The sequence below is a fragment of the Pseudophryne corroboree genome, unplaced genomic scaffold, assembly GCF_028390025.1.
Source record: "Pseudophryne corroboree isolate aPseCor3 unplaced genomic scaffold, aPseCor3.hap2 scaffold_360, whole genome shotgun sequence".
NCBI lineage: Eukaryota > Metazoa > Chordata > Amphibia > Anura > Myobatrachidae > Pseudophryne > Pseudophryne corroboree.
In genome coordinates, this window is record NW_026970015.1 from 371531 (window position 1) to 513364 (window position 141834).

At 45.2% G+C, this 141834-nt stretch overlaps 30 non-coding genes across 30 annotated transcripts; 14 read left to right on the forward strand and 16 right to left on the reverse strand.

Moving 5' to 3' along the window:
* The first annotated feature begins 34795 nt into the window (after positions 1-34795).
* Positions 34796-34958, forward strand: LOC135020907 (U1 spliceosomal RNA). The gene has a single exon (XR_010218251.1). It is a non-coding gene; the product is annotated as a U1 spliceosomal RNA (small nuclear RNA).
* Positions 34959-35629: 671 nt separating this feature from the next.
* On the forward strand, positions 35630-35793 carry LOC135020925 (U1 spliceosomal RNA). Its single transcript, XR_010218268.1, has one exon. It is a non-coding gene; the product is annotated as a U1 spliceosomal RNA (small nuclear RNA).
* A 152-nt stretch (positions 35794-35945) lies between these two features.
* LOC135020886 (U1 spliceosomal RNA) lies at positions 35946-36108 on the forward strand. The gene has a single exon (XR_010218233.1). It is a non-coding gene; the product is annotated as a U1 spliceosomal RNA (small nuclear RNA).
* Positions 36109-36778: 670 nt separating this feature from the next.
* On the forward strand, positions 36779-36942 carry LOC135020936 (U1 spliceosomal RNA). The gene has a single exon (XR_010218279.1). It is a non-coding gene; the product is annotated as a U1 spliceosomal RNA (small nuclear RNA).
* A 152-nt stretch (positions 36943-37094) lies between these two features.
* Positions 37095-37257, forward strand: LOC135020943 (U1 spliceosomal RNA). Its single transcript, XR_010218285.1, has one exon. It is a non-coding gene; the product is annotated as a U1 spliceosomal RNA (small nuclear RNA).
* Positions 37258-37928: 671 nt separating this feature from the next.
* LOC135020909 (U1 spliceosomal RNA) lies at positions 37929-38092 on the forward strand. Its single transcript, XR_010218253.1, has one exon. It is a non-coding gene; the product is annotated as a U1 spliceosomal RNA (small nuclear RNA).
* A 152-nt stretch (positions 38093-38244) lies between these two features.
* On the forward strand, positions 38245-38407 carry LOC135020903 (U1 spliceosomal RNA). Its single transcript, XR_010218248.1, has one exon. It is a non-coding gene; the product is annotated as a U1 spliceosomal RNA (small nuclear RNA).
* A 10470-nt stretch (positions 38408-48877) lies between these two features.
* LOC135020893 (U1 spliceosomal RNA) lies at positions 48878-49036 on the reverse strand. The gene has a single exon (XR_010218239.1). It is a non-coding gene; the product is annotated as a U1 spliceosomal RNA (small nuclear RNA).
* Positions 49037-49188: 152 nt separating this feature from the next.
* Positions 49189-49352, reverse strand: LOC135020924 (U1 spliceosomal RNA). The gene has a single exon (XR_010218267.1). It is a non-coding gene; the product is annotated as a U1 spliceosomal RNA (small nuclear RNA).
* A 670-nt stretch (positions 49353-50022) lies between these two features.
* On the reverse strand, positions 50023-50185 carry LOC135020897 (U1 spliceosomal RNA). The gene has a single exon (XR_010218243.1). It is a non-coding gene; the product is annotated as a U1 spliceosomal RNA (small nuclear RNA).
* A 152-nt stretch (positions 50186-50337) lies between these two features.
* On the reverse strand, positions 50338-50501 carry LOC135020933 (U1 spliceosomal RNA). The gene has a single exon (XR_010218276.1). It is a non-coding gene; the product is annotated as a U1 spliceosomal RNA (small nuclear RNA).
* A 671-nt stretch (positions 50502-51172) lies between these two features.
* Positions 51173-51335, reverse strand: LOC135020895 (U1 spliceosomal RNA). Its single transcript, XR_010218241.1, has one exon. It is a non-coding gene; the product is annotated as a U1 spliceosomal RNA (small nuclear RNA).
* A 152-nt stretch (positions 51336-51487) lies between these two features.
* LOC135020920 (U1 spliceosomal RNA) lies at positions 51488-51651 on the reverse strand. The gene has a single exon (XR_010218263.1). It is a non-coding gene; the product is annotated as a U1 spliceosomal RNA (small nuclear RNA).
* A 673-nt stretch (positions 51652-52324) lies between these two features.
* Positions 52325-52487, reverse strand: LOC135020885 (U1 spliceosomal RNA). The gene has a single exon (XR_010218232.1). It is a non-coding gene; the product is annotated as a U1 spliceosomal RNA (small nuclear RNA).
* Positions 52488-52639: 152 nt separating this feature from the next.
* On the reverse strand, positions 52640-52803 carry LOC135020927 (U1 spliceosomal RNA). Its single transcript, XR_010218270.1, has one exon. It is a non-coding gene; the product is annotated as a U1 spliceosomal RNA (small nuclear RNA).
* A 17475-nt stretch (positions 52804-70278) lies between these two features.
* Positions 70279-70441, forward strand: LOC135020908 (U1 spliceosomal RNA). The gene has a single exon (XR_010218252.1). It is a non-coding gene; the product is annotated as a U1 spliceosomal RNA (small nuclear RNA).
* Positions 70442-71112: 671 nt separating this feature from the next.
* Positions 71113-71276, forward strand: LOC135020926 (U1 spliceosomal RNA). Its single transcript, XR_010218269.1, has one exon. It is a non-coding gene; the product is annotated as a U1 spliceosomal RNA (small nuclear RNA).
* Positions 71277-71428: 152 nt separating this feature from the next.
* LOC135020942 (U1 spliceosomal RNA) lies at positions 71429-71591 on the forward strand. Its single transcript, XR_010218284.1, has one exon. It is a non-coding gene; the product is annotated as a U1 spliceosomal RNA (small nuclear RNA).
* A 670-nt stretch (positions 71592-72261) lies between these two features.
* LOC135020937 (U1 spliceosomal RNA) lies at positions 72262-72425 on the forward strand. The gene has a single exon (XR_010218280.1). It is a non-coding gene; the product is annotated as a U1 spliceosomal RNA (small nuclear RNA).
* Positions 72426-72577: 152 nt separating this feature from the next.
* On the forward strand, positions 72578-72740 carry LOC135020944 (U1 spliceosomal RNA). Its single transcript, XR_010218286.1, has one exon. It is a non-coding gene; the product is annotated as a U1 spliceosomal RNA (small nuclear RNA).
* Positions 72741-73411: 671 nt separating this feature from the next.
* LOC135020910 (U1 spliceosomal RNA) lies at positions 73412-73575 on the forward strand. Its single transcript, XR_010218254.1, has one exon. It is a non-coding gene; the product is annotated as a U1 spliceosomal RNA (small nuclear RNA).
* A 152-nt stretch (positions 73576-73727) lies between these two features.
* On the forward strand, positions 73728-73890 carry LOC135020904 (U1 spliceosomal RNA). The gene has a single exon (XR_010218249.1). It is a non-coding gene; the product is annotated as a U1 spliceosomal RNA (small nuclear RNA).
* A 9304-nt stretch (positions 73891-83194) lies between these two features.
* Positions 83195-83353, reverse strand: LOC135020894 (U1 spliceosomal RNA). The gene has a single exon (XR_010218240.1). It is a non-coding gene; the product is annotated as a U1 spliceosomal RNA (small nuclear RNA).
* A 152-nt stretch (positions 83354-83505) lies between these two features.
* Positions 83506-83669, reverse strand: LOC135020935 (U1 spliceosomal RNA). Its single transcript, XR_010218278.1, has one exon. It is a non-coding gene; the product is annotated as a U1 spliceosomal RNA (small nuclear RNA).
* Positions 83670-84339: 670 nt separating this feature from the next.
* On the reverse strand, positions 84340-84502 carry LOC135020898 (U1 spliceosomal RNA). Its single transcript, XR_010218244.1, has one exon. It is a non-coding gene; the product is annotated as a U1 spliceosomal RNA (small nuclear RNA).
* Positions 84503-84654: 152 nt separating this feature from the next.
* On the reverse strand, positions 84655-84818 carry LOC135020934 (U1 spliceosomal RNA). Its single transcript, XR_010218277.1, has one exon. It is a non-coding gene; the product is annotated as a U1 spliceosomal RNA (small nuclear RNA).
* A 671-nt stretch (positions 84819-85489) lies between these two features.
* Positions 85490-85652, reverse strand: LOC135020896 (U1 spliceosomal RNA). Its single transcript, XR_010218242.1, has one exon. It is a non-coding gene; the product is annotated as a U1 spliceosomal RNA (small nuclear RNA).
* A 152-nt stretch (positions 85653-85804) lies between these two features.
* LOC135020929 (U1 spliceosomal RNA) lies at positions 85805-85968 on the reverse strand. Its single transcript, XR_010218272.1, has one exon. It is a non-coding gene; the product is annotated as a U1 spliceosomal RNA (small nuclear RNA).
* Positions 85969-86641: 673 nt separating this feature from the next.
* Positions 86642-86804, reverse strand: LOC135020887 (U1 spliceosomal RNA). The gene has a single exon (XR_010218234.1). It is a non-coding gene; the product is annotated as a U1 spliceosomal RNA (small nuclear RNA).
* Positions 86805-86956: 152 nt separating this feature from the next.
* LOC135020928 (U1 spliceosomal RNA) lies at positions 86957-87120 on the reverse strand. Its single transcript, XR_010218271.1, has one exon. It is a non-coding gene; the product is annotated as a U1 spliceosomal RNA (small nuclear RNA).
* Between the last annotated feature and the right edge of the window lie 54714 nt (positions 87121-141834).

Consider the following 141834-nt stretch of genomic DNA (forward strand, 5'->3'; position numbering starts at 1 on the left):
GGGTGACAGGGATAGTGGGTGACTGAGGCAGGGGTGATAGGGTGACAGTGGGTGACTGAGGCAGAGGTGACAGGGATAGTGGGTGACTGAGGTAGGGGTGATATGGAGATAGTGGTTAACTGAGGCAGGGGTGACAGAGATAGTGGGTGACTAAAGCAGGGGTGACTGGTATAGTGGGTGACTGAGGCAGGGGTCGCAGGTATAGTGGTTAACTGAGGCAGCGGTGACTGGGAGATAGTGGGTAACTGGGGCAGGGGTGACAGGGAAAGTGTGTGACTCAGGCAGGGGTGATAGGGAGATAGTGGGCAGCAGATCACTGCCTCGCTGACAGCAGCACATCCCTGCTTCACTGACAGCAGCACATCCCTGCCTCATTGACAGCAGCACATACCTGCCTCACTTATAGCAGCACATCCCTGCCTCACTGGCAGCAGCAGATCCCTGCCTCACTGGCAGCAGCAGATCACTGCTTCACTGACAGCAGCACATCCCTGCCTCACTGGCAGCAGCAGATCCCTGCCTTACTGACAGCTGTATTCAGACCTGATCTCTGCTGTGCATATTCACACAACAGGAGATCAGGTCTGAAGTGTGTGTGTGTGTGTGCTGGTGCCGCAGTGCACCTGCACATGCCTGAGATGCGATCAGCATCTCTGCCCAGTGAGCGCCTCTGCCAACACATACTTATCTTGCATATGAGATCTCTTGATCATGAAGATAGTTCTCACAGGGTGAGGTTCATCCATTACATTTTAAAGTAGGAAGGTACAAATTACATATTCAAATTACATATATGTGCTGGATTCAAATGTTTTCCCCCCTTCCTTTCTCAATTGTGCCCATCAGCAGCTATTCTAATGTTGCTGCCAATGGGTGTGACACATTCATTTCTTCTGTGGGGTACACTGGACTCCACAAGGATTCACATTGTGGTGTAGAATAGGATCTTGATCTGAGGCACCAACAGGCTCAAAGCTTTTGACTGTTCCCAAGATGCTCAGCGCCCCCTGCTCTATAACCTCGCTTCCATGAACAGGGAGCTCAGTTTGTAGTTGGTGCCTTCAGTAGCAGGACACTTAACAGGGGGCTGCCTCAGGCAGCCTATACTTAGCTATTAATTTTGACAAGAAAAGAAGAACTTTTTTTATAAGAATGTACAAGGGCTGCAGCAGGCTAGGTCTAATAGACATCTTTACTGCAGCTCCGTCACTCCCAGCGGCGCAGTATACTCCCGTGCCCTGGTTGCTGGGTCACTGCAGCGGAGGCTCCGGTTTCTTCCTAAGGTCAGTCACACACACACCGCCCTCCGGGATCACGAGGCCGCTGATGAAAGGGAGGTAAGGGGCTTCTGTGCCCACACTATACCGTGATCCAGCATGGCTGTAGGGGGCGGGCCGTGTGCGCACTGGCGTGGACACTGATTACTGGGCAGCCGCTCCACTAGCCACCAGGGACAGTTAAGGAGCACAGCTCTGGGGGGTTTTCTCCTATATTAACCCCATTTTGTACTACCTGCAGTGCATTGTGATAGGTAATAGAGCCTGATTTAGGTTGGATTGCAATCACAATAAGCAATCCAACTGCAAAAATTGCTAAGAGCATACGCATGCGCCTGCATTTTCTGTGACTGTCAATCGGTGCGGGGGGGGGGTCAGCAACACTCCATTTCAAAGTCGGAGATGGAGCGGTGCGGGGGCAGGGCTTCAACGGAGAAACAGGAGGCGTGGTCAGAGCGGCTGCATGACATCACATGCAGCCGTTGCGATCACAAAAATGGTGGCGGCTTCCTGCGCACACGTACAGTCTGCACCAACAGGAGGCTAACCCATTTTTTATGATCACGCTGAACTGCACTGAGACTGCAATTTCAGCGTGGTCAAGAAGGGAGGCGGCATGCTGGGTGGCCATGCCCTGTGATGGGTGGCCCCAGCATGCGAACCAAAGGATTGCAAATTCTGTTACTTAGCAGAATTTGCAATCCTTACTGAATTAGGCCATTGATTACAAAATTGTAAACAATATTTGAAGTTTTTCTTCAGGGACTAACACAAAAGATGCTTGGGGCTACTAACACATGGGTAAGCCACGTAAAGCTTCCCATGGGTCAGTGGCATCACAACGGGGTTGCGGCACACACCCGAGTGTCACCCGCCAAGTGGGGTGACACCAAAGTGCCGGCTCTTCTTCAGTGACAGAATATGGGTGTTTCACTGTGACATTACGTGCAACACCCAGTTTCTGTCACTGTGCAGGAGCCAGCACCACTCACACACTAGTCCCCGGGTACAGCCCCCAACCCCCGGGATACCCGCAGCAACAAAATGGTGATTCAGGCCACGCCCCTACCTATGAGACCATGCCTCCTTTTTACCATTGCGCTGCTTATCTGCGCGCACTGCATTACAATCTCCCTCGCCGCCTCTCTGGGTGTCACCAGTGATAGTGACACCTCTGCCATGCTTGTAGCAGCTGGTCCTAAGATCTACGCCTCCAGCCCTGAGTGTTTTCCCTTGTGACTTGTTGATCATCATAGCGAAGCAGATGCTTACAGAAAACTGCAGGGGTTTAGATTGAAAAGAAAAACATTGACGAACCCATCATTTCAGCGACAGGGTCTGCCACACGACTGACTGAAATGACTGGTTGGTTTGGGCCCCCACCAAAAAAGAATCAATCTCTCCTTGCACAAACTGGCTCTACAGAGGCAAGATGTCCACCTCATCATCCTCCGATTCCTCACCCCTTTCACTGTGTACATCCCCCTCCTCACAGATTATTAATTCGTCCCCACTGGAATCCACCATCTCAGATCCCTGTGTACTTTCTGGAGGCAATTGCTGGTGAATGTCTCCACGGAGGAATTGATTATAATTAATTTTGATGATCATCATCTTCTCCACATTTTCTGGAAGTAACCTCGTACGCCGATTGCTGACAAGGTGAGCGGCCGCACTAAACACTCTTTCGGAGTACACACTGGAGGGAGGGCAACTTAGGTAGAATAAAGCCAGTTTGTGCAAGGGCCTCCAAATTGCCTCTTTTTCTCCACCATTCTTTCAAAGGTGACAGAATCATATGCAGTGACAGTAGACGACATGTCAGTAATCGTTGCAAGGTCCTTCAGTCTGGACCAGATGTCAGCACTCACTCCAGACTGCCCTGCATCACCGCCAGCGGGTGGGCTCGGAATTCTTAGCCTTTTCCTCGCACCCCCAGTTGCGGGAGAATGTGAAGGAGGAGCTGTTGACGGGTCACGTTCCGCTTGACTTGACAATTTTCTCACCAGCAGGTCTTTGAACCTCTGCAGACTTGTGTCTGCCGAAAAGAGAGATACAATGTAGGTTTTAAATCTAGGATCGAGCACGGCGGCCAAAATGTAGTGCTCTGATTTCAACAGATTGAATCCTGGTTAAGCAAATTAAGGGCTCCATCCACAAGTCCCACATGCCTAGTTGAATCGCTCTGTTTTAGCTCCTCCTTCAATGTCTCCAGCTTCTTCTGCAAAAGCCTGATGAGGGGAATGACCTGACTCAGGCTGGCAGTGTCTGAACTGACTTCACGTGTGGAAAGTTCAAAGGGTTGCAGAACCTTGCACAACGTTGAAATCATTCTCCACTGCGCTTGAGTCAGGTGCATTCCCCCTCCTTTGCCTATATCGTGGGCAGATGTATAGGCTTGAATGGCCTTTTGCTGCTCCTCCATCCTCTGAAGCATATAGAGGGTTGAATTCCACCTCGTTACCACCTCTTGCTTCAGATGATGGTAGGGCAGGTTCAGGAATGTTTGGTGGTGCTCCAGTCTTCGGCATGCGGTGGCTGAAGGCAGAAAGTGGCCCGCAATTCTTCGGGCCACCGACAACATCTCTTGCACGCCCCTGTCGTTTTTTAAATAATTCTGCACCACCAAGTTCAATGTATGTGCAAAACATGGGACGTGCTGGAATTTGCCCAGATGTAATGCACGCACAATATTGGTGGCGTTGTCCGATGTCACAAATCCCCAGGAGAGTTCAATTGGGGTAAGCCATTCTGCGATGATGTTCCTCAGTTTCCGTAAGAGGTTGTCAGCTGTGTGCCTCTTATGGAAAGCGGTGATACAAAGCGTAGCCTGCCTAGGAACGAGTTGGCAATTGCGAGATGCTGCTACTGGTGCCGCCGCTGCTGTTCTTGCTGTGGGAGGCAATACATCTACCCAGTGGGCTGTCACAGTCATATAGTCCTGAGTCTGCCCTGCTCCACTTAACCACAGACAAGTGGACATTGGGTACAACTGCATTTTTTAGGACACTGGTGACTCTTTTTCTGAGGTCTGTGTACATTTTCGGTATCGCCTGCCTAGAGAAATGGAACCTAGAGGGTATTTGGTACCGGGGACAAAGTACCTCAATCAAGTCTCTAGTTGCCTCTAAATTAACGATGGATACCGGAACCACGTTTCTCACCACCCAGACCTGAGTTATCCGCTTTGCAGCAGGATGACTGCTGTGATATTTCATCTTCCTCGCAAAGGACTGTTGGACAGTCAATTGCTTACTGGAAGAAGTACAAGTGGTCTTCCGACTTCCCCTCTGGGATGACGATCGACTCCCAGCAGCAACAACAGCAGCGCCAGCAGCAGTAGGCGTTACACTCAAGGATGCATCGGAGGAATCCCAGGCAGGAGAGGACTCGTCAGACTTGCCAGTGACATGGCCTGCAGGACTATTGGCTCTCCTGTCTAAGGAGGAAATTGACACTGAGGGAGTTGGTGGTGTGGTTTGCAGGAGCTTGGTTACAAGAGGAAGGGATTTAGTGGTTAGTGGACTGCTTCCGCTGTCATCCAAAGTTTTTGAACTTGTCACTGACTTATGATGAATGCGCTGCAGGTGACGTATAAGGGAGGATGTTCCGAGGTGGTTAACGTCCTTATCCCTACTTATTACAGCTTGACAAAGGCAACACACGGCTTGACACCTGTTGTCCGCATTTGTGTACAGGATGCATACCTTCATGTCCCCATTTATCCACCTCATCAGGCGTAACTCAGATTTGCGGTACAGGACTGTCATTGCCAATTTCAGACGTTGCTGTTTGGTCTCTCCATGGCCCTGAGAATTTTCACCAAGGTAATGGCGGAAATGATGGTGCTCCTGTGCAAGCAAGGTGTCACAATTATCCCGTACTTGGGCGATCTCATAAAAGCGAGATCAAGAGAGCAGTTGCTGAACAGCGTATCACTTTCACTGAAAGTGTTACAGCAACACGGCTGGATTTTCAATATCCCAAAGTCGCAGTTGATTCCTACTACTCGTCTGTCTTTCTTGGGCATGATTCTGGACACAGACCAGAAGAGGGTTTATCTCCTGATAGAAAAGGCCCAGGAACTCATGACTCTTGTCAGGAACCTATTGAAACCAAAACAGGTGTCAGTGCATCACTGCACTCGAGTCCTGGGAAAGATGGTGGCATCATACGAGGCCATTCCATTCGGCAGGTTCCATGCGAGGACTTTCCAATGGGACCTACTGGACAAGTGGTCCGGGTCACATTTACAGATGCATTGGTTGATCACCCTGTCCCCCAGGGTCAGGGTATCACTCTTGTGGTGGCTGCAGAGTGCTCACCTTCTCGAGGGACGCAGATTCAGCATTCAGGGCTGGATCCTGGTGACCACAGACGCAAGCCTCCAAGTTTGGGGAGCAGTCACACAGGGAAGAAATTTCCAAGGTCTTTGGTCAAGTCAAGAGACTTGTCTTCACATCAACATCCTGGAACTAAGGGCCATATACAATGCCCTACGTCAAGCGGAGACCTTACTTTGCGACCAACCGGTTCTGATCCAGTCAGACAACGTCACCGCAGTGGCTCATGTAAACCGCCAAGGCGGCACAAGAAGCAGAGTGGCGATGGCACAAGCCACCAGAATTCTTCGCTGGGTGGAGAATCACGCAAGCGCACTGTCAGCAGTGTTCATTCCGGGAGTGGACAACTGGGAAGCAGACATCCTCAGCAGACACGACCTACATCCGGGAGAGTGGGGACTTCATCAGGAAGTCTTTGCACAGATTACAAGTCGGTGGGAACTGCCACAGATAGACATGATGCCGTCCCGGCTCAACAAAAAGCTACAGAGGTATTGCGCAAGGTCAAGAGACCCTCAGGCAGTAGCTGTAGACGCCCTAGTGACACCGTGGGTGTTCCGGTCGGTCTATGTATTTCCTCCTCTTCCTCTCATACCCAAGGTGTTGAGGATAATAAGACAAAGAGGAGTGAGAACAATCCTCATTGTTCCAGATTGGCCACGGAGGACCTGGTATCCGGATCTGCAGGAAATGCTCACAGAAGATCTGTGGCCTCTCCCTCTAAGACAGGACCTGTTGCATCAGGGGCCCTGTCTGTTCCAAGACTTACCGCGGCTGCGTTTGACGGCATGGCGGTTGAATGCCGGATCCTAGCATTCCGGTTGAGGTCATCCCTACGCTGATAAAGGCTAGGAAGGATGTAACGTTAAAACATTACACCGTATATGGCGAAATTATGTTTCTTGGTGTGAGGCCAGGAATGCTCCTACGGAAGAATTCCATCTGGGCCGTTTCCTTCACTTCCTACAAACTGGAGTGAATTTGGGCCTAAAATTAGGCTCTATTAAGGTCCAGATTTCGGCCTTATCCATTTTCTTTCAAAAAGAATTGGCTTCTCTTCCAGAAGTTCAGACTTTTGTAAAAGGAGTGCTGCATATTCAGCCTCCTTTTGTGCCTCCAGTGGCACCTTGGGACCTTAACGTGGTGTTAAGTTTTCTAAAATTACACTGGTTTGAACCACTTAAAACAGTGGAGTTAAAATATCTCACATGGAAGGTGGTCATGTTATTAGCCTTGGCTTCGGCTAGGCGAGTGTCGGAATTAGCGGCTTTGTCACATAAAAGCCCATATTTGGTATTCCATGTGGATAGAGCGGAATTGCAGACCCGTCCTCAATTCCTACCAAAAGTGGTCTCATCTTTTCATATGAACCAACCTATTGTGGTGCCTGTGGCTACGCGTGACTTGGAGGATTCCGAGTTACTTGATGTGGTTAGGGCTTTGAAAATTTACGTGGCCAGGACGGCTAGAGTCAGGAAAACTGAAGCGCTGTTTGTCCTGTATGCAACCAACAAGATTGGTGCCCCTGCTTCAAAGCAGGCTATTGCTCGCCGGATTTGTAACACGATTCAGCAAGCGCATTCTATGGCTGGATTGCAGTTACTGAAATCGGTCAAGGCCCATTCCACGAGGAAAGTGGGCTCTTCTTGGGCGGCTGCCCGAGGGGTCTCGGCACTACAGCTGTGTCAAGCTGCTACTTGGTCGGGTTCACACACCTTTGCAAAATACTATAAGTTTGATACCCTGGCTGAGGAGGAACTCATGTTTGCTCAATCGGTGCTGCAGAGTCATCCGCACTCTCCCGCCCGTTTTGGAGCATTGGTATAATCCCCATGGTCCTTACGGAGTCCCCAGCATCCTCTAGGACGTTAGAGAAAATAAGATTTTAAACCTACTGGTAAATCTTTTTCTCGTAGTCCGTAGAGGATGCTGGGCGCCCGTCCCAAGTGCGGACTACTTCTGCAATACTTGTATATAGTTATTGCTTCAATAAGGGTTATGTTATAGTTGCATCGGTCCTGCACTGATGCTATGTTGTTTTTTCATACTGATAACTGGGTAGTTTATCACAAGTTATACGGTGTGATTGGTGTGGCTGGTATGAATCTTGCCCTGGATTAACAAAATCCTTTCCTCATACTGTCCGTCTCCTCTGGGCACAGTTTCTCTAACTGTGGCATAGAGGGAGGAGCCAGTGCACACCCAGAACTAAAGTCTTTCTTAAAGTGCCCATGTCTCCTGTGGAGCCCGTCTATCCCCATGGTCCTTACGGAGTCCCCAGCATCCTCTACGGACTACGAGAAAAAGATTTACCGGTAGGTTTAAAATCTTATTTTCTACTTTATTCTTTTCTATCCTAGTTTATTACGACCAACTCTCATCCAAGGAGTTTGATATTCTACTACCTGCATGCAATTTAAATTGCTTAAATTGTTTATATGGTTGATTTGTCCTTCACAATCCATAATCTGCAACTTGGATGTACTTGTGTCATTGAAAATCTTATAATAAAAATGTATATACAGATACTCAACCTGTATATTGAAAAAAAAAAGTTATAAGACATATGCATTCAATATTTGAAGAAACAAAATAAAATAAAGCTATCTATTGGGTTTCACTAACAAGCACATTGGAAGACTTGACTACTGTTAAAAGACATGCATTACATGGTATAGAGCCACAAACCACAATGTAGTAAAATAAAAACAAACTTACATGTGTATCAAACCTATGTGAGGCTTACATTGATAGTGCAAGATCAACACTCTATCAACTGTGCAAACTAGACTGCACATAAATGCCATAAATGTCACGCAGCCGTCACGGCCCGCCCCCATACGGTCCGGTCATGTCTGCGTTGTCCTGACTGTGCCCCCAAAATGGCGGCACAACGCCGCTGGCCCGACTCCTCCTGCCCAGTGACCGCCTCTGCCTGTCAATCAGGCAGAGGCGCTCACTGGGCAGAGATGCTGATCGCATCTCTGGCATGTGCCGGTGCACTGCGGCACCAGCACACACGCACTTCAGACCTGATCTCCTGTTGTGTGAATATGCACAGCAGGGATCAGGTCTGAATTAGGCCCTATATACAGCTGTCAGTAAGGCAGGGATGTGCTGCTGCCAGTGAGGCAGGGATGTGCTGCTGGTAGTGAAGCAGTGATGTGCTGCTGTCAGCGAAGCAGTGCTGTGCTGCTGTCAGCGAGACAGGGATGTGCTGCTGTCAGCGAGGCAGGGATGTGCTGCTGTCAGCGAAGCAGGGATGTGCTGCTGTCAGCGAAGCAGGGATGTGCTGCTGTCAGTGAAGCAGGGATGTGCTGCTGTCAGCGAGGCAGGGATGTGCTGCTGTCAGCGAGGCAGGGATGTGCTGCTGTCAGCGAGGCAGGGATGTGCTGCTATAAGTGAGGTAGGGATGTGCTGCTGTCATTGAAGCAGGAATGTGCTGCTGCAGTGAGGCAGAGATATGCAGCCCACTATCTCCCTATCACCCCTGCCTGAGTCACACACTTTCCCTGTCACCCCTTCCTCAGTTTCCTGGTGGTCTCCCATCCAAGTACTAAAACCAGGACCAACACTGCTCAGCTTCCATGATCAGGAGAGATTGGGCAAATCCAGTGTGCTGTGGCTGTAGATGAGCTCGTGGTTTCTGTTAGAGCTCTTCTACTTCTAACTTCTGGTACATAAAAGAATATGTGTAAAAATTAAATGTACAGTACCAAGAAAAGGGTGTTGGTAGTTTAAAAACACCTAAAGAATCTGATAATACATGGATGGGAGACTGCTTGGTAGTAACAAAGTCCAATACTGCTTTGCTTCAAAGATCAAATGAGATTGGGCATATCCAGTGTGGTGTGGCTTTAGATAAGCTTTGTGGTTTCTGTTAGAGCTCTTCTACTTCTAACTACTGGTACATTAATGAATATGTATAAGGTTGTAGTTTATCCAATATCCCTTTACTACATTACCTCCCCCCCCCCATCCCCTCCCCTCCCCTCCTTATAGCTTCCTTTGTTCTCTCCTCCTCGTGTGTGCGTTATTTGTTTTCTCATATGTCCTAGAGGATGCTGGGATCACATTAAGAACCATGGGGTATAGACGGGATCCGCAGGAGACATGGGCACTTTAAGACTTTCAAAGGGTGTGAACTGTCTCCTCCCTCTATGCCCCTCCTCCAGACTCCAGTTTTAGAATTGTGCCCAGTGAGACTGGATGCACTACAGGGGAGCTCTACTGAGTTTCTCTGAAAAGACTTATGTTAGTTTTTCTTATTTTCAGGGAGGCTGCTGGCAACAGTCTCCCTGCTTCGTGGAACTTAGGGGAGAGAAGTATGACCAACTTCTAGTGAGTTCAATGGCTCTGCTTCTGGCTGACAGGACACCATTAGCTCCTGAGGGTGCTGATCGCTGGGTACGCCTAGATGCCCACTCCCGTAGCCTGCCATCACCCCCTTACAGAGCCAGAAGTCAGAAGACAGGCGAGTAGCAGAAGAACAGAAGACTTCTTCTCCAGTGACGGCATTCTGAGGTACCACGCAGCGAGCGGAATGCTGTGCGCCATGCTTCCACACAAACACAGGCACTGCAGGGTGCAGGGCATGTGGGTGGGTGGGGGGGGGGGCACCCTGGGCAGCATAAATTCCTCACAAAAGGCTGGCAAAAGTGGACATTAGTGCCTGGGCACTGTCCTTACCCCGCCAGCGTAATTAATTATTTGTTTCTGAGCGGGACAGAAGCGTGCCATTACAGCGGCGGGGCTTCTTCCTCACCTCACCAGCACATCTATAGAGCGTTACAAGTCTATCACTATAGAGTTTATTATTTCCCAGACTGTGTACTTTTGGCGCTGGGTTGTGAGCTGAAAAATCCTCTCTGTCCCTCTGACAGATTTACTGTAGGTCTATCCCCGATAAGCCGATGTGTCTGTGGGTACTTGGTACATGTGTGTCAACATGTCGGTGGCTGAATGTTTTTCCCAAGAGGAAACTATATTAGGAATGCAGACATATGATGGTGGCCCTGTTGGCACCACCAATAACTGACTGGGTGAAAGTTTCAATAATATCAGAGTGAGGTTGGATAAATCTGTGTCCCAGACACAGACGTAGAGAATAGATGTGATGTTCATGGCTATGCTTCTTTTCCCTCAGGCCCGCAAAAATGTTACTACACACTGATACTGACTCGGATACTGATTCCTATGTCGACCATAATATTTCCTGATTAGATCCAATATTGGCAAGGAGCATTCAGTACATGATTGTGGATATTAAGGACATATTAACATCACTGAGGACCCTGCTGTTCCTGACAAAGGGGTCTATATGTATGTATATATAGATATATAATGAAAGCTGATGTAACGTTCCTCCATCTCTGTTTGAGAAAGTCTGGGCCAGCTCGACAAGATGGTTTCAAATCCCCAAAAGGTTTCCGATTGTTTATTCATTTCCTGCTGCGGACAGAATAAAGTGGGAGTCACCCCCTGTTCTGCACGGGGCCCTGTCACAAATCCAGCGGATCATATGCAGGAAGCTACATTATTTCTAGTTATGTAACCACGGGTACATTACTTAGACCTGCCATTACATGCGCATGGGTGAGTAGTAGTATTCAAGAATTGGTCGAATACCTTGTCTTCCGATATAGATATCTTGGAGAGATGGGATACTCCTTACGTTGGATCATATCAAGGACACTGCAGCATACTTACGACTGCAAGGGATATAGGACTCTTGAGTTCACGGGCCAATTTCATGGCAGTCTCGGATAGGAGGGCATTGTGGATTCACCAAGGGAATGCTGATGCTGACTCCAAGAAGAAAGGGAGTCTCTTCCCTATGAAGGTGAAGCCTTGTTTGGCAACGGCCTAGTTAATTTGATCTCGGCAGCTCCCGCAGGTAAGTCAACCTTCTTGCCTTATGTTCCCTCTCAACGGATGAAGACGCATCATTGTCTAACGCAGTCATTTTGTCCCAATAGATATGCAAGAAGTTAAGATTCCCCTTTCTTTGCAGGTAGAGGAAGGAGAAGAGGGAAGAGGTCTGTAGCCTCTTCAAGATCGCAGGAGCAGAGATCGTCCTCTGCTTCTGCCAAATCCACTGCATGACGCTGGGGCTCTCTTGCAGGAGCCCGCACCAGTGGGGGCACGTCTAAAACACTTCAGTCAGTTCTGGATTAATTTGGACCTGGACTCGTGGGTTTTACAAATAGTGTCCCAAGGGTACAAACTAGGGTTTCAAGACGTTCCCCCTCACCGATTGTTCAAATCGGCCTTAGTCAGCAGGGAGAAGGTTTTTATTCAAGCCTCTTCGTGCTCCCGAAGCCGGACGGCTCAGTCAGACCAATCTTAAATCTGAAATCCCTCAATTTCTACCTGAAGAAATTCAATTTCAAGATGGAATCTCTCAGGGTAGGGATCTCCAGTCAGGAGGAAGGAGATTTCATGGTTTTGGTAGACATAAGGATGCCTAATTACATGTTCCCGTTTAGCCACTGCATCAAGCTACCTGAGGTTTGCAATTCAGGATTGTCATTACCAATTTCAGACGTTGCCGTTTGGTCTGTCCACGGCTCCGAGGATTTTCACCAGGGTGATGGTGGAAATGATGGTTCTCCTTCGCAAGCAAGGAGTCACAATTATGCCGTACTTGGATGATCTCCTGATAAAGGCGAGATCCAGGGACCAGTTGGTGCAAAACATCTACTCTCCCTGACAGTTCTTCAACAACATGGTTGGCTCCTAAACTTGCCAAAATCGCAGTTGGTCCCAATGACGCGGTTGTTGTTTCTGGGAGTCATACTGGACACAGAATAGGCTTTCTTCCAGTGGAAAGGCTATGGAGTTCCAGAGTCTGGTCAAACAAATTCTGAAACCAGCAAGAGTGTTAATCCATCAATGCATTCTGTTGCTGGGGAAGATGGTTGCGGCCTACGAGGCCATTCAGTTTGGCAGGTTCCATGCCAGAGTGTTCCAGTGGGACCTGTTGGACAAGTGGTCCGGATCCCACCTACACATGCACCGGAGGATAATCCTGTCTTCCAAGACCAGAATCTTACTCCATTGGTGGCTGCACAGTTCTCACCTCCTAGAGGGGCGATGGTTCGGGATCCAGGACTGGATCCTAGGGACCATGGATGCAACCCTCCGAGGCTGGGGAGCAGTCACACAGGGGGAAAACATCCAAGGAAGATGGTCAAGTCAGGAAAGTTTTCTCCACATAAATGTTCTGGAGTTAAGGGCCATTTAATAACTGCAGGCACAGTACGCACTGGGACGGGTGCCCAGCATCCTCTACGGACTAAGAGAAAAGGATTTACCGGTAGGTATTAAAATCCTATTTTCTCTAACGTCCTAGAGGATGCTGGGGACTCCGTAAGGACCATGGGGATAGATAGGCTCCGCAGGAGACATGGGTACTTTAAGAAAGACTTTAGTTCTGGGTGTGCACTGGCTCCTCCCTCTATGCCCCTCCTCCAGACCTCAGTTTGATACTGTGCCCAGTGGAGACTGGGTGCTTTTCAGGAGCTCTCCTGAGCTTTCTGACAGAAAGTATTTTGTTAGGTTTTTAATTTTCAGGGAGCACTGCTGGCAACAGACTCCCTCATCGAGGGACTGAGGGGAGAGAAGCAGCCCTACTCTCTGAGTTGCAAGGTCCTGCTTCTTAGGCTACTGGACACCATTAGCTCCAGAGGGATTGGTACGCAGGATCTCACCCTCGCCGTCCGTCCCAGAGCCGCGCCTCCATCCCCCTTGCAGAGCCGGAAGATAGAAGCCGGGTGAGTATGAGAAGAAAAGAAGACTTCAGAGGCGGCAGAAGACTTCATAATCTTCACTGAAGTAACGCACAGCACTGCAGCTGTGCGCCATTGATCCCATACACCTCACACACTCCGGTCACTGTAAGGGTGCAGGGCGCAGGGGGGTGGGGGGGCACCCTGGGCAGCAATATAAACCTCTTTTTGGCAAAAATATAACACATATACAGCGGGGCACTGTATATATGTATGAGCCCCCGCCAATTTTACAGTTTAAGCGGGACAGAAGCCTGCCGCCGAGGGTGCGGGGCTTCTCCCTCAGCACTCACCAGCGCCATTTTTTCTTCACAGCACCGCTGAGAGGAAGCTCCCCGGACTCTCCCCTGCTTATACCACAGTAGACAAGAGAGTTGAAAAGAGGGGGGGGGGGCACATAATTTGGCGCAAATTACATGCTGCAGTACTACTGGGCAAACATTAAGTTACTGTGTATTCCTGGGTTATATAGCGCTGGGGTGTGTGCTGGCATACTCTCTCTCTGTCTCTCCAAAGGGCCTTGTGGGGAAACTGTCTTCAGAAAAAGCATTCCCTGTGTGTGTGGTGTGTCGGTACACGTGTGTCGACATGTCTGAGGAAGAAGGCTATATTAGAGAGGAGCAGGAGCAAATGAATGTGGTGTCTCCGCCGACAGCTGATTGGATGGATATGTGGAATGTTTTAAATGCTAGTGTAAACTCATTGCACAAAAGATTAGACAAGGCTGAAGCTTTGGGACAGTCAGGGTCTCAACCCATGCCTGATCCTATGTTGCAGGGACTGTCAGGGTCTCATAAGCGCCCACTATCCCAGATTGTTGACACAGATACAGACACGGATTCTGACTCCAGTGTCGATTACGATGATGCAAAGTTACAGCCAAAATTGGCAAAATCCATTCGATATATGATTATGGCAATAAAAGATGTTTTGCACATCAGAGAGGAACCCCCTGTCCCTGACAAGAGGGTACATATGTACAAGGTGAAAAAGCCTGAGGTAACCTTTGAGGGGGTCACATGAGCTGAACGAGTTATGTGAAAAAGCTTGGGAATCTCCAGATAAAAGACTGCAGATTTCCAAAAGGATTCTTATGGCGTATCCTTTCCCATCAACGGATAGGTTACGATGGGAATCCTCCCCTAGGGTGGACAAAGCATTAACACGCTTATCCAAGAAGGTAGCCCTCCCGTCCCAGTATACGGCTACCCTCAAAGAGTCTGCTGACCGCAAACAGGAGATTACCCTGAAGTCCATTTATACACATTCAGGTACCTTACTCAGACCGGCAATTGCGTCGGCCTGGGTGTGTAGTGCTGTAGCGGCATGGACGGATACCTTATCTGAGGGGATGGATACCCTAGATAAGGATACTATTTTATTGACCCTGGGGCATATAAGAGATGCTGTCCTATATATGTGTGTATGCAAACTACAGGTGGTGCTGCAGGGCTCACACCCTTTTACTTGTCTTGTAGAGCAACTCTGGAGCTGTTTCTGGGTCCAGCTGCTGCAAGAAATCAGCTTGAATGCTTCAGGGGCTGGGGCATGGCCAACATGAGCCCACACTGATGGGGGGTGGGGGTGTATAAAGCGATTTAGGGGTCATCCAAGCGCAACCCCACAAAGGCCGCCATGCCCTGCGTGACCCTTTTCTCTTTTCATATGCAGACGAGGGTTGCAGCCAACTATGCCCACTGCTTGGATGACATCACTATATGCAAATCCATCTGCTGCAGGCCTTCCCCCAGGAATGCTTGCAGTAGTTGTTGCATTTGGTTTGTTGTTTGGGGGTGCTTCAGTATTAGGCAGCCTTCTGCCCTCCCACATTCGTCTGAAAATGTGTTCTCCCTGCAGTTGTTGTTCCCAGATGAGAGTTCCCTTGTGCTTCCTCAGTTGAATCTCCTTAACTTGACAGGGGTGTGCCCGAGCAGCCGCCCTCCACAGCCCTATCCCAACACATACTTATCTTGCATATGAGATCTCTTGATCATGAAGATAGTTCTCACAGGGTGAGGTTCATCCATTACATTTTAAAGTAGGAAGGTACAAATTACATATTCAAATTACATATATGTGCTGGATTCAAATGTTTTCCCCCCTTCCTTTCTCAATTGTGCCCATCAGCAGCTATTCTAATGTTGCTGCCAATGGGTGTGACGCATTCATTTCTTCTGTGGGGTACACTGGACTCCACAAGGATTCACATTGTATATGTACACCAGAGTAGGATCTTGATCTGAGGCACCAACAGGCTCAAAGCTTTTGACTGTTCCCAAGATGCTCAGCGCCCCCTCCTCTATAACCTCGCTTCCATGAACAGGGAGCTCAGTTTGTAGTTGGTGCCTTCAGTAGCAGGCCACTTAACAGGGGGCTGCCTCAGGCAGCCTATTCTTAGCTATTAATTTTGGCAAGAAAAGAAGAACTTTTTTTATAAGAATCTACAAGGGCTGCAGCAGGCTAGGTCTAATAGACCTCTTTACTGCAGCTCCATCACTCCCAGTGGCGCAGTATACTCCCGTGCCCCGGTTGCTGGGTCACTGCAGCGGAGGCTCCGGTTTCTTCCTAAGGTCAGTCACACACACACCGCCCTCCGGGATCACGAGGCCGCTGATGGGGGCGGGCCGTGTGCGCACTGGCGTGGACACTGATTACTGGGCAGCCGCTCCACTAGCCACCAGGGACAGTTAAGGAGCACAGCTCTGGGGTTTTTTCTCCTATATTAACCCCATTTTGTACTACCCGCAGTGCATTGTGATAGGTAATGGGGCCTAATTCAGGTTGGATCGCAATCCAACTGCAAAAACTGCTAAGAGCATACGCATCCGCCTGCATTTTCTGCGGCACCCCGCAGATAATGCGATCACCTCTGCCTGTGAATCGGTGAAGGGGGGGGGGGGGGGGGGGGGGGTCAACAACACTCCATTTCCAAGTCGGAGATGGAGCGGTGCGGGGGCACGGTTTCAAAATGGGGTCGGCAACGGAGAAACAGGAGGCGTGGCCAGAGCAGCTGCATGACATCACATGGGCCGGACTCTGCCAGTGGAGCCCCAGCGTCATGAGGTAGATTTTGTAGAGGCCGGGGAGGACTTCTGTTCCTGGGAACTAGCTGTGTTGTGCAGCTTTATTCCTCTGCCCCTACCTCTGGCAAGAAAGGACGCACCTCGCACTTTCTTGTTTCTTTGTGACCGAAAGGACTGCATTTGATAATGCGGAGCTTTCTTATGCTGTGAGGGAACATAAGGTAAAAAATTTGATTTTCCAACTGTAGCTGTGCGTGTTAATGCTTTGTCCATCCTATGGGAGGATTTCCATCGTAACCTATCCGTTGATGGAAAAGGATACGCCATAAGAATCCTTTTGGAAATCTGCAGTCTTTTATCTGGAGATTCCCAAGCTTTTTCACATAACTCGTACAGCTCGTGTGACCCCCTCAAAGGTTACCTCAGGCTTCTTTCCCTTGTACATATGTACCCTCTTGTCAGGGACAGGGGGTTCCTCTGTGATGTGCAAAACATCTTTTATTGCCATAATCATATATCGAATGGATTTTGCCAATTTTGGCTGTAACTTTGCATCATCGTAATCGACACTGGAGTCAGAATCCGTGTCGGTATCTGTGTCAACAATCTGGGATAGTGGGCGCTTATGAGACCCTGACAGTCCCTGCAACATAGGATCAGGCATGGGTTGAGTCCCTGACTGTCCCAAAGCTTCAGCCTTGTCTAATCTTTTGTACAATGAGTTTACACTAGCATTTAAAACATTCCACATATCCATCCAATCAGGTGTCAGCGGAGACACCACATTCATTTGCTCCCGCTCCTCTCTAATATAGCCTTCTTCCTCAGACATGTCGACACACGTGTACCGACACACCACACACACAGGGAATACTTTTTCTGAAGACATTTTCCCCACAAGGCCCTTTGGAGAGACAGAGAGAGAGTATGCCAGCACACTCCCCAGCGCTATATAACCCAGGAATAACACAGTAACTTAATGTTTGTCCAGTAGCGCTGCTGTATGTAATTTGCGCCGAATTATGTGCCCCCCCTCTCTTTTCAACCCTCTTCTCTACCGTGGTATAAGCAGGGGAGAGTCCGGGGAGCTTCCTCTCAGCGGTGCTGTGGAGAAAAAATGGCGCTGGTGAGTGCTGAGGGAGAAGCCCCGCCCCCTCGGCGGCGGGCTTCTGTCCCGCTTAAACTGTAAAATTGGTGGGGGCTCATACATATATACAGTGCCCAGCTGTATATATGTTATATTTTTGCCAAAAAGAGGTTTATATTGCTGCCCAGGGCGCCCCCCCTGCGCCCTGCACCCTTACAGTGACCGGAGTATGTGAGGTGTATGGGAGCAATGGCGCACAGCTGTAGTGCTGTGAGCTACCTCAGTGAAGATCATGAACTCTGTGGAGCCCGTCTATCCCCATGGTCCTTACGGAGTCCCCAGCATCCTCTAGGACGTTAGAGAAACTAGGATTTTAATACCTACCGGTAAATCCTTTTCTCTTAGTCTGTTGAGGATGCTGGGCACCCGTCCCAGTGTGTACTGTGTCTGCAGTTATTAAATGGCCCTTAACTCCAGAACATTTATGTGGAGACAACTTTCCTGACTTGACCATCTTCCTTGGACGTTTTCCCCCTGTGTGACTGCTCCCCAGCCTCGGAGGGTTGCATCTGTGGTCCCTAGGATCCAGTCCTGGATCCCGAACCATCGCCCCTCTAGGAGGTGAGAACTGTGCAGCCACCAATGGAGTGAGATTCTGGTCTTGGAAGACAGGATTATCCTCCGGTGCATGTGTAGGTGGGATCCGGACCAATTGTCCAACAGGTCCCACTGGAACACTCTGGCATGGAACCTGCCAAACTGAATGGTCTCGTAGGCCACAACCATCTTCCCCAGCAACTGAATGCATTGATGGATTAACACTCTTGCTGGTTTCAGAATTTGTTTGACCAGACTCTGGATCTCCATAGCCTTTCCAGTGGAAGAAAACCTCTTCTGTGTCCAGTATGTGTTATGATTCCAGCACTCTGGTCAGAGAAGATCTTATGGCAAGGACCGGAGCACTGGAACGGAATGCTGGGGAAGGGAGCAGGACAGGAAAATAGCCCTTGGCGCCCTAACTCTGTTGTCTCACCCGTGTTGTCAGAAATCCCCTGCGAGACTATGGTTTCTTGAGCCCTTGGCAGCCGCGTTTGAAGGGCGGATTATGTCTGCCCAACTTCGATGCCCCCCGGTCTTAATGAGAGACAAAGGGAAACCCGAGACAGGGTGATAACAAGAGGCCCTCTAACTAAACAACCAGGCCAGGGGCTAAGCAAACTCAAAACTATAATATGTGCTGAGAAACCGCCAGGAAAAAGGACAACCAAAATATCCACTTGTCCAATTCTCCTACCCGGCACCGCCGAGTACCAGAGAGGACTTGTGGAAGCGGAACCCTCCGCAAATGCTCCAAACACAAAATATAAAAGGTAAAGCGGCTGAGCCGCAACACACGGCAGAGCCGCAACTCACGAACACCACTGGATATAAAACGGTGATCAGTCAGGACTCCAGGGAACCAAACGACCTCTTGGGATGAGATGACAACTCCCGAATACCGGACTTCTGCGGACTGGAATGACCGGATACAGCAGGACTGGAAACAGACTCTCAGCAAACAAAGGCAGCATGCAGGAAGCTATTACCGGCATCTGTGAGAAGCCCTGGGAGTGTATTTAACAAGGAGTCCTCCAATCAGCTGCTAAAGGCTGATTAGAATAAATGCCGTGCAGCTGCCTTGCTGCACGGCCAGAGAGCAGGTGAATATCTTAATTTCCTAAAGCCTAGCAACGGGGAACGCGGTCCACCAGTGGCGTCCCCGTTGCTAGGGTCCGTGCGGCTCAGCGCGCCCGGCGTCTAGCATTGCTAGGGAGCCGGCGGCTGTACGTGCATGGCATCTCTAGTTGATAGGCGGGCCGCGCAGACCATCAAGCGGACCCCGGCGCCTAACAGTACCCCCCCCTTGAGGAGGGGTCAAGGAACCCCTAAAGCCAGGTTTCTGAGGAAATTCCCGAAAAAATGCCCTCTTGAGCCTCGGGGCATGAAGATCCTTATCCAGGACCCAAGACCTTTCCTCCGGACCATAGCCTTTCCAGTGAACCAGAAAATACAGCCGATCCCGGGACAATTTGGAATCGAGAACCTTCTCTACCAAGAACTCCTGTTGTCCCTGTACATCCACTGGAGATCTACCCTGAGAGATCTTCCGAGGAAATCTACTGGAAGAAACGTATTGTTTCAACAGGGAACAATGAAACGTATTTCCAATCCTGAGAGATCTTGGTAAACGTAACCGAAAGGCAACTGGGTTGACTCTTTTAATAATAAGAAATGGCCCAATAAATTTGGGTCCCAGTCTAGCTGAGGATTGTCGAAGCCTGATGTTGCGAGTCGACAACCACACCCTATCTCCCACCTTAAAAGTGCAAGGACGTCGGAGCCTGTCAGAAAATTTCTTCTCTCGAAAGGCCGCTTTTCTGAGAGCAAGGTGCACCTTTTTCCAAATGGCTCTGAGATGGGAGGTTAAGGTAAGCGAGGAGACTGAGGAATGATGAAAAAAAGAATTAGATCTGGGGTGAAAACCAAAAACTGAAAAGAATGGAGACTCTTTAGTGGAGGAATGACAAGAATTATTGTAAGCAAATTCAGCCAACGGAAGAAACTCGGACCAATCATTCTGGAGTTTGGCTGAATACAAGCGCAAATATTGTTTCAATGATTGGTTAACTCATTCGGTTTGCCCGTTGGATTGTGGGTGGTAACCGGATGTTAACGACAATTTCATCTTCAATGAGGCACAAAAACATTTCCAGAATTGTGCGATGAATTGTGGACCCCGATCAGAAACAATATCAGTAGGCAACCCATGAAGCCTGAATACATGGCGGAGAAACAAAACTGCCAACCCTTGGGCAGAAGGCAATCGGGGAAGAGCAATAAAATGAGCCATTTTACTAAAACGGTCCACTACCACCCATATGACTCGGAATCCGGCTGAAAGGGGAAGGTCAACCACAAAATCCATGGAAATATGAGACCACGGCCGGAGAGGAACATTTACGGGCATAAGTTGCCCGATGGGCAAGGAACGGGGAACCTTATGCTGTGCACAAACCTGACTTGAATAAACAAATTCCTTGACGTCTTTAGAAAGACCAGGCCACCATACTGAGCGAGAGACTAACTCCAATGTCTTAGAGACTCCTGGATGCCCTGAAACTTTGTTATCATGGAATTCCGTTAAAACAGTAACTCTCAAAAACTCAGGGACGTAAAGACGACCAGCAGGAGTAATTCTAGGAGCTTGGTGTTGAAGCTGTTTTAACTGGGTAAATAAATCTTGTGTGAGGCCCGCCCAGATGACCGAAGATGGAAGTATGGGGGTAACAGGATTGTTATTGTGAACCGGAAGAAAGCTATGTGACAGGGCATCAGCCTTAGTATTCTTGGAACCAGGCCTGAAAGTGATTATAAATTTGAAACGCGTAAAAAATAATGCCCAACGTGCCTGCCGGGCATTAAGCCGCTTAGCCGATTCAATCTATTGCAGGTTCTTATGGTCAGTCAATACCGAAATAGTATGTTTTGCTCCCTCCAGCCAATGCCTCCACTCCTCGAAAGCCCATTTTACCGCCAGTAACTCCCGATTACCAACGTCATAGTTGGATTCAGCGGAGGAGAATTTCCTGGACATAAAGGCACAAGGATGTAACTCCAGAGACTCCGGATCCTTTTGAGAAAGGATAGCCCCCACTCCAACCTCCGAGGCATCAACCTCCACCACAAAGGGCAATTCCGGATTAGGATGTCAGAGGACTGGAGCCGAGACAAAGGCTTGTTTCAAGGCCCGGAAGGACAACTCAGCTTCACGCGACCAGTTGGTAGGATCCGCTCCTTTCTTTGTCAGAGCTACAATGGGAGCAACCAGGTCAGAAAAAGAATGAATGAACCTCCTATAATAATTCGCAAACCCTAAAAAACGCTTAATTGCTTTTAAATTGGTGGGTTGCGCCCAACTAAGGATGGCCTGGAGTTTCTTTGGTTCCATGGAAAATTATGTACCCTAAAAAAGATACTTCCGTGACATGAAACTCACACTTCTCCAGCTTGGCATATAAATGATTCTCACATAACTTTTGAAGAACCAGACGCACCTGGGTAACATGTTGTTCCATTGATTTAGAAAAAATCAGGATGTCGTCTAAGTAAACGACCACGAATTTCCCTAGGAAGTCACGGAGCACATCGTTAATGAGGTCTTGAAAAACTGCCGGAGCATTGGACAGGCCGAACGGCATCACCAGGTATTCGTAGTGACCCGACTGAGTACTGAAGGCCGTTTTCCACTCATCTCCAGATTTAATTCGGATGAGGTTGTACGCTCCTCTAAGGTCAATTTTAGAAAAAATCACAGCAGAACGTAACTGATCAAAGAGTACAGAAATCAACGGCAAAGGATAGGTGTTTTTAACTGAGATCTTATTCAGGGTTCTAAAATCAATGCAAGGTCTAAGCGAGCCATCCTTTTTCTCCACAAAGAAGAAGCCTGCACTTAAAGGAGATTTTGATGGTCTAATAAATCCTTTCTCAAGGCTCTCCTTTACATAATCATTCATAGCCGCAGTTTCTGGCCCGGATAATGCATATAATCTTCCCTTTGGCAATGCGGCACCAGGAATTAACTCAATAGCACAATCATAAGGCCGATGGGGAGGCAGAATGTCCGCATTGCCTTTGGAGAAAACATCAGCAAACTCCTGGTATTCCACCGGAATGAGTTCTGGAATGATAGCTGCTACTCTGACTGGAAACGTGATACATTCCTTATCACAAAAAGTACCCCAATGTGAAATCTTCCCCGACCGCCAATCAATGGTGGGATTATGAAAGGCCAGCCAAGGGTGACCCAGAACAACTGGAACTGCTGGGCAATGTGTAAGAAAGAACTCGATTTTCTCGGAATGTAGAGCTCCTACTGTAAGTAGTACAGGGGGTGTACGGAGAGAAATAATCCCATTAGACAGCGGACTCCCATCTAAGCCATGCATGGTGACACACCTACCCTACAAGGTGAAAAAGCCTGAGGTAACCTTTGAGGGGGTCACATGAGCTGAACGAGTTATGTGAAAAAGCTTGGGAATCTCCAGATAAAAGACTGCAGATTTCCAAAAGGATTCTTATGGCGTATCCTTTCCCATCAATGGATAGGTTACGATGGGAATCCTACCCTAGGGTGGACAAAGCATTAACACGCTTATCCAAGAAGGTAGCCCTCCCGTCCCAGTATACGGCTACCCTCAAAGAGTCTGCTGACCGCAAACAGGAGATTACCCTGAAGTCCATTTATACACATTCAGGTACCTTACTCAGACCGGCAATTGCGTCGGCCTGGGTGTGTAGTGCTGTAGCGGCATGGACGGATACCTTATCTGAGGGGATGGATACCCTAGATAAGGATACTATTTTATTGACCCTGGGGCATATAAGAGATGCTGTCCTATATATGTGTGTATGCAAACTACAGGTGGTGCTGCAGGGCTCACACCCTTTTACTTGTCTTGTAGAGCAACTCTGGAGCTGTTTCTGGGTCCAGCTGCTGCAAGAAATCAGCTTGAATGCTTCAGGGGCTGGGGCATGGCCAACATGAGCCCACACTGATGGGGGGTGGGGGTGTATAAAGCGATTTAGGGGTCATCCAAGCGCAACCCCACAAAGGCCGCCATGCCCTGCGTGACCCTTTTCTCTTTTCATATGCAGACGAGGGTTGCAGCCAACTATGCCCACTGCTTGGATGACATCACTATATGCAAATCCATCTGCTGCAGGCCTTCCCCCAGGAATGCTTGCAGTAGTTGTTGCATTTGGTTTGTTGTTTGGGGGTGCTTCAGTATTAGGCAGCCTTCTGCCCTCCCACATTCGTCTGAAAATGTGTTCTCCCTGCAGTTGTTGTTCCCAGATGAGAGTTCCCTTGTGCTTCCTCAGTTGAATCTCCTTAACTTGACAGGGGTGTGCCCGAGCAGCCGCCCTCCACAGCCCTATCCCAACACATACTTATCTTGCATATGAGATCTCTTGATCATGAAGATAGTTCTCACAGGGTGAGGTTCATCCATTACATTTTAAAGTAGGAAGGTACAAATTACATATTCAAATTACATATATGTGCTGGATTCAAATGTTTCCCCCCCTTCCTTTCTCAATTGTGCCCATCAGCAGCTATTCTAATGTTGCTGCCAATGGGTGTGACGCATTCATTTCTTCTGTGGGGTACACTGGACTCCACAAGGATTCACATTGTATATGTACACCAGAGTAGGATCTTGATCTGAGGCACCAACAGGCTCAAAGCTTTTGACTGTTCCCAAGATGCTCAGCGCCCCCTCCTCTATAACCTCGCTTCCATGAACAGGGAGCTCAGTTTGTAGTTGGTGCCTTCAGTAGCAGGCCACTTAACAGGGGGCTGCCTCAGGCAGCCTATTCTTAGCTATTAATTTTGGCAAGAAAAGAAGAACTTTTTTTATAAGAATCTACAAGGGCTGCAGCAGGCTAGGTCTAATAGACCTCTTTACTGCAGCTCCATCACTCCCAGTGGCGCAGTATACTCCCGTGCCCCGGTTGCTGGGTCACTGCAGCGGAGGCTCCGGTTTCTTCCTAAGGTCAGTCACACACACACCGCCCTCCGGGATCACGAGGCCGCTGATGGGGGCGGGCCGTGTGCGCACTGGCGTGGACACTGATTACTGGGCAGCCGCTCCACTAGCCACCAGGGACAGTTAAGGAGCACAGCTCTGGGGTTTTTTCTCCTATATTAACCCCATTTTGTACTACCCGCAGTGCATTGTGATAGGTAATGGGGCCTAATTCAGGTTGGATCGCAATCCAACTGCAAAAACTGCTAAGAGCATACGCATCCGCCTGCATTTTCTGCGGCACCCCGCAGATAATGCGATCACCTCTGCCTGTGAATCGGTGAAGGGGGGGGGGGAGGGGGGTCAACAACACTCCATTTCCAAGTCGGAGATGGAGCGGTGCGGGGGCACGGTTTCAAAATGGGGTCGGCAACGGAGAAACAGGAGGCGTGGCCAGAGCAGCTGCATGACATCACATGGGCCGGACTCTGCCAGTGGAGCCCCAGCGTCATGAGGTAGATTTTGTAGAGGCCGGGGAGGACTTCTGTTCCTGGGAACTAGCTGTGTTGTGCAGCTTTATTCCTCTGCCCCTACCTCTGGCAAGAAAGGACGCACCTCGCACTTTCTTGTTTCTTTGTGACCGAAAGGACTGCATTTGATAATGCGGAGCTTTCTTATGCTGTGAGGGAACATAAGGTAAAAAATTTGATTTTCCAACTGTAGCTGTGCGTGTTAATGCTTTGTCCATCCTACGGGAGGATTTCCATCGTAACCTATCCGTTGATGGAAAAGGATACGCCATAAGAATCCTTTTGGAAATCTGCAGTCTTTTATCTGGAGATTCCCAAGCTTTTTCACATAACTCGTTCAGCTCGTGTGACCCCCTCAAAGGTTACCTCAGGCTTCTTTCCCTTGTACATATGTACCCTCTTGTCAGGGACAGGGGGTTCCTCTGTGATGTGCAAAACATCTTTTATTGCCATAATCATATATCGAATGGATTTTGCCAATTTTGGCTGTAACTTTGCATCATCGTAATCGACACTGGAGTCAGAATCCGTGTCGGTATCTGTGTCAACAATCTGGGATAGTGGGCGCTTATGAGACCCTGACAGTCCCTGCAACATAGGATCAGGCATGGGTTGAGTCCCTGACTGTCCCAAAGCTTCAGCCTTGTCTAATCTTTTGTACAATGAGTTTACACTAGCATTTAAAACATTCCACATATCCATCCAATCAGGTGTCAGCGGAGACACCACATTCATTTGCTCCCGCTCCTCTCTAATATAGCCTTCTTCCTCAGACATGTCGACACACGAGTACCGACACACCACACACACAGGGAATACTTTTTCTGAAGACATTTTCCCCACAAGGCCCTTTGGAGAGACAGAGAGAGAGTATGCCAGCACACTCCCCAGCGCTATATAACCCAGGAATAACACAGTAACTTAATGTTTGTCCAGTAGCGCTGCTGTATGTAATTTGCGCCGAATTATGTGCCCCCCCTCTCTTTTCAACCCTCTTCTCTACCGTGGTATAAGCAGGGGAGAGTCCGGGGAGCTTCCTCTCAGCGGTGCTGTGGAGAAAAAATGGCGCTGGTGAGTGCTGAGGGAGAAGCCCCGCCCCCTCGGCGGCGGGCTTCTGTCCCGCTTAAACTGTAAAATTGGTGGGGGCTCATACATATATACAGTGCCCAGCTGTATATATGTTATATTTTTGCCAAAAAGAGGTTTATATTGCTGCCCAGGGCCCCCCCCCTGCGCCCTGCACCCTTACAGTGACCGGAGTATGTGAGGTGTATGGGAGCAATGGCGCACAGCTGCAGTGCTGTGCGCTACCTCAGTGAAGATCATGAACTCTGTGGAGCCCGTCTATCCCCATGGTCCTTACGGAGTCCCCAGCATCCTCTAGGACGTTAGAGAAACTAGGATTTTAATACCTACCGGTAAATCCTTTTCTCTTAGTCTGTTGAGGATGCTGGGCACCCGTCCCAGTGTGTACTGTGTCTGCAGTTATTAAATGGCCCTTAACTCCAGAACATTTATGTGGAGACAACTTTCCTGACTTGACCATCTTCCTTGGACGTTTTCCCCCTGTGTGACTGCTCCCCAGCCTCGGAGGGTTGCATCTGTGGTCCCTAGGATCCAGTCCTGGATCCCGAACCATCGCCCCTCTAGGAGGTGAGAACTGTGCAGCCACCAATGGAGTGAGATTCTGGTCTTGGAAGACAGGATTATCCTCCGGTGCATGTGTAGGTGGGATCCGGACCAATTGTCCAACAGGTCCCACTGGAACACTCTGGCATGGAACCTGCCAAACTGAATGGTCTCGTAGGCCACAACCATCTTCCCCAGCAACTGAATGCATTGATGGATTAACACTCTTGCTGGTTTCAGAATTTGTTTGACCAGACTCTGGATCTCCATAGCCTTTCCAGTGGAAGAAAACCTCTTCTGTGTCCAGTATGTGTTATGATTCCAGCACTCTGGTCAGAGAAGATCTTATGGCAAGGACCGGAGCACTGGAACGGAATGCTGGGGAAGGGAGCAGGACAGGAAAATAGCCCTTGGCGCCCTAACTCTGTTGTCTCACCCGTGTTGTCAGAAATCCCCTGCGAGACTATGGTTTCTTGAGCCCTTGGCAACCGCGTTTGAAGGGCGGATTATGTCTGCCCAACTTCGATGCCCCCCGGTCTTAATGAGAGACAAAGGGAAACCCGAGACAGGGTGATAACAAGAGGCCCTCTAACTAAACAACCAGGCCAGGGGCTAAGCAAACTCAAAACTATAATATGTGCTGAGAAACCGCCAGGAAAAAGGACAACCAAAATATCCACTTGTCCAATTCTCCTACCCGGCACCGCCGAGTACCAGAGAGGACTTGTGGAAGCGGAACCCTCCGCAAATGCTCCAAACACAAAATATAAAAGGTAAAGCGGCTGAGCCGCAACACACGGCAGAGCCGCAACTCACGAACACCACTGGATATAAAACGGTGATCAGTCAGGACTCCAGGGAACCAAACGACCTCTTGGGATGAGATGACAACTCCCGAATACCGGACTTCTGCGGACTGGAATGACCGGATACAGCAGGACTGGAAACAGACTCTCAGCAAACAAAGGCAGCATGCAGGAAGCTATTACCGGCATCTGTGAGAAGCCCTGGGAGTGTATTTAACAAGGAGTCCTCCAATCAGCTGCTAAAGGCTGATTAGAATAAATGCCGTGCAGCTGCCTTGCTGCACGGCCAGAGAGCAGGTGAATATCTTAATTTCCTAAAGCCTAGCAACGGGGAACGCGGTCCACCAGTGGCGTCCCCGTTGCTAGGGTCCGTGCGGCTCAGCGCGCCCGGCGTCTAGCATTGCTAGGGAGCCGGCGGCTGTACGTGCATGGCATCTCTAGTTGCAAGGCGCCGGGCCGCGCAGACCATCAAGCGGACCCCGGCGCCTAACAGTACCCCCCCCTTGAGGAGGGGTCAAGGAACCCCTAAAGCCAGGTTTCTGAGGAAATTCCCGGAAAAATGCCCTCTTGAGCCTCGGGGCATGAAGATCCTTATCCAGGACCCAAGACCTTTCCTCCGGACCATAGCCTTTCCAGTGAACCAGAAAATACAGCCGATCCCGGGACAATTTGGAATCGAGAACCTTCTCTACCAAGAACTCCTGTTGTCCCTGTACATCCACTGGAGATCTACCCTGAGAGATCTTCCGAGGAAATCTACTGGAAGAAACGTATTGTTTCAACAGGGAACAATGAAACGTATTTCCAATCCTGAGAGATCTTGGTAAACGTAACCGAAAGGCAACTGGGTTGACTCTTTTAATAATAAGAAATGGCCCAATAAATTTGGGTCCCAGTCTAGCTGAGGATTGTCGAAGCCTGATGTTGCGAGTCGACAACCACACCCTATCTCCCACCTTAAAAGTGCAAGGACGTCGGAGCCTGTCAGAAAATTTCTTCTCTCGAAAGGCCGCTTTTCTGAGAGCAAGGTGCACCTTTTTCCAAATGGCTCTGAGATGGGAGGTTAAGGTAAGCGAGGAGACTGAGGAATGATGAAAAAAAGAATTAGCTCTGGGGTGAAAACCAAAAACTGAAAAGAATGGAGACTCTTTAGTGGAGGAATGACAAGAATTATTGTAAGCAAATTCAGCCAACGGAAGAAACTCGGACCAATCATTCTGGAGTTTGGCTGAATACAAGCGCAAATATTGTTTCAATGATTGGTTAACTCGTTCGGTTTGCCCGTTGGATTGTGGGTGGTAACCGGATGTTAACGACAATTTCATCTTCAATGAGGCACAAAAACATTTCCAGAATTGTGCGATGAATTGTGGACCCCGATCAGAAACAATATCAGTAGGCAACCCATGAAGCCTGAATACATGGCGGAGAAACAAAACTGCCAACCCTTGGGCAGAAGGCAATCGGGGAAGAGCAATAAAATGAGCCATTTTACTAAAACGGTCCACTACCACCCATATGACTCGGAATCCGGCTGAAAGGGGAAGGTCAACCACAAAATCCATGGAAATATGAGACCACGGCCGGAGAGGAACATTTACGGGCATAAGTTGCCCGATGGGCAAGGAACGGGGAACCTTATGCTGTGCACAAACCTGACTTGAATAAACAAATTCCTTGACGTCTTTAGAAAGACCAGGCCACCATACTGAGCGAGAGACTAACTCCAATGTCTTAGAGACTCCTGGATGCCCTGAAACTTTGTTATCATGGAATTCCGTTAAAACAGTAACTCTCAAAAACTCAGGGACGTAAAGACGACCAGCAGGAGTAATTCTAGGAGCTTGGTGTTGAAGCTGTTTTAACTGGGTAAATAAATCTTGTGTGAGGCCCGCCCAGATGACCGAAGATGGAAGTATGGGGGTAACAGGATTGTTATTGTGAACCGGAAGAAAGCTATGTGACAGGGCATCAGCCTTAGTATTCTTGGAACCAGGCCTGAAAGTGATTATAAATTTGAAACGCGTAAAAAATAATGCCCAACGTGCCTGCCGGGCATTAAGCCGCTTAGCCGATTCAATCTATTGCAGGTTCTTATGGTCAGTCAATACCGAAATAGTATGTTTTGCTCCCTCCAGCCAATGCCTCCACTCCTCGAAAGCCCATTTTACCGCCAGTAACTCCCGATTACCAACGTCATAGTTGGATTCAGCGGAGGAGAATTTCCTGGACATAAAGGCACAAGGATGTAACTCCAGAGACTCCGGATCCTTTTGAGAAAGGATAGCCCCCACTCCAACCTCCGAGGCATCAACCTCCACCACAAAGGGCAATTCCGGATTAGGATGTCAGAGGACTGGAGCCGAGACAAAGGCTTGTTTCAAGGCCCGGAAGGACAACTCAGCTTCACGCGACCAGTTGGTAGGATCCGCTCCTTTCTTTGTCAGAGCTACAATGGGAGCAACCAGGTCAGAAAAAGAATGAATGAACCTCCTATAATAATTCGCAAACCCTAAAAAACGCTTAATTGCTTTTAAATTGGTGGGTTGCGCCCAACTAAGGATGGCCTGGAGTTTCTTTGGTTCCATGGAAAATTATGTACCCTAAAAAAGATACTTCCGTGACATGAAACTCACACTTCTCCAGCTTGGCATATAAATGATTCTCACATAACTTTTGAAGAACCAGACGCACCTGGGTAACATGTTGTTCCATTGATTTAGAAAAAATCAGGATGTCGTCTAAGTAAACGACCACGAATTTCCCTAGGAAGTCACGGAGCACATCGTTAATGAGGTCTTGAAAAACTGCCGGAGCATTGGACAGGCCGAACGGCATCACCAGGTATTCGTAGTGACCCGACTGAGTACTGAAGGCCGTTTTCCACTCATCTCCAGATTTAATTCGGATGAGGTTGTACGCTCCTCTAAGGTCAATTTTAGAAAAAATCACAGCAGAACGTAACTGATCAAAGAGTACAGAAATCAACGGCAAAGGATAGGTGTTTTTAACTGAGATCTTATTCAGGGCTCTAAAATCAATGCAAGGTCTAAGCGAGCCATCCTTTTTCTCCACAAAGAAGAAGCCTGCACTTAAAGGAGATTTTGATGGTCTAATAAATCCTTTCTCAAGGCTCTCCTTTACATAATCATTCATAGCCGCAGTTTCTGGCCCGGATAATGCATATAATCTTCCCTTTGGCAATGCGGCACCAGGAATTAACTCAATAGCACAATCATAAGGCCGATGGGGAGGCAGAATGTCCGCATTGCCTTTGGAGAAAACATCAGCAAACTCCTGGTATTCCACCGGAATGAGTTCTGGAATGATAGCTGCTACTCTGACTGGAAACATGATACATTCCTTATCACAAAAAGTACCCCAATGTGAAATCTTCCCCGACCGCCAATCAATGGTGGGATTATGAAAGGCCAGCCAAGGGTGACCCAGAACAACTGGAACTGCTGGGCAATGTGTAAGAAAGAACTCGATTTTCTCGGAATGTAGAGCTCCTACTGTAAGTAGTACAGGGGGTGTACGGAGAGAAATAATCCCATTAGACAGCGGACTCCCATCTAAGCCATGCATGGTGACACACCTACCCAAAGGTAACTGAGGAATGCCTAAGGCCTTAGCCCAAGTTAAATCCATAAAGTTTCCTGCAGCTCCACTGTCAACAAAAGCCGACACCAAAGAACTGAGGCTGCCAAAGGAAACTTTAACTGGGACTAAAAGGGAGTTATTCGAGGAGATAAGCTGCAGACCTAGGTGAACCCCCTCACAATTCACCTGGTCAAAGCGTTTCCCGACTTGTTCGGACAATTACGAGCAAAATGTCCCTTACCCCCACAGTACAGACAAAGACCAGAATTTTGCCTTCTGGCTCTTTCTTCAGGAGACAGCCGGGAGAGACCCATCTGCATGGTCTCCTCTACGTCTTCAGGAATGGAATATACACACGGACTTGTCCTTACAGGTGCTCCTTTTTCAGCCCTCCGCTCTCTGAGACGACGATCAATCTTAATAGAAAGCTCCATGAGTTTATCGAGAGTCTCAGGAGCAGGGTACTGAAGGAGACTGTCTTTTATAGACTCTGATAAGCCGAGGCGAAACTGACTGCGCAGGGCTGGGTCATTCCAGCCACAGTCGTTCGACCAACGGCGAAACTCCGTACAATAAACCTCTGCAGGATTTCTACCCTGTCTGAGAGGGCGCAACTGACTTTCAGCGGACGCCTCTCTATCAGGGTCATCATACAAGAGCCCTAAAGACTCAAAAAAAGCGTCAATTGACAACAATGCCGGATCCTCTGCTCTTAAACCAAATGCCCAGGTCTGAGGATCCCCCTGGAGCAAAGAAATAATAAACCCGACCCGCTGAGATTCAGTACCCGAGGAAGTCGGTCTTAAACGAAAATAAAGTTTACAGGATTCTTTAAAATTAAAAAACTCTTTTCTATCACCAGAAAAACGGTCAGGCAAATGCATCTTTGGTTCAGGGACTACCCTTGGGGAAGCTCGCAAAAGATCTTCCTGCGACTTCACCCGAAGAGAAAGATCCTGAACCATCTGAGTAAGTTCTTGAATCTGGCTGACTAAGAGCTGACCAGGATTTGGCCCTAAACCTGTTGGATTCATGAGGCCGATAAACTCTCACAAAACTGAATGAGAAAAAATTAAACCCCGTTTAATTTTAAGTTTTGGTATGGCCGGTAATAATGTTATGATTCCAGCACTCTGGTCAGAGAAGATCTTATGGCAAGGACTGGAGCACTGGAACGGAATGCTGGGGAAGGGAGCAGGACAGGAAAATAGCCCCTGGCGCCCTAACTCTGTTGTCTCACCCGTGTTGTCAGAAATCCCCTGCAAGACTATGGTTTCTTGAGCCCTTGGCAGCCGCGTTTGAAGGGCGGATTATGTCTGCCCAACTTCGATGCCCCCCCGGTCTTAATGAGAGACAAAGGGAAACCTGAGACAGGGTGATAACAAGAGGCCCTCTAACTAAACAACCAGGCCAGGGGCTAAGCAAACTCAAAACTATAATAAGTAGACAAGTCAAAATTTCAAACCCCCTGTTATGGTGTAGGGTACCTGGCCTTCTCTGATGTAATCAGAGTTAGATTTGATTCAGTGATTTTATAAAAACAGCTAGGAAGCACAATTTAGCAGTGGGTTGCAGAGAAAAAAAATATGCTGGCAGAAAAATCCAATTGAGTGATTAAACAGCTCTTCATTTTCTGGCTTTATTTTTATGCTAACAAATTTGTTCTCTGAAAAGTGTCCACAAAGCCAAGTCTCTGATTAACACCTTTGTAAGGATGGTTTTTCACCTATTACTAAATTAAACTTGCTTCATTGGAAAGGCAGCAAGATGCATCCTCATTTCAATGGTAAGTCAACCTTCTTGCCCTATGTTCCCTGTCAACGGATGAAGACGCATCATTTTCTACCGCAGTCATTTTGGCCCAATAGATATGCAAGAAGTTTAGATTCCCCTTTCTTTGCAGGTAGAGGAAGGAAAAGGAAGAGGTCTGTAGCCTCTTCAAGATCGCAGGACCAGAGATTGTCCTCTGCTTCTGCCAAATCCACTGCATGACACTGGGGCTTTCTTGCAGGAGCCCACACCAGTGGGGGCACGTCTAAAACTCTTCAGTCAGTTCTGGATTCATTCGGACCTGGACTCGTGGGTTTTACAAATAGTGTCCCAAGGGTACAAACTGGGGTTTCAAGACGTTCCCCCTCACCGATTGTTCAAATTGGCCTTAGTCAGCAGGGAGAAGGTTTTTATTCAAGCCTCTTCGTGGTCCCGAAGCCGGACGGCTCAGTCAGACCAATCTTAAATCTGAAATCCATCAATTTCTTCCTAAAGAAATTCAATTTCAAGATGGAATTTCTCAGGGCAGTGATCTCCAGTCCGGAGGACGGAGATTTCATGGTTTTGGTAGACATAAAGGATGCCTACTTACATGTTCCCATTTAGCCACTGCCTCAAGCTACCTAAGGTTTGCAATTCAGGATTGTCATTACCAATTTCAGACATTGCCGTTTGGTCTGTCCACGGCTCCGAGGATTTTCACCAGGGTGATGGCGGAAATTATGGTTCTCCTTCGCAAGCAAGGAGTCACAATTATCCCGTACTTGGATGATCTCCTGATAAAGGCGAGATCCAGGGACCAGTTGGTGCAAAACATTGCACTCTCCCTGACAGTTCTTCAACAACATGGTTGGCTCCTAAACTTGCCAAAATCGCAGTTGGTCCCAATGACGCGGTTGTTGTTTTTGGGAGTCATACTGTTAGGCGCCGGGGTCCGCTTGATGGTCTGCGCGGCCCGGCGCCTAGCAACTAGAGACGCCGTGCACGTACAGCCGCCGGCTCCCTAGCAACGCTAGACGCCGGGCGCGCTGAGCCGCACGGACCCTAGCAACGGGGACGCCACTGGCGGACCGCGTTCCCCGTTGCTAGGCTTTAGGAAATTAAGATATTCACCTGCTCTCTGGCCGTGCAGCAAGGCAGCTGCACGGCATTTATTCTAATCAGCCTTTAGCAGCTGATTGGAGGACTCCTTGTTAAATACACTCCCAGGGCTTCTCACAGACGCCGGTAATAGCTTCCTGCATGCTGCCTTTGTTTGCTGAGAGTCTGTTTCCAGTCCTGCTGTATCCGGTCATTCCAGTCCGCAGAAGTCCGGTATTCGAGAGTTGTCATCTCATCCCAAGAGTTCGTTTGGTTCCCTGGAGTCCTGACTGATCACCGTTTTATATCCAGTGGTGTTCGTGAGTTGCGGCTCTGCCGTGTGTTGCGGCTCAGCCGCTTTACCTTTTATATTTTGTGTTTGGAGCATTTGCGGAGGGTTCCGCTTCCACAAGTCCTCTCTGGTACTTGGCGGTGCCGGGTAGGAGAATTGGACAAGTGGATATTTTGGTTGTCCTTTTTCCTGGCGGTTTCTCCGCACATATTATAGTTTTGAGTTTGCTTAGCCCCTGGCCTGGTTGTTTAGTTAGAGGGCCTCTTGTTATCACCCTGTCTCAGGTTTCCCTTTGTCTCTCATTAAGACCGGGGGGCATCGAAGTTGGGCAGACATAATCCGCCCTTCAAACGCGGCTGCCAAGGGCTCAAGAAACCATAGTCTCGCAGGGGATTTCTGACAAGATCTTCTCTGACCAGAGTGCTGGAATCATAACATTATTACCGGCCATACCAAAACTTAAAATTAAGCGGGGTTTAATTTTTTCTCATTCAGTTTTGTGAGAGTTTATCGGCCTCATGAATCCAACAGGTTTAGGGCCAAATCCTGGTCAGCTCTTAGTCAGCCAGATTCAAGAACTTACTCAGTTGGTTCAGGATCTTTCTCTTCGGGTGAAGTCGCAGGAAGATCTTTTGCGAGCTTCCCCAAGGGTAGTCCCTGAACCAAAAATGCATTTGCCTGACCGTTTTTCTGGTGATAGAAAAGAGTTTTTTAATTTTAAAGAATCCTGTAAACTTTATTTTCGTTTAAGACCGACTTCCTCGGGTACTGAATCTCAGCGGGTCGGGTTTATTATTTCTTTGCTCCAGGGGGATCCTCAGACCTGGGCATTTGGTTTAAGAGCAGAGGATCCGGCATTGTTGTCAATTGACGCTTTTTTTGAGTCTTTAGGGCTCTTGTATGATGACCCTGATAGAGAGGCGTCCGCTGAAAGTCAGTTGCGCGCTCTCAGACAGGGTAGAAATCCTGCAGAGGTTTGTTGTACGGAGTTTCGCCGTTGGTACCTGCCAGGTGAGATACTATGATCATGTTGGTGCTTCTCCCAGGGCAAGGCTCACCCATTGCACTCTGGGTGTGCTGCCCCTGTGATTTCCCCAAATGTGGGAAACTTGACTGCATAATTTGTGTTTCCCCTGGTCGGCTCTCGTATAATTCAGATCTCTTTGTCTCAGGTCTCTCTCCAGCCTAGTTTGCTGTCTGTTTCCACTTCTCTTTTCTTGAGCCGCTCCCTTCTATGCCCTTGCGCACTATCCTGACTTCTCCCGTCTGCTTACTTTGTGCCTTCCAACACACAATGCAAACTACAGGTAGTGCTGCAGGGCCCACACCCTTTTACTTGCCTCACAGAGCAGCTCTGGAGCTGTTACAGTGCCCAGCTGCTGCAAGAAATCAGCTTGAATGCTTCAGGGGCTGGGGCATTGCCAACATGAGCCCCACACCGAAGGACGGTGGGGGTGTTTAATGCGAACTAAGGGTCACCCAAGCGCCGCAAAAGGCCGCCATGCCCTGCATGCCCCTTTTCTCTTTTCATATGCAGACGAGGGTTGAAGCCAACTTTGACCCACTGCTTGGATGGCATTACCATATGCAAATCAATCTGCTGCAGGCCTTCCCCCAGGAATGCTTGCACTAGTTGTTGCATTTGGTTTGTTGTTTGGGGGTGCTTCAGTATTAGGCAGCCTTCTGCCCTCCCATGTTCATCTGAAAATATGTGTTCTCCCTGCAGTTGTTGTCCCCAGATGAGAGTTCCCTTGTGCTGCCTCAGTTGAATCTCCTTTACTTGACAGAGATGTGCCTGAGCAGCGGCCCTCCCCAGCCCTATCCCAAATCATACTTATTTTGCATAGGAGATACCATGGTCATGAAGATTGTTCTCCCAGGTTGAGGTTCATTCATTGCATTCTGGGTATGCTGACCCCTGTGATTTCCCCAAATGTGGGAAACTCGACTGCATTATTTGTGGTAGTGGGGGACTGTGTTTGTGCTTTCCTCTGCTCAGCTCTGGTAAAAATCAGATTTCTATGTCTCAGATCTTCCTCTAGCCTTGTTCTTCTTTCGAGAGTTCCCTTGTGCTGCCTCAGTTGGATCTCCTTCACTTGACAGGGGGGTGCCCGAGCAGCGACCCTCCCCAGCTCTAGCCCAACTCCTACTTACCTGCCAGGTGAGAACCTATGATCAGGAAGGTGCTTCTCCCAGGGCAAGGCTCACCCATTGCACTCTGGGTGTGCTGCTCCTGCGATTTCCCCAAATGTGGGAAACTTGACTGCATAATTTGTGTTTCCTCTGGTCGGCTCTCGTATAATTCAGATCTCTTTGTCTCAGGTCTTTCTCCAGCCTAGTTTGCTGTCTGTTTCCACTTCTCTTTTCTTGAGCCGCTCCCTTCTATGCCCTTGCACACTATACTGACCTCTCCCGTCTGCTTACTTGTGCCTTCCAACGCACAATGCATACTACAGGTAGTGCTGCAGGGCCCACACCCTTTTACATGCTTTTCAGAACAGCTCTGGAGCTGTTACAGTGCCCAGCTGCTGCAAGAAATCATCTTGAATGCTTCAGGGGCTGGGGCATAGCCAACATGAGACCCACACCGAAGGAGGGTGGAGATGTTTAATGTGAATTAGGGGTCATCCAAGTGCCACAAAAGGACGCCATGCCCTGCACATCCCTTTTTTCTTTTCATATGCAGACGAGGGTTGAAGCCAACTTTGACCCACTGCTTGGATGACATCACCATATGCAAATCCATCTGCTGTAGGCCTTCCCCCAGGAATGCTTGTACTAGTTGTTGCATTTGGTTTGTTGTTTGGGGGTGCTTCAGTATTAGGCAGCCTTCTGCCCTCCCATGTTCATCTGAAAATATGTGTTCTCCCAGCAGTTGTTGTCCCCAGATGAGAGTTCCCTTGTGCTGCCTCAGTTGAATCTCCTTTACTTGACAGAGATGTGCCTGAGCAGCGGCCCTCCCCAGCTCTATCCCAAATCATACTTATTTTGCATAGGAGATACCATGGTCATGAAGATTGTTCTCCCAGGGTGAGGTTCATTCATTGCATTCTGGGTATGCTGACTCCTATGATTTCCCCAAATGTGGGAAACTTGACTGCATTATTTGTGGTAGTGGGGGACTGTGTTTGTGCTTTCCTCTGGTCAGCTCTGGTAAAAGTCAGATTTATTTGTCTCAGATCTTCCTCTAGCCTTGTTCTTCTTTCGAGAGTTCCCTTGTGCTGCCTCAGTTGGATCTCCTTCAATTGACAGGGGGGTGCCCGAGCATCGACCCTCCCCAGCTCAAGCCCAACTCCTACTTACCTGCCAGGTGAGATATTATGATCATGAAGGTGCTTCTCCCAGGGCAAGGCTCACCCATTGCACTCTGGGTGTGCTGCTCCTGCGATTTCCCCAAATGTGGGAAACTTGACTGCATAATTTGTGTTTCCCCTGGTCAGCTCTCGTATAATTCAGATCTCTTTGTCTCAGGTCTCTCTCCAGCCTAGTTTGCTGTCTGTTTCAACTTCTCTTTTCTTGAGCCGCTCCCTTCTATGCCCTTGCGCACTATCTTGACTTCTCCCATCTGCTTACTTTGTGCCTTCCAACGCACAATGCGAACTACAGGTAGTGCTGCAGGGCCCACACCCTTTTACTTGCCTTACAGAGCAGCTCTGGAGCTATTACAGTGCCCAGCTGCTGCAAGTAATCAGCTTGAATGCTTCAGGGGCTGGGGCATAGCCAACATGAGCCCCACACCGAAGTAGGGTGGAGGTGTTTAATGCGAACTAGGGGTCATCCAAGCGCCGCAAAAGGCCGCCATGCCCTGCACGCCCCTTTTCTCTTTTCATATGCAGACGAGGGTTGAAGCCAACTTTGACCCACTGCTTGGATGACATCACCATATGCAAATCCATCTGCTGCAGGCCTTCCCCCAGGAATGCTTGTACTAGTTGTTGCATTTGGTTTGTTGTTTGGGGGTGCTTCAGTATTAGGCAGCCTTCTGCCCTCCCATGTTCATCTGAAAATATGTGTTCTCCCTGCAGTTGTTGTCCCCAGATGAGAGTTCCCTTGTGCTGCCTCAGTTGAATCTCCTTTACTTGACAGAGATGTGCCTGAGCAGCGGCCCTCCCCAGCCCTATCCCAAATCATACTTATTTTGCATAGGAGATACCATGGTCATGAAGATTGTTCTCCCAGGGTGAGGTTCATTCATTGCATTCTGGGTATGCTGACCCCTGTGATTTCCCCAAATGTGGGAAACTCGACTGCATAATTTGTGGTAGTGGGGGACTGTGTTTGTGCTTTCCTCTGGTCAGCTCTGGTAAAAGCCAGATTTCTGTGTCTCAGATCTTCCTCTAGCCTTGTTCTTCTTTCGAGAGTTCTCTTGTGCTGCCTCAGTTGGATCTCCTTCACTTGACAGGGGGGTGCCCGAGCAGCGACCCTCCTCAGCTCTTGCCCAACTCCTACTTACCTGCCAGGTGAGATACTATGATCATGAAGGTGCTTCTCCCAGGGCAAGGCTCACCCATTGCACTCTGTGTGTGCTGCTCCAGCTATTTCCCCAAATGTGGGAAACTCGACTGCATAATTTGTGTTTCCCCTGGTCGGCTCTCGTATAATTCAGATCTCTTTGTCTCAGGTCTCTCTCCAGCCTAGTTTGCTGTCTGTTTCCACTTCTCTTTTCTTGAGCCGCTCCCTTCTATGCCCTTGCGCACTATCCTGACTTCTCCCGTCTGCTTACTTTGTGCCTTCCAACGCACAATGCGAACTACAGGTAGTGCTGCAGGGCCCACACCCTTTTAGTTCCCATACAGAGCAGCTCTGGAGCTGTTACAGTGCCCAGCTGCTGCAAGAAATCAGCTTGAATGTTCTTCGTTGATTGATGGAAGAAACATCTTACAAAAACTCTCCAGATTATTGACTTTTTAAAGTTTTTCTAGGAAACGTTCTAGATGAATGCTTATTAGCGTTTGTCAGAATGTACGTTTGCAAAGTGTCTCTGTGGCGCAATCAGTTAGCGTGTTCGGTTATTATCCAAAAGGTTGGTGGTTCAATCCCACCCAGGGACGTAATTTACCTTGTTATCAGATTTTGGTGATCTTTAAGTAGACAAGTCAAAATTTCAAACCCCCTCTTGTGGTGTAGGGTACCTGGCCTTCTCTGATGTAATCAGAGTTAGATTTGATTAAGTGATTTTATAAAAAAAACAGCTAGGAAGCACAATTTAGCAGTGGGTTGCAGAGAAAAAGAAATATGCTGGCAAAAAAATCCAATTGAGTGATTAAACAGCTCTTCATTTTCTTGCTTTATTTTTGTGCTAACAAATTTTTTCTCTGAAAAGTGTCCACAAAGCCAAGTATCTGATTAACACCTTTGTAGGGATGGTTTTTCACCTATTACTAAATTAAACTTGCTTCATTGGAAAGGCAGCAAGATGCATCGTCATTTCAATATCTACTGAAATAATACAGGTTGACACCAGGAAACATTAACGCCACTGCATCCTTGCTGCTTTCTCATGTGGAAGTCTGTTTAATGTGAAAACAAGGTGATATCTAATTAGCACACAGGTAAGGAATTAAGAAAATCTTTATTTAAGGGTGAAGATGTTTCTCACAAAATCGTTGCCCCAATGCATCATTGAAATTCAAGCTGGAAAGATGATTTTAATATATCACTTGTACATTTTGTATTGCTCTTCTGGTGACAATGTAGTTTGTTTTTGTCAATTACCATTTTAATAATAGGGTAAAGAAAATTAAGTGGATTTTTGAAAGAAAACAATACTGTCAATATACTATTAAACAAATTAAAATGGTAAAAGTTATTGTACTTTAAGTAAAAATAAAAGAGCCAAAATATCAATCCCAATATTGGATTACTTTAATTAAAAAAAAATGCATATAGCAGAGGATAGTTTCAATCTGCCTACCTCTGGGTTATCGGCCCAGCATGCTTCCATTGCAGTACTCTGCTGCACATGTAAGTGCAAGAGATCCTGAAGCACTCACTCATCGTGGGAAAGTACCAATGTGTTTCTTCGTTGGTTGATGGAAGAAACATCTTACAAAAACTCTCCAGATTATTGACTTTTTAAAGTTTTTCTAGGAAACGTTCTAGATGAATGCTTATTAGCCTTTGTCAGTATGTACTTTTTGCAAAGTGTCTCTGTGGCGCAATCGGTTAGTGTGTTCGGCTATTAACCAAAAGGTTGGTGGTTCAATCCCATCCAGGGATGTAATTGACCTTGTGATCAGATTTTGGTGATATTTAAGTAGACAAGTCAAAATTTCAAACCCCCTGTTATGGTGTGGGTACCTGGCCTTCCCTGATGTAATCAGAGTTAGATTTGATTCAGTGATTTTATAAAAACAGCTAGGAAGCACAATTTAGCAGTAGGTTGCAGAGAAAAAAAATATGCTGGCAGAAAAATCCAATTGAGTGAATAAACAGCTCTTCATTTTCTGGCTTTATTTTTATGCTAACAAATTTGTTCTCTGAAAAGTGTCCACAAAGCCAAGTCTCTGATTAACACCTTTGTAAGGATGGTTTTTCACCTATTACTAAATTAAACTTGCTTCATTGGAAAGGCAGCAAGATGCATCCTCATTTCAATGTCTACTGAAATAATACAGGTTGACACCAGGAAACATTAACGCCACTGCATCCTTGCTGCTTTCTCATGTGGAAGTCTGTTTAATGTGAAAACAAGGTGATATCTAATTAGCACACAGGTAAGGAATTAAGAAAATCTTTTTTTAAGGGTGAAGATGTTTCTCACAAAATCGTTGCCCCAATGCATCATTGAAATTCAACCTGGAAAGATGATTTTAATATATCACTTGTACATTTTGTATTGCTCTTCTGGTGACAATGTAGTTTGTTTTTGTCAATTACCATTTTAATAATAGGGTAAAGAAAATTAAGTGGATTTTTGAAAGAAAACAATACTGTCAATATACTATTAAAACAAATTAAAATGGTAAAAGTTATTGTACTTTAAGTAAAAATAAAAGAGCAAAAATATCCATCCCAGTTTTGGATTACTTTAATTAACAAAAAAAATGCATATAACAAAGGATAGTTTCAATCTGCCTACCTCTGGGTTATGGGCCCAGCATGCTTCCATTGGAGTACTCTGCTGCACATGTAAGTGCAAGAGATCCTGAAGCACTCACTCATCATGGGAAAGTACCAATGTGTTTCTTTGTTGGTTGATGGAAGAAACATCTTACAAAAACTCTCCAGATTATTGACGTTTTAAAGTTTTTCTAGGAAACGTTCTAGATGAATGCTTATTAGCCTTTGTCAGTATGTACTTTTTGCAAAGTGTCTCTGTGGCGCAATTGGTTAGTGTGTACGGCTATTAACCAAAAGGTTGGTGGTTAAATTCTACCCAGGGACGTAATTGACCTTGTGATCAGATTTTGGTGATATTTAAGTAGACAAGTCAAAATTTCAAACCCCATCTATTGTGTAGGGTACCTGGCCTTCTCTGATGTAATCAGAGTTAGATTTGATTCAGTGATTTTATAAAAACAGCTAGGAAGCACAATTTAGCAGTGGGTTGCAGAGAAAAAGAAATATGCTGGCAAAAAAATCCAATTGAGTGATTAAACAGCTCTTCATTTCTGGCTTTATTTTTATGCTAACAAATTTGTTCTCTGAAAAGTGTCCACAAAGCCAAGTCTCTGATTAACACCTTTGTAGGGATGGTTTTTCACCTATTACTAAATTAAACTTGCTTCATTGGAAAGGCAGCAAGATGCATCCTCATTTCAATGTCTACTGAAATAATACAGGTTGACACCAGGAAACATTAACGCCACTGCATCCTTGCTGCTTTCTCATGTGGAAGTCTGTTTAATGTGAAAACAAGGTGATATCTAATTAGCACACAGGTAAGGAATTAAGAAAATCTTTATTTAAGGGTGAAGATGTTTCTCACAAAATCGTTGCCCCAATGCATCATTGAAATTCAAGCTGGAAAGATGATTTTAATATATCACTTGTACATTTTGTATTGCTCTTCTGGTGACAATGTAGTTTGTTTTTGTCAATTACCATTTTAATAATAGGGTAAAGAAAATTAAGAGGATTTTTGAAAGAAAACAATACTGTCAATATACTATTAAAACAAATTAAAATGGTAAAAGTTATTGTACTTTAAGTAAAAATAAAAGAGCAAAAATATCAATCCCAGTTTTGGATTACTTTAATTAACAAAAAAAAATGCATATAGCAAAGGATAATTTCAATCTGCCTACCTCTGGGTTATGGGCCCAGCATGCTTCCATTGCAGTACTCTGCTGCACATGTAAGTGCAAGAGATCCTGAAGCACTCACTCATCATGGGAAAGTACCAATGTGTTTCTTCGTTGGTTGATGGAAGAAACATCTTACAAAAACTCTCCAGATTATTGACTTTTTAAAGTTTTTCTAGGAAACGTTCTAGATGAATGCTTATTAGCCTTTGTCAGTATGTACTTTTGCAAAGTGTCTCTGTGGCGCAATTGGTTAGTGTGTAAGGCTATTAACAAAAGGTTGGTGGTTCAATCCCACCCAGGAATGTAATTGACCTTGTGATCAGATTTTGGTGATATTTAAGTAGACAAGTCAAAATTTCAAACCCCCTCTTATTGTGTAGGGTACCTGGCCTTCTCTGATGTAATCAGAGTTAGATTTGATTCAGTGATTTTATAAAAAACAGCTAGGAAGCACAATTTAGCAGTGGGTTGCAGATAAAAAAAATATGCTGGCAAAAAAATACAATTGAGTGATTAAACAGCTCTTCATTTTCTGGCTTTATTTTTATGCTAACAAATTTGTTCTCTGAAAAGTGTCCACAAAGCCAAGTCTCTGATTAACACCTTTGTAGGGATGGTTTTTCACCTATTACTAAATTAAACTTGCTTCATTGGAAAGGCAGCAAGATGCATCCTCATTTCAATGTCTACTGAAATAATACAGGTTGACACCAGGAAACATTAACGCCACTGCATCCTTGCTGCTTTCTCATGTGGAAGTCTGTTTAATGTGAAAACAAGGTGATATCTAATTAGCACACAGGTAAGGAATTAAGAAAATCTTTATTTAAGGGTGAAGATGTTTCTCACAAAATCGTTGCCCCAATGCATCATTGAAATTCAAGCTGGAAAGATGATTTTAATATATCACTTGTACATTTTGTATTGCTCTTCTGGTGACAATGTAGTTTGTTTTTGTCAATTACCATTTTTTTTAATAATAGGGTAAAGAAAATTAAGTGGATTTTTGAAAGAAAACAATACTGTCAATATACTATCAAAACAAATTAAAATGGTAAAAGTTATTGTACTTTAAGTAAAAATAAAAGAGCCAAAATATCAATCCCAGTTTTGGATTACTTTAATTAACAAAAAAAATGCATATAGCAAAGGATAGTTTCAATCTGCCTACCTCTGGGTTATGGGCCCAGCATGCTTCCATTGCAGTACTCTGCTGCACATGTAAGTGCAAGAGATCCTGAAGCACTCACTCATCATGGGAAAGTACCAATGTGTTTCTTCATTGGTTGATGTAAGAAACATCTTACAAAAACTCTCCAGATTATTGACTTTTTAAAGTTTTTCTAGGAAACGTTTTAGATGAATGCTTATTAGCCTTTGTCAGTATGTACTTTTGCAAAGTGTCTCTGTGGCGCAATTGGTTAGTGTGTAAGGCTATTAACCAAAAGGTTGGTGGTTCAATCCCACCCAGGGACGTAATTGACCTTGTGATCAGATTTTGGTGATATTTAAGTAGACAAGTCAAAATTTCAAACCCCATCTTATTGTGTAGGGTACCTGGCCTTCTCTGATGTAATCAGAGTTAGATTTGATTCATTGATTTTATAAAAACAGCTAGGAAGCACAATTTAGCAGTGGTTTGCAGAGAAAAAAAAATATGCTGGCAGAAAAATCCAATTGAGTGATTAAACAGGTCTTCATTTTCTGGCTTTATTTTTATGCTAACAAATTTGTTCTCTGAAAAGTATCCACAAAGCCAAGTCTCTGATTAACACCTTTGTAAGGATGGTTTTTCACCTATTACTAAATTAAACTTGCTTCATTGGAAAGGCAGCAAGATGCATCCTCATTTCAATGTCTACTGAAATAATACAAGTTGACACCAGGAAACATTAACGCCACTGCATCCTTGCTGCTTTCTCATGTGGAAGTCTGTTTAATGTGAAAACAAGGTGATATCTAATTATCACACAGGTAAGGAATTAAGAAAATCTTTATTTAAGGGTGAAGATGTTTCTCACAAAATCGTTGCCCTAATGCATCATTGAAATTCAAGCTGGAAAGATGATTTTAATATATCACTTGTACATTTTGTATTGCTCTTCTGGTGACAATGTAGTTTGTTTTTGTCAATTACCATTTTAATAATAGGGTAAAGAAAATTAAGTGGATTTTTGAAAGAAAACAATACTGTCAATATACTGTCAAAACAAATTAAAATGGTAAAAGTTATTGTACTTTAAGTAAAAATAAAAGAGCCAAAATATCAATCCCAGTTTTGGATTACTTTAATTAACAAAAAAAAATTCATATAGCAAAGGATAGTTTCAATCTGCCTACCTCTGGGTTATGGGCCCAGCATGCTTCCATTGCAGTACTCTGCTGCACATGTAAGTGCAAAAGATCCTGAAGCACTCACTCATCATGGGAAAGTACCAATGTGTTTCTTCATTGGTTGATGGAAGAAACATCTTACAAAAACTCTCCAGATTATTGACTTTTTAAAGTTTTTCTAGGAAACGTTCTAGATGAATGCTTATTAGATTTTGTCAGTATGTACTTTGGCAAAGTGTCTCTGTGGCGCAATTGGTTAGTGTGTAAGGCTATTAACCAAAAGGTTGGTGGTTCAATCCCACCCAGGGACGTAATTGACCTTGTGTTCAGATTTTGGTGATCTTTAAGTAGACAAGTCAAAATTTCAAACCCCCTCTTATTGTGTAGGGTACCTGGCCTTCTCTGATGTTATCAGAGTTAGATTTGATTCAGTGATTTTATAAAAAAAACAGCTAGGAAGCACAATTTAGCAGTGGGTTGCAGAGAAAAAAAAATATGCTGGCAAAAAAATCCAATTGAGTGATTAAACAGCTCTTCATTTTCTGGTTTATTTTTATGCTAACAAATTTGTTCTCTGAAAAGTGTCCACAAAGCCAAGTCTCTGATTAACACCTTTGTAGGGATGGTTTTTCACCTATTACTAAATTAAACTTGCTTCATTGGAAAGGCAGCAAGAGGCATCCTCATTTCAATGTCTACTGAAATAATACAGGTTGACACCAGGAAACATTAACGCCACTGCATCCTTGCTGCTTTCTCATGTGGAAGTCTGTTTAATGTGAAAACAAGGTGATATCTAATTAGCACACAGGTAAGGAATTAAGAAAATCTTTATTTAAGGGTGAAGATGTTTCTCACAAAATCGTTGCCCCAATGCATCATTGAAATTCAAGCTGGAAAGATGATTTTAATATATCACTTGTACATTTTGTATTGCTCTTCTGGTGACAATGTAGTTTGTTTTTGTCAATTACCATTTTAATAATAGGGTAAAGAAAATTAAGTGGATTTTTGAAAGAAAACAATACTGTCAATATACTATCAAAACAAATTAAAATGGTAAAAGTTATTGTACTTTAAGTAAAAATAAAAGAGCCAAAATATCAATCCCAGTTTTGGATTACTTTAATTAACAAAAAAAATGCATATAGCAAAGGATAGTTTCAATCTGCCTACCTCTGGGTTATGGGCCCAGCATGCTTCCATTGCAGTACTCTGCTGCACATGTAAGTGCAAAAGATCCTGAAGCACTCACTCATCATGGGAAAGTACCAATGTGTTTCTTCATTGGTTGATGGAAGAAACATCTTACAAAAACTCTCCAGATTATTGACTTTTTAAAGTTTTTCTAGGAAACGTTCTAGATGAATGCTTATTAGATTTTGTCAGTATGTACTTTTGCAAAGTGTCTCTGTGGTGCAATTGGTTAGTGTGTAAGGCTATTAACCAAAAGGTTGGTGGTTCAATCCCACCCAGGGACGTAATTGACCTTGTGTTCAGATTTTGGTAATCTTTAAGTAGACAAGTCAAAATTTCAAACCCCCTCTTATTGTGTAGGGTACCTGGCCTTCTCTGATGTTATCAGAGTTAGATTTGATTCAGTGATTTTATAAAAAACAGCTAGGAAGCACAATTTAGCAGTGGGTTGCAGAGAAAAAAAATATGCTGGCAAAAAAATCCAATTGAGTGATTAAACAGCTCTTCATTTTCTGGTTTATTTTTATGCTAACAAATTTGTTCTCTGAAAAGTGTCCACAAAGCCAAGTCTCTGATTAACACCTTTGTAGGGATGGTTTTTCACCTATTACTAAATTAAACTTGCTTCATTGGAAAGGCAGCAAGATGCATCCTCATTTCAATGTCTACTGAAATAATACAGGTTGACACCAGGAAACATTAACGCCACTGCATCCTTGCTGCTTTCTCATGTGGAAGTCTGTTTAATGTGAAAACAAGGTGATATCTAATTAGCACACAGGTAAGGAATTAAGTAAATCTTTATTTAAGGGTGAAGATGTTTCTCACAAAATCGTTGCCCCAATGCATCATTGAAATTCAAGCTGGAAAGATGATTTTAATATATCACTTGTACATTTTGTATTGCTCTTCTGGTGACAATGTAGTTTGTTTTTGTCAATTACCATTTTAATAATAGGGTAAAGAAAATTAAGTGGATTTTTGAAAGAAAACAATACTGTCAATATACTATTAAAACAAATTAAAATGGTAAAAGTTATTGTACTTTAAGTAAAAATAAAAGAGCCAAAATATCAATCCCAGTTTTGGATTACTTTAATTAACAAAAAAAAAGCATATAGCAGAGGATATTTTCAATCTGCCTACCTCTGGGTTATGGGCCCAGCATGCTTCCATTGCTGTACTCTGCTGCACATGTAAGTGCAAGAGATCCTGAAGCACTCACTCATCATGGGAAAGTACCAATGTGTTTCTTCGTTGGTTGATGGAAGAAACATCTTACAAAAACTCTCCAGATTATTGACTTTTTAAAGTTTTTCTAGGAAACGTTTTAGATGAATGCTTATTAGCCCTTGTCAGTATATACTTTTGCAATGTGTCTCTGTGGCGCAATCAGTTAGTGTGTACGGCTATTAACCAAAAGGTTGGTGGTTCAATCCCACCCAGGTACGTAATTGACCTTGTTATCAGATTTTGGTGATCTTTAAGTAGACAAGTCAAAATTTCAAACCCCCTGTTATGGTGTAGGGTACCTGGCCTTCTCTGATGTAATCAGAGTTAGATTTGATTCAGTGATTTTATAAAAACAGCTAGGAAGCACAATTTAGCAGTGGGTTGCAGAGAAAAAGAAATATGCTGGCAGAAAAATCCAATTGAGTGATTAAACAGCTCTTCATTTTCTGGCTTTATTTTTATGCTAACAAATTTGTTCTCTGAAAAGTGTCCACAAAGCAAAGTCTCTGATTAACACCTTTGTAGGGATGGTTTTTCACCTATTACTAAATTAAACTTGCTTCATTGGAAAGGCAGCAAGATGCATCCTCATTTCAATGTCTACTGAAATAATACAGGTTGACACCAGGAAACATTAACGCCACTGCATCCTTGCTGCTTTCTCATGTGGAAGTCTGTTTAATGTGAAAACAAGGTGATATCTAATTAGCACACAGGTAAGGAATTAAGAAAATCTTTATTTAAGGGTGAAGATGTTTCTCACAAAATCGTTGCCCCAATGCATCATTGAAATTCAAGCTGGAAAGATGATTTTAATATATCACTTGTACATTTTGTATTGCTCTTCTGGTGACAATGTAGTTTGTTTTTGTCAATTACCATTTTAATAATAGGGTAAAGAAAATTAAGTGGATTTTTGAAAGAAAACAATACTGTCAATATACTATTAAAACAAATTAAAATGGTAAAAGTTATTGTACTTTAAGTAAAAATAAAAGAGCCAAAATATCAATCCCAGTTTTGGATTACTTTAATTAACAAAAAAAAATGCATATAGCAGAGGATAGTTTCAATCTGCCTACCTCTGGGTTATGGGCCCAGCATGCTTCCATTGCTGTACTCTGCTGCACATGTAAGTGCAAGAGATCCTGAAGCACTCACTCATCATGGGAAAGTACCAATGTGTTTCTTCGTTGGTTGATAGAAGAAACATCTTACAAAAACTCTCCAGATTATTGACTTTTTTAAGTTTTTCTAGGAAACGTTTTAGATGAATGCTTATTAGCATTTGTCAGTTAGTACTTTTGCAAAGTGTCTCTGTGGCGCAATCAGTTAGTGTGTACGGCTGTTAACCAAAAGGTTGGTGGTTCAATCCCACCCAGGGACGTAATTGACCTTGTGATCAGATTTTGGTGATATTTAAGTAGACAAGTCAAAATTTCAAACCCCATCTTATTGTGTAGGGTACCTGGCCTTCTCTGATGTAATCAGAGTTAGATTTGATTCATTGATTTTATAAAAACAGCTAGGAAGCACAATTTAGCAGTGGTTTGCAGAGAAAAAAAATATGCTGGCAGAAAAATCCAATTGAGTGATTAAACAGCTCTTCATTTTCTGGCTTTATTTTTATGCTAACAAATTTGTTCTCTGAAAAGTGTCCACAAAGCCAAGTCTCTGATTAACACCTTTGTAAGGATGGTTTTTCACCTATTACTAAATTAAACTTGCTTCATTGGAAAGGCAGCAAGATGCATCCTCATTTCAATGTCTACTGAAATAATACAAGTTGACACCAGGAAACATTAACGCCACTGCATCCTTGCTGTTTTCTCATGTGGAAGTCTGTTTAATGCGAAAACAAGGTGATATCTAATTATCACACAGGTAAGGAATTAAGAAAATCTTTATTTAAGGGTGAAGATGTTTCTCACAAAATCGTTGCCCTAATGCATCATTGAAATTCAAGCTGGAAAGATGATTTTAATATATCACTTGTACATTTTGTATTGCTCTTCTGGTGACAATGTAGTTTGTTTTTGTCAATTACCATTTTAATAATAGGGTAAAGAAAATTAAGTGGATTTTTGAAAGAAAACAAATTATGCAGTCAAGTTTCCCACATTTGGGGAAATCGCAGGAGCAGCACACCCAGAGTGCAATGGGTGAGCCTTGCCCTGGGAGAAGCACCTTCATGATCATAGTATCTCACCTGGCAGGTAAGTAGGAGTTGGGCTTGAGCTGGGGAGGGTCGATGCTCGGGCACCCCCCTGTCAAGTGAAGGAGATCCAACTGAGGCAGCACAAGGGAACTCTCGAAAGAAGAACAAGGCTAGAGGAAGATCTGAGACAAATAAATCTGACTTTTACCAGAGCTGACCAGAGGAAAGCACAAACACAGTCCCCCACTACCACAAATAATGCAGTCGAGTTTCCCACATTTGGGGAAATCATAGGAGTCAGCATACCCAGAATGCAATGAATGAACCTCACCCTGGGAGAACAATCTTCATGACCATGGTATCTCCTATGCAAAATAAGTATGATTTGGGATAGAGCTGGGGAGGGCCGCTGCTCAGGCACATCTCTGTCAAGTAAAGGAGATTCAACTGAGGCAGCACAAGGGAACTCTCATCTGGGGACAACAACTGCTGGGAGAACACATATTTTCAGATGAACATGGGAGGGCAGAAGGCTGCCTAATACTGAAGCACCCCCAAACAACAAACCAAATGCAACAACTAGTACAAGCATTCCTGGGGGAAGGCCTACAGCAGATGGATTTGCATATGGTGATGTCATCCAAGCAGTGGGTCAAAGTTGGCTTCAACCCTCGTCTGCATATGAAAAGAAAAAAGGGATGTGCAGGGCATGGCGTCCTTTTGTGGCGCTTGGATGACCCCTAATTCACATTAAACATCTCCACCCTCCTTCGGTGTGGGTCTCATGTTGGCTATGCCCCAGCCCCTGAAGCATTCAAGATGATTTCTTGCAGCAGCTGGGCACTGTAACAGCTCCAGAGCTGTTCTGTAAGGCATGTAAAAGGGTGTGGGCCCTGCAGCACTACCTGTAGTATGCATTGTGCGTTGGAAGGCACAAGTAAGCAGACGGGAGATGTCAGGATAGTGCGCAAGGGCATAGAAGGGAGCGGCTCAAGAAAAGAGAAGTGGAAACAGACAGCAAACTAGGCTGGAGAGAGACCTGAGACAAAGAGATCTGAATTATACGAGAGCCGACCAGGGGAAACACAAATTATGCAGTCAAGTTTCCCACATTTGGGGAAATCACAGGGGCAGCACACCCAGAGTGCAATGGGTGAGCCTTGCCCTGGGAGAAGCACCTACATGATCATAGTATCTCACCTGGCAGGTAAGTAGGAGTTGGGCTAGAGCTGCGAAGGGTCGCTGCTCGGGTACCCCCCTGTCAAGTGAAGGAGATCCAACTGAGGCAGCACAAGGGAACTCTCGAAAGAGGAACAAGGCTAGAGGAAGATCTGAGACAAAGAAATCTGATTTTTACCAGAGTTGACCAGAAGAAAGCACAAACACAGTCCCCCACTACCACAAATAATGCAGTTGAGTTTCCCACATTTGGTGAAATCACAGGGGTCAGCATACCCAGAATGCAATGAATGAACCTCACCCTGGGAGAACAATCTTCATGACCATGGTATCTCCTATGCAAAATAAGTATGATTTGGGATAGGGCTGGGGAGGGCCGCTGCTCAGGCACATCTCTGTCAAGTAAAGGAGATTCAACTGAGGCAGCACAAGGGAACTCTCATCTGGGGACAACAACTGCAGGGAGAACACATATTTTCAGATGAACATGGGAGGGCAGAAGGCTGCCTAATACTGAAGCACCCCCAAACAACAAACCAAATGCAACAACTAGTGCAAGCATTCCTGGGGGAAGGCCTGCAGCAGATGGATTTGCATATGGTGATGTCATCCAAGCAGTGGGTCAAAGTTGGCTTCAACCCTCGTCTGCATATGAAAAGAAAAAAGGGATGTGCAGGGCATGGCGTCCTTTTGTGGCGCTTGGATGACCCCTAATTCGCATTAAACATCTCCACCATCCTTCGGTGTGGGGCTCATGTTGGCTATGCCCCAGCCCCTGAAGCATTCAAGATGATTTCTTGCAGCAGCTGGGCACTGTAACAGCTCCAGAGCTGCTCTGTAAAGCATGTAAAAGGGTGTGGGCCCTGCAGCACTACCTGTAGTATGCATTGTGCGTTGGAAGGCACAAAGTAAGCAGACGGGAGAGGTCAGGATAGTGCGCAAGGGCATAGAAGGGAGCGGCTCAAGAAAAGAGAAGTGGAAACAGACAGCAAACTAGGCTGGAGAAAGACCTGAGACAAAGAGATCTGAATTATATGAGAGCCGACCAGAGGAAACACAAATTATGCAGTCAAGTGTCCCACATTTGGGGAAATCGCAGGAGCAGCACACCCAAAGTGCAATGGGTGAGCCTTGCCCTGGGAGAAGCACCTTCCTGATCATAGTATCTCACCTGGCAGGTAAATAGGAGTTGGGCTAGAGCTGGGGAGGGTCGCTGCTCGTGCACCCCCCTGTCAAGTGAAGGAGATCCAACTGAGGCAGCACAAGGGAACTCTCGAAAGAAGAACAAGGCTAGAGGAAGATCTGAGACAAAGAAATCTGACTTTTACCAGAGTTGACCAGAAGAAAGCACAAACACAGTCCCCCACTACCACAAATAATGCAGTCGAGTTTCCCACATTTGGGGAAATCACAGGGGTCAGCATACCCAGAATGCAATGAATGAACCTCACCCTGGGAGAACAATCTTCATGACCATGGTATCTCCTATGCAAAATAAGTATGATTTGGGATAGGGCTGGGGAGGGCCGCTGCTCAGGCACATCTCTGTCAAGTAAAGGAGATTCAACTGAGGCAGCACAAGGGAACTCTCATCTGGGGACAACAACTGCAGGGAGAACACATATTTTCAGATGAACATGGGAGGGCAGAAGGCTGCCTAATACTGAAGCACCCCCAAACAACAAACCAAATGCAACAACTAGTGCAAGCATTCCTGGGGGAAGGCCTGCAGCAGATTGATTTGCATATGGTAATGCCATCCAAGCAGTGGGTCAAAGTTGGCTTCAACCCTCGTCTGCATATCAAAAAAGAGAAAAGGGGCGTGCAGGGCATGGCGGCCTTTTGCGGCGCTTGGATGACCCCTAGTTCGCATTAAACACCTCCACCCTCCTTCGGTGTGGGGCTCATGTTGGCTATGCCCCAGCCCCTGAAGCATTCAAGCTGATTTCTTACAGCAGCTGGGCACTGTAACAGCTCCAGAGCTGCTCTGTAAGGCAAGTAAAAGGGTGTGGGCCCTGCAGCACTACCTGTAGTTTGCATTGTGCATTGGAAGGCACAAAGTAAGCAGACGGGAGAAGTCAGGATAGTGCGCAAGGGCATAGAAGGGAGCGGCTCAAGAAAAGAGAAGTGGAAACAGACAGCAAACTAGGCTGGAGAGAGACCTGAGACAAAGAGATCTGAATTATACGAGAGCCGACCAGGGGAAACACAAATTATGCAGTCAAGTGTCCCACATTTGGGGAAATTGCAGGAGCAGCACACCCAGAGTGCAATGGGTGAGCCTTGCCCTGGGAGAAGCACCTTCATGATCATAGTATCTCACCTGGCAGGTAAGTAGGAGTTGGGCTAGAGCTGGGGAGGGTCGCTGCTCGGGCACCCCCCTGTCAAGTGAAGGAGATCCAACTGAGGCAGCACAAGGGAACTCTTGAAAGAGGAACAAGGCTAGAGGAAGATCTGAGACAAATAAATCTGACTTTTACCAGAGCTGACCAGAGGAAAGCACAAACATAGTCCCCCTCTACCACAAATAATGCAGTCGAGTTTCCCACATTTGGGGAAATCACAGGGGTCAGCATACCCAGAATGCAATGAATGAACCTCACCCTGGGAGAACAATCTTCATGACCATGGTATCTCCTATGCAAAATAAGTATGATTTGGGATAGGGCTGGGGAGGGCCGCTGCTCAGGCACATCTCTGTCAAGTAAAGGAGATTCAACTGAGGCAGCACAAGGGAACTCTCATCTGGGGACAACAACTGCAGGGAGAACACATATTTTCAGATGAACATGGGAGGGCAGAAGGCTGCCTAATACTGAAGCACCCCCAAACAACAAACCAAATGCAACAACTAGTACAAGCATTCCTGGGGGAAGGCCTGCAGCAGATGGATTTGCATATGGTGATGTCATCCAAGCAGTGGGTCAAAGTTGGCTTCAACCCTCATCTGCATATGAAAAGAGAAAAGGGGCGTGCAGGGCATGGCGGCCTTTTGCGGCGCTTGGATGACCCCTAGTTCGCATTAAACACCTGCACCCTCATTCGGTGTGGGGCTCATGTTGGCTATGCCCCAGCCCCTGAAGCATTCAAGCTGATTTCTTGCAGCAGCTGGGCACTGTAACAGCTCCAGAGCTGCTCTGTAAGGCAAATAAAAGGGTGTGGGCCCTGCAGCACTACCTGTAGTTCGCATTGTGCGTTGGAAGGCACAAAGTAAGCAGACGGGAGAAGTCAGGATAGTGCGCAAGGGCATAGAAGGGAGCGGCTCAAGAAAAGAGAAGTGGAAACAGACAGCAAACTAGGCTGGAGAGAGACCTGAGACAAAGAGATCTGAATTATATGAGAGCCGACCAGGGGAAACACAAATTATGCAGTCAAGTATTGGAAAATTCAGGGCTATGTCGTGTAGATGATGGCCTAACAGGAGGCTTTAAAATTTTCTTTCTAGTGTCCTTCGTTTGGGAGAAAAATGCAAAGGTACAAGACAGCTTTTCCTTGCCAATATCTCTCTTTTGCAAAGAGCTGCGCATTGGAAAATTCAGGGCTATGTCGTGTAGATGATGGCCTAACAGGAGGCTTTAAAATTTTCTTTCTAGTGTCCTTCGTTTGGGAGAAAAATGCAAAGGTACAAGACAGCTTTTCCTTGCCAATATCTCTCTTTTGCAAAGAGCTACGCATTGGAAAATTCAGGGCTATGTCGTGTAGATGATGGCCTAACAGGAGGCTTTAAAATTTTCTTTCTAGTGACCTTCGTTTGGGAGAAAAATGCAAAGGTACAAGACAGCTTTTCCTTGCCAATATCTCTCTTTTGCAAAGAGCTGCGCATTGGAAAATTCAGGGCTATGTCGTGTAGATGATGGCCTAACAGGAGGCTTTAAAATGTTCTTTCTAGTGTCCTTCGTTTGGGAGAAAAATGCAATGGTACAAGACAGCTTTTCCTTGCCAATATCTCTCTTTTGCAAAGAGCTGCGCATTGGAAAATTCAGGGCTATGTCGTGTAGATGATGGCCTAACAGGAGGCTTTAAAATTTTCTTTCTAGTGTCCTTCGTTTGGGAGAAAAATGCAAAGGTACAAGACAGCTTTTCCTTGCCAATATCTCTCTTTTGCAAAGAGCTACGCATTGGAAAATTCAGGGCTATGTCGTGTAGATGATGGCCTAACAGGAGGCTTTAAAATTTTCTTTCTAGTGACCTTCGTTTGGGAGAAAAATGCAAAGGTACAAGACAGCTTTTCCTTGCCAATATCTCTCTTTTGCAAAGAGCTGCGCATTGGAAAATTCAGGGCTATGTCGTGTAGATGATGGCCTAACAGGAGGCTTTAAAATTTTCTTTCTAGTGTCCTTCGTTTCGGAGAAAAATGCAAAGGTACAAGACAGCTTTTCCTTGCCAATATCTCTCTTTTGCAAAGAGCTACGCATTGGAAAATTTAGGGCTATGTCGTGTAGATGATGGCCTAACAGGAGGCTTTAAAATTTTCTTTCTAGTGTCCTTCGTTTGGGAGAAAAATGCAATGGTACAAGACAGCTTTTCCTTGCCAATATCTCTCTTTTGCAAAGAGCTGCGCATTGGAAAATTCAGGGCTATGTCGTGTAGATGATGGCCTAACAGGAGGCTTTAAAATTCTCTTTCTAGTGTCCTTCGTTTGGGAGAAAAATGCAAAGGTACAAGACAGCTTTTCCTTGCCAATATCTCTCTTTTGCAAAGAGCTACGCATTGGAAAATTCAGGGCTATGTCGTGTAGATGATGGCCTAACAGGAGGCTTTAAAATTTTCTTTCTAGTGTCCTTCGTTTGGGAGAAAAATGCAAAGGTACAAGACAGCTTTTCCTTGCCAATACTGAAGACATTTTCCCCACAAGGCCCTTTGGAGAGACAGAGAGAGAGTATGCCAGCACATACCCCAGCGCTATATAACCCAGGAATAGCACAGTAACTTAATGTTTGAACAATCGGTGAGGGGGAACATCTTGAAACCCCAGTTTGTACCCTTGGGACACTATTTGTAAAACACACGAGTCCATGTCCGAATGAATCCAGAACTGACTGAAGAGTTTTAGACGTGCCCCCACTGGTGCGGGCTCCTGCAAGAGAGCCCCAGCGTCATGCAGTGGATTTGGCAGAAGCAGAGGATGATCTCTGCTCCTGCGATCTTGAAGAGGATGCAGACCTCTTCTCTCTTCTCCTTCCTCTACCTGCAAAGAAAGGGGAATCTTAACTTCTTGCATATCTATTGGGCCGAAATGACTGCATCAGAGAATGATGCGTCTTCATCCGTTGGGAGGGAACATAGGGCAAGAAGGTTGACTTACCTGCGGGAGCTGCCGAGATCAAATTAACTAGGCAGTCACCAAACAAGGCTTCACCTTCATAGGGAAGAGACTCCCTTTCTTCTTGGAGTCAGCATCAGCATTCTCTTGGTGAATCCACAATGCCCTCCTATTCGACACTGCCATGAAATTGGCCCGTGAACTCAAGAGTCCTATATCCCTTGCAGTCTCACGTAAGTATGCTGCAGTGTCCTTGATATGATACAACGTAAGGAGTATCCCATCTCTCCAGGGTATCTATATCGGATGACAAGGTATTCGACCAATTCTTGAATACTACTACTCACCCATGCACATGTAATGGCAGGTCTAAGTAATGTACCCGTGGTTACATAACTAGAAATAATGTAGCTTCCTGCATACGATCCGCTGGATTTGTGACAGGGCCCCGTGCAGAACAGGGGGTGACTCCCACTTTATTCTGTCCGCGGCGGGAAATGAATAAACAACCAGAATCCTTTTGGGGATTTGAAACCATCTTGTCGAGCTGGCCCAGACTTTCTCAAACAGAGATGGAGGAACGTTACATCAGCTTTCATTATATATCTATATATACATACATATAGACCCCTTTGTCAGGAACAGCAGGGTCTTCAGTGATTTTAATATGTCCTTAATATCCACAATCATGTACTGAATGCTCCTTGCCAATATTGGATCTAATCAGGAAACATTATGGTCGACATAAGTATCAGTATCCGTGTCAGTATCAGTGTGTAGTAACTGGGCAAAATAACATTTTTGCGACCCAGCGGGGCCTGAGGGAAAAGAAACATAGCCATGAATATCACATCTATTCTCTACGTCTGTGTCTGGGACACAGATTTATCCAACCTTACTCTGATATTACTGAAACATTTACCCAGTCAGTTATTGGTGGTGCCAACAGGGCCACCATCATATGTCTGCATTCCTAATATAGTTTCCTCTTGGGAAAAACATTCAGCCACCGACATGTTGACACACATATACCAAGTACCCACAGACACACCGGCTTATGGGGGACAGACCGTCAGTAAATCTGTCAGAGGGACACAGAGGATTTTTCAGCTCACAATCCAGCGCCAAAAGTACACAGTCTGGGAAATAATAAACTCTATAGTGATAGACTTGTAATGCTCTAAAGATGTTCTGGTGAGGTGAGGAAGAAGCCCCGCCGCTGTAATGGCGCGTATCTGTCCCGCTCAGAAATAATTAATTACGCTATTGGGGTAAGGACAGTGCCCAGGCACTAATGTCCACTTTTTCCAGCCTTTTGTGAGGAATTTATGCTGCCCAGGGTGCCCCCCCCCCCGTGCCCTGCACCCTGCAGTGCCTGTGTTTGTGTGTGAGCATGGCGCGCAGCGTTCCGCTCGCTGCTCGGTACCTCAGAATGCCGTCACTGAAGAAGAAGTCTTCTGTTCTTCTGCTACTCACCTGTCTTCTGGCTCTGTAAGGGGGTGACGGCAGGCTGCGGGAGTGTGCATCTAGGCGTACCCAGCGATCAGCACCCTCAGGAGCTAATGGTGTCCTGTCAGCCTGAAGCAGAGCCATTGAACTCACTAGAAGTTGGTCATACTTCTCTCCCCTAAGTCCAACGAAGCAGGGAGACTGTTGCCAGCAGCCTCCCTGAAAATAAAAAAAACTAACTAGTCTTTTCAGAGAAACTCAGTAGAGCTCCTCTGTAGTGCATCCAGTATCACTGCGCACAATACTAAAACTGGAGTCTGGAGGAGGGGCATAGAGGGAGGAGACAGTTCACACCCTTTGAAAGTCTTAAAGTGCCCATGTCTCCTGCGGATCCCGTCTATACCCCATGGTTCTTAATGTGACCCCAGCATCCTCTAGGACGTATGAGAAAACAAATAACGCACACACGAGGAGGAGAGAACTAAGGAAGTTATAAGGAGAAGAGGGGAGGGAGGGGGGGTTGAAAGGTAAGGTAGTAAAGGCATATTGGATAAACTACAACCTTATACATCAGGCATGTCCAAACTGCGGCCCTCCAGCTGTTGTGAAACTACATATCCCAGCATGCCCAGACACAGTTTTGCTGTCAGGGAATGCTAAAGCTGCGTCAGGGCATGCTGGGATGAGTAGTTTCTCAACAGCTGGAGGGCCGCAGTTTGGACATGCCTGTTATACATATTCGTTAATGTACCAGTAGTTAGAAGTAGAAGAGCTCTAACAGAAACCACAAAGCTTATCTAAAGCCACACCACACTGGATATGCCCAATCTCATTTGATTTTTGAAGCAAAGCAGTATTGGACTTTGTTAATACATGGATGGGAGACTGCTTGGTAGTATCAGATTCTTTAGGTGTTTTTAAACTACCAACACCATTTTCTTGGTACATTTAATTTTTACATGTATTCTTTTATGTACCAGAAGTTAGAAGTAGAAGAGCTGTAACAGAAACCACCAGCTCATCTACAGCCACAGCACACTGGATTTGCCCAATCTCTCCTGATCATGGAAGCTGAGCAGTGTTGGTCCTGGTTTTAGTACTTGGATGGGAGACCACAAGGAAATACCAGGAGCTGTGTGTATTTTTACAATACTAACACCGTTCTCTTGATACATTCCATTTTGAAACATTGGGGCAGATCTATTAAGCCTGGTGAACTGATAAAGTGCAAGGTGATAAAGTACCAGCCAGTCAGCTCCTAACTGTCATTTTTCAAACCCAGCCTGTGACATGGCAATTAGGAGCTGATTGGCTGGTACTTTATCACCATGCAAATTATCATTTCACCAGGTTTAATAAATCGGCTGCTTACTCATTTATGTACGAGTAGTTAGAAGTAGAAGAACTCTAACAGAAACCACTAAGCTCATCTACAGCCACACCACACTGTATATGCCCAATATCACCTGATTTTAGGCCTGGTTTGTTTCTTTCTAGTGACCTTCGTTTGGGAGAAAAATGCAAAGGTACAAGACAGCTTTTCCTTGCCAATATCTCTCTTTTGCAAAGAGCTGCGCATTGGAAAATTCAGGGCTATGTCGTGTAGATGATGGCCTAACAGGAGGCTTTAAAATTTTCTTTCTAGTGTCCTTCGTTTGGGAGAAAAATGCAAAGGTACAAGACAGCTTTTCCTTGCCAATATCTCTCTTTTGCAAAGAGCTGCGCATTGGAAAATTCAGGGCTATGTCGTGTAGATGATGGCCTAACAGGAGGCTTTAAAATTATCTTTCTAGTGTCCTTCGTTTGGGAGAAAAATGCAAAGGTACAAGACAGCTTTTCCTTGCCAATATCTCTCTTTTGCAAAGAGCTGCGCATTGGAAAATTCAGGGCTATGTCGTGTAGATGATGGCCTAACAGGAGGCTTTAAAATTTTAATTCTAGTGTCCTTCGTTTGGGAGAAAAATGCAAAGGTACAAGACAGCTTTTCCTTGCCAATATCTCTCTTTTGCAAAGAGCTGCGCATTGGAAAATTCAGGGCTATGTCGTGTAGATGATGTTCTAACAGGAGGCTTTAAAATTTGAATTCTAGTGTCCTTCGTTTGGGAGAAAAATGCAAAGGTACAAGACAGCTTTTCCTTGCCAATATCTCTTTTGCAAAGAGCTGCGCATTGGAAAATTCAGGGCTATGTCGTGTAGATGATGGCCTAACAGGAGGCTTTAAAATTTTCTTTCTAGTGTCCTTCGTTTGGGAGAAAAATGCAAAGGTACAAGACAGCTTTTCCTTGCCAATATCTCTCTTTTGCAAAGAGCTGCGCATTGGAAAATTCAGGGCTATGTCGTGTAGATGATGGCCTAACAGGAGGCTTTAAAATTATCTTTCTAGTGTCCTTCGTTTGGGAGAAAAATGCAAAGGTACAAGACAGCTTTTCCTTGCCAATATCTCTCTTTTGCAAAGAGCTGCGCATTGGAAAATTCAGGGCTATGTCGTGTAGATGATGGCCTAACAGGAGGCTTTAAAATTTTAATTCTAGTGTCCTTCGTTTGGGAGAAAAATGCAAAGGTACAAGACAGCTTTTCCTTGCCAATATCTCTCTTTTGCAAAGAGCTGCGCATTGGAAAATTCAGGGCTATGTCGTGTAGATGATGGCCTAACAGGAGGCTTTAAAATTTTAATTCTAGTGTCCTTCGTTTGGGAGAAAAATGCAAAGGTACAAGACAGCTTTTCCTTGCCAATATCTCTCTTTTGCAAAGAGCTGCGCATTGGAAAATTCAGGGCTATGTCGTGTAGATGATGGCCTAACAGGAGGCTTTAAAATTTTAATTCTAGTGTCCTTCGTTTGGGAGAAAAATGCAAAGGTACAAGACAGCTTTTCCTTGCCAATATCTCTCTATTGCAAAGAGCTACGCATTGGAAAATTCAGGGCTATGCCTTGTAGATAAAGCACTAACAGGAGGCTTTAAAATTTTAATTCTAGTGTCCTTCGTTTGGGAGAAAAATGCAAAGGTACAAGACAGCTTTTCCTTGCCAATATCTCTCTTTTGCAAAGAGCTGCGCATTGGAAAATTCAGGGCTATGTCGTGTAGATGATGGCCTAACAGGAGGCTTTAAAATTTTCTTTCTAGTGTCCTTCGTTTGGAAGAAAAATGCAAAGGTACAAGACAGCTTTTCCTTGCCAATATCTCTCTTTTGCAAAGAGCTGCGCATTGGAAAATTCAGGGCTATGTCGTGTAGATGATGGCCTAACAGGAGGCTTTAAAATTTTAATTCTAGTGTCCTTCGTTTGGGAGAAAAATGCAAAGGTACAAGACAGCTTTTCCTTGCCAATATCTCTCTTTTGCAAAGAGCTGCGCATTGGAAAATTCAGGGCTATGTCGTGTAGATGATGGCCTAACAGGAGGCTTTAAAATTTTCTTTCTAGTGACCTTCGTTTGGGAGAAAAATGCAAAGGTACAAGACAGCTTTTCCTTGCCAATATCTCTCTTTTGCAAAGAGCTGCGCATTGGAAAATTCAGGGCTATGTCGTGTAGATGATGGCCTAACAGGAGGCTTTAAAATTTTCTTTCTAGTGTCCTTCGTTTGGGAGAAAAATGCAAAGGTACAAGACAGCTTTTCCTTGCCAATATCTCTCTTTTGCAAAGAGCTGCGCATTGGAAAATTCAGGGCTATGTCGTGTAGATGATGGCCTAACAGGAGGCTTTAAAATTATCTTTCTAGTGTCCTTCGTTTGGGAGAAAAATGCAAAGGTACAAGACAGCTTTTCCTTGCCAATATCTCTCTTTTGCAAAGAGCTGCGCATTGGAAAATTCAGGGCTATGTCGTGTAGATGATGGCCTAACAGGAGGCTTTAAAATTTTAATTCTAGTGTCCTTCGTTTGGGAGAAAAATGCAAAGGTACAAGACAGCTTTTCCTTGCCAATATCTCTCTTTTGCAAAGAGCTGCGCATTGGAAAATTCAGGGCTATGTCGTGTAGATGATGGCCTCCTGTTAGGCCATCATCTACACGACATAGCCCTGAATTTTCCAATGCGCAGCTCTTTGCAAAAGAGAGATATTGGCAAGGAAAAGCTGTCTTGTACCTTTGCATTTTTCTCCCAAACGAAGGACACTAGAAAGATAATTTTAAAGCCTCCTGTTAGGCCATCATCTACACGACATAGCTCTGAATTTTCCAATGCGCAGCTCTTTGCAAAAGAGAGATATTGGCAAGGAAAAGCTGTCTTGTACCTTTGCATTTTTCTCCCAAACGAAGGACACTAGAATTAAAATTTTAAAGCCTCCTGTTAGGCAATCATCTACACGACATAGCCCGGAATTTTCCAATGCGCAGCTCTTTGCAAAAGAGAGATATTGGCAAGGAAAACCTGTCTTGTACCTTTGCATTTTTCTCCCAAACGAAGGACACTAGAAAGAAAATTTTAAAGCCTCCTGTTAGGCCATCATATACACGACATAGCCCTGAATTTTCCAATGCGCAGCTCTTTGCAAAAGAGAGATATTGGCAAGGAAAAGCTGTCTTGTACCATTGCATTTTTCACCCAAACGAAGGACACTAGAAAGAAAATTTTAAAGCCTCCTGTTAGACCATCATCTACACGGCATAGCTATGAATTTTCCAATGCGCAGCTCTTTGCAAAAGAGAGATATTGGCAAGGAAAAGCTGTCTTGTACCATTGCATTTTTCTCCCAAACGAAGGACACTTGTTTTCCCCCTGTGTGACTGCTCCCCAGCCTCGGAGGGTTGCATCTGTGGTCCCTAGGATCCAGTCCTGGATCCCGAACCATCGCCCCTCTAGGAGGTGAGAACTGTGCAGCCACCAATGGAGTGAGATTCTGGTCTTGGAAGACAGGATTATCCTCCGGTGCATGTGTAGGTGGGATCCGGACCAATTGTCCAACAGGTCCCACTGGAACACTCTGGCATGGAACCTGCCAAACTGAATGGTCTCGTAGGCCACAACCATCTTCCCCAGCAACTGAATGCATTGATGGATTAACACTCTTGCTGGTTTCAGAATTTGTTTGACCAGACTCTGGATCTCCATAGCCTTTCCAGTGGAAGAAAACCTCTTCTGTGTCCAGTATGTGTTATGATTCCAGCACTCTGGTCAGAGAAGATCTTATGGCAAGGACCGGAGCACTGGAACGGAATGCTGGGGAAGGGAGCAGGACAGGAAAATAGCCCTTGGCGCCCTAACTCTGTTGTCTCACCCGTGTTGTCAGAAATCCCCTGCAAGACTATGGTTTCTTGAGCCCTTGGCAACCGCGTTTGAAGGGCGGATTATGTCTGCCCAACTTCGATGCCCCCCGGTCTTAATGAGAGACAAAGGGAAACCCGAGACAGGGTGATAACAAGAGGCCCTCTAACTAAACAACCAGGCCAGGGGCTAAGCAAACTCAAAACTATAATATGTGCTGAGAAACCGCCAGGAAAAAGGACAACCAAAATATCCACTTGTCCAATTCTCCTACCCGGCACCGCCGAGTACCAGAGAGGACTTGTGGAAGCGGAACCCTCCGCAAATGCTCCAAACACAAAATATAAAAGGTAAAGCGGCTGAGCCGCAACACACGGCAGAGCCGCAACTCACGAACACCACTGGATATAAAACGGTGATCAGTCAGGACTCCAGGGAACCAAACGACCTCTTGGGATGAGATGACAACTCCCGAATACCGGACTTCTGCGGACTGGAATGACCGGATACAGCAGGACTGGAAACAGACTCTCAGCAAACAAAGGCAGCATGCAGGAAGCTATTACCGGCATCTGTGAGAAGCCCTGGGAGTGTATTTAACAAGGAGTCCTCCAATCAGCTGCTAAAGGCTGATTAGAATAAATGCCGTGCAGCTGCCTTGCTGCACGGCCAGAGAGCAGGTGAATATCTTAATTTCCTAAAGCCTAGCAACGGGGAACGCGGTCCACCAGTGGCGTCCCCGTTGCTAGGGTCCGTGCGGCTCAGCGCGCCCGGCGTCTAGCATTGCTAGGGAGCCGGCGGCTGTACGTGCATGGCATCTCTAGTTGCTAGGCGCCGGGCCGCGCAGACCATCAAGCGGACCCCGGCGCCTAACAGTACCCCCCCCTTGAGGAGGGGTCAAGGAACCCCTAAAGCCAGGTTTCTGAGGAAATTCCCGGAAAAATGCCCTCTTGAGCCTCGGGGCATGAAGATCCTTATCCAGGACCCAAGACCTTTCCTCCGGACCATAGCCTTTCCAGTGAACCAGAAAATACAGCCGATCCCGGGACAATTTGGAATCGAGAACCTTCTCTACCAAGAACTCCTGTTGTCCCTGTACATCCACTGGAGATCTACCCTGAGAGATCTTCCGAGGAAATCTACTGGAAGAAACGTATTGTTTCAACAGGGAACAATGAAACGTATTTCCAATCCTGAGAGATCTTGGTAAACGTAACCGAAAGGCAACTGGGTTGACTCTTTTAATAATAAGAAATGGCCCAATAAATTTGGGTCCCAGTCTAGCTGAGGATTGTCGAAGCCTGATGTTGCGAGTCGACAACCACACCCTATCTCCCACCTTAAAAGTGCAAGGACGTCGGAGCCTGTCAGAAAATTTCTTCTCTCGAAAGGCCGCTTTTCTGAGAGCAAGGTGCACCTTTTTCCAAATGGCTCTGAGATGGGAGGTTAAGGTAAGCGAGGAGACTGAGGAATGATGAAAAAAAGAATTAGCTCTGGGGTGAAAACCAAAAACTGAAAAGAATGGAGACTCTTTAGTGGAGGAATGACAAGAATTATTGTAAGCAAATTCAGCCAACGGAAGAAACTCGGACCAATCATTCTGGAGTTTGGCTGAATACAAGCGCAAATATTGTTTCAATGATTGGTTAACTCGTTCGGTTTGCCCGTTGGATTGTGGGTGGTAACCGGATGTTAACGACAATTTCATCTTCAATGAGGCACAAAAACATTTCCAGAATTGTGCGATGAATTGTGGACCCCGATCAGAAACAATATCAGTAGGCAACCCATGAAGCCTGAATACATGGCGGAGAAACAAAACTGCCAACCCTTGGGCAGAAGGCAATCGGGGAAGAGCAATAAAATGAGCCATTTTACTAAAACGGTCCACTACCACCCATATGACTCGGAATCCGGCTGAAAGGGGAAGGTCAACCACAAAATCCATGGAAATATGAGACCACGGCCGGAGAGGAACATTTACGGGCATAAGTTGCCCGATGGGCAAGGAACGGGGAACCTTATGCTGTGCACAAACCTGACTTGAATAAACAAATTCCTTGACGTCTTTAGAAAGACCAGGCCACCATACTGAGCGAGAGACTAACTCCAATGTCTTAGAGACTCCTGGATGCCCTGAAACTTTGTTATCATGGAATTCCGTTAAAACAGTAACTCTCAAAAACTCAGGGACGTAAAGACGACCAGCAGGAGTAATTCTAGGAGCTTGGTGTTGAAGCTGTTTTAACTGGGTAAATAAATCTTGTGTGAGGCCCGCCCAGATGACCGAAGATGGAAGTATGGGGGTAACAGGATTGTTATTGTGAACCGGAAGAAAGCTATGTGACAGGGCATCAGCCTTAGTATTCTTGGAACCAGGCCTGAAAGTGATTATAAATTTGAAACGCGTAAAAAATAATGCCCAACGTGCCTGCCGGGCATTAAGCCGCTTAGCCGATTCAATCTATTGCAGGTTCTTATGGTCAGTCAATACCGAAATAGTATGTTTTGCTCCCTCCAGCCAATGCCTCCACTCCTCGAAAGCCCATTTTACCACCAGTAACTCCCGATTACCAACGTCATAGTTGGATTCAGCGGAGGAGAATTTCCTGGACATAAAGGCACAAGGATGTAACTCCAGAGACTCCGGATCCTTTTGAGAAAGGATAGCCCCCACTCCAACCTCCGAGGCATCAACCTCCACCACAAAGGGCAATTCCGGATTAGGATGTCAGAGGACTGGAGCCGAGACAAAGGCTTGTTTCAAGGCCCGGAAGGACAACTCAGCTTCACGCGACCAGTTGGTAGGATCCGCTCCTTTCTTTGTCAGAGCTACAATGGGAGCAACCAGGTCAGAAAAAGAATGAATAAACCTCCTATAATAATTCGCAAACCCTAAAAAACGCTTAATTGCTTTTAAATTGGTGGGTTGCGCCCAACTAAGGATGGCCTGGAGTTTCTTTGGTTCCATGGAAAATTATGTACCCTAAAAAAGATACTTCCGTGACATGAAACTCACACTTCTCCAGCTTGGCATATAAATGATTCTCACATAACTTTTGAAGAACCAGACGCACCTGGGTAACATGTTGTTCCATTGATTTAGAAAAAATCAGGATGTCGTCTAAGTAAACGACCACGAATTTCCCTAGGAAGTCACGGAGCACATCGTTAATGAGGTCTTGAAAAACTGCCGGAGCATTGGACAGGCCGAACGGCATCACCAGGTATTCGTAGTGACCCGACTGAGAACTGAAGGCCGTTTTCCACTCATCTCCAGATTTAATTCGGATGAGGTTGTACGCTCCTCTAAGGTCAATTTTAGAAAAAATCACAGCAGAACGTAACTGATCAAAGAGTACAGAAATCAACGGCAAAGGATAGGTGTTTTTAACTGAGATCTTATTCAGGGCTCTAAAATCAATGCAAGGTCTAAGCGAGCCATCCTTTTTCTCCACAAAGAAGAAGCCTGCACTTAAAGGAGATTTTGATGGTCTAATAAATCCTTTCTCAAGGCTCTCCTTTACATAATCATTCATAGCCGCAGTTTCTGGCCCGGATAATGCATATAATCTTCCCTTTGGCAATGCGGCACCAGGAATTAACTCAATAGCACAATCATAAGGCCGATGGGGAGGCAGAATGTCCGCATTGCCTTTGGAGAAAACATCAGCAAACTCCTGGTATTCCACCGGAATGAGTTCTGGAATGATAGCTGCTACTCTGACTGGAAACGTGATACATTCCTTATCACAAAAAGTACCCCAATGTGAAATCTCCCCCGACCGCCAATCAATGGTGGGATTATGAAAGGCCAGCCAAGGGTGACCCAGAACAACTGGAACTGCTGGGCAATGTGTAAGAAAGAACTCGATTTTCTCGGAATGTAGAGCTCCTACTGTAAGTAGTACAGGGGGTGTACGGAGAGAAATAATCCCATTAGACAGCGGACTCCCATCTAAGCCATGCATGGTGACACACCTACCCAAAGGTAACTGAGGAATGCCTAAGGCCTTAGCCCAAGTTAAATCCATAAAGTTTCCTGCAGCTCCACTGTCAACAAAAGCCGACACCAAAGAACTGAGGCTGCCAAAGGAAACTTTAACTGGGACTAAAAGGGAGTTATTCGAGGAGATAAGCTGCAGACCTAGGTGAACCCCCTCACAATTCACCTGGTCAAAGCGTTTCCCGACTTGTTCGGACAATTACGAGCAAAATGTCCCTTACCCCCACAGTACAGACAAAGACCAGAATTTTGCCTTCTGGCTCTTTCTTCAGGAGACAGCCGGGAGAGACCCATCTGCATGGTCTCCTCTACGTCTTCAGGAATGGAATATACACACGGACTTGTCCTTACAGGTGCTCCTTTTTCAGCCCTCCGCTCTCTGAGACGACGATCAATCTTAATAGAAAGCTCCATGAGTTTATCGAGAGTCTCAGGAGCAGGGTACTGAAGGAGACTGTCTTTTATAGACTCTGATAAGCCGAGGCGAAACTGACTGCGCAGGGCTGGGTCATTCCAGCCACAGTCGTTCGACCAACGGCGAAACTCCGTACAATAAACCTCTGCAGGATTTCTACCCTGTCTGAGAGGGCGCAACTGACTTTCAGCGGACGCCTCTCTATCAGGGTCATCATACAAGAGCCCTAAAGACTCAAAAAAAGCGTCAATTGACAACAATGCCGGATCCTCTGCTCTTAAACCAAATGCCCAGGTCTGAGGATCCCCCTGGAGCAAAGAAATAATAAACCCGACCCGCTGAGATTCAGTACCCGAGGAAGTCGGTCTTAAACGAAAATAAAGTTTACAGGATTCTTTAAAATTAAAAAACTCTTTTCTATCACCAGAAAAACGGTCAGGCAAATGCATCTTTGGTTCAGGGACTACCCTTGGGGAAGCTCGCAAAAGATCTTCCTGCGACTTCACCCGAAGAGAAAGATCCTGAACCATCTGAGTAAGTTCTTGAATCTGGCTGACTAAGAGCTGACCAGGATTTGGCCCTAAACCTGTTGGATTCATGAGGCCGATAAACTCTCACAAAACTGAATGAGAAAAAATTAAACCCCGTTTAATTTTAAGTTTTGGTATGGCCGGTAATAATGTTATGATTCCAGCACTCTGGTCAGAGAAGATCTTATGGCAAGGACTGGAGCACTGGAACGGAATGCTGGGGAAGGGAGCAGGACAGGAAAATAGCCCCTGGCGCCCTAACTCTGTTGTCTCACCCGTGTTGTCAGAAATCCCCTGCAAGACTATGGTTTCTTGAGCCCTTGGCAGCCGCGTTTGAAGGGCGGATTATGTCTGCCCAACTTCGATGCCCCCCCGGTCTTAATGAGAGACAAAGGGAAACCTGAGACAGGGTGATAACAAGAGGCCCTCTAACTAAACAACCAGGCCAGGGGCTAAGCAAACTCAAAACTATAATAAGTAGACAAGTCAAAATTTCAAACCCCCTGTTATGGTGTAGGGTACCTGGCCTTCTCTGATGTAATCAGAGTTAGATTTGATTCAGTGATTTTATAAAAACAGCTAGGAAGCACAATTTAGCAGTGGGTTGCAGAGAAAAAAAATATGCTGGCAGAAAAATCCAATTGAGTGATTAAACAGCTCTTCATTTTCTGGCTTTATTTTTATGCTAACAAATTTGTTCTCTGAAAAGTGTCCACAAAGCCAAGTCTCTGATTAACACCTTTGTAAGGATGGTTTTTCACCTATTACTAAATTAAACTTGCTTCATTGGAAAGGCAGCAAGATGCATCCTCATTTCAATGGTAAGTCAACCTTCTTGCCCTATGTTCCCTGTCAACGGATGAAGACGCATCATTATCTACCGCAGTCATTTTGGCCCAATAGATATGCAAGAAGTTTAGATTCCCCTTTCTTTGCAGGTAGAGGAAGGAAAAGGAAGAGGTCTGTAGCCTCTTCAAGATCGCAGGACCAGAGATTGTCCTCTGCTTCTGCCAAATCCACTGCATGACACTGGGGCTTTCTTGCAGGAGCCCACACCAGTGGGGGCACGTCTAAAACTCTTCAGTCAGTTCTGGATTCATTCGGACCTGGACTCGTGGGTTTTACAAATAGTGTCCCAAGGGTACAAACTGGGGTTTCAAGACGTTCCCCCTCACCGATTGTTCAAATTGGCCTTAGTCAGCAGGGAGAAGGTTTTTATTCAAGCCTCTTCGTGGTCCCGAAGCCGGACGGCTCAGTCAGACCAATCTTAAATCTGAAATCCCTCAATTTCTTCCTAAAGAAATTCAATTTCAAGATGGAATTTCTCAGGGCAGTGATCTCCAGTCCGGAGGACGGAGATTTCATGGTTTTGGTAGACATAAAGGATGCCTACTTACATGTTCCCATTTAGCCACTGCCTCAAGCTACCTAAGGTTTGCAATTCAGGATTGTCATTACCAATTTCAGACATTGCCGTTTGGTCTGTCCACGGCTCCGAGGATTTTCACCAGGGTGATGGCGGAAATTATGGTTCTCCTTCGCAAGCAAGGAGTCACAATTATCCCGTACTTGGATGATCTCCTGATAAAGGCGAGATCCAGGGACCAGTTGGTGCAAAACATTGCACTCTCCCTGACAGTTCTTCAACAACATGGTTGGCTCCTAAACTTGCCAAAATCGCAGTTGGTCCCAATGACGCGGTTGTTGTTTTTGGGAGTCATACTGTTAGGCGCCGGGGTCCGCTTGATGGTCTGCGCGGCCCGGCGCCTAGCAACTAGAGACGCCGTGCACGTACAGCCGCCGGCTCCCTAGCAACGCTAGACACCGGGCGCGCTGAGCCGCACGGACCCTAGCAACGGGGACGCCACTGGCGGACCGCGTTCCCCGTTGCTAGGCTTTAGGAAATTAAGATATTCACCTGCTCTCTGGCCGTGCAGCAAGGCAGCTGCACGGCATTTATTCTAATCAGCCTTTAGCAGCTGATTGGAGGACTCCTTGTTAAATACACTCCCAGGGCTTCTCACAGACGCCGGTAATAGCTTCCTGCATGCTGCCTTTGTTTGCTGAGAGTCTGTTTCCAGTCCTGCTGTATCCGGTCATTCCAGTCCGCAGAAGTCCGGTATTCGGGAGTTGTCATCTCATCCCAAGAGTTCGTTTGGTTCCCTGGAGTCCTGACTGATCACCGTTTTATATCCAGTGGTGTTCGTGAGTTGCGGCTCTGCCGTGTGTTGCGGCTCAGCCGCTTTACCTTTTATATTTTGTGTTTGGAGCATTTGCGGAGGGTTCCGCTTCCACAAGTCCTCTCTGGTACTTGGCGGTGCCGGGTAGGAGAATTGGACAAGTGGATATTTTGGTTGTCCTTTTTCCTGGCGGTTTCTCCGCACATATTATAGTTTTGAGTTTGCTTAGCCCCTGGCCTGGTTGTTTAGTTAGAGGGCCTCTTGTTATCACCCTGTCTCAGGTTTCCCTTTGTCTCTCATTAAGACCGGGGGGCATCGAAGTTGGGCAGACATAATCCGCCCTTCAAACGCGGCTGCCAAGGGCTCAAGAAACCATAGTCTCGCAGGGGATTTCTGACAACATGGGTGAGACAACAGAGTTAGGGCGCCAGGGGCTATTTTCCTGTCCTGCTCCCTTCCCCAGCATTCCGTTCCAGTGCTCCAGTCCTTGCCATAAGATCTTCTCTGACCAGAGTGCTGGAATCATAACATTATTACCGGCCATACCAAAACTTAAAATTAAACGGGGTTTAATTTTTTCTCATTCAGTTTTGTGAGAGTTTATCGGCCTCATGAATCCAACAGGTTTAGGGCCAAATCCTGGTCAGCTCTTAGTCAGCCAGATTCAAGAACTTACTCAGATGGTTCAGGATCTTTCTCTTCGGGTGAAGTCGCAGGAAGATCTTTTGCGAGCTTCCCCAAGGGTAGTCCCTGAACCAAAGATGCATTTGCCTGACCGTTTTTCTGGTGATAGAAAAGAGTTTTTTAATTTTAAAGAATCCTGTAAACTTTATTTTCGTTTAAGACCGACTTCCTCGGGTACTGAATCTCAGCGGGTCGGGTTTATTATTTCTTTGCTCCAGGGGGATCCTCAGACCTGGGCATTTGGTTTAAGAGCAGAGGATCCGGCATTGTTGTCAATTGACGCTTTTTTTGAGTCTTTAGGGCTCTTGTATGATGACCCTGATAGAGAGGCGTCCGCTGAAAGTCAGTTGCGCGCTCTCAGACAGGGTAGAAATCCTGCAGAGGTTTGTTGTACGGAGTTTCGCCGTTGGTACCTGCCAGGTGAGATACTATGATCATGTTGGTGCTTCTCCCAGGGCAAGGCTCACCCATTGCACTCTGGGTGTGCTGCCCCTGTGATTTCCCCAAATGTGGGAAACTTGACTGCATAATTTGTGTTTCCCCTGGTCGGCTCTCGTATAATTCAGATCTCTTTGTCTCAGGTCTCTCTCCAGCCTAGTTTGCTGTCTGTTTCCACTTCTCTTTTCTTGAGCCGCTCCCTTCTATGCCCTTGCGCACTATCCTGACTTCTCCCGTCTGCTTACTTTGTGCCTTCCAACACACAATGCAAACTACAGGTAGTGCTGCAGGGCCCACACCCTTTTACTTGCCTCACAGAGCAGCTCTGGAGCTGTTACAGTGCCCAGCTGCTGCAAGAAATCAGCTTGAATGCTTCAGGGGCTGGGGCATTGCCAACATGAGCCCCACACCGAAGGAGGGTGGGGGTGTTTAATGCGAACTAAGGGTCACCCAAGCGCCGCAAAAGGCCGCCATGCCCTGCATGCCCCTTTTCTCTTTTCATATGCAGACGAGGGTTGAAGCCAACTTTGACCCACTGCTTGGATGGCATTACCATATGCAAATCAATCTGCTGCAGGCCTTCCCCCAGGAATGCTTGCACTAGTTGTTGCATTTGGTTTGTTGTTTGGGGGTGCTTCAGTATTAGGCAGCCTTCTGCCCTCCCATGTTCATCTGAAAATATGTGTTCTCCCTGCAGTTGTTGTCCCCAGATGAGAGTTCCCTTGTGCTGCCTCAGTTGAATCTCCTTTACTTGACAGAGATGTGCCTGAGCAGCGGCCCTCCCCAGCCCTATCCCAAATCATACTTATTTTGCATAGGAGATACCATGGTCATGAAGATTGTTCTCCCAGGTTGAGGTTCATTCATTGCATTCTGGGTATGCTGACCCCTGTGATTTCCCCAAATGTGGGAAACTCGACTGCATTATTTGTGGTAGTGGGGGACTGTGTTTGTGCTTTCCTCTGCTCAGCTCTGGTAAAAATCAGATTTCTATGTCTCAGATCTTCCTCTAGCCTTGTTCTTCTTTCGAGAGTTCCCTTGTGCTGCCTCAGTTGGATCTCCTTCACTTGACAGGGGGGTGCCCGAGCAGCGACCCTCCCCAGCTCTAGCCCAACTCCTACTTACCTGCCAGGTGAGATACTATGATCAGGAAGGTGCTTCTCCCAGGGCAAGGCTCACCCATTGCACTCTGGGTGTGCTGCTCCTGCGATTTCCCCAAATGTGGGAAACTTGACTGCATAATTTGTGTTTCCTCTGGTCGGCTCTCGTATAATTCAGATCTCTTTGTCTCAGGTCTTTCTCCAGCCTAGTTTGCTGTCTGTTTCCACTTCTCTTTTCTTGAGCCGCTCCCTTCTATGCCCTTGCACACTATACTGACCTCTCCCGTCTGCTTACTTGTGCCTTCCAACGCACAATGCATACTACAGGTAGTGCTGCAGGGCCCACACCCTTTTACATGCTTTTCAGAACAGCTCTGGAGCTGTTACAGTGCCCAGCTGCTGCAAGAAATCATCTTGAATGCTTCAGGGGCTGGGGCATAGCCAACATGAGACCCACACCGAAGGAGGGTGGAGATGTTTAATGTGAATTAGGGGTCATCCAAGCGCCACAAAAGGACGCCATGCCCTGCACATCCCTTTTTTCTTTTCATATGCAGACGAGGGTTGAAGCCAACTTTGACCCACTGCTTGGATGACATCACCATATGCAAATCCATCTGCTGTAGGCCTTCCCCCAGGAATGCTTGTACTAGTTGTTGCATTTGGTTTGTTGTTTGGGGGTGCTTCAGTATTAGGCAGCCTTCTGCCCTCCCATGTTCATCTGAAAATATGTGTTCTCCCAGCAGTTGTTGTCCCCAGATGAGAGTTCCCTTGTGCTGCCTCAGTTGAATCTCCTTTACTTGACAGAGATGTGCCTGAGCAGCGGCCCTCCCCAGCTCTATCCCAAATCATACTTATTTTGCATAGGAGATACCATGGTCATGAAGATTGTTCTCCCAGGGTGAGGTTCATTCATTGCATTCTGGGTATGCTGACTCCTATGATTTCCCCAAATGTGGGAAACTTGACTGCATTATTTGTGGTAGTGGGGGACTGTGTTTGTGCTTTCCTCTGGTCAGCTCTGGTAAAAGTCAGATTTATTTGTCTCAGATCTTCCTCTAGCCTTGTTCTTCTTTCGAGAGTTCCCTTGTGCTGCCTCAGTTGGATCTCCTTCAATTGACAGGGGGGTGCCCGAGCATCGACCCTCCCCAGCTCAAGCCCAACTCCTACTTACCTGCCAGGTGAGATATTATGATCATGAAGGTGCTTCTCCCAGGGCAAGGCTCACCCATTGCACTCTGGGTGTGCTGCTCCTGCGATTTCCCCAAATGTGGGAAACTTGACTGCATAATTTGTGTTTCCCCTGGTCAGCTCTCGTATAATTCAGATCTCTTTGTCTCAGGTCTCTCTCCAGCCTAGTTTGCTGTCTGTTTCAACTTCTCTTTTCTTGAGCCGCTCCCTTCTATGCCCTTGCGCACTATCTTGACTTCTCCCATCTGCTTACTTTGTGCCTTCCAACGCACAATGCGAACTACAGGTAGTGCTGCAGGGCCCACACCCTTTTACTTGCCTTACAGAGCAGCTCTGGAGCTATTACAGTGCCCAGCTGCTGCAAGTAATCAGCTTGAATGCTTCAGGGGCTGGGGCATAGCCAACATGAGCCCCACACCGAAGTAGGGTGGAGGTGTTTAATGCGAACTAGGGGTCATCCAAGCGCCGCAAAAGGCCGCCATGCCCTGCACGCCCCTTTTCTCTTTTCATATGCAGACGAGGGTTGAAGCCAACTTTGACCCACTGCTTGGATGACATCACCATATGCAACTCCATCTGCTGCAGGCCTTCCCCCAGGAATGCTTGTACTAGTTGTTGCATTTGGTTTGTTGTTTGGGGGTGCTTCAGTATTAGGCAGCCTTCTGCCCTCCCATGTTCATCTGAAAATATGTGTTCTCCCTGCAGTTGTTGTCCCCAGATGAGAGTTCCCTTGTGCTGCCTCAGTTGAATCTCCTTTACTTGACAGAGATGTGCCTGAGCAGCGGCCCTCCCCAGCCCTATCCCAAATCATACTTATTTTGCATAGGAGATACCATGGTCATGAAGATTGTTCTCCCAGGGTGAGGTTCATTCATTGCATTCTGGGTATGCTGACCCCTGTGATTTCCCCAAATGTGGGAAACTCGACTGCATAATTTGTGGTAGTGGGGGACTGTGTTTGTGCTTTCCTCTGGTCAGCTCTGGTAAAAGCCAGATTTCTGTGTCTCAGATCTTCCTCTAGCCTTGTTCTTCTTTCGAGAGTTCTCTTGTGCTGCCTCAGTTGGATCTCCTTCACTTGACAGGGGGGTGCCCGAGCAGCGACCCTCCTCAGCTCTTGCCCAACTCCTACTTACCTGCCAGGTGAGATACTATGATCATGAAGGTGCTTCTCCCAGGGCAAGGCTCACCCATTGCACTCTGTGTGTGCTGCTCCAGCTATTTCCCCAAATGTGGGAAACTCGACTGCATAATTTGTGTTTCCCCTGGTCGGCTCTCGTATAATTCAGATCTCTTTGTCTCAGGTCTCTCTCCAGCCTAGTTTGCTGTCTGTTTCCACTTCTCTTTTCTTGAGCCGCTCCCTTCTATGCCCTTGCGCACTATCCTGACTTCTCCCGTCTGCTTACTTTGTGCCTTCCAACGCACAATGCGAACTACAGGTAGTGCTGCAGGGCCCACACCCTTTTAGTTCCCTTACAGAGCAGCTCTGGAGCTGTTACAGTGCCCAGCTGCTGCAAGAAATCAGCTTGAATGTTCTTCGTTGATTGATGGAAGAAACATTTTACAAAAACTCTCCAGATTATTGACTTTTTAAAGTTTTTCTAGGAAACGTTCTAGATGAATGCTTATTAGCGTTTGTCAGAATGTACGTTTGCAAAGTGTCTCTGTGGCGCAATCAGTTAGCGTGTTCGGTTATTATCCAAAAGGTTGGTGGTTCAATCCCACCCAGGGACGTAATTTACCTTGTTATCAGATTTTGGTGATCTTTAAGTAGACAAGTCAAAATTTCAAACCCCCTCTTGTGGTGTAGGGTACCTGGCCTTCTCTGATGTAATCAGAGTTAGATTTGATTAAGTGATTTTATAAAAAAAACAGCTAGGAAGCACAATTTAGCAGTGGGTTGCAGAGAAAAAGAAATATGCTGGCAAAAAAATCCAATTGAGTGATTAAACAGCTCTTCATTTTCTTGCTTTATTTTTGTGCTAACAAATTTTTTCTCTGAAAAGTGTCCACAAAGCCAAGTCTCTGATTAACACCTTTGTAGGGATGGTTTTTCACCTATTACTAAATTAAACTTGCTTCATTGGAAAGGCAGCAAGATGCATCGTCATTTCAATATCTACTGAAATAATACAGGTTGACACCAGGAAACATTAACGCCACTGCATCCTTGCTGCTTTCTCATGTGGAAGTCTGTTTAATGTGAAAACAAGGTGATATCTAATTAGCACACAGGTAAGGAATTAAGAAAATCTTTATTTAAGGGTGAAGATGTTTCTCACAAAATCGTTGCCCCAATGCATCATTGAAATTCAAGCTGGAAAGATGATTTTAATATATCACTTGTACATTTTGTATTGCTCTTCTGGTGACAATGTAGTTTGTTTTTGTCAATTACCATTTTAATAATAGGGTAAAGAAAATTAAGTGGATTTTTGAAAGAAAACAATACTGTCAATATACTATTAAACAAATTAAAATGGTAAAAGTTATTGTACTTTAAGTAAAAATAAAAGAGCCAAAATATCAATCCCAATATTGGATTACTTTAATTAAAAAAAAATGCATATAGCAGAGGATAGTTTCAATCTGCCTACCTCTGGGTTATCGGCCCAGCATGCTTCCATTGGAGTACTCTGCTGCACATGTAAGTGCAAGAGATCCTGAAGCACTCACTCATCATGGGAAAGTACCAATGTGTTTCTTTGTTGGTTGATGGAAGAAACATCTTACAAAAACTCTCCAGATTATTGACGTTTTAAAGTTTTTCTAGGAAACGTTCTAGATGAATGCTTATTAGCCTTTGTCAGTATGTACTTTTTGCAAAGTGTCTCTGTGGCGCAATTGGTTAGTGTGTACGGCTATTAACCAAAAGGTTGGTGGTTAAATTCTACCCAGGGACGTAATTGACCTTGTGATCAGATTTTGGTGATATTTAAGTAGACAAGTCAAAATTTCAAACCCCCTCTTATTGTGTAGGGTACCTAGCCTTCTCTGATGTAATCAGAGTTAGATTTGATTCAGTGATTTTATAAAAACAGCTAGGAAGCACAATTTAGCAGTGGGTTGCAGAGAAAAAGAAATATGCTGGCAAAAAAATCCAATTGAGTGATTAAACAGCTCTTCATTTCTGGCTTTATTTTTATGCTAACAAATTTGTTCTCTGAAAAGTGTCCACAAAGCCAAGTCTCTGATTAACACCTTTGTAGGGATGGTTTTTCACCTATTACTAAATTAAACTTGCTTCATTGGAAAGGCAGCAAGATGCATCCTCATTTCAATGTCTACTGAAATAATACAGGTTGACACCAGGAAACATTAACGCCACTGCATCCTTGCTGCTTTCTCATGTGGAAGTCTGTTTAATGTGAAAACAAGGTGATATCTAATTAGCACACAGGTAAGGAATTAAGAAAATCTTTATTTAAGGGTGAAGATGTTTCTCACAAAATCGTTGCCCCAATGCATCATTGAAATTCAAGCTGGAAAGATGATTTTAATATATCACTTGTACATTTTGTATTGCTCTTCTGGTGACAATGTAGTTTGTTTTTGTCAATTACCATTTTAATAATAGGGTAAAGAAAATGAAGTGGATTTTTGAAAGAAAACAATACTGTCAATATACTATTAAAACAAATTAAAATGGTAAAAGTTATTGTACTTTAAGTAAAAATAAAAGAGCAAAAATATCAATCCCAGTTTTGGATTACTTTAATTAACAAAAAAAAATGCATATAGCAAAGGATAATTTCAATCTGCCTACCTCTGGGTTATGGGCCCAGCATGCTTCCATTGCAGTACTCTGCTGCACATGTAAGTGCAAGAGATCCTGAAGCACTCACTCATCATGGGAAAGTACCAATGTGTTTCTTCGTTGGTTGATGGAAGAAACATCTTACAAAAACTCTCCAGATTATTGACTTTTTAAAGTTTTTCTAGGAAACGTTCTAGATGAATGCTTATTAGCCTTTGTCAGTATGTACTTTTGCAAAGTGTCTCTGTGGCGCAATTGGTTAGTGTGTAAGGCTATTAACAAAAGGTTGGTGGATCAATCCCACCCAGGAATGTAATTGACCTTGTGATCAGATTTTGGTGATATTTAAGTAGACAAGTCAAAATTTCAAACCCCCTCTTATTGTGTAGGGTACCTGGCCTTCTCTGATGTAATCAGAGTTAGATTTGATTCAGTGATTTTATTAAAAACAGCTAGGAAGCACAATTTAGCAGTGGGTTGCAGATAAAAAAAATATGCTGGCAAAAAAATACAATTGAGTGATTAAACAGCTCTTCATTTTCTGGCTTTATTTTTATGCTAACAAATTTGTTCTCTGAAAAGTGTCCACAAAGCCAAGTCTCTGATTAACACCTTTGTAGGGATGGTTTTTCACCTATTACTAAATTAAACTTGCTTCATTGGAAAGGCAGCAAGATGCATCCTCATTTCAATGTCTACTGAAATAATACAGGTTGACACCAGGAAACATTAACGCCACTGCATCCTTGCTGCTTTCTCATGTGGAAGTCTGTTTAATGTGAAAACAAGGTGATATCTAATTAGCACACAGGTAAGGAATTAAGAAAATCTTTATTTAAGGGTGAAGATGTTTCTCACAAAATCGTTGCCCCAATGCATCATTGAAATTCAAGCTGGAAAGATGATTTTAATATATCACTTGTACATTTTGTATTGCTCTTCTGGTGACAATGTAGTTTGTTTTTGTCAATTACCATTTTTTTTAATAATAGGGTAAAGAAAATTAAGTGGATTTTTGAAAGAAAACAATACTGTCAATATACTATCAAAACAAATTAAAATGGTAAAAGTTATTGTACTTTAAGTAAAAATAAAAGAGCCAAAATATCAATCCCAGTTTTGGATTACTTTAATTAACAAAAAAAATGCATATAGCAAAGGATAGTTTCAATCTGCCTACCTCTGGGTTATGGGCCCAGCATGCTTCCATTGCAGTACTCTGCTGCACATGTAAGTGCAAGAGATCCTGAAGCACTCACTCATCATGGGAAAGTACCAATGTGTTTCTTCATTGGTTGATGTAAGAAACATCTTACAAAAACTCTCCAGATTATTGACTTTTTAAAGTTTTTCTAGGAAACGTTCTAGATGAATGCTTATTAGCCTTTGTCAGTATGTACTTTTGCAAAGTGTCTCTGTGGCGCAATTGGTTAGTGTATAAGGCTATTAACCAAAAGGTTGGTGGTTCAATCCCACCCAGGGACGTAATTGACCTTGTGATCAGATTTTGGTGATATTTAAGTAGACAAGTCAAAATTTCAAACCCCATCTTATTGTGTAGGGTACCTGGCCTTCTCTGATGTAATCAGAGTTAGATTTGATTCATTGATTTTATAAAAACAGCTAGGAAGCACAATTTAGCAGTGGTTTGCAGAGAAAAAAAAATATGCTGGCAGAAAAATCCAATTGAGTGATTAAACAGGTCTTCATTTTCTGGCTTTATTTTTATGCTAACAAATTTGTTCTCTGAAAAGTGTCCACAAAGCCAAGTCTCTGATTAACACCTTTGTAAGGATGGTTTTTCACCTATTACTAAATTAAACTTGCTTCATTGGAAAGGCAGCAAGATGCATCCTCATTTCAATGTCTACTGAAATAATACAAGTTGACACCAGGAAACATTAACGCCACTGCATCCTTGCTGCTTTCTCATGTGGAAGTCTGTTTAATGTGAAAACAAGGTGATATCTAATTATCACACAGGTAAGGAATTAAGAAAATCTTTATTTAAGGGTGAAGATGTTTCTCACAAAATCGTTGCCCTAATGCATCATTGAAATTCAAGCTGGAAAGATGATTTTAATATATCACTTGTACATTTTGTATTGCTCTTCTGGTGACAATGTAGTTTGTTTTTGTCAATTACCATTTTAATAATAGGGTAAAGAAAATTAAGTGGATTTTTGAAAGAAAACAATACTGTCAATATACTGTCAAAACAAATTAAAATGGTAAAAGTTATTGTACTTTAAGTAAAAATAAAAGAGCCAAAATATCAATCCCAGTTTTGGATTACTTTAATTAACAAAAAAAATGCATATAGCAAAGGATAGTTTCAATCTGCCTACCTCTGGGTTATGGGCCCAGCATGCTTCCATTGCAGTACTCTGCTGCACATGTAAGTGCAAAAGATCCTGAAGCACTCACTCATCATGGGAAAGTACCAATGTGTTTCTTCATTGGTTGATGGAAGAAACATCTTACAAAAACTCTCCAGATTATTGACTTTTTAAAGTTTTTCTAGGAAACGTTCTAGATGAATGCTTATTAGATTTTGTCAGTATGTACTTTGGCAAAGTGTCTCTGTGGCGCAATTGGTTAGTGTGTAAGGCTATTAACCAAAAGGTTGGTGGTTCAATCCCACCCAGGGACGTAATTGACCTTGTGTTCAGATTTTGGTGATCTTTAAGTAGACAAGTCAAAATTTCAAACCCCCTCTTATTGTGTAGGGTACCTGGCCTTCTCTGATGTTATCAGAGTTAGATTTGATTCAGTGATTTTATAAAAAAAACAGCTAGGAAGCACAATTTAGCAGTGGGTTGCAGAGAAAAAAAAATATGCTGGCAAAAAAATCCAATTGAGTGATTAAACAGCTCTTCATTTTCTGGTTTATTTTTATGCTAACAAATTTGTTCTCTGAAAAGTGTCCACAAAGCCAAGTCTCTGATTAACACCTTTGTAGGGATGGTTTTTCACCTATTACTAAATTAAACTTGCTTCATTGGAAAGGCAGCAAGATGCATCCTCATTTCAATGTCTACTGAAATAATACAGGTTGACACCAGGAAACATTAACGCCACTGCATCCTTGCTGCTTTCTCATGTGGAAGTCTGTTTAATGTGAAAACAAGGTGATATCTAATTAGCACACAGGTAAGGAATTAAGAAAATCTTTATTTAAGGGTGAAGATGTTTCTCACAAAATCGTTGCCCCAATGCATCATTGAAATTCAAGCTGGAAAGATGATTTTAATATATCACTTGTACATTTTGTATTGCTCTTCTGGTGACAATGTAGTTTGTTTTTGTCAATTACCATTTTAATAATAGGGTAAAGAAAATTAAGTGGATTTTTGAAAGAAAACAATACTGTCAATATACTATCAAAACAAATTAAAATGGTAAAAGTTATTGTACTTTAAGTAAAAATAAAAGAGCCAAAATATCAATCCCAGTTTTGGATTACTTTAATTAACAAAAAAAATGCATATAGCAAAGGATAGTTTCAATCTGCCTACCTCTGGGTTATGGGCCCAGCATGCTTCCATTGCAGTACTCTGCTGCACATGTAAGTGCAAAAGATCCTGAAGCACTCACTCATCATGGGAAAGTACCAATGTGTTTCTTCATTGGTTGATGGAAGAAACATCTTACAAAAACTCTCCAGATTATTGACTTTTTAAAGTTTTTCTAGGAAACGTTCTAGATGAATGCTTATTAGATTTTGTCAGTATGTACTTTTGCAAAGTGTCTCTGTGGTGCAATTGGTTAGTGTGTAAGGCTATTAACCAAAAGGTTGGTGGTTCAATCCCACCCAGGGACGTAATTGACCTTGTGTTCAGATTTTGGTAATCTTTAAGTTGACAAGTCAAAATTTCAAACCCCCTCTTATTGTGTAGGGTACCTGGCCTTCTCTGATGTTATCAGAGTTAGATTTGATTCAGTGATTTTATAAAAAACAGCTAGGAAGCACAATTTAGCAGTGGGTTGCAGAGAAAAAAAATATGCTGGCAAAAAAATCCAATTGAGTGATTAAACAGCTCTTCATTTTCTGGTTTATTTTTATGCTAACAAATTTGTTCTCTGAAAAGTGTCCACAAAGCCAAGTCTCTGATTAACACCTTTGTAGGGATGGTTTTTCACCTATTACTAAATTAAACTTGCTTCATTGGAAAGGCAGCAAGATGCATCCTCATTTCAATGTCTACTGAAATACTACAGGTTGACACCAGGAAACATTAACGCCACTGCATCCTTGCTGCTTTCTCATGTGGAAGTCTGTTTAATGTGAAAACAAGGTGATATCTAATTAGCACACAGGTAAGGAATTAAGTAAATCTTTATTTAAGGGTGAAGATGTTTCTCACAAAATCGTTGCCCCAATGCATCATTGAAATTCAAGCTGGAAAGATGATTTTAATATATCACTTGTACATTTTGTATTGCTCTTCTGGTGACAATGTAGTTTGTTTTTGTCAATTACCATTTTAATAATAGGGTAAAGAAAATTAAGTGGATTTTTGAAAGAAAACAATACTGTCAATATACTATTAAAACAAATTAAAATGGTAAAAGTTATTGTACTTTAAGTAAAAATAAAAGAGCCAAAATATCAATCCCAGTTTTTTGATTACTTTAATTAACAAAAAAAAAGCATAGAGCAGAGGATATTTTCAATCTGCCTACCTCTGGGTTATGGGCCCAGCATGCTTCCATTGCTGTACTCTGCTGCACATGTAAGTGCAAGAGATCCTGAAGCACTCACTCATCATGGGAAAGTACCAATGTGTTTCTTCGTTGGTTGATGGAAGAAACGTCTTACAAAAACTCTCCAGATTATTGACTTTTTAAAGTTTTTCTAGGAAACGTTTTAGATGAATGCTTATTAGCCCTTGTCAGTATATACTTTTGCAATGTGTCTCTGTGGCGCAATCAGTTAGTGTGTACGGCTATTAACCAAAAGGTTGGTGGTTCAATCCCACCCAGGTACGTAATTGACCTTGTTATCAGATTTTGGTGATCTTTAAGTAGACAAGTCAAAATTTCAAACCCCCTGTTATGGTGTAGGGTACCTGGCCTTCTCTGATGTAATCAGAGTTAGATTTGATTCAGTGATTTTATAAAAACAGCTAGGAAGCACAATTTAGCAGTGGGTTGCAGAGAAAAAGAAATATGATGGCAGAAAAATCCAATTGAGTGATTAAACAGCTCTTCATTTTCTGGCTTTATTTTTATGCTAACAAATTTGTTCTCTGAAAAGTGTCCACAAAGCCAAGTCTCTGATTAACACCTTTGTAGGGATGGTTTTTCACCTATTACTAAATTAAACTTGCTTCATTGGAAAGGCAGCAAGATGCATCCTCATTTCAATGTCTACTGAAATAATACAGGTTGACACCAGGAAACATTAACGCCACTGCATCCTTGCTGCTTTCTCATGTGGAAGTCTGTTTAATGTGAAAACAAGGTGATATCTAATTAGCACACAGGTAAGGAATTAAGAAAATCTTTATTTAAGGGTGAAGATGTTTCTCACAAAATCGTTGCCCCAATGCATCATTGAAATTCAAGCTGGAAAGATGATTTTAATATATCACTTGTACATTTTGTATTGCTCTTCTGGTGACAATGTAGTTTGTTTTTGTCAATTACCATTTTAATAATAGGGTAAAGAAAATTAAGTGGATTTTTGAAAGAAAACAATACTGTCAATATACTATTAAAACAAATTAAAATGGTAAAAGTTATTGTACTTTAAGTAAAAATAAAAGAGCCAAAATATCAATCCCAGTTTTGGATAACTTTAATTAACAAAAAAAAATGCATATAGCAGAGGATAGTTTCAATCTGCCTACCTCTGGGTTATGGGCCCAGCATGCTTCCATTGCTGTACTCTGCTGCACATGTAAGTGCAAGAGATCCTGAAGCACTCACTCATCATGGGAAAGTACCAATGTGTTTCTTCGTTGGTTGATAGAAGAAACATCTTACAAAAACTCTCCAGATTATTGACTTTTTTAAGTTTTTCTAGGAAACGTTTTAGATGAATGCTTATTAGCATTTGTCAGTTTGTACTTTTGCAAAGTGTCTCTGTGGCACAATCAGTTAGTGTGTACGGCTGTTAACCAAAAGGTTGGTGGTTCAATCCCACCCAGGGACGTAATTGACCTTGTGATCAGATTTTGGTGATATTTAAGTAGACAAGTCAAAATTTCAAACCCCATCTTATTGTGTAGGGTACCTGGCCTTCTCTGATGTAATCAGAGTTAGATTTGATTCATTGATTTTATAAAAACAGCTAGGAAGCACAATTTAGCAGTGGTTTGCAGAGAAAAAAAATATGCTGGCAGAAAAATCCAATTGAGTGATTAAACAGCTCTTCATTTTCTGGCTTTATTTTTATGCTAACAAATTTGTTCTCTGAAAAGTGTCCACAAAGCCAAGTCTCTGATTAACACCTTTGTAAGGATGGTTTTTCACCTATTACTAAATTAAACTTGCTTCATTGGAAAGGCAGCAAGATGCATCCTCATTTCAATGTCTACTGAAATAATACAAGTTGACACCAGGAAACATTAACGCCACTGCATCCTTGCTGTTTTCTCATGTGGAAGTCTGTTTAATGCGAAAACAAGGTGATATCTAATTATCACACAGGTAAGGAATTAAGAAAATCTTTATTTAAGGGTGAAGATGTTTCTCACAAAATCGTTGCCCTAATGCATCATTGAAATTCAAGCTGGAAAGATGATTTTAATATATCACTTGTACATTTTGTATTGCTCTTCTGGTGACAATGTAGTTTGTTTTTGTCAATTACCATTTTAATAATAGGGTAAAGAAAATTAAGTGGATTTTTGAAAGAAAACAAATTATGCAGTCAAGTTTCCCACATTTGGGGAAATCGCAGGAGCAGCACACCCAGAGTGCAATGGGTGAGCCTTGCCCTGGGAGAAGCACCTTCATGATCATAGTATCTCACCTGGCAGGTAAGTAGGAGTTGGGCTTGAGCTGGGGAGGGTCGATGCTCGGGCACCCCCCTGTCAAGTGAAGGAGATCCAACTGAGGCAGCACAAGGGAACTCTCGAAAGAAGAACAAGGCTAGAGGAAGATCTGAGACAAATAAATCTGACTTTTACCAGAGCTGACCAGAGGAAAGCACAAACACAGTCCCCCACTACCACAAATAATGCAGTCGAGTTTCCCACATTTGGGGAAATCATAGGAGTCAGCATACCCAGAATGCAATGAATGAACCTCACCCTGGGAGAACAATCTTCATGTCCATGGTATCTCCTATGCAAAATAAGTATGATTTGGGATAGAGCTGGGGAGGGCCGCTGCTCAGGCACATCTCTGTCAAGTAAAGGAGATTCAACTGAGGCAGCACAAGGGAACTCTCATCTGGGGACAACAACTGCTGGGAGAACACATATTTTCAGATGAACATGGGAGGGCAGAAGGCTGCCTAATACTGAAGCACCCCCAAACAACAAACCAAATGCAACAACTAGTACAAGCATTCCTGGGGGAAGGCCTACAGCAGATGGATTTGCATATGGTGATGTCATCCAAGCAGTGGGTCAAAGTTGGCTTCAACCCTCGTCTGCATATGAAAAGAAAAAAGGGATGTGCAGGGCATGGCGTCCTTTTGTGGCGCTTGGATGACCCCTAATTCACATTAAACATCTCCACCCTCCTTCGGTGTGGGTCTCATGTTGGCTATGCCCCAGCCCCTGAAGCATTCAAGATGATTTCTTGCAGCAGCTGGGCACTGTAACAGCTCCAGAGCTGTTCTGTAAGGCATGTAAAAGGGTGTGGGCCCTGCAGCACTACCTGTAGTATGCATTGTGCGTTGGAAGGCACAAGTAAGCAGACGGGAGATGTCAGGATAGTGCGCAAGGGCATAGAAGGGAGCGGCTCAAGAAAAGAGAAGTGGAAACAGACAGCAAACTAGGCTGGAGAGAGACCTGAGACAAAGAGATCTGAATTATACGAGAGCCGACCAGGGGAAACACAAATTATGCAGTCAAGTTTCCCACATTTGGGGAAATCACAGGGGCAGCACACCCAGAGTGCAATGGGTGAGCCTTGCCCTGGGAGAAGCACCTACATGATCATAGTATCTCACCTGGCAGGTAAGTAGGAGTTGGGCTAGAGCTGCGAAGGGTCGCTGCTCGGGTACCCCCCTGTCAAGTGAAGGAGATCCAACTGAGGCAGCACAAGGGAACTCTCGAAAGAGGAACAAGGCTAGAGGAAGATCTGAGACAAAGAAATCTGATTTTTACCAGAGTTGACCAGAAGAAAGCACAAACACAGTCCCCCACTACCACAAATAATGCAGTTGAGTTTCCCACATTTGGTGAAATCACAGGGGTCAGCATACCCAGAATGCAATGAATGAACCTCACCCTGGGAGAACAATCTTCATGACCATGGTATCTCCTATGCAAAATAAGTATGATTTGGGATAGGGCTGGGGAGGGCCGCTGCTCAGGCACATCTCTGTCAAGTAAAGGAGATTCAACTGAGGCAGCACAAGGGAACTCTCATCTGGGGACAACAACTGCAGGGAGAACACATATTTTCAGATGAACATGGGAGGGCAGAAGGCTGCCTAATACTGAAGCACCCCCAAACAACAAACCAAATGCAACAACTAGTGCAAGCATTCCTGGGGGAAGGCCTGCAGCAGATGGATTTGCATATGGTGATGTCATCCAAGCAGTTGGTCAAAGTTGGCTTCAACCCTCGTCTGCATATGAAAAGAAAAAAGGGATGTGCAGGGCATGGCGTCCTTTTGTGGCGCTTGGATGACCCCTAATTCGCATTAAACATCTCCACCATCCTTCGGTGTGGGGCTCATGTTGGCTATGCCCCAGCCCCTGAAGCATTCAAGATGATTTCTTGCAGCAGCTGGGCACTGTAACAGCTCCAGAGCTGCTCTGTAAAGCATGTAAAAGGGTGTGGGCCCTGCAGCACTACCTGTAGTATGCATTGTGCGTTGGAAGGCACAAAGTAAGCAGACGGGAGAGGTCAGGATAGTGCGCAAGGGCATAGAAGGGAGCGGCTCAAGAAAAGAGAAGTGGAAACAGACAGCAAACTAGGCTGGAGAAAGACCTGAGACAAAGAGATCTGAATTATATGAGAGCCGACCAGAGGAAACACAAATTATGCAGTCAAGTGTCCCACATTTGGGGAAATCGCAGGAGCAGCACACCCAAAGTGCAATGGGTGAGCCTTGCCCTGGGAGAAGCACCTTCCTGATCATAGTATCTCACCTGGCAGGTAAATAGGAGTTGGGCTAGAGCTGGGGAGGGTCGCTGCTCGTGCACCCCCCTGTCAAGTGAAGGAGATCCAACTGAGGCAGCACAAGGGAACTCTCGAAAGAAGAACAAGGCTAGAGGAAGATCTGAGACAAAGAAATCTGACTTTTACCAGAGTTGACCAGAAGAAAGCACAAACACAGTCCCCCACTACCACAAATAATGCAGTCGAGTTTCCCACATTTGGGGAAATCACAGGGGTCAGCATACCCAGAATGCATTGAATGAACCTCACCCTGGGAGAACAATCTTCATGACCATGGTATCTCCTATGCAAAATAAGTATGATTTGGGATAGGGCTGGGGAGGGCCGCTGCTCAGGCACATCTCTGTCAAGTAAAGGAGATTCAACTGAGGCAGCACAAGGGAACTCTCATCTGGGGACAACAACTGCAGGGAGAACACATATTTTCAGATGAACATGGGAGGGCAGAAGGCTGCCTAATACTGAAGCACCCCCAAACAACAAACCAAATGCAACAACTAGTGCAAGCATTCCTGGGGGAAGGCCTGCAGCAGATTGATTTGCATATGGTAATGCCATCCAAGCAGTGGGTCAAAGTTGGCTTCAACCCTCGTCTGCATATCAAAAAAGAGAAAAGGGGCGTGCAGGGCATGGCGGCCTTTTGCGGCGCTTGGATGACCCCTAGTTCGCATTAAACACCTCCACCCTCCTTCGGTGTGGGGCTCATGTTGGCTATGCCCCAGCCCCTGAAGCATTCAAGCTGATTTCTTACAGCAGCTGGGCACTGTAACAGCTCCAGAGCTGCTCTGTAAGGCAAGTAAAAGGGTGTGGGCCCTGCAGCACTACCTGTAGTTTGCATTGTGCATTGGAAGGCACAAAGTAAGCAGACGGGAGAAGTCAGGATAGTGCGCAAGGGCATAGAAGGGAGCGGCTCAAGAAAAGAGAAGTGGAAACAGACAGCAAACTAGGCTGGAGAGAGACCTGAGACAAAGAGATCTGAATTATACGAGAGCCGACCAGGGGAAACACAAATTATGCAGTCAAGTGCCCCACATTTGGGGAAATTGCAGGAGCAGCACACCCAGAGTGCAATGGGTGAGCCTTGCCCTGGGAGAAGCACCTTCATGATCATAGTATCTCACCTGGCAGGTAAGTAGGAGTTGGGCTAGAGCTGGGGAGGGTCGCTGCTCGGGCACCCCCCTGTCAAGTGAAGGAGATCCAACTGAGGCAGCACAAGGGAACTCTTGAAAGAGGAACAAGGCTAGAGGAAGATCTGAGACAAATAAATCTGACTTTTACCAGAGCTGACCAGAGGAAAGCACAAACATAGTCCCCCTCTACCACAAATAATGCAGTCGAGTTTCCCACATTTGGGGAAATCACAGGGGTCAGCATACCCAGAATGCAATGAATGAACCTCACCCTGGGAGAACAATCTTCATGACCATGGTATCTCCTATGCAAAATAAGTATGATTTGGGATAGGGCTGGGGAGGGCCGCTGCTCAGGCACATCTCTGTCAAGTAAAGGAGATTCAACTGAGGCAGCACAAGGGAACTCTCATCTGGGGACAACAACTGCAGGGAGAACACATATTTTCAGATGAACATGGGAGGGCAGAAGGCTGCCTAATACTGAAGCACCCCCAAACAACAAACCAAATGCAACAACTAGTACAAGCATTCCTGGGGGAAGGCCTGCAGCAGATGGATTTGCATATGGTGATGTCATCCAAGCAGTGGGTCAAAGTTGGCTTCAACCCTCATCTGCATATGAAAAGAGAAAAGGGGCGTGCAGGGCATGGCGGCCTTTTGCGGCGCTTGGATGACCCCTAGCTCGCATTAAACACCTGCACCCTCATTCGGTGTGGGGCTCATGTTGGCTATGCCCCAGCCCCTGAAGCATTCAAGCTGATTTCTTGCAGCAGCTGGGCACTGTAACAGCTCCAGAGCTGCTCTGTAAGGCAAATAAAAGGGTGTGGGCCCTGCAGCACTACCTGTAGTTCGCATTGTGCGTTGGAAGGCACAAAGTAAGCAGACGGGAGAAGTCAGGATAGTGCGCAAGGGCATAGAAGGGAGCGGCTCAAGAAAAGAGAAGTGGAAACAGACAGCAAACTAGGCTGGAGAGAGACCTGAGACAAAGAGATCTGAATTATATGAGAGCCGACCAGGGGAAACACAAATTATGCAGTCAAGTATTGGAAAATTCAGGGCTATGTCGTGTAGATGATGGCCTAACAGGAGGCTTTAAAATTTTCTTTCTAGTGTCCTTCGTTTGGGAGAAAAATGCAAAGGTACAAGACAGCTTTTCCTTGCCAATATCTCTCTTTTGCAAAGAGCTGCGCATTGGAAAATTCAGGGCTATGTCGTGTAGATGATGGCCTAACAGGAGGCTTTAAAATTTTCTTTCTAGTGTCCTTCGTTTGGGAGAAAAATGCAAAGGTACAAGACAGCTTTTCCTTGCCAATATCTCTCTTTTGCAAAGAGCTACGCATTGGAAAATTCAGGGCTATGTCGTGTAGATGATGGCCTAACAGGAGGCTTTAAAATTTTCTTTCTAGTGACCTTCGTTTGGGAGAAAAATGCAAAGGTACAAGACAGCTTTTCCTTGCCAATATCTCTCTTTTGCAAAGAGCTGCGCATTGGAAAATTCAGGGCTATGTCGTGTAGATGATGGCCTAACAGGAGGCTTTAAAATGTTCTTTCTAGTGTCCTTCGTTTGGGAGAAAAATGCAATGGTACAAGACAGCTTTTCCTTGCCAATATCTCTCTTTTGCAAAGAGCTGCGCATTGGAAAATTCAGGGCTATGTCGTGTAGATGATGGCCTAACAGGAGGCTTTAAAATTTTCTTTCTAGTGTCCTTCGTTTGGGAGAAAAATGCAAAGGTACAAGACAGCTTTTCCTTGCCAATATCTCTCTTTTGCAAAGAGCTACGCATTGGAAAATTCAGGGCTATGTCGTGTAGATGATGGCCTAACAGGAGGCTTTAAAATTTTCTTTCTAGTGACCTTCGTTTGGGAGAAAAATGCAAAGGTACAAGACAGCTTTTCCTTGCCAATATCTCTCTTTTGCAAAGAGCTGCGCATTGGAAAATTCAGGGCTATGTCGTGTAGATGATGGCCTAACAGGAGGCTTTAAAATTTTCTTTCTAGTGTCCTTCGTTTGGGAGAAAAATGCAAAGGTACAAGACAGCTTTTCCTTGCCAATATCTCTCTTTTGCAAAGAGCTACGCATTGGAAAATTTAGGGCTATGTCGTGTAGATGATGGCCTAACAGGAGGCTTTAAAATTTTCTTTCTAGTGTCCTTCGTTTGGGAGAAAAATGCAATGGTACAAGACAGCTTTTCCTTGCCAATATCTCTCTTTTGCAAAGAGCTGCGCATTGGAAAATTCAGGGCTATGTCGTGTAGATGATGGCCTAACAGGAGGCTTTAAAATTTTCTTTCTAGTGTCCTTCGTTTGGGAGAAAAATGCAAAGGTACAAGACAGCTTTTCCTTGCCAATATCTCTCTTTTGCAAAGAGCTGCGCATTGGAAAATTCAGGGCTATGTCGTGTAGATGATGGCCTAACAGGAGGCTTTAAAATTTTCTTTCTAGTGTCCTTCGTTTGGGAGAAAAATGCAATGGTACAAGACAGCTTTTCCTTGCCAATATCTCTCTTTTGCAAAGAGCTGCGCATTGGAAAATTCAGGGCTATGTCGTGTAGATGATGGCCTAACAGGAGGCTTTAAAATTCTCTTTCTAGTGTCCTTCGTTTGGGAGAAAAATGCAAAGGTACAAGACAGCTTTTCCTTGCCAATATCTCTCTTTTGCAAAGAGCTACGCATTGGAAAATTCAGGGCTATGTCGTGTAGATGATGGCCTAACAGGAGGCTTTAAAATTTTCTTTCTAGTGTCCTTCGTTTGGGAGAAAAATGCAAAGGTACAAGACAGCTTTTCCTTGCCAATACTGAAGACAATTTCCCCACAAGGCCCTTTGGAGAGACAGAGAGAGAGTATGCCAGCACATACCCCAGCGCTATATAACCCAGGAATAGCACAGTAACTTAATGTTTGAACAATCGGTGAGGGGGAACATCTTGAAACCCCAGTTTGTACCCTTGGGACACTATTTGTAAAACACACGAGTCCATGTCCGAATGAATCCAGAACTGACTGAAGAGTTTTAGACGTGCCCCCACTGGTGCGGGCTCCTGCAAGAGAGCCCCAGCGTCATGCAGTGGATTTGGCAGAAGCAGAGGATGATCTCTGCTCCTGCGATCTTGAAGAGGATGCAGACCTCTTCTCTCTTCTCCTTCCTCTACCTGCAAAGAAAGGGGAATCTTAACTTCTTGCATATCTATTGGGCCGAAATGACTGCATCAGAGAATGATGCGTCTTCATCCGTTGGGAGGGAACATAGGGCAAGAAGGTTGACTTACCTGCGGGAGCTGCCGAGATCAAATTAACTAGGCAGTCACCAAACAAGGCTTCACCTTCATAGGGAAGAGACTCCCTTTCTTCTTGGAGTCAGCATCAGCATTCTCTTGGTGAATCCACAATGCCCTCCTATTCGACACTGCCATGAAATTGGCCCGTGAACTCAAGAGTCCTATATCCCTTGCAGTCTCACGTAAGTATGCTGCAGTGTCCTTGATATGATACAACGTAAGGAGTATCCCATCTCTCCAGGGTATCTATATCGGATGACAAGGTATTCGACCAATTCTTGAATACTACTACTCACCCATGCACATGTAATGGCAGGTCTAAGTAATGTACCCGTGGTTACATAACTAGAAATAATGTAGCTTCCTGCATACGATCCGCTGGATTTGTGACAGGGCCCCGTGCAGAACAGGGGGTGACTCCCACTTTATTCTGTCCGCGGCGGGAAATGAATAAACAACCAGAATCCTTTTGGGGATTTGAAACCATCTTGTCGAGCTGGCCCAGACTTTCTCAAACAGAGATGGAGGAACGTTACATCAGCTTTCATTATATATCTATATATACATACATATAGACCCCTTTGTCAGGAACAGCAGGGTCTTCAGTGATTTTAATATGTCCTTAATATCCACAATCATGTACTGAATGCTCCTTGCCAATATTGGATCTAATCAGGAAACATTATGGTCGACATAAGTATCAGTATCCGTGTCAGTATCAGTGTGTAGTAACTGGGCAAAATAACATTTTTGCGACCCAGCGGGGCCTGAGGGAAAAGAAACATAGCCATGAATATCACATCTATTCTCTACGTCTGTGTCTGGGACACAGATTTATCCAACCTTACTCTGATATTACTGAAACATTTACCCAGTCAGTTATTGGTGGTGCCAACAGGGCCACCATCATATGTCTGCATTCCTAATATAGTTTCCTCTTGGGAAAAACATTCAGCCACCGACATGTTGACACACATATACCAAGTACCCACAGACACACCGGCTTATGGGGGACAGACCGTCAGTAAATCTGTCAGAGGGACACAGAGGATTTTTCAGCTCACAATCCAGCGCCAAAAGTACACAGTCTGGGAAATAATAAACTCTATAGTGATAGACTTGTAATGCTCTAAAGATGTTCTGGTGAGGTGAGGAAGAAGCCCCGCCGCTGTAATGGCGCGTATCTGTCCCGCTCAGAAATAATTAATTACGCTATTGGGGTAAGGACAGTGCCCAGGCACTAATGTCCACTTTTTCCAGCCTTTTGTGAGGAGTTTATGCTGCCCAGGGTGCCCCCCCCCCCGTGCCCTGCACCCTGCAGTGCCTGTGTTTGTGTGTGAGCATGGCGCGCAGCGTTCCGCTCGCTGCTCGGTACCTCAGAATGCCGTCACTGAAGAAGAAGTCTTCTGTTCTTCTGCTACTCACCTGTCTTCTGGCTCTGTAAGGGGGTGACGGCAGGCTGCGGGAGTGTGCATCTAGGCGTACCCAGCGATCAGCACCCTCAGGAGCTAATGGTGTCCTGTCAGCCTGAAGCAGAGCCATTGAACTCACTAGAAGTTGGTCATACTTCTCTCCCCTAAGTCCAACGAAGCAGGGAGACTGTTGCCAGCAGCCTCCCTGAAAATAAAAAAAACTAACTAGTCTTTTCAGAGAAACTCAGTAGAGCTCCTCTGTAGTGCATCCAGTATCACTGCGCACAATACTAAAACTGGAGTCTGGAGGAGGGGCATAGAGGGAGGAGACAGTTCACACCCTTTGAAAGTCTTAAAGTGCCCATGTCTCCTGCGGATCCCGTCTATACCCCATGGTTCTTAATGTGACCCCAGCATCCTCTAGGACGTATGAGAAAACAAATAACGCACACACGAGGAGGAGAGAACTAAGGAAGTTATAAGGAGAAGAGGGGAGGGAGGGGGGGTTGAAAGGTAAGGTAGTAAAGGCATATTGGATAAACTACAACCTTATACATCAGGCATGTCCAAACTGCGGCCCTCCAGCTGTTGTGAAACTACATATCCCAGCATGCCCAGACACAGTTTTGCTGTCAGGGAATGCTAAAGCTGCGTCAGGGCATGCTGGGATGAGTAGTTTCTCAACAGCTGGAGGGCCGCAGTTTGGACATGCCTGTTATACATATTCGTTAATGTACCAGTAGTTAGAAGTAGAAGAGCTCTAACAGAAACCACAAAGCTTATCTAAAGCCACACCACACTGGATATGCCCAATCTCATTTGATTTTTGAAGCAAAGCAGTATTGGACTTTGTTAATACATGGATGGGAGACTGCTTGGTAGTATCAGATTCTTTAGGTGTTTTTAAACTACCAACACCATTTTCTTGGTACATTTAATTTTTACATGTATTCTTTTATGTACCAGAAGTTAGAAGTAGAAGAGCTGTAACAGAAACCACCAGCTCATCTACAGCCACAGCACACTGGATTTGCCCAATCTCTCCTGATCATGGAAGCTGAGCAGTGTTGGTCCTGGTTTTAGTACTTGGATGGGAGACCACAAGGAAATACCAGGAGCTGTGTGTATTTTTACAATACTAACACCGTTCTCTTGATACATTCCATTTTGAAACATTGGGGCAGATCTATTAAGCCTGGTGAACTGATAAAGTGCAATGTGATAAAGTACCAGCCAGTCAGCTCCTAACTGTCATTTTTCAAACCCAGCCTGTGACATGGCAATTAGGAGCTGATTGGCTGGTACTTTATCACCATGCAAATTATCATTTCACCAGGTTTAATAAATCGGCTGCTTACTCATTTATGTACGAGTAGTTAGAAGTAGAAGAACTCTAACAGAAACCACTAAGCTCATCTACAGCCACACCACACTGTATATGCCCAATATCACCTGATTTTAGGCCTGGTTTGTTCTTGGATGTGAGACCACCTGGGAATACCAGGTGCTGTAGGTAGTTTTATACTACCAACACCGTTCTCTTGATGCATTATATTTTGAAACTTATTCATTGATGTACCAGTAGTTAGAAGTAGAAGTTAGAAACAGCAAACATCATCTACAGCCGCATCACACTGGATATGTCCAATCTCATCTGATGTTGGAAGCTAAGCAGTGTTGTGCCTGGTTAGTTTTTGGATTTCAGGTCCTGCCTTCTGGTTTGGCCACGGCACCTCGGAAATTCACCAAGGTCATGGCCGTGATAACGACCCTTCACCATCGGTGGACCAGGGAGGAATCTCTCCTCCCGATAAACATTCTGGAATTGCGGGCAGTGTTCAATTCATTGACACTGGCCCTGCCTCTAGTACAGAACAGGCCTGTTCAAGTACAATCGGACAACGACACCACGGTAGCAGTGGTGGGATTCAGCCGGTTCGCACCGGTTCCATAGAACCGATACCTAATATTAGGTACAGTTCTGAGAACCGTTTGCTAATGAGCACTGCCAGGGATATATTTGCACCGGAAGCCCTCTATCCTAGCCTGAGCTGCCGCCCGCACACCAGCCCGCCAGCACAGACCGGTGACCGCAACAGGGCCGAGCGTCATTGTTTGTGTACCACTGCAGAGTTCCTCTGCGCCCGGCCCTGTCCTGCTGACTCCTCCTCTCCCTGGAGTCCTGACATGCGCAGTAAGCATGTCCAGACGCTGAGAGAGGGTGGACCGGGCGCGGAGGAACTCTGCAGTGCTACACAGACACAAGGCCCTGTTGCGGTCTGTGCGGGGGGGCGGGTGTGCGGACGGCAGCTCAGGTTAAGCAGGGGTGACAGAGGGCTCCACCACTGGTTCCGGAATGCCCGTTCCTATGAGGCACCATTTTCAGGAGCGGAGCGGTCACTCACCTATCACCACCTACCACCAGCGTGCAGCTGCATCGAGGAATCAAGTGCAGGACCTGTCCTGTGGTAAGGGCGACTGGCTGGGGGGGTATGTATGTAGTCCCTCTTTTCATCTACTTTTGTGTACCTCTTTTATTGTTCTTATTGGAGTATTAAATACGTGAATTATTAAACTACCTTTAGGTATGTCTTTTGGTATACTTAAAATGGTCATTAGGACATAGAACCGGTTGTTAATTTATTTGAATCCCACCACTGCACTGTAGTGTACACAAATCATCAAGGCGGCACTCGAAATTGCATGGCAAAGCTGGAAGTATCAAAAATCCTCAGTTGGGTAGAACGTCATCTGCCAGCAATATCGGCAGTGTTCATTCCCGGAGTCCTCAACTGGGAAGCGGATTTCCTCAGTCGTCAGTACGTTCACGCTGGAGAGTGGAGAGGCCGCAGCAGAAATGTCTGCACTGGTGTCAGTAGGTGACTGAGGCAGGGATGACTGGGAGATAGTGGGTGACTGAAGCATGTATGACTGGGAGATAGTGGGTGACTGAGGCCGGGGTGACTGGGAGATAGTCAGTGACTAAGGCAGGGGTGATAGGGATATAGTGGATGACTGTGGCAGGGGTGACAGGGACAGTAGGAGACTGAGGCAGGGGTGACAGGGATAGTGGGTGACTGAGGCAGGGGTGATAGGGTGACAGTGGGTGACTGAGGCAGAGGTGACAGGGATAGCGGGTGACTGAGGTAGGGGTGATATGGAGATAGTGGTTGACTGAGGCAGGGGTGACAGAGATAGTGGGTGACTAAAGCAGGGGTGACTGGTATAGTGGGTGACTGAGGCAGGGGTCGCAGGTATAGTGGTTAACTGAGGCAGCGGTGACTGGGAGATAGTGGGTAACTGGGGCAGGGGTGACAGGGAAAGTGTGTGACTCAGGCAGGGGTGATAGGGAGATAGTCGGCAGCAGATCACTGCCTTGCTGACAGCAGCACATCCCTGCTTCACTGACAGCAGCACATCCCTGCCTCATTGACAGCAGCACATACCTGCCTCACTTATAGCAGCACATCCCTGCCTCACTGGCAGCAGCAGATCCCTGCCTCACTGGCAGCAGCAGATCACTGCTTCACTGACAGCAGCACATCCCTGCCTCACTGGCAGCAGCAGATCCCTGCCTTACTGACAGCTGTATTCAGACCTGATCTCTGCTGTGCATATTCACACAACAGGAGATCAGGTCTGAAGTGTGTGTGTGTGTGTGTGTGTGTGTGTGCTGGTGCCGCAGTGCACCGGCACATGCCAGAGATGCGATCAGCATCTCTGCCCAGTGAGCGCCTCTGCCAACACATACTTATCTTGCATATGAGATCTCTTGATCATGAAGATAGTTCTCACAGGGTGAGGTTCATCCATTACATTTTAAAGTAGGAAGGTACAAATTACATATTCAAATTACATATATGTGCTGGATTCAAATGTTTTCCCCCCTTCCTTTCTCAATTGTGCCCATCAGCAGCTATTCTAATGTTGCTGCCAATGGGTGTGACACATTCATTTCTTCTGTGGGGTACACTGGACTCCACAAGGATTCACATTGTGGTGTAGAGTAGGATCTTGATCTGAGGCACCAACAGGCTCAAAGCTTTTGACTGTTCCCAAGATGCTCAGCGCCCCCTGCTCTATAACCTCGCTTCCATGAACAGGGAGCTAAGTTTGTAGTTGGTGCCTTCAGTAGCAGGACACTTAACAGGGGGCTGCCTCAGGCAGCCTATACTTAGCTATTAATTTTGACAAGAAAAGAAGAACTTTTTTTATAAGAATGTACAAGGGCTGCAGCAGGCTAGGTCTAATAGACATCTTTACTGCAGCTCCATCACTCCCAGCGGCGCAGTATTCTCCCGTGCCCTGGTTGCTGGGTCACTGCAGCGGAGGCTCCGGTTTCTTCCTAAGGTCAGTCACACACACACCGCCCTCCGGGATCACGAGGCCGCTGATGAAAGGGAGGTAAGGGGCTTCTGTGCCCACACTATACCGTGATCCAGCATGGCTGTAGGGGGCGGGCCGTGTGCGCACTGGCGTGGACACTGATTACTGGGCAGCCGCTCCACTAGCCACCAGGGACAGTTAAGGAGCACAGCTCTGGGGGGTTTTCTCCTATATTAACCCCATTTTATACTACCTGCAGTGCATTGTGATAGGTAATAGAGCCTGATTCAGGTTGGATTGCAATCACAATAAGCAATCCAACTGCAAAAATTGCTAAGAGCATACGCATGCGCCTGCATTTTCTGTTACTGTCAATCGGTGCGGGGGGGGGGGGTCAGCAACACTCCATTTCAAAGTCGGAGATGGAGCGGTGCGGGGGCAGGGCTTCAACGGAGAAACAGGAGGCGTGGTCAGAGCGGCTGCATGACATCACATGCAGCCGTTGCGATCACAAAAATGGTGGCGGCTTCCTGCGCACACGTACAGTCTGCACCAACAGGAGGCTAACCCATTTTTTATGATCACGCTGAACTGCACTGAGACTGCAATTTCAGCGTGGTCAAGAAGGGAGGCGGCATGCTGGGTGGCCATGCCCTGTGATGGGTGGCCCCAGCATGCGAACCAAAGGATTGCAAATTCTGTTACTTAGCAGAATTTGCAATCCTTACTGAATTAGGCCATTGATTACAAAATTGTAAACAATATTTGAAGTTTTTCTTCAGGGACTAACACAAAAGATGCTTGGGGCTACTAACACATGGGTAAGCCACGTAAAGCTTCCCATGGGTCAGTGGCATCACAACGGGGTTGCGGCACACACCCGAGTGTCACCCGCCAAGTGGGGTGACACCAAAGTGCCGGCTCTTCTTCAGTGACAGAATATGGGTGTTTCACTGTGACATTACGTGCAACACCCAGTTTCTGTCACTGTGCAGGAGCCAGCACCACTCACACACTAGTCCCCGGGTACAGCCCCCAACCCCCGGGATACCCGCAGCAACAAAATGGTGATTCAGGCCACGCCCCTACCTATGAGACCATGCCTCCTTTTTACCATTGCGCTGCTTATCTGCGCGCACTGCATTACAATCTCCCTCGCCGCCTCTCTGGGTGTCACCAGTGATAGTGACACCTCTGCCATGCTTGTAGCAGCTGGTCCTAAGATCTACGCCTCCAGCCCTGAGTGTTTTCCCTTGTGACTTGTTGATCATCATAGCGAAGCAGATGCTTACAGAAAACTGCAGGGGTTTAGATTGAAAAGAAAAACATTGACGAACCCATCATTTCAGCGACAGGGTCTGCCACACGACTGACTGAAATGACTGGTTGGTTTGGGCCCCCACCAAAAAAGAATCAATCAATCTCTCCTTGCACAAACTGGCTCTACAGAGGCAAGATGTCCACCTCATCATCCTCCGATTCCTCACCCCTTTCACTGTGTACATCCCCCTCCTCACAGATTATTAATTCGTCCCCACTGGAATCCACCATCTCAGATCCCTGTGTACTTTCTGGAGGCAATTGCTGGTGAATGTCTCCACGGAGGAATTGATTATAATTAATTTTGATGATCATCATCTTCTCCACATTTTCTGGAAGTAACCTTGTACGCCGATTGCTGACAAGGTGAGCGGCCGCACTAAACACTCTTTCGGAGTACACACTGGAGGGAGGGCAACTTAGGTAGAATAAAGCCAGTTTGTGCAAGGGCCTCCAAATTGCCTCTTTTTCTCCACCATTCTTTCAAAGGTGACAGAATCATATGCAGTGACAGTAGACGACATGTCAGTAATCGTTGCCAGGTCCTTCAGTCTGGACCAGATGTCAGCACTCACTCCAGACTGCCCTGCATCACCGCCAGTGGGTGGGCTCGGAATTCTTAGCCTTTTCCTCGCACCCCCAGTTGCGGGAGAATGTGAAGGAGGAGCTGTTGACGGGTCACGTTCCGCTTGACTTGACAATTTTCTCACCAGCAGGTCTTTGAACCTCTGCAGACTTGTGTCTGCCGGAAAGAGAGATACAATGTAGGTTTTAAATCTAGGATCGAGCACGGCGGCCAAAATGTAGTGCTCTGATTTCAACAGATTGAATCCTGGTTAAGCAAATTAAGGGCTCCATCCACAAGTCCCACATGCCTAGTTGAATCGCTCTGTTTTAGCTCCTCCTTCAATGTCTCCAGCTTCTTCTGCAAAAGCCTGATGAGGGGAATGACCTGACTCAGGCTGGCAGTGTCTGAACTGACTTCACGTGTGGAAAGTTCAAAGGGTTGCAGAACCTTGCACAACGTTGAAATCATTCTCCACTGCGCTTGAGTCAGGTGCATTCCCCCTCCTTTGCCTATATCGTGGGCAGATGTATAGGCTTGAATGGCCTTTTGCTGCTCCTCCATCCTCTGAAGCATATAGAGGGTTGAATTCCACCTCGTTACCACCTCTTGCTTCAGATGATGGCAGGGCAGGTTCAGGAATGTTTGGTGGTGCTCCAGTCTTCGGCATGCGGTGGCTGAAGGCAGAAAGTGGCCCGCAATTCTTCGGGCCACCGACAGCATCTCTTGCACGCCCCTGTCGTTTTTTAAATAATTCTGCACCACCAAGTTCAATGTATGTGCAAAACATGGGACGTGCTGGAATTTGCCCAGATGTAATGCACGCACAATATTGGTGGCGTTGTCCGATGTCACAAATCCCCAGGAGAGTTCAATTGGGGTAAGCCATTCTGCGATGATGTTCCTCAGTTTCCGTAAGAGGTTGTCAGCTGTGTGCCTCTTATGGAAAGCGGTGATACAAAGCGTAGCCTGCCTAGGAACGAGTTGGCAATTGCGAGATGCTGCTACTGGTGCCGCCGCTGCTGTTCTTGCTGCGGGAGGCAATACATCTACCCAGTGGGCTGTCACAGTCATATAGTCCTGAGTCTGCCCTGCTCCACTTAACCACAGACAAGTGGACATTGGGTACAACTGCATTTTTTAGGACACTGGTGACTCTTTTTCTGAGGTCTGTGTACATTTTCGGTATCGCCTGCCTAGAGAAATGGAACCTAGAGGGTATTTGGTACCGTGGACACAGTACCTCAATCAAGTCTCTAGTTGCCTCTAAATTAACGATGGATACCGGAACCACGTTTTTCACCACCCAGACCTGAGTTATCCGCTTTGCAGCAGGATGACTGCTGTGATATTTCATCTTCCTCGCAAAGGACTGTTGGACAGTCAATTGCTTACTGGAAGAAGTACAAGTGGTCTTCCGACTTCCCCTCTGGGATGACGATCGACTCCCAGCAGCAACAACAGCAGCGCCAGCAGCAGTAGGCGTTACACTCAAGGATGCATCGGAGGAATCCCAGGCAGGAGAGGACTCGTTAGACTTGCCAGTGACATGGCCTGCAGGACTATTGGCTCTCCTGTCTAAGGAGGAAATTGACACTGAGGGAGTTGGTGGTGTGGTTTGCAGGAGCTTGGTTACAAGAGGAAGGGATTTAGTGGTTAGTGGACTGCTTCCGCTGTCATCCAAAGTTTTTGAACTTGTCACTGACTTATGATGAATGCGCTGCAGGTGACGTATAAGGGAGGATGTTCCGAGGTGGTTAACGTCCTTATCCCTACTTATTACAGCTTGACAAAGGCAACACACGGCTTGACACCTGTTGTCCGCATTTGTGTACAGGATGCATACCTTCATGTCCCCATTTATCCACCTCATCAGGCGTAACTCAGATTTGCGGTACAGGACTGTCATTGCCAATTTCAGACGTTGCTGTTTGGTCTCTCCATGGCCCTGAGAATTTTCACCAAGGTAATGGCGGAAATGATGGTGCTCCTGTGCAAGCAAGGTGTCACAATTATCCCGTACTTGGGCGATCTCATAAAAGCGAGATCAAGAGAGCAGTTGCTGAACAGCGTATCACTTTCACTGAAAGTGTTACAGCAACACGGCTGGATTCTCAATATCCCGAAGTCGCAGTTGATTCCTACTACTCGTCTGTCTTTCTTGGGCATGATTCTGGACACAGACCAGAAGAAGGTTTATCTCCTGATAGAAAAGGCCCAGGAACTCATGACTCTTGTCAGGAACCTATTGAAACCAAAACAGGTGTCAGTGCATCACTGCACTCGAGTCCTGGGAAAGATGGTGGCATCATACGAGGCCATTCCATTCGGCAGGTTCCATGCGAGGACTTTCCAATGGGACCTACTGGACAAGTGGTCCGGGTCACATTTACAGATGCATTGGTTGATCACCCTGTCCCCCAGGGTCAGGGTATCACTCTTGTGGTGGCTGCAGAGTGCTCACCTTCTCGAGGGATGCAGATTCAGCATTCAGGGCTGGATCCTGGTGACCACAGACGCAAGCCTCCAAGGTTGGGGAGCAGTCACACAGGGAAGAAATTTCCAAGGTCTTTGGTCAAGTCAAGAGACTTGTCTTCACATCAACATCCTGGAACTAAGGGCCATATACAATGCCCTACGTCAAGCGGAGACCTTACTTTGCGACCAACCGGTTCTGATCCAGTCAGACAACGTCACCGCAGTGGCTCATGTAAACCGCCAAGGCGGCACAAGAAGCAGAGTGGCGATGGCACAAGCCACCAGAATTCTTCGCTGGGTGGAGAATCACGCAAGCGCACTGTCAGCAGTGTTCATTCCGGGAGTGGACAACTGGGAAGCAGACATCCTCAGCAGACACGACCTACATCCGGGAGAGTGGGGACTTCATCAGGAAGTCTTTGCACAGATTACAAGTCGGTGGGAACTGCCACAGATAGACATGATGCCGTCCCGGCTCAACAAAAAGCTACAGAGGTATTGCGCAAGGTCAAGAGACCCTCAGGCAGTAGCTGTAGACGCCCTAGTGACACCGTGGGTGTTCCGGTCGGTATTTCCTCCTCTTCCTCTCATACCCAAGGTGTTGAGGATAATAAGACAAAGAGGAGTGAGAACAATCCTCATTGTTCCAGATTGGCCACGGAGGACCTGGTATCCGGATCTGCAGGAAATGCTCACAGAAGATCTGTGGCCTCTCCCTCTAAGACAGGACCTGTTGCATCAGGGGCCCTGTCTGTTCCAAGACTTACCGCGGCTGCGTTTGACGGCATGGCGGTTGAATGCCGGATCCTAGCATTCCGGTTGAGGTCATCCCTACGCTGATAAAGGCTAGGAAGGATGTAACGTTAAAACATTACACCGTATATGGCGAAATTATGTTTCTTGGTGTGAGGCCAGGAATGCTCCTACGGAAGAATTCCATCTGGGCCGTTTCCTTCACTTCCTACAAACTGGAGTGAATTTGGGCCTAAAATTAGGCTCTATTAAGGTCCAGATTTCGGCCTTATCCATTTTCTTTCAAAAAGAATTGGCTTCTCTTCCAGAAGTTCAGACTTTTGTAAAAGGAGTGCTGCATATTCAGCCTCCTTTTGTGCCTCCGGTGGCACCTTGGGACCTTAACGTGGTGTTAAGTTTTCTAAAATTACACTGGTTTGAACCACTTAAAACAGTGGAGTTAAAATATCTCACATGGAAGGTGGTCATGTTATTAGCCTTGGCTTCGGCTAGGCGAGTGTCGGAATTAGCGGCTTTGTCACATAAAAGCCCATATTTGGTATTCCATGTGGATAGAGCGGAATTGCAGACCCGTCCTCAATTCCTACCAAAAGTGGTCTCATCTTTTCATATGAACCAACCTATTGTGGTGCCTGTGGCTACGCGTGACTTGGAGGATTCCGAGTTACTTGATGTGGTTAGGGCTTTGAAAATTTACGTGGCCAGGACGGCTAGAGTCAGGAAAACTGAAGCGCTGTTTGTCCTGTATGCAACCAACAAGATTGGTGCCCCTGCTTCAAAGCAGGCTATTGCTCGCCGGATTTGTAACACGATTTAGCAAGCGCATTCTATGGCTGGATTGCAGTTACTGAAATCGGTCAAGGCCCATTCCACGAGGAAAGTGGGCTCTTCTTGGGCGGCTGCCCGAGGGGTCTCGGCGCTACAGCTGTGTCAAGCTGCTACTTGGTCGGGTTCACACACCTTTGCAAAATACTATAAGTTTGATACCCTGGCTGAGGAGGAACTCATGTTTGCTCAATCGGTGCTGCAGAGTCATCCGCACTCTCCCGCCCGTTTTGGAGCATTGGTATAATCCCCATGGTCCTTACGGAGTCCCCAGCATCCTCTAGGACGTTAGAGAAAATAAGATTTTAAACCTACTGGTAAATATTTTTCTCGTAGTCCGTAGAGGATGCTGGGCGCCCGTCCCAAGTGCGGACTACTTCTGCAATACTTGTATATAGTTATTGCTTCAATAAGGGTTATGTTATAGTTGCATCGGTCCTGCACTGATGCTATGTTGTTTTTTCATACTGATAACTGGGTAGTTTATCACAAGTTATACGGTGTGATTGGTGTGGCTGGTATGAATCTTGCCCTGGATTAACAAAATCCTTTCCTCATACTGTCCGTCTCCTCTGGGCACAGTTTCTCTAACTGTGGCATAGAGGGAGGAGCCAGTGCACACCCAGAACTAAAGTCTTTCTTAAAGTGCCCATGTCTCCTGTGGAGCCCGTCTATCCCCATGGTCCTTACGGAGTCCCCAGCATCCTCTACGGACTACGAGAAAAAGATTTACCGGTAGGTTTAAAATCTTATTTTCTACTTTATTCTTTTCTATCCTAGTTTATTACGACCAACTCTCATCCAAGGAGTTTGATATTCTACTACCTGCATGCAATTTAAATTGCTTAAATTGTTTATATGGTTGATTTGTCCTTCACAATCCATAATCTGCAACTTGGATGTACTTGTGTCATTGAAAATCTTATAATAAAAATGTATATACAGATACTCAACCTGTATATTGAAAAAAAAAAAAGTTATAAGACATATGCATTCAATATTTGAAGAAACAAAATAAAATAAAGCTATCTATTGGGTTTCACTAACAAGCACATTGGAAGACTTGACTACTGTTAAAAGACATGCATTACATGGTATAGAGCCACAAACCACAATGTAGTAAAATAAAAACAAACTTACATGTGTATCAAACCTATGTGAGGCTTACATTGATAGTGCAAGATCAACACTCTATCAACTGTGCAAACTAGACTGCACATAAATGCCATAAAATTTATCTGAGATTTTAGTAAATAAGGCCCGTTGCTGTCCGGGTCACGCAGCCGTCACGGCCCGCCCCCATACGGTCCGGTCATGTCTGCGTTGTCCTGACTGTGCCCCCAAAATGGCGGCACAACGCCGCTGGCCCGACTCCTCCTGCCCAGTGACCGCCTCTGCCTGTCAATCAGGCAGAGGCGCTCACTGGGCAGAGATGCTGATCGCATCTCTGGCATGTGCCGGTGCACTGCGGCACCAGCACACACGCACTTCAGACCTGATCTCCTGTTGTGTGAATATGCACAGCAGGGATCAGGTCTGAATTAGGCCCTATATACAGCTGTCAGTAAGGCAAGGATGTGCTGCTGCCAGTGAGGCAGGGATGTGCTGCTGGTAGTGAAGCAGTGATGTGCTGCTGTCAGCGAAGCAGTGCTGTGCTGCTGTCAGCGAGACAGGGATGTGCTGCTGTCAGCGAGGCAGGGATGTGCTGCTGTCAGCGAAGCAGGGATGTGCTGCTGTCAGCGAAGCAGGGATGTGCTGCTGTCAGTGAAGCAGGGATGTGCTGCTGTCAGCGAGGCAGGGATGTGCTGCTGTCAGCGAGGCAGGGATGTGCTGCTGTCAGCGAGGCAGGGATGTGCTGCTATAAGTGAGGTAGGGATGTGCTGCTGTCATTGAAGCAGGTATGTGCTGCTGCAGTGAGGCAGAGATATGCAGCCCACTATCTCCCTATCACCCCTGCCTGAGTCACACACTTTCCCTGTCACCCCTGCCTCAGTTACCCACTATCTCCCAGTCACCGCTGCCTCAGTCAACCACTATATCTGCGATCCCTGCCTCAGTAACCCACTATACCAGTCACCCCTGCTTTAGTCACCCACTGTCACCCTATCACCCCTGCTTCAGTCACCCACTATCCCTGTCAACCCTGCCTCAGTCACCCACTATCTCCCAGTCACCCCTGCCTCAGTCAGCCACTATCCCTGTCACCCCTGCCTCAGTCTCTTACTGTCCCTGTCACCCCTGCCACAGTCATCCACTATCTCCCTATCACCCCTGCCTTAGTCATTTATTATACCTGTCACCCACTTTCTTCCCATACTTACCCAACCCCTTCCTATCACCCCTCCCTCAGTAACCCACTATCTCCCTGTCACCCACTATCTCCCAGTCACCCCGGCCTCAGTCACCCACTATCTCCCACTCATACATGCTTCAGTCACCCACTATCTCCCAGTCATCCCTGCCTCAGTCACCTACTGACACCAGTGTAGACATTTCTGCTGCGGCCTCTCCACTCTCCAGCGTGAACGTCCTGACGACTGAGGAAATCCGCTTCCTAGTTGAGGACTCCGGGAATGAACACTGCCGATATTGCTGTCAGATGACTTTCTACCCAACGGAGGATTTTTGATACTTCCAGCTTTGCCATGCAGTTTCGAGTGCCGCCTTGATGATTTGTGTACACTACCGTGGTGGCGTTGTCAGATTGTACTTGAACAGGCCTGTTTTGTACTAGAGGCAGGGCCAGTGTCAATTAATTGAACACTGCCTGTAATTCCAGAATGTATATCAGGAGGAGAGATTCCTCCCTGGTCCACCGACCCTGGAGAAAGTGTTGCTCCAACACCATGGCCCAGCCCAAAAGACTGGCATCCATTGTCAGGAGGACACAGTTGGAGATCCAGAAGGGATGGCCCCTGCTCAACTGTTGGTCCTGTAGCCACCAGCTCAGTGTCAGACAAACCTCCGGAGTCAAGGAGATCATTTGAGACATCATCCGATGAGGCAGGCCGTCCCACTTGGAGAGGATTAACCTCTGCAGAGGGCGGTAATGAAATTGAGCGTACTCTACCATATCGAAAGCCGACACCATGAGGTCTAGTACTTGCATCGCTGTGTGTATCAACACTCTTGGGCGAGAGAGGACGATACTGTCCTGAATTTTCAGGACTTTCTCTGGAGACAGAAACAATTGTTGGCTGTGTGTGTCCAGCAGTGCCCCTAGGTGCACAATGTTCCGAGCAGGGACCAGCGAGGACTTTTTTCAGTTGATGAGCCACCCGTGGACTTTTAGGAATTGGACCGCCAGTTCCAGATAACTGTGGAGAACCTCTTGGGAGTTCACCAGGATCAGCAAGTCGTCCAGATTTGGCAGGATCCTGATTCTCTGATGGTGAAGGGTCGTCATCACGGCCATGACCTTGGTGAATATCCGAGGTGCCGTGGCCAAACCAGAAGGCAGGACTTGAAATCCAAAAACAAACCAGGCACAACACTGCTTAGCTTCCATCATCAGATGAGATTGGACCAGTGGCGTAACTACTGCCCCCGCAGTCCTCGCGGTGGCTTGGGGGCGAGGGGCTGCGGGGGCGCCACTGATTTACAGCAGACTGACATGCGGACGAGCGTCCGCATGTCAGTCTGCAGTCTCCTTCCCTCCGCCGCTTTTTGGAGGGACACGGAGGGCACACAGCGCGCCTCCCTGTGTCCCTCCTGTTGCATCATCTCCGGCGGCCGCGGGTCTAATAGGGGGAAGTGCCGTCCGTGAGCTCTAATTGGCTCACGAACCGGCACTTCCCCCTATTAGACCCGCGGCCGCCGGAGATGATGCAGCAGGAGGGACACAGGAGAGACGAGCTGTGCCCTCCATGTCCCTCCAAAAAGCGACGGCGGGGGGTGTGTGTAAATATCTGGCACTGGGGGCATATATGGCACGGGGGGGGGGGGGAAGGAATATCTGGCCACTGGGGGAGATATCTGGCACTGGGGCATATATGGCACTGGGGGGGAATATCTGGCACTGGGGGCATATATGGCACTGGGGGGGGGTATCTGGCACTGGGGGCATATATGGCACGGGGGGCATATATGGCACTGGGGGGAATATCTGGCACTGGGGGCATATATGGCACTGGGGGGGAATATCTGGCACTGGGGGCATATGTGTACCTGGCACATGGGGGGGACGACTATATTTGGCACTGGGGCATGTAAGTACCTGGCACCGTGGGGGAATATCTGGCACTGGGGACATATGTGGCACTGGGAGCACAGCCCTAGCAACAAGGACTACCTCCTAGCAACGAGCATGACACCCAGTGCATGAAACATCTGGCAACGAGCATGACACCCAGTGCATGAAACACCTGGCAACGAGCATGACACCCAGTGCATGAAACCCCTGGCAACGAGCATGACACCCTGAGCATGAAAACCGCTGGCACCGTGCATGGAACCAAGAGCATGAAACCCCTGGCAACGAGCATGACACCCAGTGCATGAAACCCCTGACAACGAGCAGGTAATTGAAAAGTAATTAGAAGCCTTACTGTAGGACTTAATGTGTAATGGGCATTACGGTGTGTGGCATAATGTATCACGGACATTGCGGTGTGTGTCATAATGTGTCGCAGGCATTACGGTGTATGGTATACTATATCGCAGGCATTGTGATATGTGGTATAATGTCTCAGGGTCATTGCAGTGTGTGGCATAATGTATCACGGACATTGCGGTGTGTGTCATAATGTGTCAGGCATTACGGTGTGTGGTATACTATATCACGGGCATTGTGGTATGTGGTATAATGTCTCAGGGTCATTGCAGTGTGGCATAATACATAACGGGCATTGCGATGTGTGGCATAGGGTATAACGGGCAGGGCATTGCGGTATGTGTCACAGGCATTACGGTGTATGGTATACTATATCACGGGCATTGTGGTATAATGTCTCAAGGTCATTGCAGTGTGTGGCATAATGTGTCACAGGCATTGTATGTGCTATAATGTATCGGGCATTGCAGTGTGTGGCATAATGTATCACGGACATTGCGGTGTGTGTCATAATGTGTCACAGACATTGTATGTGCTATAATGTATCAGGGGCATTGCAGTGTGTAGCATAATGTATAACGGGCATTGCGATTCCTGTCATAATGTGTCACAGGCATTACGGTGTGTGGCATAATGTGTCACAGACATTACGGTGTGTGGCATAATGTGTCGGGGGCATTACAGTGTGTGCATATTGTGTCGTGCATTATTGTGTGCGGCATAATGTCTAAGGGCCATTGCAGTATGTGGCATAATGTATACTGGGCATTACTATAAGGAGGAAAAATGACAAATAATGTAAGGGGCATGAATCAGGATTATTTTTCTTTCCTGTGGTGGCCAACGTATGGGCGTGCAGGTTGCAAAACTGGGGTATAAGGTAGTCTTTTCCTGCAATGCCACGCCCCTTTATGCGAAACCACGCCCACTCCAACAAAACCACGCCCCTTTTTTGACGCGCGCACCTTAGGCGCGCGCATATTTATCCCTTTCTTGCTCCCAATTATGGAGCATGAAGGGGGGGGGGGGGGGGGCGCCGAAGAATTTTTTGGCTTGGGGGAGAAAAATTTCTAGTTACGCCACTGGATTGGACATATCCAGTGTGATGCGGCTGTAGATGATTTTTGCTGTTTCTAACTTCTACATCAATGAATAAGTTTCAAAATAGAATGCATCAAGAGAACGGTGTTGGTAGTATAAAACTACCTACAGCACCTGGTATTCCCAGGTGGTCTCACATCCAAGAACAAACCAGGCCTAAGATCAGGTGATATTGGGCATATACAGTGTGGTGTGGCTGTAGATGAGCTTAGTGGTTTCTGTTAGAGTTCTTCTACTTCTAACTACTCGTACATAAATGAATAAGCGGACGATTTATTAAACCTGGTGAAATGATAATTTGCATGGTGATAAAGTACCAGCCAATCAGCTCCTAATTGCCATGTCACAGGCTGGGTTTGAAAAATGACAGTTAGGAGCTGACTGGCTGGTACTTTATCACCTTGCACTTTATCAGTTCACCAGGCTTAATAGATCTGCCCCAATGTTTCAAAATGGAATGCATCAAGAGAACGGTGTTGGTATTGTAAAAATACACACAGCTCCTGGTATTTCCTGGTGGTCTCCCATCCAAGTACTAAAACCAGGACCAACACTGCTCAGCTTCCATGATCAGGAGAGATTGGGCAAATCCAGTGTGCTGTAGCTGTAGATGAGCTCGTGGTTTCTGTTAGAGCTCTTCTACTTCTAACTTCTGGTACATAAAAGAATATGTGTAAAAATTAAATGTACAGTACCAAGAAAAGGGTGTTGGTAGTTTAAAAACACCTAAAGAATCTGATAATACATGGATGGGAGACTGCTTGGTAGTAACAAAGTCCAATACTGCTTTGCTTCAAAGATCAAATGAGATTGGGCATATCCAGTGTGGTGTGGCTTTAGATAAGCTTTGTGGTTTCTGTTAGAGCTCTTCTACTTCTAACTACTGGTACATTAATGAATATGTATAAGGTTGTAGTTTATCCAATATCCCTTTACTACATTACCTCCCCCCCCCTCCCCTCCCCTCCCCTCCTTATAGCTTCCTTTGTTCTCTCCTCCTCGTGTGTGCGTTATTTGTTTTCTCATACGTCCTAGAGGATGCTGGGATCACATTAAGAACCATGGGGTATAGACGGGATCCGCAGGAGACATGGGCACTTTAAGACTTTCAAAGGGTGTGAACTGTCTCCTCCCTCTATGCCCCTCCTCCAGACTCCAGTTTTAGAATTGTGCCCAGTGAGACTGGATGCACTACAGGGGAGCTCTACTGAGTTTCTCTGAAAAGACTTATGTTAGTTTTTCTTATTTTCAGGGAGGCTGCTGGCAACAGTCTCCCTGCTTCGTGGAACTTAGGGGAGAGAAGTATGACCAACTTCTAGTGAGTTCAATGTCTCTGCTTCTGGCTGACAGGACACCATTAGCTCCTGAGGGTGCTGATCGCTGGGTACGCCTAGATGCCCACTCCCGTAGCCTGCCATCACCCCCTTACAGAGCCAGAAGTCAGAAGACAGGCGAGTAGCAGAAGAACAGAAGACTTCTTCTCCAGTGACGGCATTCTGAGGTACCACGCAGCGAGCGGAATGCTGTGCGCCATGCTTCCACACAAACACAGGCACTGCAGGGTGCAGGGCATGTGGGTGGGTGGGGGGGGGCACCCTGGGCAGCATAAATTCCTCACAAAAGGCTGGCAAAAGTGGACATTAGTGCCTGGGCACTGTCCTTACCCCGCCAGCGTAATTAATTATTTGTTTCTGAGCGGGACAGAAGCGTGCCATTACAGCGGCGGGGCTTCTTCCTCACCTCACCAGCACATCTATAGAGCATTACAAGTCTATCACTATAGAGTTTATTATTTCCCAGACTGTGTACTTTTGGCGCTGGGTTGTGAGCTGAAAAATCCTCTCTGTCCCTCTGACAGATTTACTGTAGGTCTATCCCCGATAAGCCGATGTGTCTGTGGGTACTTGGTACATATGTGTCAACATGTCGGTGGCTGAATGTTTTTCCCAAGAGGAAACTATATTAGGAATGCAGACATATGATGGTGGCCCTGTTGGCACCACCAATAACTGACTGGGTGAAAGTTTCAATAATATCAGAGTGAGGTTGGATAAATCTGTGTCCCAGACACAGACGTAGAGAATAGATGTGATGTTCATGGCTATGCTTCTTTTCCCTCAGGCCCGCAAAAATGTTACTACACACTGATACTGACTCGGATACTGATTCCTATGTCGACCATAATATTTCCTGATTAGATCCAATATTGGCAAGGAGCATTCAGTACATGATTGTGGATATTAAGGACATATTAACATCACTGAGGACCCTGCTGTTCCTGACAAAGGGGTCTATATGTATGTATATATAGATATATAATGAAAGCTGATGTAACGTTCCTCCATCTCTGTTTGAGAAAGTCTGGGCCAGCTCGACAAGATGGTTTCAAATCCCCAAAAGGTTTCCGATTGTTTATTCATTTCCTGCTGCGGACAGAATAAAGTGGGAGTCACCCCCTGTTCTGCACGGGGCCCTGTCACAAATCCAGCGGATCATATGCAGGAAGCTACATTATTTCTAGTTATGTAACCACGGGTACATTACTTAGACCTGCCATTACATGCGCATGGGTGAGTAGTAGTATTCAAGAATTGGTCGAATACCTTGTCTTCCGATATAGATATCTTGGAGAGATGGGATACTCCTTACGTTGGATCATATCAAGGACACTGCAGCATACTTACGACTGCAAGGGATATAGGACTCTTGAGTTCACGGGCCAATTTCATGGCAGTCTCGGATAGGAGGGCATTGTGGATTCACCAAGGGAATGCTGATGCTGACTCCAAGAAGAAAGGGAGTCTCTTCCCTATGAAGGTGAAGCCTTGTTTGGCAACGGCCTAGTTAATTTGATCTCGGCAGCTCCCGCAGGTAAGTCAACCTTCTTGCCCTATGTTCCCTCTCAACGGATGAAGACGCATCATTGTCTAACGCAGTCATTTTGTCCCAATAGATATGCAAGAAGTTAAGATTCCCCTTTCTTTGCAGGTAGAGGAAGGAGACGAGGGAAGAGGTCTGTAGCCTCTTCAAGATCGCAGGAGCAGAGATCGTCCTCTGCTTCTGCCAAATCCACTGCATGACGCTGGGGCTCTCTTGCAGGAGCCCACACCAGTGGGGGCACGTCTAAAACACTTCAGTCAGTTCTGGATTAATTTGGACCTGGACTCGTGGGTTTTACAAATAGTGTCACAAGGGTACAAACTGGGGTTTCAAGACGTTCCCCCTCACCGATTGTTCAAATCGGCCTTAGTCAGCAGGGAGAAGGTTTTTATTCAAGCCTCTTCGTGCTCCCGAAGCCGGACGGCTCAGTCAGACCAATCTTAAATCTGAAATCCCTCAATTTCTACCTGAAGAAATTCAATTTCAAGATGGAATCTCTCAGGGTAGGGATCTCCAGTCCGGAGGAAGGAGATTTCATGGTTTTGGTAGACATAAGGATGCCTAATTACATGTTCCCGTTTAGCCACTGCATCAAGCTACCTGAGGTTTGCAATTCAGGATTGTCATTACCAATTTCAGACGTTGCCGTTTGGTCTGTCCACGGCTCCGAGGATTTTCACCAGGGTTATGGTGGAAATGATGGTTCTCCTTCGCAAGCAAGGAGTCACAATTATGCCGTACTTGGATGATCTCCTGATAAAGGCGAGATCCAGGGACCAGTTGGTGCAAAACATCTACTCTCCCTGACAGTTCTTCAACAACATGGTTGGCTCCTAAACTTGCCAAAATCGCAGTTGGTCCCAATGACGCGGTTGTTGTTTCTGGGAGTCATACTGGACACAGAAGAGGCTTTCTTCCAGTGGAAAGGCTATGGAGTTCCAGAGTCTGGTCAAACAAATTCTGAAACCAGCAAGAGTGTTAATCCATCAATGCATTCTGTTGCTGGGGAAGATGGTTGCGGCCTACGAGGCCATTCAGTTTGGCAGGTTCCATGCCAGAGTGTTCCAGTGGGACCTGTTGGACAAGTGGTCCGGATCCCACCTACACATGCACCGGAGGATAATCCAGTCTTCCAAGACCAGAATCTTACTCCATTGGTGGCTGCACAGTTCTCACCTCCTAGAGGGGCGATGGTTCGGGATCCAGGACTGGATCCTAGGGACCATGGATGCAACCCTCCGAGGCTGGGGAGCAGTCACACAGGGGGAAAACATCCAAGGAAGATGGTCAAGTCAGGAAAGTTTTCTCCACATAAATGTTCTGGAGTTAAGGGCCATTTAATAACTGCAGACACAGTACGCACTGGGACGGGTGCCCAGCATCCTCTACGGACTAAGAGAAAAGGATTTACCGGTAGGTATTAAAATCCTATTTTCTCTAACGTCCTAGAGGATGCTGGGGACTCCGTAAGGACCATGGGGATAGATAGGCTCCGCAGGAGACATGGGTACTTTAAGAAAGACTTTAGTTCTGGGTGTGCACTGGCTCCTCCCTCTATGCCCCTCCTCCAGACCTCAGTTTGATACTGTGCCCAGTGGAGACTGGGTGCTTTTCAGGAGCTCTCCTGAGCTTTCTGACAGAAAGTATTTTGTTAGGTTTTTAATTTTCAGGGAGCACTGCTGGCAACAGACTCCCTCATCGAGGGACTGAGGGGAGAGAAGCAGCCCTACTCTCTGAGTTGCAAGGTCCTGCTTCTTAGGCTACTGGACACCATTAGCTCCAGAGGGATTGGTACGCAGGATCTCACCCTCGCCGTCCGTCCCAGAGCCGCGCCTCCGTCCCCCTTGCAGAGCCGGAAGATAGAAGCCGGGTGAGTATGAGAAGAAAAGAAGACTTCAGAGGCGGCAGAAGACTTCATGATCTTCACTGAAGTAACGCACAGCACTGCAGCTGTGCGCCATTGCTCCCATACACCTCACACACTCCGGTCACTGTAAGGGTGCAGGGCGCAGGGGGGGGGGGGCACCCTGGGCAGCAATATAAACCTCTTTTTGGCAAAAATATAACACATATACAGCGGGGCACTGTATATATGTATGAGCCCCCGCCAATTTTACAGTTTAAGCGGGACAGAAGCCTGCCGCCGAGGGTGCGGGGCTTCTCCCTCAGCACTCACCAGCGCCTGGGCAAACATTAAGTTACTGTGTATTCCTGGGTTATATAGCGCTGGGGTGTGTGCTGGCATACTCTCTCTCTGTCTCTCCAAAGGGCCTTGTGGGGAAACTGTCTTCAGAAAAAGCATTCCCTGTGTGTGTGGTGTGTCGGTACACATGTGTCGACATGTCTGAGGAAGAAGGCTATATTAGAGAGGAGCAGGAGCAAATGAATGTGGTGTCTCCGCCGACAGCTGATTGGATGGATATGTGGAATGTTTTAAATGCTAGTGTAAACTCATTGCACAAAAGATTAGACAAGGCTGAAGCTTTGGGACAGTCAGGGTCTCAACCCATGCCTGATCCTATGTTGCAGGGACTGTCAGGGTCTCATAAGCGCCCACTATCCCAGATTGTTGACACAGATACAGACACGGATTCTGACTGCAGTGTCGATTACGATGATGCAAAGTTACAGCCAAAATTGGCAAAATCCATTCGATATATGATTATGGCAATAAACTGCAGGGAGAACACATTTTCAGACGAATGTGGGAGGGCAGAAGGCTGCCTAATACTGAAGCACCCCCAAACAACAAACCAAATGCAACAACTACTGCAAGCATTCCTGGGGGAAGGCCTGCAGCAGATGGATTTGCATATAGTGATGTCATCCAAGCAGTGGGCATAGTTGGCTGCAACCCTCGTCTGCATATGAAAAGAGAAAAGGGTCACGCAGGGCATGGCGGCCTTTGTGGGGTTGCGCTTGGATGACCCCTAAATCACTTTATACACCCCCACCCCCCATCAGTGTGGGCTCATGTTGGCCATGCCCCAGCCCCTGAAGCATTCAAGCTGATTTCTTGCAGCAGCTGGACCCAGAAACAGCTCCAGAGTTGCTCTACAAGACAAGTAAAAGGGTGTGAGCCCTGCAGCACCACCTGTAGTTTGCATACACACATATATAGGACAGCATCTCTTATATGCCCCAGGGTCAATAAAATAGTATCCTTATCTAGGGTATCCATCCCCTCAGATAAGGTATCCGTCCATGCCGCTACAGCACTACACACCCAGGCCGACGCAATTGCCGGTCTGAGTAAGGTACCTGAATGTGTATAAATGGACTTCAGGGTAATCTCCTGTTTGCGGTCAGCAGACTCTTTGAGGGTAGCCGTATACTGGGACGGGAGGGCTACCTTCTTGGATAAGCGTGTTAATGCTTTGTCCACCCTAGGGGAGGATTCCCATCGTAACCAATCCAATCCATTGATGGGAAAGGATACGCCATAAGAATCCATTTGGAAATCTGCAGTCTTTTATCTGGAGATTCCCAAGCTTTTTCACATAACTCGTTCAGCTCGTGTGACCCCCTCAAAGGTTACCTCAGGCTTCTTTCCCTTGTACATATGTAACCTCTTGTCAGGGACAGGGGGTTCCTCTGTGATGTGCAAAACATCTTTTATTGCCATAATCATATATCGAATGGATTTTGCCAATTTTGGCTGTAACTTTGCATCATCGTAATCGACACTGGAGTCAGAATACGTGTCGGTATCTGTGTCAACAATCTGGGATAGTGGGCGCTTATGAGACCCTGACAGTCCCTGCAACATAGGATCAGGCATGGGTTGAGTCCCTGACTGTCCCAAAGCTTCAGCCTTGTCTAATCTTTTGTACAATGAGTTTACACTAGCATTTAAAACATTCCACATATCCATCCAATCAGGTGTCAGCGGAGACACCACATTCATTTGCTCCCGCTCCTCTCTAATATAGCCTTCTTCCTCAGACATGTCGACACACGTGTACCGACACACCACACACACAGGGAATACTTTTTCTGAAGACAGTTTCCCTACAAGGCCCTTTGGAGAGACAGAGAGAGAGTATGCCAGCACACTCCCCAGCGCTATATAACCCAGGAATAACACAGTAACTTAATGTTTGTCCAGTAGCGCTGCTGTATGTAATTTGCGCCGAATTATGTGCCCCCCCTCTCTTTTCAACCCTCTTCTCTACCGTGGTATAAGCAGGGGAGAGTCCGGGGAGCTTCCTCTCAGCGGTGCTGTGGAGAAAAAATGGCGCTGGTGAGTGCTGAGGGAGAAGCCCCGCCCCCTCGGCGGCGGGCTTCTGTCCCGCTTAAACTGTAAAATTGGTGGGGGCTCATACATATATACAGTGCCCAGCTGTATATATGTTATATTTTTGCCAAAAAGAGGTTTATATTGCTGCCCAGGGCGCCCCCCCTGCGCCCTGCACCCTTACAGTGACCGGAGTATGTGAGGTGTATGGGAGCAATGGCGCACAGCTGCAGTGCTGTGCGCTACCTCAGTGAAGATCATGAACTCTGTGGAGCCCGTCTATCCCCATGGTCCTTACGGAGTCCCCAGCATCCTCTAGGACGTTAGAGAAACTAGGATTTTAATACCTACCGGTAAATCCTTTTCTCTTAGTCTGTTGAGGATGCTGGGCACCCGTCCCAGTGTGTACTGTGTCTGCAGTTATTAAATGGCCCTTAACTCCAGAACATTTATGTGGAGACAACTTTCCTGACTTGACCATCTTCCTTGGACGTTTTCCCCCTGTGTGACTGCTCCCCAGCCTCGGAGGGTTGCATCTGTGGTCCCTAGGATCCAGTCCTGGATCCCGAACCATCGCCCCTCTAGGAGGTGAGAACTGTGCAGCCACCAATGGAGTGAGATTCTGGTCTTGGAAGACAGGATTATCCTCCGGTGCATGTGTAGGTGGGATCCGGACCAATTGTCCAACAGGTCCCACTGGAACACTCTGGCATGGAACCTGCCAAACTGAATGGTCTCGTAGGCCACAACCATCTTCCCCAGCAACTGAATGCATTGATGGATTAACACTCTTGCTGGTTTCAGAATTTGTTTGACCAGACTCTGGATCTCCATAGCCTTTCCACTGGAAGAAAACCTCTTCTGTGTCCAGTATGTGTTATGATTCCAGCACTCTGGTCAGAGAAGATCTTATGGCAAGGACCGGAGCACTGGAACGGAATGCTGGGGAAGGGAGCAGGACAGGAAAATAGCCCCTGGCGCCCTAACTCTGTTGTCAGAAATCTCCTGCGAGACTATGGTTTCTTGAGCCCTTGGCAGCCGCGTTTGAAGGGCGGATTATGTCTGCCCAACTTTGATGCCCCCCGGTCTTAATGAGAGACAAAGGGAAACCCGAGACAGGGTGATAACAAGAGGCCCTCTAACTAAACAACCAGGCCAGGTGCTAAGCAAACTCAAAACTATAATATGTGCGGAGAAACCGCCAGGAAAAAGGACAACCAAAATATCCACTTGTCCAATTCTCCTACCCGGCACCGCCGAGTACCAGAGAGGACTTGTGGAAGCGGAACCCTCCGCAAATGCTCCAAACACAAAATATAAAAGGTAAAGCGGCTGAGCCGCAACACACGGCAGAGCCGCAACTCACGAACACCACTGGATATAAAACGGTGATCAGTCAGGACTCCAGGGAACCAAACGACCTCTTGGGATGAGATGACAACTCCCGAATACCGGACTTCTGCGGACTGGAATGACCGGATACAGCAGGACTGGAAACAGACTCTCAGCAAACAAAGGCAGCATGCAGGAAGCTATTACCGGCATCTGTGAGAAGCCCTGGGAGTGTATTTAACAAGGAGTCCTCCAATCAGCTGCTAAAGGCTGATTAGAATAAATGCCGTGCAGCTGCCTTGCTGCACGGCCAGAGAGCAGGTGAATATCTTAATTTCCTAAAGCCTAGCAACGGGGAACGCGGTCCACCAGTGGCGTCCCCGTTGCTAGGGTCCGTGCGGCTCAGCGCGCCCGGCGTCTAGCGTTGCTAGGGAGCCGGCGGCTGTACGTGCACGGCATCTCTAGTTGCTAGGCGCCGGGCCACGCAGACCATCAAGTGGACCCCGGCGCCTAACAGTACCCCCCCCTTGAGGAGGGGTCAAGGAACCCCTAAAGCCAGGTTTCTGAGGAAATTCCCGAAAAAATGCCCTCTTGAGCCTCGGGGCATGAAGATCCTTATCCAGGACCCAAGACCTTTCCTCCGGACCATAGCCTTTCCAGTGAACCAGAAAATACAGCCGATCCCGGGACAATTTGGAATCGAGAACCTTCTCTACCAAGAACTCCTGTTGTCCCTGTACATCCACTGGAGATCTACCCTGAGAGATCTTCCGAGGAAATCTACTGGAAGAAACGTATTGTTTCAACAGGGAACAATGAAACGTATTTCCAATCCTGAGAGATCTTGGTAAACGTAACCGAAAGGCAACTGGGTTGACTCTTTTAATAATAAGAAATGGCCCAATAAATTTGGGTCCCAGTCTAGCTGAGGATTGTCGAAGCCTGATGTTGCGAGTCGACAACCACACCCTATCTCCCACCTTAAAAGTGCAAGGACGTCGGAGCCTGTCAGAAAATTTCTTCTCTCGAAAGGCCGCTTTTCTGAGAGCAAGGTGCACCTTTTTCCAAATGGCTCTGAGATGGGAGGTTAAGGTAAGCGAGGAGACTGAGGAATGATGAAAAAAAGAATTAGCTCTGGGGTGAAAACCAAAAACTGAAAAGAATGGAGACTCTTTAGTGGAGGAATGACAAGAATTATTGTAAGCAAATTCAGCCAACGGAAGAAACTCGGACCAATCATTCTGGAGTTTGGCTGAATACAAGCGCAAATATTGTTTCAATGATTGGTTAACTCGTTCGGTTTGCCCGTTGGATTGTGGGTGGTAACCGGATGTTAACGACAATTTCATCTTCAATGAGGCACAAAAACATTTCCAGAATTGTGCGATGAATTGTGGACCCCGATCAGAAACAATATCAGTAGGCAACCCATGAAGCCTGAATACATGGCGGAGAAACAAAACTGCCAACCCTTGGGCAGAAGGCAATCGGGGAAGAGCAATAAAATGAGCCATTTTACTAAAACGGTCCACTACCACCCATATGACTCGGAATCCGGCTGAAAGGGGAAGGTCAACCACAAAATCCATGGAAATATGAGACCACGGCCTGAGAGGAACATTTAAGGGCATAAGTTGCCCGATGGGCAAGGAACGGGGAACCTTATGCTGTGCACAAACCTGACATGAATAAACAAATTCCTTGACGTCTTTAGAAAGACCAGGCCACCATACTGAGCGAGAGACTAACTCCAATGTCTTAGAGACTCCTGGATGCCCTGAAACTTTGTTATCATGGAATTCCGTTAAAACAGTAACTCTCAAAAACTCAGGGACGTAAAGACGACCAGCAGGAGTAATTCTAGGAGCTTGGTGTTGAAGCTGTTTTAACTGGGTAAATAAATCTTGTTTGAGGCCCGCCCAGATGACCGAAGATGGAAGTATAGGGGTAACAGGATTGTTATTGTGAACCGGAAGAAAGCTATGTGACAGGGCATCAGCCTTAGTATTCTTGGAACCAGGCCTGAAAGTGATTATAAATTTGAAACGCGTAAAAAATAATGCCCAACGTGCCTGCCGGGCATTAAGCCGCTTAGCCGATTCAATCTATTGCAGGTTCTTATGGTCAGTCAATACCGAAATAGTATGTTTTGCTCCCTCCAGCCAATGCCTCCACTCCTCGAAAGCCCATTTTACCGCCAGTAACTCCCGATTACCAACGTCATAGTTGGATTCAGCGGAGGAGAATTTCCTGGACATAAAGGCACAAGGATGTAACTCCAGAGACTCCGGATCCTTTTGAGAAAGGATAGCCCCCACTCCAACCTCCGAGGCATCAACCTCCACCACAAAGGGCAATTCCGGATTAGGATGTCTGACTGGAGCCGAGACAAAGGCTTGTTTCAAGGCCCGAAAGGACAACTCAGCTTCACGCGACCAGTTGGTAGGATCCGCTCCTTTCTTTGTCAGAGCTACAATGGGAGCAACCAGGTCAGAAAAAGAATGAATGAACCTCCTATAATAATTCGCAAACCCTAAAAAACGCTTAATTGCTTTTAAATTGGTGGGTTGCGCCCAACTAAGGATGGCCTGGAGTTTCTTTGGTTCCATGGAAAATTATGTACCCTAAAAAAGATACTTCCGTGACATGAAACTCACACTTCTCCAGCTTGGCATATAAATGATTCTCACATAACTTTTGAAGAACCAGACGCACCTGGGTAACATGTTGTTCCATTGATTTAGAAAAAATCAGGATGTCGTCTAAGTAAACGACCACGAATTTCCCTAGGAAGTCACGGAGCACATCGTTAATGAGGTCTTGAAAAACTGCCGGAGCATTGGACAGGCCGAACGGCATCACCAGGTATTCGTAGTGACCCGACTGAGTACTGAAGGCCGTTTTCCACTCATCTCCAGATTTAATTCGGATGAGGTTGTACGCTCCTCTAAGGTCAATTTTAGAAAAAATCACAGCAGAACGTAACTGATCAAAGAGTACAGAAATCAACGGCAAAGGATAGGTGTTTTTAACTGAGATCTTATTCAGGGCTCTAAAATCAATGCAAGGTCTAAGCGAGCCATCCTTTTTCTCCACAAAGAAGAAGCCTGCACTTAAAGGAGATTTTGATGGTCTAATAAATCCTTTCTCAAGGCTCTCCTTTACATAATCATTCATAGCCGCAGTTTCTGGCCCGGATAATGCATATAATCTTCCCTTTGGCAATGCGGCACCAGGAATTAACTCAATAGCACAATCATAAGGCCGATGGGGAGGCAGAATGTCCGCATTGCCTTTGGAGAAAACATCAGCAAACTCCTGGTATTCCACCGGAATGAGTTCTGGAATGATAGCTGCTACTCTGACTGGAAACGTGATACATTCCTTATCACAAAAAGTACCCCAATGTGAAATCTCCCCCGACCGCCAATCAATGGTGGGATTATGAAAGGCCAGCCAAGGGTGACCCAGAACAACTGGAACTGCTGGGCAATGTGTAAGAAAGAACTCGATTTTCTCGGAATGTAGAGCTCCTACTGTAAGTGTACGGAGAGAAATAATCCCATTAGACAGCGGACTCCCATCTAAGCCATGCATGGTGACACACCTACCCAAAGGTAACTGAGGAATGCCTAAGGCCTTAGCCCAAGTTAAATCCATAAAGTTTCCTGCAGCTCCACTGTCAACAAAAGCCGACACCAAAGAACTGAGGCTGCCAAAGGAACCTTTAACTGGGACTAAAAGGGAGTTATTCGAGGAGATAAGCTGCAGACCTAGGTGAACCCCCTCACAATTCACCTGGTCAAAGCGTTTCCCGACTTGTTTGGACAATTACGAGCAAAATGTCCCTTACCCCCACAGTACAGACAAAGACCAGAATTTTGCCTTCTGGCTCTTTCTTCAGGAGACAGCCCGGAGAGACCCATCTGCATGGTCTCCTCTACGTCTTCAGGAATGGAATATACACACGGACTTGACCTTACAGGTGCTCCTTTTTCAGCCCTCCGCTCTCTGAGACGACGATCAATCTTAATAGAAAGCTCCATGAGTTTATCGAGAGTCTCAGGAGCGGGGTACTGAAGGAGACTGTCTTTTATAGACTCTGATAAGCCGAGGCGAAACTGACTGCGCAGGGTTGGGTCATTCCAGCCACAGTCGTTCGACCAACGGCGAAACTCCGTACAACAAACCTCTGCAGGATTTCTACCCTGTCTGAGAGCGCGCAACTGACTTTCAGCGGACGCCTCTCTATCAGGGTCATCATACAAGAGCCCTAAAGACTCAAAAAAAGCGTCAATTGACAACAATGCCGGATCCTCTGCTCTTAAACCAAATGCCCAGGTCTGAGGATCCCCCTGGAGCAAAGAAATAATAAACCCGACCCGCTGAGATTCAGTACCCGAGGAAGTCGGTCTTAAACGAAAATAAAGTTTACAGGATTCTTTAAAATTAAAAAACTCTTTTCTATCACCAGAAAAACGGTCAGGCAAATGCATCTTTGGTTCAGGGACTACCCTTGGGGAAGCTCGCAAAAGATCTTCCTGCGACTTCACCCGAAGAGAAAGATCCTGAACCATCTGAGTAAGTTCTTGAATCTGGCTGACTAAGAGCTGACCAGGATTTGGCCCTAAACCTGTTGGATTCATGAGGCCGATAAACTCTCACAAAACTGAATGAGAAAAAATTAAACCCCGTTTAATTTTAAGTTTTGGTATGGCCGGTAATAATGTTATGATTCCAGCACTCTGGTCAGAGAAGATCTTATGGCAAGGACTGGAGCACTGGAACGGAATGCTGGGGAAGGGAGCAGGACAGGAAAATAGCCCCTGGCGCCCTAACTCTGTTGTCTCACCCATGTTGTCAGAAATCCCCTGCGAGACTATGGTTTCTTGAGCCCTTGGCAGCCGCGTTTGAAGGGCGGATTATGTCTGCCCAACTTCGATGCCCCCCGGTCTTAATGAGAGACAAAGGGAAACCTGAGACAGGGTGATAACAAGAGGCCCTCTAACTAAACAACCAGGCCAGGGGCTAAGCAAACTCAAAACTATAATATGTGCGGAGAAACCGCCAGGAAAAAGGACAACCAAAATATCCACTTGTCCAATTCTCCTACCCGGCACCGCCAAGTACCAGAGAGGACTTGTGGAAGCGGAACCCTCCGCAAATGCTCCAAACACAAAATATAAAAGGTAAAGCGGCTGAGCCGCAACACACGGCAGAGCCGCAACTCACGAACACCACTGGATATAAAACGGTGATCAGTCAGGACTCCAGGGAACCAAACGACCTCTTGGGATGAGATGACAACTCCCGAATACCGGACTTCTGCGGACTGGAATGACCGGATACAGCAGGACTGGAAACAGACTCTCAGCAAACAAAGGCAGCATGCAGGAAGCTATTACCGGCGTCTGTGAGAAGCCCTGGGAGTGTATTTAACAAGGAGTCCTCCAATCAGCTGCTAAAGGCTGATTAGAATAAATGCCGTGCAGCTGCCTTGCTGCACGGCCAGAGAGCAGGTGAATATCTTAATTTCCTAAAGCCTAGCAACGGGGAACGCGGTCCGCCAGTGGCGTCCCCGTTGCTAGGGTCCGTGCGGCTCAGCGCGCCCGGCGTCTAGCGTTGCTAGGGAGCCGGCGGCTGTACGTGCACGGCGTCTCTAGTTGCTAGGCGCCGGGCCGCGCAGACCATCAAGCGGACCCCGGCGCCTAACAGTATGACTCCCAAAAACAACAACCGCGTCATTGGGACCAACTGCGATTTTGGCAAGTTTAGGAGCCAACCATGTTGTTGAAGAACTGTCAGGGAGAGTGCAATGTTTTGCACCAACTGGTCCCTGGATCTCGCCTTTATCAGGAGATCATCCAAGTACGGGATAATTGTGACTCCTTGCTTGCGAAGGAGAACCATAATTTCCGCCATCACCCTGGTGAAAATCCTCGGAGCCGTGGACAGACCAAACGGCAATGTCTGAAATTGGTAATGACAATCCTGAATTGCAAACCTTAGGTAGCTTGAGGCAGTGGCTAAATGGGAACATGTAAGTAGGCATCCTTTATGTCTACCAAAACCATGAAATCTCCGTCCTCCGGACTGGAGATCACTGCCCTGAGAAATTCCATCTTGAAATTGAATTTCTTTAGGAAGAAATTGAGGGATTTCAGATTTAAGATTGGTCTGACTGAGCCGTCCGGCTTCGGGACCACGAAGAGGCTTGAATAAAAACCTTCTCCCTGCTGACTAAGGCCAATTTGAACAATCGGTGAGGGGGAACGTCTTGAAACCCCAGTTTGTACCCTTGGGACACTATTTGTAAAACCCACGAGTCCAGGTCCGAATGAATCCAGAACTGACTGAAGAGTTTTAGACGTGCCCCCACTGGTGTGGGCTCCTGCAAGAAAGCCCCAGTGTCATGCAGTGGATTTGGCAGAAGCAGAGGACAATCTCTGGTCCTGCGATCTTGAAGAGGCTACAGACCTCTTCCTTTTCCTTCCTCTACCTGCAAAGAAAGGGGAATCTAAACTTCTTGCATATCTATTGGGCCAAAATGACTGCGGTAGATAATGATGCGTCTTCATCCGTTGACAGGGAACATAGGGCAAGAAGGTTGACTTACCATTGAAATGAGGATGCATCTTGCTGCCTTTCCAATGAAGCAAGTTTAATTTAGTAATAGGTGAAAAACCATCCTTACAAAGGTGTTAATCAGAGACTTGGCTTTGTGGACACTTTTCAGAGAACAAATTTGTTAGCATAAAAATAAAGCCAGAAAATGAAGAGCTGTTTAATCACTCAATTGGATTTTTCTGCCAGCATATTTTTTTTCTCTGCAACCCACTGCTAAATTGTGCTTCCTAGCTGTTTTTATAAAATCACTGAATCAAATCTAACTCTGATTACATCAGAGAAGGCCAGGTACCCTACACCATAACAGGGGGTTTGAAATTTTGACTTGTCTACTTAAAGATCACCAAAATCTGATAACAAGGTCAATTAGGTCCCTGGGTGGGATTGAACCACCAACCTTATGGTTAATAGCCGTACATACTAACTGATTGCGCCACAGAGACACTTTGCAAAAGTTCATACTGACAAAGGCTAATAAGCATTCATCTAAAACGTTTCCTAGAAAAACTTTCAAAAGTCAATAATCTGGAGAGTTTTTGTAAAATGTTTCTTCCATCAACCAACGAAGAAACACATTGGTACTTTCCCATGATGAGTGAGTGCTTCAGGATCTCTTGCACTTACATGTGCAGCAGAGTACTGCAATGGAAGCATGCTGGGCCCATAACCCAGAGGTAGGCAGATTGAAACTATCCTCTGCTATTTGCATATTTTTTTGTTAATTAAAGTAATCCAAAACTGGGATTGATATTTTGTCTCTTTTATTTTTACTTAAAGTACAATAACTTTTACCATTTTAATTTGTTTTAATAGTATATTGACAGTATTGTTTTCTTTCAAAAATCCACTTCATTTTCTTTACCCTATTATTAAAATGGTAATTGACAAAAACAAACTACATTGTCACCAGAAGAGCAATACAAAATGTACAAGTTATATATTAAAATCATCTTTCCAGCTTGAATTTCAATGATGCATTGGGTCAACAATTTTGTGAGAAACATCTTCACCCTTAAATAAAGATTTTCTTAATTCCTTACCTGTGTGCTAATTAGATATCACCTTGTTTTCACATTAAACAGACTTCCACATGAGAAAGCAGCAAGGATGCAGTGGCGTTAATGTTTCCTGGTGTCAACCTGTATTATTTCAGTAGACATTGAAATGAGGATACATCTTGCTGCCTTTCCAATGAAGCAAGTTTAATTTAGTAATAGGTGAAAAACCATCCCTACAAAGGTGTTAATCAGAGACTTGGCTTTGTGGACACTTTTCAGAGAACAAATTTGTTAGCATAAAAATAAAGCCAGAAAATGAAGAGCTGTTTAATCACGCAATTTGATTTTTTTTGCCAGCATATTTCTTTTTCTCTGCAACCCACTGCTAAATTGTGCTTCCTAGATGTTTTTATAAAATCACTGAATCAAATCTAACTCTGATTACATCAGAGAAGGCCAGGTACCCTACACCATAACAGGGGGTATGAAATTTGACTTGTCTACTTAAAGATCACCAAAATCTGATAACAAGGTCAATTACGTCCCTGGGTGGGATTGAACCACCAACCTTTTGGTTAATAGCCGTACACACTAACTGATTGCGCCACAGAGACACTTTGCAAAAGTCCATACTGACAAATGCTAATAAGCATTCATCTAAAACGTTTCCTAGAAAAACTTAAAAAAGTCAATAATCTGGAGAGTTTTTGTAAGATGTTTCTTCTATCAACCAACGAAGAAACACATTGGTACTTTCCCATGATGAGTGAGTGCTTCAGGATCTCTTGCACTTACATGTGCAGCAGAGTACAGCAATGGAAGCATGCTGGGCCCATAACCCAGAGGTAGGCAGATTGAAACTATCCTCTGCTATATGCATTTTTGTGTTTGTTAATTAAAGTAATCCAAAACTGGGATTGATATTTTGGCTCTTTTATTTTTACTTAAAGTACAATAACTTTTACCATTTTAATTTGTTTTAATAGTATATTGACAGTATTGTTTACTTTCAAAAATCCACTTAATTTTCTTTACCCTATTATTAAAATGGTAATTGACAAAAACAAACTACATTGTCACCAGAAGAGCAATACAAAATGTACAAGTGATATATTAAAATCATCTTTCCAGCTTGAATTTCAATGATGCATTGGGGCAACGATTTTGTGAGAAACATCTTCACCCTTAAATAAAGATTTTCTTAATTCCTTACCTGTGTGCTAATTAGATATCACCTTGTTTTCACATTAAACAGACTTCCACATGAGAAAGCAGCAAGGATGCAGTGGCGTTAATGTTTCCTGGTGTCAACCTGTATTATTTCAGTAGACATTGAAATGAGGATGCATCTTGCTGCCTTTCCAATGAAGCAAGTTTAATTTAGTAATAGGTGAAAAACCATCCTTACAAAGGTGTTAATCAGAGACTTGGCTTTGTGGACACTTTTCAGAGAACAAATTTGTTAGCATAAAAATAAAGCCAGAAAATAAAGAGCTGTTTAATCACTCAATTGGATTTTTCTGCCAGCATATTTTTTTTCTCTGCAAACCACTGCTAAATTGTGCTTCCTAGCTGTTTTTATAAAATCACTGAATCAAATCTAACTCTGATTACATCAGAGAAGGCCAGGTACCCTACACCATAACAGGGGGTTTGAAATTTTGACTTGTCTACTTAAAGATCACCAAAATCTGATAACAAGGTCAATTAGGTCCCTGGGTGGGATTGAACCACCAACCTTTTGGTTAATAGCCGTACATACTAACTGATTGCGCCACAGAGACACTTTGCAAAAGTATATACTGACAAAGGCTAATAAGCATTCATCTAAAACGTTTCCTAGAAAAACTTTAAAAAGTCAATAATCTGGAGAGTTTTTGTAAGATGTTTCTTCCATCAACCAACGAAGAAACACATTGGTACTTTCCCATGATGAGTGAGTGCTTCAGGATCTCTTGCACTTACATGTGCAGCAGAGTACAGCAATGGAAGCATGCTGGGCCCATAACCCAGAGGTAGGCAGATTGAAACTATCTTCTGCTATATGCATTTTTTTTTGTTAATTAAAGTAATCCAAAACTGGGATTGATATTTTGCCTCTTTTATTTTTACTTAAAGTACAACAACTTTTACCATTTTAATTTGTTTTAATAGTATATTGACAGTATTGTTTTCTTTCAAAAATCCACTTCATTTTCTTTACCCTATTATTAAAATGGTAATCGACAAAAACAAACTACATTGTCACCAGAAGAGCAATACAAAATGTACAAGTGATATATTAAAATCATATTTCCAGCTTGAATTTCAATGATGCATTGGGGCAACGATTTTGTGAGAAACATCTTCACCCTTAAATAAAGATTTTCTTAATTCCTTACCTGTGTGCTAATTAGATATCACCTTGTTTTCACATTAAACAGACTTCCACATGAGAAAGCAGCAAGGATGCAGTGGCGTTAATGTTTCCTGGTGTCAACCTGTATTATTTCAGTAGACATTGAAATGAGGATACATCTTGCTGCCTTTCCAATGAAGCAAGTTTATTTTAGTAATAGGTGAAAAAAACCATCCCTACAAAGGTGTTAATCAGAGACTTGGCTTTGTGGACACTTTTCAGAGAACAAATTTGTTAGCATAAAAATAAAGCCAGAAAATGAAGAGCTGTTTAATCACGCAATTTGATTTTTTTGCCAGCATATTTCTTTTTCTCTGCAACCCACTGCTAAATTGTGCTTCCTAGATGTTTTTATAAAATCACTGAATCAAATCTAACTCTGATTACATCAGAGAAGGCCAGGTACCCTACACCATAACAGGGGGTATGAAATTTGACTTGTCTACTTAAAGATCACCAAAATCTGATAACAAGGTCAATTACGTCCCTGGGTGGGATTGAACCACCAACCTTTTGGTTAATAGCCGTACACACTAACTGATTGCGCCACAGAGACACTTTGCGAAAGTACATACTGACAAATGCTAATAAGCATTCATCTAAAACGTTTCCTAGAAAAACTTAAAAAAGTCAATAATCTGGAGCGTTTTTGAAAGATGTTTCTTCTATCAACCAACGAAGAAACACATTGGTACTTTCCCATGATGAGTGAGTGCTTCAGGATCTCTTGCACTTACATGTGCAGCAGAGTACAGCAATGGAAGCATGCTGGGCCCATAACCCAGAGGTAGGCAGATTGAAACTATCCTCTGCTATATGCATTTTTTTTTTGTTAATTAAAGTAATCCAAAACTGGGATTGATATTATGGCTCTTTTATTTTTACTTAAAGTACAATAACTTTTACCATTTTAATTTGTTTTAATAGTATATTGACAGTATTGTTTTCTTTCAAAAATCCACTTCATTTTCTTTACCCTATTATTAAAATGGTAATTGACAAAAACAAACTACATTGTCACCAGAAGAGCAATACAAAATGTACAAGTGATATATTAAAATCATCTTTCCAGCTTGAATTTCAATGATGCATTGGGTCAACAAATTTGTGAGAAACATCTTCACCCTTAAATAAAGATTTTCTTAATTCCTTACCTGTGTGCTAATTAGATATCACCTTGTTTTCACATTAAACAGACTTCCACATGAGAAAGCAGCAAGGAAGCAGTGGCGTTAATGTTTCCTGGTGTCAACTTGTTCTATTTCAGTAGACATTGAAATGAGGATGCATCTTGCTGCCTTTCCAATGAAGCAAGTTTAATTTAGTAATAGGTGAAAGAAAATTTTAAAGCCTCCTGTTAGGCCATCATCTACACGACATAGCCCTGAATTTTCCAATGCGTAGCTCTTTGCAAAAGAGAGATATTGGCAAGGAAAAGCTGTCTTGTACCTTTGCATTTTTCTCCCAAACGAAGGACACTAGAAAGAAAATTTTAAAGCCTCCTGTTAGGCCATCATCTACACGACATAGCCCTGAATTTTCCAATGCGCAGCTCTTTGCAAAAGAGAGATATTGGCAAGGAAAAGCTGTCTTGTACCATTGCATTTTTCTCCCAAACGAAGGACACTAGAAAGAAAATTTTAAAGCCTCCTGTTAGACCATCATCTACACGGCATAGCCATGAATTTTCCAATGCGCAGCTCTTTGCAAAAGAGAGATATTGGCAAGGAAAAGCTGTCTTGTACCTTTGCATTTTTCTCCAAAACGAAGGACACTAGAATTAAAATTTTAAAGCCTCCTGTTAGGCCATCATCTACACGACATAGCCCTGAATTTTCCAATGCGCAGCTCTTTGCAAAAGAGAGATATTGGCAAGGAAAAGCTGTCTTGTACCTTTGCATTTTTCTCCCAAACGAAGGACACTAGAAAGAACATTTTAAAGCCTCCTGTTAGGCCATCATCTACACGACATAGCCCTAAATTTTCCAATGCGCAGCTCTTTGCAAAAGAGAGATATTGGCAAGGAAAAGCTGTCTTGTACCTTTGCATTTTTCTCCCAAACGAAGGACACTAGAAAGAAAATTTTAAAGCCTCCTGTTAGGCCATCATCTACACGACATAGCCCTGAATTTTCCAATGCGCAGCTCTTTGCAAAAGAGAGATATTGGCAAGGAAAAGCTGTCTTGTACCTTTGCATTTTTCTCCCAAACGAAGGACACTAGAATTAAAATTTTAAAGCCTCCTGTTAGACCATCATCTACACGGCATAGCCATGAATTTTCCAATGCGCAGCTCTTTGCAAAAGAGAGATATTGGCAAGGAAAAGCTGTCTTGTACCTTTGCATTTTTCTCCCAAACGAAGGACACTAGAATTAAAATTTTAAAGCCTCCTGTTAGACCATCATCTACACGGCATAGCCATGAATTTTCCAATGCGCAGCTCTTTGCAAAAGAGAGATATTGGCAAGGAAAAGCTGTCTTGTACCGTTGCATTTTTCTCCCAAACGAAGGTCACTAGAAAGAAAATTTTAAAGCCTCCTGTTAGGCCATCATCTACACGACATAGCCCTGAATTTTCCAATGCGTAGCTCTTTGCAAAAGAGAGATATTGGCAAGGAAAAGCTGTCTTGTACCTTTGCATTTTTCTCCCAAACGAAGGACACTAGAAAGAAAATTTTAAAGCCTCCTGTTAGGCCATCATCTACACGACATAGCCCTGAATTTTCCAATGCGCAGCTCTTTGCAAAAGAGAGATATTGGCAAGGAAAAGCTGTCTTGTACCATTGCATTTTTCTCCCAAACGAAGGACACTAGAAAGAAAATTTTAAAGCCTCCTGTTAGACCATCATCTACACGGCATAGCCATGAATTTTCCAATGCGCAGCTCTTTGCAAAAGAGAGATATTGGCAAGGAAAAGCTGTCTTGTACCTTTGCATTTTTCTCCCAAACGAAGGACACTAGAATTAAAATTTTAAAGCCTCCTGTTAGACCATCATCTACACGGCATAGCCATGAATTTTCCAATGCGCAGCTCTTTGCAAAAGAGAGATATTGGCAAGGAAAAGCTGTCTTGTACCTTTGCATTTTTCTCCCAAACGAAGGACACTAGAATTAAAATTTTAAAGCCTCCTGTTAGGCCATCATCTACACGACATAGCCCTGAATTTTCCAATGCGCAGCTCTTTGCAAAAGAGAGATATTGGCAAGGAAAAGCTGTCTTGTACCTTTGCATTTTTCTCCCAAACGAAGGACACTAGAAAGAAAATTTTAAAGCCTCCTGTTAGGCCATCATCTACACGACATAGCCCTGAATTTTCCAATGCGCAGCTCTTTGCAAAAGAGAGATATTGGCAAGGAAAAGCTGTCTTGTACCTTTGCATTTTTCTCCCAAACGAAGGACACTAGAATTAAAATTTTAAAGCCTCCTGTTAGACCATCATCTACACGGCATAGCCATGAATTTTCCAATGCGCAGCTCTTTGCAAAAGAGAGATATTGGCAAGGAAAAGCTGTCTTGTACCTTTGCATTTTTCTCCCAAACGAAGGACACTAGAATTAAAATTTTAAAGCCTCCTGTTAGACCATCATCTACACGGCATAGCCATGAATTTTCCAATGCGCAGCTCTTTGCAAAAGAGAGATATTGGCAAGGAAAAGCTGTCTTGTACCTTTGCATTTTTCTCCCAAACGAAGGACACTAGAATTAAAATTTTAAAGCCTCCTGTTAGGCCATCATCTACACGACATAGCCCTGAATTTTCCAATGCGCAGCTCTTTGCAAAAGAGAGATATTGGCAAGGAAAAGCTGTCTTGTACCTTTGCATTTTTCTCCCAAACGAAGGTCACTAGAAAGAAAATTTTAAAGCCTCCTGTTAGGCCATCATCTACACGACATAGCCCTGAATTTTCCAATGCGTAGCTCTTTGCAAAAGAGAGATATTGGCAAGGAAAAGCTGTCTTGTACCTTTGCATTTTTCTCCCAAACGAAGAACACTAGAAAGAAAATTTTAAAGCCTCCTGTTAGGCTATCATCTACACGACATAGCCCTGAATTTTCCAATGCGCAGCTCTTTGCAAAAGAGAGATATTGGCAAGGAAAAGCTGTCTTGTACCTTTGCATTTTTCTCCCAAACGAAGGACACTAGAAAGAAAATTTTAAAGCCTCCTGTTAGGCCATCATCTACACGACATAGCCCTGAATTTTCCAATGCGCAGCTCTTTGCAAAAGAGAGATATTGGCAAGGAAAAGCTGTCTTGTACCTTTGCATTTTTCTCCCAAACGAAGGTCACTAGAATTAAAATTTTAAAGCCTCCTGTTAGACCATCATCTACACGGCATAGCCATGAATTTTCCAATGCGCAGCTCTTTGCAAAAGAGAGATATTGGCAAGGAAAAGCTGTCTTGTACCTTTGCATTTTTCTCCCAAACGAAGGTCACTAGAAAGAAAATTTTAAAGCCTCCTGTTAGGCCATCATCTACACGACATAGCCCTGAATTTTCCAATGCGTAGCTCTTTGCAAAAGAGAGATATTGGCAAGGAAAAGCTGTCTTGTACCTTTGCATTTTTCTCCCAAACGAAGGACACTAGAAAGAAAATTTTAAAGCCTCCTGTTAGGCCATCATCTACACGACATAGCCCTGAATTTTCCAATGCGCAGCTCTTTGCAAAAGAGAGATATTGGCAAGGAAAAGCTGTCTTGTACCTTTGCATTTTTCTCCCAAACGAAGGACACTAGAAAGAAAATTTTAAAGCCTCCTGTTAGGCCATCATCTACACGACATAGCCCTGAATTTTCCAATGCGCAGCTCTTTGCAAAAGAGAGATATTGGCAAGGAAAAGCTGTCTTGTACCTTTGCATTTTTCTCCCAAACGAAGGACACTAGAATTAAAATTTTAAAGCCTCCTGTTAGACCATCATCTACACGGCATAGCCATGAATTTTCCAATGCGCAGCTCTTTGCAAAAGAGAGATATTGGCAAGGAAAAGCTGTCTTGTACCTTTGCATTTTTCTCCCAAACGAAGGACACTAGAATTAAAATTTTAAAGCCTCCTGTTAGACCATCATCTACACGGCATAGCCATGAATTTTCCAATGCGCAGCTCTTTGCAAAAGAGAGATATTGGCAAGGAAAAGCTGTCTTGTACCTTTGCATTTTTCTCCCAAACGAAGGACACTAGAATTAAAATTTTAAAGCCTCCTGTTAGGCCATCATCTACACGACATAGCCCTGAATTTTCCAATGCGCAGCTCTTTGCAAAAGAGAGATATTGGCAAGGAAAAGCTGTCTTGTACCTTTGCATTTTTCTCCCAAACGAAGGTCACTAGAAAGAAAATTTTAAAGCCTCCTGTTAGGCCATCATCTACACGACATAGCCCTGAATTTTCCAATGCGCAGCTCTTTGCAAAAGAGAGATATTGGCAAGGAAAAGCTGTCTTGTACCTTTGCATTTTTCTCCCAAACGAAGGACACTAGAAAGAAAATTTTAAAGCCTCCTGTTAGGCCATCATCTACACGACATAGCCCTGAATTTTCCAATGCGCAGCTCTTTGCAAAAGAGAGATATTGGCAAGGAAAAGCTGTCTTGTACCATTGCATTTTTCTCCCAAACGAAGGACACTAGAAAGAAAATTTTAAAGCCTCCTGTTAGACCATCATCTACACGGCATAGCCATGAATTTTCCAATGCGCAGCTCTTTGCAAAAGAGAGATATTGGCAAGGAAAAGCTGTCTTGTACCTTTGCATTTTTCTCCCAAACGAAGGACACTAGAATTAAAATTTTAAAGCCTCCTGTTAGACCATCATCTACACGGCATAGCCATGAATTTTCCAATGCGCAGCTCTTTGCAAAAGAGAGATATTGGCAAGGAAAAGCTGTCTTGTACCTTTGCATTTTTCTCCCAAACGAAGGTCACTAGAATTAAAATTTTAAAGCCTCCTGTTAGACCATCATCTACACGGCATAGCCATGAATTTTCCAATGCGCAGCTCTTTGCAAAAGAGAGATATTGGCAAGGAAAAGCTGTCTTGTACCTTTGCATTTTTCTCCCAAACGAAGGTCACTAGAAAGAAAATTTTAAAGCCTCCTGTTAGGCCATCATCTACACGACATAGCCCTGAATTTTCCAATGCGTAGCTCTTTGCAAAAGAGAGATATTGGCAAGGAAAAGCTGTCTTGTACCTTTGCATTTTTCTCCCAAACGAAGGACACTAGAAAGAAAATTTTAAAGCCTCCTGTTAGGCCATCATCTACACGACATAGCCCTGAATTTTCCAATGCGCAGCTCTTTGCAAAAGAGAGATATTGGCAAGGAAAAGCTGTCTTGTACCTTTGCATTTTTCTCCCAAACGAAGGACACTAGAAAGAAAATTTTAAAGCCTCCTGTTAGGCCATCATCTACACGACATAGCCCTGAATTTTCCAATGCGCAGCTCTTTGCAAAAGAGAGATATTGGCAAGGAAAAGCTGTCTTGTACCTTTGCATTTTTCTCCCAAACGAAGGACACTAGAATTAAAATTTTAAAGCCTCCTGTTAGACCATCATCTACACGGCATAGCCATGAATTTTCCAATGCGCAGCTCTTTGCAAAAGAGAGATATTGGCAAGGAAAAGCTGTCTTGTACCTTTGCATTTTTCTCCCAAACGAAGGACACTAGAATTAAAATTTTAAAGCCTCCTGTTAGACCATCATCTACACGGCATAGCCATGAATTTTCCAATGCGCAGCTCTTTGCAAAAGAGAGATATTGGCAAGGAAAAGCTGTCTTGTACCTTTGCATTTTTCTCCCAAACGAAGGACACTAGAATTAAAATTTTAAAGCCTCCTGTTAGGCCATCATCTACACGACATAGCCCTGAATTTTCCAATGCGCAGCTCTTTGCAAAAGAGAGATATTGGCAAGGAAAAGCTGTCTTGTACCTTTGCATTTTTCTCCCAAACGAAGGTCACTAGAAAGAAAATTTTAAAGCCTCCTGTTAGGCCATCATCTACACGACATAGCCCTGAATTTTCCAATGCGCAGCTCTTTGCAAAAGAGAGATATTGGCAAGGAAAAGCTGTCTTGTACCTTTGCATTTTTCTCCCAAACGAAGGACACTAGAAAGAAAATTTTAAAGCCTCCTGTTAGGCCATCATCTACACGACATAGCCCTGAATTTTCCAATGCGCAGCTCTTTGCAAAAGAGAGATATTGGCAAGGAAAAGCTGTCTTGTACCATTGCATTTTTCTCCCAAACGAAGGACACTAGAAAGAAAATTTTAAAGCCTCCTGTTAGACCATCATCTACACGGCATAGCCATGAATTTTCCAATGCGCAGCTCTTTGCAAAAGAGAGATATTGGCAAGGAAAAGCTGTCTTGTACCTTTGCATTTTTCTCCCAAACGAAGGACACTAGAATTAAAATTTTAAAGCCTCCTGTTAGACCATCATCTACACGGCATAGCCATGAATTTTCCAATGCGCAGCTCTTTGCAAAAGAGAGATATTGGCAAGGAAAAGCTGTCTTGTACCTTTGCATTTTTCTCCCAAACGAAGGACACTAGAATTAAATTTTAAAGCCTCCTGTTAGGCCATCATCTACACGACATAGCCCTGAATTTTCCAATGCGCAGCTCTTTGCAAAAGAGAGATATTGGCAAGGAAAAGCTGTCTTGTACCTTTGCATTTTTCTCCCAAACGAAGGACACTAGAAAGAAAATTTTAAAGCCTCCTGTTAGGCCATCATCTACACGACATAGCCCTGAATTTTCCAATGCGCAGCTCTTTGCAAAAGAGAGATATTGGCAAGGAAAAGCTGTCTTGTACCATTGCATTTTTCTCCCAAACGAAGGACACTAGAAAGAAAATTTTAAAGCCTCCTGTTAGACCATCATCTACACGACATAGCCCTGAATTTTCCAATGCGCAGCTCTTTGCAAAAGAGAGATATTGGCAAGGAAAAGCTGTCTTGTACCTTTGCATTTTTCTCCCAAACGAAGGACACTAGAAAGAAAATTTTAAAGCCTCCTGTTAGGCCATCATCTACACGACATAGCCCTGAATTTTCCAATGCGCAGCTCTTTGCAAAAGAGAGATATTGGCAAGGAAAAGCTGTCTTGTACCTTTGCATTTTTCTCCCAAACGAAGGTCACTAGAAAGAAAATTTTAAAGCCACCTGTTAGGCCATCATCTACACGACATAGCCCTGAATTTTCCAATGCGTAGCTCTTTGCAAAAGAGAGATATTGGCAAGGAAAAGCTGTCTTGTACCTTTGCATTTTTCTCCCAAACGAAGGACACTAGAAAGAAAATTTTAAAGCCTCCTGTTAGGCCATCATCTACACGACATAGCCCTGAATTTTCCAATGCGCAGCTCTTTGCAAAAGAGAGATATTGGCAAGGAAAAGCTGTCTTGTACCTTTGCATTTTTCTCCCAAACGAAGGTCACTAGAAAGAAAATGTTAAAGCCTCCTGTTAGGCCATCATCTACACGACATAGCCCTGAATTTTCCAATGCGCAGCTCTTTGCAAAAGAGAGATATTGGCAAGGAAAAGCTGTCTTGTACCTTTGCATTTTTCTCCCAAACGAAGGACACTAGAAAGAAAATTTTAAAGCCTCCTGTTAGGCCATCATCTACACGACATAGCCCTGAATTTTCCAATGCGCAGCTCTTTGCAAAAGAGAGATATTGGCAAGGAAAAGCTGTCTTGTACCTTTGCATTTTTCTCCCAAACGAAGGTCACTAGAAAGAAAATTTTAAAGCCACCTGTTAGGCCATCATCTACACGACATAGCCCTGAATTTTCCAATGCGTAGCTCTTTGCAAAAGAGAGATATTGGCAAGGAAAAGCTGTCTTGTACCTTTGCATTTTTCTCCCAAACGAAGGACACTAGAAAGAAAATTTTAAAGCCTCCTGTTAGGCCATCATCTACACGACATAGCCCTGAATTTTCCAATGCGCAGCTCTTTGCAAAAGAGAGATATTGGCAAGGAAAAGCTGTCTTGTACCATTGCATTTTTCTCCCAAACGAAGGACACTAGAAAGAAAATTTTAAAGCCTCCTGTTAGACCATGATCTACACGGCATAGCCATGAATTTTCCAATGCGCAGCTCTTTGCAAAAGAGAGATATTGGCAAGGAAAAGCTGTCTTGTACCTTTGCATTTTTCTCCCAAACGAAGGACACTAGAATTAAAATTTTAAAGCCTCCTGTTAGGCCATCATCTACACGACATAGCCCTGAATTTTCCAATGCGCAGCTCTTTGCAAAAGAGAGATATTGGCAAGGAAAAGCTGTCTTGTACCTTTGCATTTTTCTCCCAAACGAAGGACACTAGAAAGAACATTTTAAAGCCTCCTGTTAGGCCATCATCTACACGACATAGCCCTGAATTTTCCAATGCGCAGCTCTTTGCAAAAGAGAGATATTGGCAAGGAAAATCTGTCTCGTACCTTTGCATTTTTCTCCCAAGCGAAGGACACTAGAAAGAAAATTTTAAAGCCTCCTGTTAGGCCATCATCTACACGACATAGCCCTGAATTTTCCAATGCGCAGCTCTTTGCAAAAGAGAGATATTGGCAAGGAAAAGCTGTCTTGTACCTTTGCATTTTTCTCCCAAACGAAGGACACTAGAAAGAAAATTTTAAAGCCTCCTGTTAGGCCATCATCTACACGACATAGCCCTGAATTTTCCAATGCGCAGCTCTTTGCAAAAGAGAGATATTGGCAAGGAAAAGCTGTCTTGTACCTTTGCATTTTTCTCCCAAACGAAGGTCACTAGAAAGAAAATTTTAAAGCCTCCTGTTAGGCCATCATCTACACGACATAGCCCTGAATTTTCCAATGCGCAGCTCTTTGCAAAAGAGAGATATTGGCAAGGAAAAGCTGTCTTGTACCTTTGCATTTTTCTCCCAAACGAAGGTCACTAGAAAGAAAATTTTAAAGCCTCCTGTTAGGCCATCATCTACACGACATAGCCCTGAATTTTCCAATGCGCAGCTCTTTGCAAAAGAGAGATATTGGCAAGGAAAAGCTGTCTTGTACCTTTGCATTTTTCTCCCAAACGAAGGACACTAGAAAGAAAATTTTAAAGCCTCCTGTTAGGCCATCATCTACACGACATAGCCCTGAATTTTCCAATGCGCAGCTCTTTGCAAAAGAGAGATATTGGCAAGGAAAAGCTGTCTTGTACCTTTGCATTTTTCTCCCAAACGAAGGACACTAGAAAGAAAATTTTAAAGCCTCCTGTTAGGCCATCATCTACACGACATAGCCCTGAATTTTCCAATGCGCAGCTCTTTGCAAAAGAGAGATATTGGCAAGGAAAAGCTGTCTTGTACCATTGCATTTTTCTCCCAAACGAAGGACACTAGAAAGAAAATTTTAAAGCCTCCTGTTAGGCCATCATCTACACGACATAGCCCTGAATTTTCCAATGCGCAGCTCTTTGCAAAAGAGAGATATTGGCAAGGAAAAGCTGTCTTGTACCTTTGCATTTTTCTCCCAAACGAAGGACACTAGAAAGAAAATTTTAAAGCCTCCTGTTAGGCCATCATCTACACGACATAGCCCTGAATTTTCCAATGCGCAGCTCTTTGCAAAAGAGAGATATTGGCAAGGAAAAGCTGTCTTGTACCTTTGCATTTTTCTCCCAAACGAAGGTCACTAGAAAGAAAATTTTAAAGTCTCCTGTTAGGCCATCATCTACACGACATAGCCCTGAATTTTCCAATGCGCAGCTCTTTGCAAAAGAGAGATATTGGCAAGGAAAAGCTGTCTTGTACCTTTGCATTTTTCTCCCAAACGAAGGACACTAGAATTAAAATTTTAAAGCCTCCTGTTAGGCCATCATCTACACGACATAGCCCTGAATTTTCCAATGCGCAGCTCTTTGCAAAAGAGAGATATTGGCAAGGAAAAGCTGTCTTGTACCTTTGCATTTTTCTCCCAAACGAAGGACACTAGAATTAAAATTTTAAAGCCTCCTGTTAGGCCATCATCTACACGACATAGCCCTAAATTTTCCAATGCGCAGCTCTTTGCAAAAGAGAGATATTGGCAAGGAAAAGCTGTCTTGTACCTTTGCATTTTTCTCCCAAACGAAGGACACTAGAAAGAAAATTTTAAAGCCTCCTGTTAGGCCATCATCTACACGACATAGCCCTGAATTTTCCAATGCGCAGCTCTTTGCAAAAGAGAGATATTGGCAAGGAAAAGCTGTCTTGTACCTTTGCATTTTTCTCCCAAACGAAGGACACTAGAATTAAAATTTTAAAGCCTCCTGTTAGACCATCATCTACACGGCATAGCCATGAATTTTCCAATGCGCAGCTCTTTGCAAAAGAGAGATATTGGCAAGGAAAAGCTGTCTTGTACCTTTGCATTTTTCTCCCAAACGAAGGACACTAGAATTAAATTTTAAAGCCTCCTGTTAGGCCATCATCTACACGACATAGCCCTGAATTTTCCAATGCGCAGCTCTTTGCAAAAGAGAGATATTGGCAAGGAAAAGCTGTCTTGTACCTTTGCATTTTTCTCCCAAACGAAGGACACTAGAAAGAAAATTTTAAAGCCTCCTGTTAGGCCATCATCTACACGACATAGCCCTGAATTTTCCAATGCGCAGCTCTTTGCAAAAGAGAGATATTGGCAAGGAAAAGCTGTCTTGTACCATTGCATTTTTCTCCCAAACGAAGGACACTAGAAAGAAAATTTTAAAGCCTCCTGTTAGACCATCATCTACACGACATAGCCCTGAATTTTCCAATGCGCAGCTCTTTGCAAAAGAGAGATATTGGCAAGGAAAAGCTGTCTTGTACCTTTGCATTTTTCTCCCAAACGAAGGACACTAGAAAGAAAATTTTAAAGCCTCCTGTTAGGCCATCATCTACACGACATAGCCCTGAATTTTCCAATGCGCAGCTCTTTGCAAAAGAGAGATATTGGCAAGGAAAAGCTGTCTTGTACCTTTGCATTTTTCTCCCAAACGAAGGTCACTAGAAAGAAAATTTTAAAGCCACCTGTTAGGCCATCATCTACACGACATAGCCCTGAATTTTCCAATGCGTAGCTCTTTGCAAAAGAGAGATATTGGCAAGGAAAAGCTGTCTTGTACCTTTGCATTTTTCTCCCAAACGAAGGACACTAGAAAGAAAATTTTAAAGCCTCCTGTTAGGCCATCATCTACACGACATAGCCCTGAATTTTCCAATGCGCAGCTCTTTGCAAAAGAGAGATATTGGCAAGGAAAAGCTGTCTTGTACCTTTGCATTTTTCTCCCAAACGAAGGTCACTAGAAAGAAAATTTTAAAGCCTCCTGTTAGGCCATCATCTACACGACATAGCCCTGAATTTTCCAATGCGCAGCTCTTTGCAAAAGAGAGATATTGGCAAGGAAAAGCTGTCTTGTACCTTTGCATTTTTCTCCCAAACGAAGGACACTAGAAAGAAAATTTTAAAGCCTCCTGTTAGGCCATCATCTACACGACATAGCCCTGAATTTTCCAATGCGCAGCTCTTTGCAAAAGAGAGATATTGGCAAGGAAAAGCTGTCTTGTACCTTTGCATTTTTCTCCCAAACGAAGGTCACTAGAAAGAAAATTTTAAAGCCACCTGTTAGGCCATCATCTACACGACATAGCCCTGAATTTTCCAATGCGTAGCTCTTTGCAAAAGAGAGATATTGGCAAGGAAAAGCTGTCTTGTACCTTTGCATTTTTCTCCCAAACGAAGGACACTAGAAAGAAAATTTTAAAGCCTCCTGTTAGGCCATCATCTACACGACATAGCCCTGAATTTTCCAATGCGCAGCTCTTTGCAAAAGAGAGATATTGGCAAGGAAAAGCTGTCTTGTACCATTGCATTTTTCTCCCAAACGAAGGACACTAGAAAGAAAATTTTAAAGCCTCCTGTTAGACCATGATCTACACGGCATAGCCATGAATTTTCCAATGCGCAGCTCTTTGCAAAAGAGAGATATTGGCAAGGAAAAGCTGTCTTGTACCTTTGCATTTTTCTCCCAAACGAAGGACACTAGAATTAAAATTTTAAAGCCTCCTGTTAGGCCATCATCTACACGACATAGCCCTGAATTTTCCAATGCGCAGCTCTTTGCAAAAGAGAGATATTGGCAAGGAAAAGCTGTCTTGTACCTTTGCATTTTTCTCCCAAACGAAGGACACTAGAAAGAACATTTTAAAGCCTCCTGTTAGGCCATCATCTACACGACATAGCCCTGAATTTTCCAATGCGCAGCTCTTTGCAAAAGAGATTTTGGCAAGGAAAATCTGTCTCGTACCTTTGCATTTTTCTCCCAAGCGAAGGACACTAGAAAGAAAATTTTAAAGCCTCCTGTTAGGCCATCATCTACACGACATAGCCCTGAATTTTCCAATGCGCAGCTCTTTGCAAAAGAGAGATATTGGCAAGGAAAAGCTGTCTTGTACCTTTGCATTTTTCTCCCAAACGAAGGACACTAGAAAGAAAATTTTAAAGCCTCCTGTTAGGCCATCATCTACACGACATAGCCCTGAATTTTCCAATGCGCAGCTCTTTGCAAAAGAGAGATATTGGCAAGGAAAAGCTGTCTTGTACCTTTGCATTTTTCTCCCAAACGAAGGTCACTAGAAAGAAAATTTTAAAGCCTCCTGTTAGGCCATCATCTACACGACATAGCCCTGAATTTTCCAATGCGCAGCTCTTTGCAAAAGAGAGATATTGGCAAGGAAAAGCTGTCTTGTACCTTTGCATTTTTCTCCCAAACGAAGGTCACTAGAAAGAAAATTTTAAAGCCTCCTGTTAGGCCATCATCTACACGACATAGCCCTGAATTTTCCAATGCGCAGCTCTTTGCAAAAGAGAGATATTGGCAAGGAAAAGCTGTCTTGTACCTTTGCATTTTTCTCCCAAACGAAGGACACTAGAAAGAAAATTTTAAAGCCTCCTGTTAGGCCATCATCTACACGACATAGCCCTGAATTTTCCAATGCGCAGCTCTTTGCAAAAGAGAGATATTGGCAAGGAAAAGCTGTCTTGTACCTTTGCATTTTTCTCCCAAACGAAGGACACTAGAAAGAAAATTTTAAAGCCTCCTGTTAGGCCATCATCTACACGACATAGCCCTGAATTTTCCAATGCGCAGCTCTTTGCAAAAGAGAGATATTGGCAAGGAAAAGCTGTCTTGTACCATTGCATTTTTCTCCCAAACGAAGGACACTAGAAAGAAAATTTTAAAGCCTCCTGTTAGGCCATCATCTACACGACATAGCCCTGAATTTTCCAATGCGCAGCTCTTTGCAAAAGAGAGATATTGGCAAGGAAAAGCTGTCTTGTACCTTTGCATTTTTCTCCCAAACGAAGGACACTAGAAAGAAAATTTTAAAGCCTCCTGTTAGGCCATCATCTACACGACATAGCCCTGAATTTTCCAATGCGCAGCTCTTTGCAAAAGAGAGATATTGGCAAGGAAAAGCTGTCTTGTACCTTTGCATTTTTCTCCCAAACGAAGGTCACTAGAAAGAAAATTTTAAAGCCTCCTGTTAGGCCATCATCTACACGACATAGCCCTGAATTTTCCAATGCGCAGCTCTTTGCAAAAGAGAGATATTGGCAAGGAAAAGCTGTCTTGTACCTTTGCATTTTTCTCCCAAACGAAGGACACTAGAATTAAAATTTTAAAGCCTCCTGTTAGGCCATCATCTACACGACATAGCCCTGAATTTTCCAATGTGCAGCTCTTTGCAAAAGAGAGATATTGGCAAGGAAAAGCTGTCTTGTACCTTTGCATTTTTCTCCCAAACGAAGGACACTAGAATTAAAATTTTAAAGCCTCCTGTTAGGCCATCATCTACACGACATAGCCCTAAATTTTCCAATGCGCAGCTCTTTGCAAAAGAGAGATATTGGCAAGGAAAAGCTGTCTTGTACCTTTGCATTTTTCTCCCAAACGAAGGACACTAGAAAGAAAATTTTAAAGCCTCCTGTTAGGCCATCATCTACACGACATAGCCCTGAATTTTCCAATGCGCAGCTCTTTGCAAAAGAGAGATATTGGCAAGGAAAAGCTGTCTTGTACCTTTGCATTTTTCTCCCAAACGAAGGACACTAGAATTAAAATTTTAAAGCCTCCTGTTAGACCATCATCTACACGGCATAGCCATGAATTTTCCAATGCGCAGCTCTTTGCAAAAGAGAGATATTGGCAAGGAAAAGCTGTCTTGTACCTTTGCATTTTTCTCCCAAACGAAGGACACTAGAATTAAAATTTTAAAGCCTCCTGTTAGGCCATCATCTACACGACATAGCCCTGAATTTTCCAATGCGCAGCTCTTTGCAAAAGAGAGATATTGGCAAGGAAAAGCTGTCTTGTACCTTTGCATTTTTCTCCCAAACGAAGGACACTAGAATTAAAATTTTAAAGCCTCCTGTTAGGCCATCATCTACACGACATAGCCCTGAATTTTCCAATGCGCAGCTCTTTGCAAAAGAGAGATATTGGCAAGGAAAAGCTGTCTTGTACCTTTGCATTTTTCTCCCAAACGAAGGACACTAGAAAGATAATTTTAAAGCCTCCTGTTAGGCCATCATCTACACGACATAGCCCTGAATTTTCCAATGCGCAGCTCTTTGCAAAAGAGAGATATTGGCAAGGAAAAGCTGTCTTGTACCTTTGCATTTTTCTCCCAAACGAAGGACACTAGAAAGAAAATGTTAAAGCCTCCTGTTAGGCCATCATCTACACGACATAGCCCTGAATTTTACAATGCGTAGCTCTTTGCAAAAGAGAGATATTGGCAAGGAAAAGCTGTCTTGTACCTTTGCATTTTTCTCCCAAACGAAGGACACTAGAAAGAAAATGTTAAAGCCTCCTGTTAGGCCATCATCTACACGACATAGCCCTGAATTTTCCAATGCGCAGCTCTTTGCAAAAGAGAGATATTGGCAAGGAAAAGCTGTCTTGTACCTTTG